This window comes from Thrips palmi, unplaced genomic scaffold, assembly GCF_012932325.1.
Source record: "Thrips palmi isolate BJ-2018 unplaced genomic scaffold, TpBJ-2018v1 HiC_scaffold_1, whole genome shotgun sequence".
Lineage (NCBI taxonomy): Eukaryota > Metazoa > Arthropoda > Insecta > Thysanoptera > Thripidae > Thrips > Thrips palmi.
The window spans coordinates 12,703,093-12,841,691 of record NW_023144620.1 but is presented as its reverse complement, the minus strand read 5'-3'; the positions used below and the strand labels follow the sequence as shown (position 1 = coordinate 12,841,691).

Here is a 138,599-nt window from a genome sequence, read left to right as displayed (position 1 = left end):
GGACTCCCCGCGACACAGGGAGGGGAGAGCTGGGGTGTGTGGTGTGGGGGTGGGTGGGGTGGGGGGTGTGGTGTGTGTGTGTGGGGGGGGAGGGAGAGAGGGGAGAGAGAGAGAGAGAGAAGAGGAGGGGAAAAGGAGAGAGAGAGAGTGGAAAAGGGTGGTAGGACCCAAGAGGCGTATATGGAGCTGATTCAGCGCAACTTTCGGTGCACTGGGACACGACAATATCCATCCACTCCACTGCCGCCCTACATTTTCGATCCAAATCTGAGGAGCTGCCGCTGCTGCTGCTACGGCCGCTGCACTTCCCCGGGGCACCCACTCCACTGGTAATGATGATGACTTTGATTGCATTGGAGCGGACACCGTCATCACAGGCGTCAGGTCGAGACGGGGAGGCGTGGCGCGGTGCGGTGCGGCCGCGAGGTGGGTCCCTCATTCAGTAACTTACCACGTCACCGGCACACGTGCGCGTCGTACGAGTGCGTCCAAATTTCGAGGGGTTACCCACTCCGGGAATCGTGTGTACACTCAGTCCGGGAATCGTTCGTAATTTGCTCAAAATTTTATCGAAAATCTTAAAAGTTTCAATGGAGAGGGATATGTAATAGATACAAAACACTCAAAAGATAAGAAAAATCTTCAAAAACCTCTCCTTTTATGCAAGATTTGTTCAGGAATCGCGGGAATCCGGAATCGTGTGTACGCCCAAGTACCGAGTGGGTAACCCCTCGCCAAATTTCCCATGTTCATTGGCGTCCTTGATTAAAACTAAGTAAGCCGCGAGAGTAAAGTAAAACAACAATGCATAACAAATGGAAAAAACACATAAAGGACACAAATATCAACTTTAAAAACAAAACAAAAATCATCAACTATCGAACTAATTTCTGGAAAGGAATCAAACCGGTTTTGAGCCAAAAAATGTGTGTGTGTACACAATACACGCCATCGAAGGCACACACTGGCGGACACACAGGACGCAGGCCTGACAATTGAAACACTTTGGCTGCGAGGCAAGGTAAGGCTGGAGGGGCCTACGTAGTGTTGAACGCACGGCCACCGCCGCGCTCCACTCTCCTCTTGTTTCGTTCATCGTTTTTTGTCTCTCTCTCTCTCTCTCTCTCTCTCTCTCTCTCTGGGCACTGCTGCTGCTGCCTTAGCAGGACTTTTACCCAGGAACCTCTTGGCGTCTCTTCTCGCTACCCGCAGAGAGGTAAGGGGAAGAGGGGGTGGGGAGGGGGAAGGGTCTGTCATTTCCTCCCCACCTTCAATCTACCGGCTCAAATCAGAAATGACCGGCACTGAATAAACAGAGCCACGCGTAAGGCGGTAGCAGGGCGTCGCGGGGCCGAGCAGGGCTCGCCAGGCAGGCAGGCAGGCGTAAGGCAGGCGGTCTGATGGTCCAGGACGCGTGATTACGATCGGCCGTCGTGCCGGCACGCCGCGGACCGCGGCCCTACAGTGGAGCAGCAGCAGCGCTAATGGTGAATGGGAAGGGCGCGTCGTAATGGTAGCACCGGGAGCACCGGGAACGACTCCCCCGAAATCTACCACAGTTTCTTTTGTGGCTGCGCGCGGCGCGCATGGCGCCACGAGTACGAATAACCGGGAGGGGGCGGGGCGAGGTCCATTCATGAGGACACACACAGGAGGGGGGAGAGAGAGAGAGGAGGAGAGGAGAGGAGAGAGAGAGAGAGAGAGAGAGAGAGAGAGAGAGAGAGAGAGAGAGAGAGAGAAGCAGACTGACAGCACAGTCAAATTTAAATTTCCCGCTCAACGAGGTATGGACACACGCCCCCTTGGAATCTGGAGCGCGTTGAAACGAACTGTGAATCAAGGGGGCGGCGGTGATGTGCTTCCTGTGCTTTCCTCTCCGCGCCTCGGCCTGCCCGGCCCGCCCGGCCCGCCCTCGGCCGCCGTGGCCGCGGACGTGCACTGGGCCAAGACAATGGCCCGCTCGAGAGCGAGAACAAGAACAAACAGCGAGGCCCGAATCAATGATTCCGGCTCCCAAGACTACAAGGGTCTACACGCGCCAGCGCTGGGAGCGCGCACCGGCCCACTGCGCCCCGACACCGTGTTCAAGTTCGGACACCTAGTGAGACACCGATGCCGACAAGGCCGTCGGGGTGGTGTCGTCGGCGTGCTTCGTGCCGGTCTTCTTGGCGACGCGGGACGCACTGTGGCTACATTCCCCAAACGGACTCACAGAGCGGGCAGCCCAAAAAAAACGGGAAAGGGAGCAATCATCTTCTACACGTCATTAGTCGGCGGCCTCGCTGATGTAGATGACACTACACTGTGGACAATTGGGCCACGCCGGGGGCCGCGGCGGGCCGGGAGGTAAGGTCATCACACTCTCCGGACTCCGGGCCGCACACCGGAAGGACGGGCTGCTTGGCGGCGAGGAGGAGCGGAGTGCGGCGCGCGCCGCCGCGGCCCCCGGGGCGAGGAGGTGCACGTCGAACGCCGAGTGCGTCAATGGAGGCTGCAGAAATGAATGGAGACCGCCGTGAATGGGCGCCGGCGATCGCCGTCTAATGAAGATGCAGTGGCGTGGCGCCGGACCGCCCCGCCACGCCCCACCCCGCCCCGCCACGCCCCACCCCGCCCCGCCACGCCCCGCCCCACCCCACCCCGCCACGCCCTACCCCGCCCCGCCACGCCTCACCCGCAGCCAGCCAGCCAAAACAGAGCTGGCTACGGTGTGGCTAATTCCGACTCGTTAACCCGTTCACCCTCCGAGTGACGACTCCCGTCCTCCAGGCCGCCGCCGCCGCCGGAAGTCGGGACGCCGCCGTGCCGCGCTGCCCTTTTTACTTTGAGCGGGACGCTGCCGCCGCCGATGTCACAGTGCGGTGCCACGTCGCCGAGCCACGTCGCCGATGACGCGTGTAATTCAGCCTGTCCATTTTTCGGGGCCCGCGCCACGCCGTCACAGGGAGTCGAACACAGGACCCTCGCCGCCGGAGCCAGGACGAGGACGCCACGCGCGCGGCCCGTGCGGGCGAGGCGAGCCCCGTGCCGGCCGGCAGACCCGGCGCGCAGCCCGCCGCAGCGGGGTGCCTACCTCCGCGGCGCTCGGGCCGGCCGCACAGTGGGTTGGAGGGCGGAGGAGGCGGCCAAAACTCTAGACGCGTTTTGAGCTCCAGAGTCGCTAAGCGGGACTCGAACCGAACGAGTGACCCCATCTATGTATTCCTCGTTCGGAGAGCAATCCATTGGTGGGGTCACACGGTCGGTTTGAGTCCGGTCCCGTTCAGCTCAGCGACTCTGGAGCTCAAAACGCGGCTAGGATTTTGGCCGCCTGCGCCGGTCTTGGGCCCACTGTGGGCTGGCCAAGCTGTGACGCTTGCTGTCTCCGTCGGACTCGCGAAGCACCCCACAGCGTGCGAGAGAGACAGACACAGGACTGCAGGCCGCACTCACTCGGCGCGCTCAAATCGCGAATCATTGGCCGCTTTTATGCCCACAATTAAACGCGTTCGGAATGCCGTGCGGCCCACAGGCTGAGGCACAGGCATGGCCGAGCCATAGCGCTCGCCGCGCCGCCAAGGAATGCCTCCCCTCGCCCTCCCCGCGCGCCTCCTTTGCCGCCCCGCGCGATCTGACACGCTTATCAACGTGGCGCAGTAGCCTCGCGGTTCAGGGCGGCGCTCGGCGCCGCGAGGGCCCGGGTTCGAAACCCAGCGGCGGCGGCGGGCGGCAGGGTTGTCCGCCGGCGTCGTCGTCGTCCCTTGCCGCCTTGCCGCCGCCGCGCTGAGTTATGAAGGCGCTCGACGCATAACGGGCGTGCCGGGCCGGGCTCGGTGCCGGGGCTGTCCGAGGCACCGCGAGTATGGAATGCCGCTGGCACGTCAAAATATTGGTCATTCCAGGTTCGCCTCTGCGTTCGCCTCGCCGCCGGGCTGCGTCTGGGTTCGGCAAGGACGCGCCGAGCAGAGCAGCGCGCGGTCCGCGGAAAAGCTCCGGGTTCAACTCCCGGCGGCGGCGTGGTAACCCCGCCCCGCCCCGCCCGCAACTTAAATGCGTCCGCCGAACCAACCAGGGGCCGGCCGACGCGCCGAGGCCGTTAAAGGTCGAGCAGTGCGGCGCCGTGCCCGACTGGCGACCGCTGGCCCGGGCCGCCCTGGCCGCGCCGTGCACTGCGAGGGAGAAAGGCGTCCCGGCTTCGCCGGCGGCGGCATGGCCAAGGCACGGCGATGGCCGAGGAGAAACCTCCGGGCAGGCCAACCTCGCCAGCCCCGCCAGCCTCGACAGGCTCATAAAGGACTTGCCAATCAGGGGGCGGCCGCGATCAAAGACTACAACCAATTACAATTTTCAAAACGCATCAAGCACGCAAAGAATTCGGCGCCGCTTCCGCCAACACACTCGCACTCTCTCACAAACAAACACGCACCAACACACACACACACACACACGCACACACACACTTACACACACAGAGTGTTTCTTCTGTTTCCTACACGGGGCTGTAAGCGCCGCCGTGCAGCTGACCTGTGTCTGGCCGTCTCGCCGCGAAAACGGTGTCCGCTTGCGGCGTTTCTGTTTGGCGAAGGGCGCGAAAAATAATAAGTCGAGAGGAAGCTTGCCAGAGTAGCATGACCGAATCGACCCTCCCCCTCCCCGCCACCTTTCCGGCCCGCTCTAGCTTCCGGACGCTTCCGGAGCGTCTTGGCGTCCGGAGCAGAAGACGTCATCTCGGCGTGACAGAGTCACTGACACGGAGTCACTGACACGGAGTCACTGACACGCAGTCGGCCGCAGTGTCACCCAGTAGGGGAACTAGTCAAGCGGACAAACCCCGGCGCCCTCGATCCTTGACGCCTGTCTGCCGGCGGCTAACTACTCCAAGTGACGGCAAGGCGCCGCACAGTGGGCCAGAAGACCGGTGGAGGAGGTCAAAACTCTAGACGCGTTTTAACAGCGGGTGGAAACTCCCTTAGCGCGGCTGGGACCATGTCTCGGGCGGCTCGCCACGGCCCGGTCGGCCGCCCGGCGCTCGAGAATGGGCTGCACCGGCCTCTATTATTGCTTAGAAATCAATTAAAAATTTGACTTTTTGAAAAAGTGGCCATGCTAAGCCACAATTTAAGGACCAAGGAATCGTTTTCATTCATTGGATTTGACCAACAGACATGTTTTAACAATGAATTTCTCTCCGAAACTTTTCGGCGGCGACGCGCTATCCTGCGAGCTACGGCCATCCTACGCATAGCAAACTTAATCCGTTTCGTTCTCAGCAATCGTTCATCGCATTGCAAATCCGAGGACAGATTCGGAATCTGCGTGAAATTTCCTGTGGCGTAGGACATATCGTTATATTTGAAACTCTCAAGATGAAGTGTAGTCATAAGAGGGAAAATAACCTAAAATGACCTTGAAAAACCGGCAAATTTAACGTAGTTTTCTCATTATAACTACACTTGATCTCAAGAGTTTTAAATACAACGATACGTCCTACGCCACAGGAAATTTCACGCAGATTCCGAATCTGTCCTCGGATTTGCAATGCGATGAACGATTGCTGAGAACGAAACGGATTAAGTTTGCTATGCGTAGGATGGCCGTAGCTCGCAGGATAGCGCGTCGCCGCCGAAAAGTTTCGGAGAGAAATTCATTGTTAAAACATGTCTGTTGGTCAAATCCAATGAATGAAAACGATTCCTTGGTCCTTAAATTGTGGCTTAGCATGGCCACTTTTTCAAAAAGTCAAATTTTTAATTGATTTCTAAGCAATAATAGGGGCCGGTGCAGCCCATTCTCGGGCGCCGGGCGGCCGACCGGGCCGTGGCGAGCCGCCCGAGACATGGTCCCAGCCGCGCTAAGGGAGTTTCCACCCGCTGGTTTTAAGCTCCAGAGTCGCTCAATGGGACTCGAACCGAACGTGTGACCCCACCAATGGATTCCTCGTTCGGAGAGCAATCCATTGGTGGGGCCACACGCTCGGTTCGAGTCCTGTTTAGTGACTCTGGAGCTCAGAACGCGTTCGGGGTTTCGACCGCCTCCACCGGTCGTCTGGCCCACTGTGTTCGAACGCCGTCCCGCCAGTGTCGCCGTCGCCGGAAACGCGCGCGACGAACGCGCGGAACGCTTGCCAGAAAAATTAGCCAAATGTTGAGAATTGCCAGCCGCCTTGGGCAGAAGTCGCACCCATCAAAGTCCGGGGAAGACGACGCGCGGGAATGAAAAGCGAAAAGGAAAACAATAATAAAAGAAGAAAGTGGAGAGGGAAGGAAAAAGTAAAAACAATAATAAAGGGCGCACGGCAGCAGCAGGAAGCAAAAAGCGGCGGCAGCAATGTGCACGGCACGGGGTACGGCATGGCACGCCACGCTGCATCGGATGGGCGAAACTATAGCAGGACATAGTCGAAACAAATTAGAGGACAACGCGAACAGATCAGAAGCGCACCGAGACAGTAATTTGACGCGTATTAATCAAAACAATTTACAAGAGATGAATCAATAAAGAGGGGACTAAAGGGGGCCTGCAAAAAAAAAGAGTAAATTGAGCATTCGAACTCAGGGCGTGCGCCCTGCATCGCAAAACATTGTCTCGCCGAAACACGTTGCCGAAAGTCGGGGCTCTCTTCCAAGAAAGCCCCCCCCCCCTTCCCTCCCCCTTCCAAGCCTGCTGTCCGAGCTTTTCGACCGGTAGCCGCCCGTCTCGGCACAGCCCCGGCACTGCCAAGCAAAAGGCCCGGCGCACAGAGGGCCAGAAGACCGGTGGAGGCGGCCAAAACTCTAGACACGTTTTGAGCTCCAGAGTCGCTAAATGAGTCTCAAACCGAACGCGTGACCCTACCAATGGATTGCTCTCCGAACGAGGAATCCATTGGTGGGGTCACACGTTCGGTTCGAGTCCTGTATAGCGACTTGCTGGAGCTCAAAATGCGTCAAGAGTTTTGGCCGCCGGCGCCGGTCTTTTTGGGCCACTGTGCAGCGCCCTTCAGCGACACAACAACAACCCAGTACGTAACCACCACCACCGGGAACACCAGCATTAAATTAAAATTGAAAGGAAATTGTCTGAAAACTTTCACAGCGCAGTAGTAATTTGTTGTCGCTTTTTCCGCGGCAGACTTGACGACTCTGCGTAGCAGGACGCGCCAAATGACTTTGATGGCGGAATGGCACTATGACACTCACACGGTGCCACCGGACGGGGATAGACGCGGAACCGCGCGGAGTGGTGTGCTATGGTCCGCTCCAGCGCTCCATCCAGCCTCCTCTTCCAGTGCTGCTTCCTCTCCAGCCAACTGTCGTCTTGATATTCTCTGCCTAGTCTCCAGGTCTTCTCCAGCAATGTCCAGATGTTCTTCGCAAGCTCGTCAGCTCCTCTCGAGATAGCCTAAACTGGGCATTCATTTTCTACACTCTCCAGCGCCTGGGCCCCACCGAGCTCCCCTCGTCGGGGTCCTGGAGAGACCCCTGAGATCCTAGAGGGATCCTAGCAGAGACCCTGGAGAGACCCTGGGGGGACCCATGAGAGACCTCGAGGGATCCTAGCAGAGATCCTGAAGAGACCCTTGAGGGACCCTGGAGAGACCGGAGAGACACTGGAGAGACCCTGGAGTGACCCTGGAGCGACCCTGGAGAGACCCTGGAGAGACCCTGGAGCGACCCTGGAGAGACCCCGGAGAGACCCTGGAGAAACCCTGGAGAGACCTTGGAGAGACCCTGGAGAGACCCTGGAGAGACCCTGGGAGAGGCTGACGATTTCCCATTTCCTGAAACTTATTGTCCAGCAGCCTTGGCCGTCGTATTGATTTTCGGAGCAGGGTGGTGGACTGCACGTTGCAGGGCCTGATGAAGTTATGATTTACCGCGCTCCGCGCGGCTCGTTGGATAAAACACCTCATTTCCGTGACACTCTGCCCATCTGCCACGGGAGATGAATCTCTTTGTCCGGTGGCAGCGTGGCTCGGCTCGACGTGGCTCGGCGAGGAAGGACCTCGAGAAAGGGAAACAAGGGGCAAAAAAAGGGAGGGCCCTAGCGGGAGTCGAACCCGGGGCTATCTGATGGCGTCATCGCGTGGCGACAGGGCGACAGTGGCGCGACAGGTGTTCGTTCACACCTGTGTCGCCCCGATTCCGTTCCGCGTGAGAGCGAGATGGTCTTATCGGCGCCGTAATTACATATGCGTTACGCTGCACGCAAGTGAGTGCTCAGAAAACAATTGCGCTTCGAGGCTTGGCGTCTCGGCGGGAAAGACGGCGGCAGCGTTTAAAAGTGGCGTGCCATCGGACATTGAATCCCGCTTGTTACAGTGTAGTAGCAGGGCGGGGCGGCACTCGGTGACCGCCAATCTGCATAACCAGCAGCAGGCCCACTCCGAACACTGCTTACGTCGCTCCATCCTTGTCGCACCCCGAGGGCACGCCCCGTGAGCGCGAGAGAGACAGAGCGACGCGAGCACTGTTCATAATCAGCCTGCCGGCCTCTGATACTCTGCAGAATTACAGTAATGCTCCACGCGCCACCAGGCGGGGCGGGGCGGGGCGGGGCGGGGCCTGGTGACCGAGCGGCAGAGTGAGACATTACCCATGCAGGCCAGTGCAGCCCGCCCCGCTGCCGCGAAAACACAGGTGCACCGGACCACACACACGGGGCGCGGACACACGGACGCACGGGACACACACTGTGGACACACACTGTGTACACACAGCGCGAGCACGGCGAGCGCCGCGTCAAGCGTCCAGTTCCCCGGAAGGAAAAACGACGAGAAAACCGGGCGGCGGCGGATTTGAGCATTTCGGCGCGCGGGATTCGAACCCTCGCCCAAACGTGTCGATCCCATTCCCAAGGATCGCGGAATCCGCGCTTCGCTAACATGCCTGTAAATCTTGACGCCGCGAGCGGCGCGTCGCGACGCGTCCCTTTGATGTGGGAGCGGCATCACATTTCGTCAAACTCTTTCATGCTTTCCTTCTTTTTTTCCACCTCCTCCTCCTCTTTTCTTTTCATTTTTCCCTTTTCCCAACGAGGTCCTTGCAGCCGGTGAGGACTAATGACATCCACAGGCTTCTGCGAGGCTTCTCACGTCCAGGCCGCAGCGCGGGGCGGGGCGGGGCGGGGCGGGGCGGGCGGGGCGGGGCGGGGCGGGCGGGGCGGGGCGGGGCGGGGCGGGGCGGGCGGGGCGGGGCGGGATAGGGACCAGGCCGGGCCCTGGGCACGCCGAGGCCGGGCCGGCGAGATCCCGAGGTGCCGCCGTCGAAGGGTTGCGAACCACGGACCCTCTCTTCCTGGGGTCATCGCAGGCCATCGTGGGCTCCACTCCCGAACCGCTCCTGTCCGCGTCGGCGAAGGCCGCGTAGTTGGACGCGCATACGTCGCCAAGAGTAGAGGGTGCAGGCGACCAAAACTCTAGACGCGTTTTGAGCTCCTCCAGAGTCGCTGAATGGGACTCGAACTGAACTGAACATGTGACACCACCAATGGATTCCTCGTTCGGAGAGCAATTCATTGGTGGGGTCACACGTTCGGTTCGAGTCCCATTCAGCGACTCTGGAGCTCAAAACGCGTCCGGGATTTTGACCGCCTACACCGGTCTTCTGGCCCACTGTGCCCTGCCTCCCCGACCGCCACTCGCCCACAATTAGGATATCGTTTCCCCGATGCGCCCCTCGGGGACGCCGCCGAGGAAGCCGCCGAGGACGACGCCGACGAGGTCCTCGGCGTGGAGGAGGATCGGATCGGGCGGGCAGGACGTAAATGAGGATAAACTGTAGTAATGAGGCGGGGCTGCGTGCCACGGCGTGCCACTGCGTGCACGGCCTGGGCTGACGGGTTGCACGGGCCATCGCGGGAACATCATTTCAAAGACATTAGTGTCGTCCGGCCCGGTAGGCCCGGCGGTCTCCGCTCCTCCAAACGAGACCACAATGAGAGGGATGACAGCGCGGCGCAACAGTGATACCACTCCAGCGGACTGACTCCGAGTTCCCTCTGTCTCTCTCGCACTCGTGGGCCGCCCCGTGGAGGTGAGAGGGAGACAGAGCGACGAAAACGACTCTCGGAATCAGTCTGCGGCACCGCGGCCATCAAGCCTTGCCTGGTTCCAGAGAGGCGCCCCACGGCCAGCGCGGCCGTACAGTGGGCCAGAAGACCAGTGGAGGAGGAAAACTGTAGACGCGTTTTGAGCTCCAGAGTCGCTAAACAGGCCTCGAACCGAACGTGTGACCCCACCAATGGATTCCTCGTTCGGAGAGCAATCCATTAGTGGAGTCACAAGTTCGGTTCGAGACCTGTTTAGCGACTCTGGAGCTCAAAACGCGTCTAGAGTTTTGTCCGCCTCCACCGGTCTTCTGGCCCACTGTGGCCCTGCCCGGCTCATTTGCGTCACTGCGGTGCACCGCGGTGTCGCCGGACGACCGCGCCCTTCGCGCGACAGGAGGTTCATTTCGAGCGCTGCTCCCGTCGCTCTGTCTCTCTCGCCCCCTGACGGCACGCTCCGTGACAGCGAGAGAGCTAGAACTAGAGCTTTGAGAGCAGCACTCGGAATCAGTCTGCAGGACGCGAGCAACACGTTTTGAGCAAGGCATGCTAACTTAATATTTTTAATTTTTGAAATTTCACTTCGCTAACGGCTGAGGCAAAAAAAAAAGTGGCGCATACAACACTGAGAAAACATTACAAACTATTTCAGGCCTTACAAAGCAAAGCAGTTTGTTAGAACAAATTATTTTGAGCATAGGGCCTACATAAGCTTACAAAGAAAATATTTCGTAATTTACGAACTATTTCTTTGTATAACAAAGTAAATTATATTGTATGTACTACGCTCAAAATACTTCGTAAGGTTTTAAGGGAGAATAACTAAAATTCAAAACTCTATTTAAAATTTAATTTACCCTATGTCCAACTTTTCTATTATCAACCGTTTACGAGATTTCCACAAATTTCACGATGTAAAAAACGGCCGATTCATAAGCAGTCTGCTCCGGTCTGCTCATCATCAAACTAAGCGTGTTTTTGAATAAACTGTGCGGGGAAAAGGCCTCGAGGACGATGGCAGTGCGCGAGGGGTGAATCACCAGTGTACTCATGTGTAAAAATTTGCCCGTACTCGTACTCACAAGTTTAAATAGGACGCAATTCTCTAGTTTTACGACCGATTTAACGTTGAGTGCCGTTAAAAACGCTAAATTAAGCCTTAAAAATATTAAAATTTTGAAATTTATGAGTGAAGCAAGGTGTACTCACCCGTACTCAAGTGCTCATGTGTACACCAGAACGCTGAGTGATTCACCCCTAGGCGGTTGCGCTTGGTGCTCGCTGGCGCTTGGCGCGCTTGGCGCATCAGAGCAGGGACACGCTCCTGAGAAAGAGAGCCGCGACACTTGTCGTGTATAATGACGTGTAATGAAGGGTTGACACCTGCGAGGCGGCCCACGCGGCCGAGCGATGACCCCACGCCTTTTGTTTGTTTGAGAAACAGTGCAGGCGTGCAGCGTTCGTGTCATTCTGGAGGCTCGACAGTCGCTTCGTCGCACAGTGGGCCAGAAGACCGGTGGAGGCGGTTAAAACTCTAGACGCGTTTTGAGCTCCAGAGTCGCTAAATGTGACTCGAACCAAACGTGTGACCCCACCAATGGGTTGCTCTCCGAACGAGGAATCCATTGATGGGGTCACACGTTCGGTTCGAGGCCTGTTTAGCGACTATGGAGTATGGAGCTCAAAACGCGTCGAGAATTTTTGACGCCTCCTCCGGTCTTCTGGCCCACCGTGCGTCCGGCGGGGCCTCCCGCCCCGAATCAGCCTTTCGGCTGTCGGACGATTTTCTGGACACGTGTATATTCTGGTGTATATTCTGGTGCATGGCCAGCCTGCCCCGCGCCCCTCTCAGGCAGGCAGGCAGGCAGGCAGACAGCCGGGCACGAGTTGGCCGCTTCTGGTAATGACCCGTTTAGTAAGTACACCAAGTACACCGAGGCCTGGAGCAGACTGGACGGCGATCAGGGCGGGGAGAGGGGGAAAGGAAGGGAGGGGGGAGGCCAGTCAGTCAGCTTGTCCCGTCCAGATCAGACATGCGCATTTTTAATTGTCCGACTGTGTGCGTGCGTTGGTGTGTGTGCGCGCGCAAGGGCCCCATGCAGCAGGGCAGGAACCTAGACGGTGTGGGACGGCGCTCAGGGGAAGGGAAGGGGAGGGGGGAGGAGAGGAGGGCTACTCTGCGGCCGGCGCTTTTATTGACTCATTTGACTCGTTGCGCCGACGCGCGCGAAATCCGAACCACGCCACCAAGAGCTCCGCATGCACGGCAGACTTGCCAAACGGTACCAATCGGTACCAAACGGTAACCAAGTGGAACCCGGTAATCTCCAAAAACAAATACCGCACCGCGGCGTTCGAAGCACCCTCATTACATGGCTACTCTACATTAAAGCGCGCGCGCACACACATATACACAGACACAGACACACACACACACACACACACACACACACACACACACACAAGCAAGCGCGAGCCCAGAAAGCAGCGGCCGTCGGGCGAATATGATTCCAGACGCGTGCTTGTAACATATTATAGGAAATTATACGCGACGCTCCGGTAATGGTCGGTGCAGGGCGCATCGGAGAGGCCGTCACTATCCTTCTCTCTCTCTCTCTCTCTCTCTCTCTCTCTCTCTCTCTCTCTCTCTCTCTCTCACACACATACTCGCACATACACACACATGCACACACAAACACACGCCAACAACAACAACCCATAAAGTAAAAATTGTTTCTTCGAAAAAAAATACAACGTAGCAACAAAGTTCTAAAGTGTGCCTGCAAACAGCAACTACATAATAACAAAGCCACAATGAACCATTCATACGATTTTTTTCTACGATGTTCATTCAGAGCCTCAACTACAGCAGCACAAACAGCAACACGGACGACTCAAATGAGAAAGACGAACAAACGGACAGCACATGCAAAACACAAATTTCAGCGAAGCAAATACATAAAAACACACAAAATGAAGACGCAGCGTGACACAGAAAACACGCAAATGAGGCGCAAAGGCACACACCTTGTCTTCCCGGACGGACAACATGCCCATGGTGCCATCGCCGTAGATCTGCAAGCAAAACGACAAAAGAGATCGGTCAGTCCATACATCGTGCCGCCGGCGAAAATGGCCGAACCGAACGGCCCGCCAGGCAGGGCAGGCAGGCGCCGCGCCAGCAGGCCGACTCCAAACGAGCAGCGGACCTCTCTCTCTCTCTCTCGGACCCCCTGGGGACGCCATACGCGAGCGAGAAGGACGGAACGACGGGGAGGCGGCCGACTGATGTATGGGCGGCGCGGCAACCGCGGCCGGCAAGGCAGCCCGCGCCCTAATGGGGTAAGTGGGGACTTCCTTGGACAAGTGTCATAAGGGCATGAGTAACGGTGTCGATAAGGCCAGGGGCGGAGGGGAGTCGAACCCGCGACCGACAGGGCGGCCCCGGAATGGCTGATGCGGGGCCAGGGCGAAGATCACGGGGAGCGGCCGGGGACGCCGTCGAGGACGCCGTCGAGGACGCCGTCGAGGACGCCGTCGAGGACGCCGTCGAGGACGCCGTCGAGGACGCCGTCGAGGACGCCGTCGAGGACGCCGTCGAGGACGCCGTCGAGGACGCCGTCGAGGACGCCGTCGAGGACCCCGACGAGGACCCCGTCGACGAGGACCCCGTCGAGGACCCCGCCGAGGACAGCCTGTCGATACAAACCCGTCGAGGAGTCGCGCAGGAGACACACGAGGCCGTTGTTCACGGCGTTCGCGCACCTTCTGGAGGCAAAAGTCGCCGCCACTTAGCGCGGCCATTCCAAGCGACGTCTCCGCTCAGAAAGACGCACTTCCGGGACGGACGCGGAGTGGAGTCGACAGGGGGTGGCGCGCCAGGCGGCGCCGTGGCGGTGGGGCCGTCGTCGCTGATACATCAGTGCCATGACGAGGAGGAGGGCGTCCAGGGCGGTCGCGCTGCCGCTTGTAGTGATTGCCGCGCTTATCGCCACGTCCTGGCCGCCCCGATCCACCCCCTGATCCTGACGGCGGCTCCAGAGTCCCACAAGGACCAGGTCAGGTCAACGTCCTGAGCAGGGTAGCGGCGCAGGCGGCGCACAGTGGGTCAGCCAGACATCAGTAGAGGACGCCAAAACTATAGACGTCGTATTTTGGGCTCCAGAGTCGCTAAACCGACCTAGAACTCAGCGGCCGTTGGGCATAAGGGCGTAAGTCACATGGCAAACCCATTGAAAAAAGGTTCTTCTGTCCGATGACCACTCAACTGAGCGTGTGACCCCACCAATAGACCTCTTTGCCGTTCCCACGGTCCCCCTCCCTGGACCGCCGTTGCCTAGCAACGCGAGCCAAACAAATCGCAGGTATGCTGCACACCGGACGGCGCGCGGCGGGTGGGTTTTTCGGCTATATTTCCTAAACTGTTCAAGATAGACGTGTACAGTAAGCGAGCCGATTGTAGATCTCTGCTCAAACTACAATCGGCTCGCTTACACTACCCATCTAGCTTTAACGGTTTACGAGATATGACCAAAAAACGCATCCGTCGTGCGTCGCCTAGCAGGCAGCATACCTGAGATTTGTTTGGCTCGCGTTGCTAGGCGACGGTGGTCCAGGGAGGGGGACCGTGGGAACGGCAAAGAGGTCTATAGATTCCTCGTTCGGAGAGCAATCCATTGGTGGGGTCGCACGTTCGGTTCCAGTCCCATTTAGCGACTGTGGAGCTCAAAACGCGTCTGCGGGATTTAGACCGCCTCCGCCGGGCTTCTGGCCCACTGTGCGCCGCCGACACTGTCGATCTCTCGAAGTGGATGCTCGAATGTCGATGCGAGGAGAGCCCCGCTTGTAACCACCGTGTTATTGCCGTGAGAGCAAGCGGCGAATGGCACTGCGGCCGATTGTCTCGCCGGAATGCAGCAATTCTATAATTTCTCCATTTTCACACCCCGATCCTGCACGGTCGCTCCATGCTCCATTTCTCCCTCCCCCTCCTCCGCGACGCCACTCTTGCCGATTTCCTCTCTCTCGTCGTCGCGTTGCTTTTCTTCATTTTCGCCATTTTTCATCCGCCTGCTGCTACTTTTGTTTGTATGTGCCTTTTTTTCTCGTTACCGCCCGTTTGTGCACTTTTCTTTCTTTTTTTTTTTTGGAATTCAGCGACCGGCGATGTCGCGGTCTCAGCCGGCGTTATAGCCCCTATCGTTAGAACGGCGAAACGCGCGCACAAACAAACACTCACACACACGCTCACCCATGCACCGGCACACTCACACACACCGACACACACCTTTAATTGCCAAAACGGCGGGAAATTGAGACATGAAACTGTTTCTGCGCCTCAATCAGTGTCAATAAAGTGTTTAGTGGCCGCGGCAAACGCGAGCCCCGCCAGCCCCGCCAGCACCGACGCCGTAAAAGTCGTTGGTACACTTTGTGCACTACTTCTAGGCGGCGTGGCGCGGCGTGGCGGGGCGGGGCGCGGTCCGCTGCCTTTTCCCGGCGCAATGCAGACAACAATGCAGACAGTCATAAACAGACGGACCGGCGGGCGGACGGACAGACGGACAGCATGGGCAGGCAGACGGACAGACCGCGATGCACCGCGCACCTGTTTAGCCCAGACGCCATGCGGCTCTTGATGGTGTCGGGCGTGTTTGTGTGTGCTGCTTCGGGTTGGCCGGCCCGACTAGGGGTCCCTCCACTGGTAATCACAGCGACTAGCGAAGGGCGACCGCCGCGATACGCGATACGCTTGTTCCCAGGAATGTATATAGTCTGAGTGCACCGTTAGAAGGGACACATTGCACTAGCAGACGGCCAGGCACGGTTACTTCGCCAAGTTCAGAGTCGCTAAACAGGACTCGAAGCGAGCGTGTGACCCCACCAATGGATTCCTCGTTCGAAGACCAATCCATTGGTGAGGTCACACGTTCGATTTGAGTCCCATTTAGCGATTCAGGAGCTTTTCGAAGCCGGGTAGCTTTATTTCGACGTGAGGTGTCCAGCACACCTCAGCTCCCTCATTCATCGCTGGTTTCATTCAACGGCTCCGCAAACCTCGTCCAGGCCTCGGCCAGGCCTCGGCCGCGGCGTCGGGAACCTGTTGGCGGTGCTGGACAAACGCAGCGCACACATGCCGTCATGCTCGCGGTGTGGCCAACGAGACGGGGGCCGAGGCCGAGCCGGCCCACTGTTATTTGCCGTTCTCTCTTTCATGCGGACAGGGCGCGCAGGGCGTTACTGCGGTCCGGCCCCACGCGGCGACACACTGGTTATTGAAACAACGGGTGAAGTGAATGCAACGCCCGAAAAAGCGTGATCTTTCCCGAAGAGTGGGCCAGAAGGCCGGTGGAGGTGGCCAAAATCCTGGTCACGCTTTTAGCTCCAGAGTCACTACATGGGACTCGAACCGAACGTATGACCCCCACCAATGGATTGCTTTCCGAACGAGGAATCTATTGGTGGGGTCACACGCTCAGTTCTAGGTCGGTTTAGCGACTCTGGAGCTCAAAACGCGTCTGGAGTTTCGGCAGCCGACGCCGGTCCTTCGGCCCACTGTGAATCAACGGCGGCGTCGTCGAACGACATGCGCCTTTTGGTTAGTCGGGTTGACGACGCCGGGAGTATCGACAGGCGGCGGTCGTTAGGCCGCGGGGTATCGCCGCGCCAATCCACGCCAACGAGGCGGCGAGGCTCGTTTTGAGTGACTGCCGCCACTCGGCTGCCGCCACTCGGCGAGTCTCGCAACAACCGGCAAAGCCAGCCAGGCGGCCAAGGCGGCAACTCTTTTGGTCGCAATGATGGTATTTCTTCGCGCCTGACTTGTGGGGATGGCGAGCGGGGCGGCGGCAGGGGGAGCGGGGAGGCTACTCTGCGAGACACAGGAAGTTAGAAGAATGTCCGAGGAACGCCACCGCCACTCGGACCGCGCCGCGCCGACGGGGCTGCGGCACAGTGGGCCAGAAGACCGGTGGAGGTGGACAAAACTCTAGACACGTTTTGAGCTCCAGAGTCACCAAATGGGGCTCGAACTGAACGTGTGACCCCACCAATGGATTGCTCTCCGAACGACGAATCCATTGGCGGGGTCACAAGTTCTGTTCGAGCCCGATTTAGCGACTCTGGAGCTCGAAACGCGTCTAGAGTTTTGGCCGCCGCCACCGGTCTTCTGGCCCACTGTGCGCGGCAGACGGCAGGGCCACGGCTGGGCAGGCCCTCGGCCAGGCCCTCGGCCAGGCCGGCCCAGACTCGGAGGCTCCGCGACTGCCTCGGCCTGGCGGCTTGGCGGCTTGGCGCGGCGCAGCGCGGCCGGTACAGCCGAGTAAGACATTACATTACGGTAATTATGGGTGGAGCAGTACTGCGGCGCTCTAGCCGCGGCTCTAGCCTCAGACACTGACGTTCGCGAGCGCGGCGCGCCCTGCTCTAAATTCCCACCTGGTAGTCTTTGCGCAGGGCGCGGCGCGCGGCGGCCGCGAGGGCGAAAAAACAAACCCAAATTTGAATTCCGCTCGCGCGGCCCGACCGGGGCCCGGCCGCCTCCCCTCCTGCCGGCCGACGGCAAGCCGAGCAAGCCGAGCGTGTAAATTACCATTTTGTGTGTGCTCGCCTGCGCGCTTGCTCGCCGCGCCGCTCGTTCGGCGCTTGACCGGGATGCACCGAGCGCCCCGGCACGCAGTGGGCCAGGAGACCCGTGGAGGCGGCTGAAACTCTGGACGCGTTTTGAGCTCCAGAGTCACCAAACAGGACTCGAACCAAACGTGTGACCCCACCAATGGACTTCTGGTTCCGAGAGCAATCCATTGGTGGGGTCACACGTTCGGTTCGAGCTCCATTTAGCGACTCTGGAGCTCGAAACGCGTCTAGGGCTTCGACCGCCTCCACGGGTCTTCTGGCCCACTGTGCGGCAGCACTGAGCAGCCGCCATTCGGCACGCCGCAGCTGGCCGCGTGCCACTACCCGTCCTGAGAGCCCCTCGGGGGGCCCTCGCTCAGGGGGCCTCGGCAAAGTGGGGTGCTTTTCGCAGGCCAGTTCGCGGGCCAGATCGCGGGCCTGGCGCAAACACGGTGAAATTAAGCGCCTCGCGGTCGGCTGCCCCCGGCCCGGCCCGGCCCGGCCCGGCGACGGCGGGGTTGCTGCAGGGGTTGGCGGCCCGTACCAGCGTGCTGCTCCCCGCTGTTGTTCTAGCGGCCCACTGCTGTAGACTGATTACGAGAGTCGTTTTCGTCGCTCTGCCTCTCTCGCACCCATGGAAAGCCCTAGTGTAAGTGAGGCAGAGCGACGAAAACGACTCTCGGAATGAGTCTGCTGGGTCCACGGTGGGAGCGGCGGGGCGTGGTGCCGTTGCCATCCGCACTAGCTTCTTATTTGGGGGAGGAAAACCAGAGCAGCCAGAAACAAAACGTCGAAAGATCCACCGCCGTCTGGTCACCCTACCAACAAGGCGGGCCGCGAGGCGAGCCTGCCGTCCCCGGCGTGGGTCTCTGTTCAGGGCGGTGCACAGTGGGCCAGAAGACCAGCGCAGGCGGCCAAAACTCTACACGGTAAAAACGGTCCAAGGAAGCCTATGGTAGAGAAATAGGCGATTTCCAGGGAGTTCCTGAGAAAACCAGTAACGGTTTTTTTAACCGTGTAGACGCTATTTAAGTTCCAAAGGCCTCGAACAGAGCATGTGACTCCACCCACGGATTCCTCATTCGGGGAGCGAGCAGTCTATTGGTCGGTGTGATTGGTGGGGTCACGCGTTCGGTTCGAGTCCCATTTAGCGACTGTGGAGCTCAAAACGCGTCCGGGATGTCGACCGCCTCCGCCGGTCTTCTGGCCCACTGCGCGCTGCGCGTCGCTGCAGTGCAGTGGGCTGGCGGCGCGTCGCTCCACTCAGCCTGCGAGGTAGGCAGCGCGTGGGCACGGCTGTGGTCGCATGCAAATGTTGCCTAGCGCGCAGGCTGACCGGCCGGCCGAGTGGCGGAGGCAGCGGAGCGCAGCGCGGTGCGGCGTCTCCCCGCCCGCCAGCCTGTCTCGCTTCCTGCAGACTGATTCCGAGAGTCGTTTTCGTCGCTCTGTCTCCCTCGGAGTCCCTGATGGGTGCGAGAGCGACAGAGCGACGAAAACGACTCTCGGAAACCGCGTGCTCTGCCACGCAAAAGGCAGCCACACTTTTATTATTTCATTTTCCTCGCCTTTCGCCTTCTGCATTTTGCTGCACACGCCGATTCTCGCTCTTCCTGCCTTATTTTTTTTCAGCTTTTTTTACGCGTCCCGCGCGAAGCCACACCACCACGCCTCCGCCTCGCCTTCGCCGCCTCACACATCACGCTGTCCCTCTCGCAGTGCAGTCCCCCCGAAATCGCTGATGTCCGCCCGGCCGGGGCTTTTAGCTGATGGACCGGCGCGGCTACAGATAGGTCATCTTTCTCCACCCCGCCTCTCCACCGCTCCCCCGCCCCTCGCCACGACGTCTGTGACACTGGCAAAGGACGCGCCATAAACAAGTGCACGACTCGCCGCCCGCCACCGTGGACACTAGTCGCTCCGTCTCCCTCGCACCCGCACTGGAGAACCTATGAGTGCGAGAGAGACGGAGCGGTGCACAGTGGGCTTGGAGGCCGGCGGAGGCGGACAAAACTCTAGACGCGTTTTGAGCTCCAGAGTCGCTAAATGGGACTCGAACCGAGCGTGTGACCCTACCAATGGATGGCTCTCTAAACAAGGAATCCATTGGAGGGGTCACACGTTCAGTTCGAGCCCTGTTTAGCGAGTCTGGAGTTCAAAACGCGTTTAGAGTTTTGTCCGCCTCCGGCCGGCCTTCTAGCCCACTGTGCGGTGGAAAGCGCGGGAAAAGTTGGGAACAGCGCGCCGGCAAGCCCAGGGCAAGCCACTGACCCGCCGCGTGGCGCCCATCAGCTGATCGCAGCAGCCGGCCCTTTTTTGCATGCATCACGAGGGGCAGGGAATCGATGCGGAGAGGCAAGCCAAGCCGGCAAGGCGGTGGGAGGACTTTCCATGTGGGGCGAGGAAGACAGGGCGACGGGGCGACGCGCCGACGGCAGCAGGGAGGCGGCTAAAAAACGGAGGTCGTTGCTTTGCAAGAAACGGCCGGCCGGCCAGGGAGTTTCAAGGCCGCGGAGTGGGCTGCGCTGGGCTGCGCTGGGCTGCTGGCCTGGCCCCTCCGCTGCGGAGCGCCCGCCGGAGTCTGCCCTATATTTGGGGGCGTCCGCCCGTCTTTTTTTCGCGCCGCGGGGCTGTTCCAGTGTAGCCGAGCCGAGTCCAGCCGAGGCAGGCATCGCACAGTGGGCCAGAAGGCCGGTGGAGGCGGTCGAAATCCCGGACGCGTAGCTCCAGAGTCGCTAAATGGGACTCGAACCGCCCGTGTGACCCCACCAATGGGTTGCTCCTCCAAACGAGGAATCCATTGGTGAGGGGTCACACGTTCGGTTCGAGGCCTGTTTAGCGACTCTGGAGTTCAAAACGCGTCTAGAGTTTTGGCCGCCGGCGCCGGGAGACTCGGTACCAGTCAGCCCCGAGCGCAGTCAGGACCCAAACGAGTCACTCAGACGAACCCATATTTCCGGGGCGTCTGATCGCTCACAGTGTAGCTGCCCGTCACTCGGCTGTCTGGCCGGACCGGCTACTGCTGCTGCCTGGCTTCTCGGAACACGGCAGAAGCTTCTGATGCGACGACGCCAGGGGCCCAGCAGCCCCGGCAGCCCCGCCGGCAGCGCGCTGGCTGGGCCCCATGGTGCCCCACGACCAGATGCAATAAACAACGAGCAATGAGGAAAAGTGCACACCGCGGGGAGGGAAGTCATCGCAGAAATCCGGATGAATCAAAACCTAGCTGAGGGCAACAACACGCTTCGCGCACGGTGGGCCAGAAGACATGTGGAGGTGGCTAAAACTCTAGACGCGCTTAGCTCCAGAGCCGCTAAATGGGACTCGAACCGAACGTGTGACCCCACTAATGGATTGCCCTCCAAACGAGGAATCCATCGGCGGGGCAACACGCTCCGTTCGAGTCTTCTTAAGCGACTCCAGAGCTCAAAAAGCATCCAGAGTTTTGGCCGCCTCCACCGATCTTCTGGCGCACTGTGTCCCGCCAGTGCGCGCGCAAAATACAAATGCCATTTTGTAACCCTTTGGCCGTGTTTGCAATCTGCAGTGCGTCTCTGTTCGGCCCGTTTGGGACAAAGGCACGATTAATATAGCCGTTTGGATTCATATGCGGGACGCGCTCGTCTCGGCGCCCCTCCCTCGCCGCGCACCTGGCGGGGCTGGCGGGGCTGGCGGGGCTGGCGGCGCACGGCGCGCTGTTTTTGCGACAAAGCCAGTCTTCAGCGTTTATTTGTTTAATAATGCATGTTTGGCCCCGATGAACAAGTGGCCCGCCAGAAGTAACGAATCGCTTTAAATTCGCCCCAAGGCTCACTGCGGAAAAAAGGACGTAACGTCACATTATTTTATTCCTTGATTGACTCCGGCGGTGGCGCCAGCCCGGCCGAGCTGCAGACGGCGTCCCGCCGCGCAGCACAAGCCGACTGTCGCCGTGCACCCCGCGATCAGCTTTTTGTTATCAAAAAAGAAAAGAAAAGGAAAGTACACCGCTCCGCCGGTGTTCGAACCCGAGTCTCCGCCGCGGTCGGAACAACAACCAGTCACGGGCCTTCGGGCTCTCGGCTGGTAGACGGGGCGACGACACCGGCCGCGCCGCACGGTGGGCCAAGGGCAAGAAGACCGGTGGAGGAAGCCAAACTCCCGGACGCGTTCACGTTCCAGAGTCGCTACTCCAATCGAACGTGTGACCCCACCAATGGATTGCTTTCCGAACGAGGAATCCATTGGTGGGGTCACACGCCCAGTTCGCGTCCTGCTTGGCGACTCTGGAGCTCAAAACGCGCCTTGAGTTTCGGCCGCCTCCACCGGTCTTCTGGCCCACTGTGCGTCGGGGGTTGCGAGCGAGGTCACTGGCTGCGCGTTTCCCGCTCATTTCTCAGCGCAATTGAAAAGAAATCGACTACAGCGCCTTTTACATGCGCCCCGACACTTGATGGAGTGGGACATGATAACGGGCGTGACCTCCCCGACGACGAGGAGTACGAGCCGTACATGGCCTCGCTCCTTCTCTCTCGCACTCCTCCGGGACGCCCCATGAGTGCGAGAGAGACGGAGCGACCCTTCGGCCCGCTGCGCGCCGAAGGGCGGCCAGGGAGATCGAACGAATTAAGAAAGGGGAAAAAAGAGAGAGACAACGGCTGGTGATGTATGGGCGCGGGGGAACACACCTGCGATCGGGCACACTGTAGTGTGGTTCGATCCGCGCCGTTTCGGACGTCAGACGTCAGGGGCGTCGCTCGGGGCGTCGGTGTCGGCCGGGCCGTCGTTAATCACTCGGCACAACAAGCAGTGCCGGACGGCGGCGCCCTCCGCGACGTCACCGTCGACGACCCGATGAGTTTCGGGGGTAACCCGCCGTGTGTCACCGAGTCACCTCCCCGCCGGTCTCTGATTACCGACGCGAGGCGCGCAAAGGCAGAAAAACTTCGGCGGAAAAAAAGTCAAAGGTCGAGTGGCAAGGCGGCGCCTCGCCTCGCTTCGCGCATAGGAGAAGCGGCTAGGTGTTGACAGCGCGGCGCGGCGCGGCCAGGGCGCAGCCAGAGTCACTTTGAATAGCGTCCCATCACCGTCACGACGCGCAGTACGCGTGTCAAAGTTCACGGCGACGCGCGGCAACGCAAAGCAACGCTTGGCGCTCGTGTCTGCGCGACGGCCGCGCCGATTTCGGGGCCCGTCACGGTGGCGTTCGTCACCGCCGAGAGGCGCGGGCACACACTGTAAAGTATGCACTCGGCGGTGACGTCATTAAAGGCAGGCGGTACGACGCGAAAATGAACCGCAAATGAATTCCAGATGCGAATTGGTGGACTTGGCTGTCGTGAAATTTCCGCTCGGCGTGCTGACACACTCTTAAGGTACTACCCTACGCCTTGACGACAGTAAGTTTGGGAGCACTGGTCTCGCAAAGTTGGCTTCAGAGATGAAAAATCGCGATAAAAGATGCGAATTAGCTTATTTCGAGTGGACCCTGTGTCTAATCTCTCAACGTGCTGATACTCTAAGGACACTTCCATTGATTTGGAGAACCTTGTCCCAACCAACCGTTAGGTCGGTCCGACCAAACTCATGGACAGGCGTTCACTCGCCACACACACACACTCAGACACATGTCCACCGGGCGGCGCCAAATCGGGCCGGTAATCTCCAGACAGCCGAAAACGGCAACAATCGAAATTCCATCACATCGAGATATCGAACCAAGCGACCCCTAATGGGCAGGGACACGCACCCTGATGCATTAGCGGGTTACGCCACGACGGCCTGTGGGCCGGACGTCGCTCTGTCTCTCTCGCGTCCCGAAGGGGCGCCCCGCGAGTGCGAGAGAGACAGAGCGACGAAGGCTCCGTCGGGAATCAGTCCGCTGGCCGGCCCATCACGGGTCAATCACAACCGTGTATATTGATCAAATAACACGAGTCAGATCAAACTACCGCGCTCGCTCCCACTTACTGGGGGACTGGGGGGCGAAAAGGGACGGGCGGTCGGACTCGAACGCGGGGCTGATGGCTTGTTTCGATGTGTTTGGAATTGAGTGCTTCGGGACGGCCGGCGGCCGGGCTGGCCGCCTGGCTGTCCCGATGTATCGCCTGTTGATGCTGCCCATGCTGGCCTGCACACAGATCTTGTGGCGCGTGGCGCGGGAAGCCGTCCCGAAACGTTCCGAATGAACCGAAGGGCGATGGCCTCCCACGCGGCAGCCGCCGGCCGAGAGACAGGTAGCCGCGCCGGAGCCAGCCCGAGCAGGGCCGAGCCAAGGACTGCTTCGAGGACTGCTTTATTTTTTTCTCCCTCCGTTTTTTTCAGTCGCACATTTGCCTACTGCAGTTATTGCGCGTTGCCTGCCTGGCATTATCCTGTCACAACGGCGAGAGATCTTTGGGCTCCCTGGAGAGCTGGTTGCCTACACCGCACTACTGGAGGTACCGCTTTCCAGCGCGGCAAGACATTCTCTGGGAAAACGGCCGTGCCTAACGTCGAAGAAACACAAAAAAGACAAAAAAAAACATGGACTAGCAAGTTGGGAATTCATTTCTTCGGTCTTCCGCACTAAGAGAATCTTCGAAGATAGAAGACTTCGACACAAGCTACACTGACGAAGAAGTGATCTGCTGATCCATGGAACCGACTGAAATTGTAGATTCGACGACCGCAGAGGCTCTGACAACACTGTGACGTCACATTCGTGAGTATGAGGATTTTGTCACGTTCGTTTGAATGTTGATCCACGCTTAAACGAATGAGACACTCGCTTTAGATGGCCGTGTCACGTTGAAACGAATGTGACATCGTCAACAAACGAACGTGACAAAATCCACATTCTGTCGGACGAATGTGATGTCACATTTCGTTAAAAAAAAACAGTGAAGGGTTCAACGACGATTATTGTTGAGTGGAGGAATGCCAATTTGGTTGGGTCAACAGCCTAATTGTTGCTTCCTACAAACTTACAAAGGCATTCACCTCAACGAAAGTTTTGGATATTCAACTGCGCCTTTCGGTTGAAATAATAAGTTTGTTGTTAAATAACAATTCAATTTTTTGGCGTGCAAAATTTCAACTTCCCGTTCTGTGGCAAATGTAGCCGAGCGTATTTGCTTTACTACAAACCTAAGTCCTTTTTCCAGTTATAAGATTCTCTCTTTTTGGTTTTGATCTAATTTTTCAGAGGAACGAAACGTAAAGACCTAAATGCTCCCTGCCCCTTTCTTGGTTCACACGACGACATGTTCCGGCGGCCTGCCTAACCAAATCCTAGACAGAAGCTCCAAATTCCGGGCGGGACTGTGGAGATAGATGGATAGATAGATGGCTAGATAGAGCGGCGCCGCGCCACGCCGCACTCCGAGGTGCTTAGAACGGAAAGGGGCGATTACGTTCGGCAAATGAAGAATGGTTCCGGAGCCCCCGCCCCGCCCCGCCTCTCCCCGCCCCACCTCGCCATGAATCGCGAGTCACGACGGCCATCTTGCCGCGAGAGGTCAGCGCCTTGCCGGCCGCGGCTCGGCTCGCCTCCAGTCGCACCGGGCCGGCTCGGCTGAGCTCGGCTGAGCCGGACCGGCTCGTCGAGCTAGCCGCCAGCCCGCCTCGCAGCGGCGACGTCTAGCGTACCATTACGTGGACGCGCAAACCGTTTCGGAAAACCCGCAAAACAGCCTTTGTCAATCTGTAGCAGTGAAAATTCTAAAATCGCCGCTTGAAAAAGTTGGGTGCCCGCACGCACGCCACGCACGCCGGGTCTGCATGACGGACTACTGGCCATCACGAGTCTGACCCCGACCACAGGCCATTCCGCATCGCAAGGCGAAAGGGTTTCGATCACTGTCACCGTTGGGTGGCCGACACTCCGACACTCTGACACGGCCCCACTTTGACTAAAGCTTTCCTTTTTTCGCGCCGCCACGGCGCCTAAATAGGCAACATTCAACTCGAGTGCGTTTCGTTACAGAGAAGCAATAACCGACGAGTAGGTCTAAAGTGCGGGCGATCCTAGCACCAGTTGCAAATGAAAATTAGCAACCTCGAGGATCGACACCGATCGACAGGGGTTGGGTAGCGGCTTCGGCGTAAAACTTTGTTCTCAGAGAAATACAGAATGAAGCATAGGTCAATGCAAAGGATGGCTGCTGACAATGGTGTCACAAGCAGATTGTGCCACAAATTTCCTACTTCCAGGTGGATTGTATTTACAGCAGCAGATAGCATACTTTTCAGGCGTATCGTGTAGTAACTTGCATACTTTCAAGTGGATTGTTTCACAGATTGCCTTTTGAACCCATTTAGGGGTCATGGTCCCCTTGACCCTCCTCCCCGGTGTATGCGCCTTCAACTGTCATCTTTTCTCCAAAAGCATCAATTTTTCAAGGGCCTCATTTTGTTCCACTCTTAGAAGAACTTAGCACACGGTAAAAACGGAACCTGGTTTTCCCAGGAACAGCCTGGAAATCGCCTATGACTCTACCATAGGCTTCCTGGGAAAACCAGGTTCCGTATTTACCGTGCACTGATCCACTCTGGATCCGCTCACTACACTTTTCACGGTTCACCTAAAGGAGTTGTATCAACGCGGTGTTCACCATATAATTTCCCGCTGGATTCTTTTATCGAATCCGACAACAATATTGCGATAGAAGTCAACGCGTACCCCGGAGACGACGCGTAAGCCCCTGGGGCGCGTTGCGCGTCCGATTCAATGTGGCCACCACCGCGTTATGCTGATTGAGAGATTGAATAACTTTTCATTGGGAGCCAGTCTCGGCCGGGACGGATGTCCAGTGACCAATAACGAAACCAAAAAAAATCTTTCATCGACTTATCGGTTTGATGAAGGGGCGCGAGATTGGCCGCGGGGAGTTTTTGGACGAGGTTTTATCAGGTCGGCAGCATTGCAAACGCGTGGCCAGAAGCGGGGCGTAGCCAGGCCTAACCAGGCTTAGCCAGGCGTAGCCAAGGGCGTGAATGAGGAAAAGCCGAAAGCCACACGCAGTATCAGAGGACGGAAACCACTCCGCAAATCGCAGCCACCACCACACTCGCGGTTCGACGCGCAAAGGGAGGTTACGCCAACACGTGGCGAAGCGACCGCCAAGAGTAAAAAGATTTGCACTTCCGCTGTGTATCCCCGGCAGACTCGTTCCGAACAGCGCCTTCGGCACGCTGTCTCTCGCTCCCAAGGGATGGTCCGTTACGGGTGCGAGAGAGACAGAGTGACGAAACGTTGTACGGAATCAGTGTGCAGGATGTGCAGCTTCTTAAACCGTGCGCGAATATCCACCGGCACTGGATGAGGTTGTGCAGCTTCTTAAACTGTGCGCGAATATCCACCGGCACTGGAAGAGGTCGCCGCCCGAGTGGCCGTCGAAGGTCAACGTCGATGAATCGCCGTCGATGGGTCGCCGTCGTGGGGTGTCCATCAAAGGGGCGCCGTCGTGGGGTCGCCGTCGTGGGGTCACCGTCATAGGGTCACCGTCGTGGTGTGCCCGTGACGGGGTCACCGTCGTGGGGTCACCGTCGTGGGGTCACCGCCGCGGGGTCGCCGTCGAGAGGTAGCCGTCGAGGGGTAGCCGTCGTGCGGTCGCCGTCGAGGAGTCGCCGTCGTGGGGTCGCCGCCGCGGGGTGGTCGCCGCTGAGGTCACTGTAGTGGGAAGGCCGTCGGCCGTCGAGAGGTCGTCGTCGAGGGGTGGCCGCCGTGGCCGCGGAAGGAGGTTACCCGGGCCATTATCACTGGGCCCTCTTGACGGGCAAGGTCAGCAGTATTCGCACCGCAGCCTCATCGATATGGGAATTTATGGGCAGGCCAGGGCGGCCGACCGGACAGCCAGCGCGCCAGCCAGCAGGGCCAGCAGGGCCGTCAGGTGGGCGGGGCAGCCAAAAACCGGGCGGCGCGGCCAGGGGCGTTTTCGTCGCGGCGGTGGCAGTCGATCTTGCGAATAACGAATGCAAACAAGAGCAAATTTCGCCAGGGACTCTAAAGTATCGGGGGCTTTAATTTTTGCCACACACTAAATGTTTTTGTACAAATTTTGTACGAGACATTACAGTTGTGCACATGAACTTTTTGCACAAATTTGTACGAGATTTTGCACAGAAATGGGGCAATTTGTGCAGCTTTTCGTAAAAAACTTGTACAAAAAGTTCTTGTGCACAAAAAACTGTGATGTCTCGTACAAATTGTACATAACATTTGGAGCTATGCTACGGGCTGCGCAGCTGAGCTACGGGTAGCTTCCTTGACAGCGATAGTGATGATTTGATTTTTACTAGAATTCCACACGACCTGGATTAGGGTTCAACCACCACGTGGGTTCCCGTCTTGCTTACCTTGCTTTGCGCGCCGTACTCCAGGGCCAGCATGCAGTCGTTGTAGCCGCCCGTCTCCGTCTTGATGGCGGTGGGCAGCGGGTTGCCGAACTGGCCCAGCTGGCTCACAGAGTCCCTGTACCAGGGGTACATCCTGTAGGCTTCCTCCTCGGCCGACACCGTGCCGACGTGGGTGCCCGCGACGCTTCCGGTCAGACCGGAAGAGACGGGGCTGCCGGTGGGGCGACGAAATGGTGCGCGTTGCACTCACTGCCGCGAGCCCGGCCGCAGCATCGGGAAGGGAATCGTGTTCCGACCGCGTCGTCCTCCTGGGCGACCGGCAGGGCGACCGGCAGGACGAGGCGGCCTAGGGAGTGCGATGCCTTTCGGCCTCACTTCATAGCGGCGGCGTGGCGGCCGGCCCGAGCTGCATCGTGGGGACCACCATCCCGGCCAGGAGGATCACGAGCACGGTTTGCAATCCTCTCCCTCGCCAGTCCCGCGCACTGTCACTGGCGGAGCCGCTAGCGTCGACTACCGACCGCCGAGGCGACCACGAGGGCGACGACGACGACCGCCTCCTGAGGCGTGCATCCCGCCGTCATGACGTCACGACACCATGGCGCCAACGCACTGACACTGACACTCGCGAGACACGGCACTGTAGCACTGTAACACTCACTCACACTCACTGTCGGCACTGGCGGCACTTCAGCACATGTTGAGGTTAGGTCGCACAGTATCCTCTGTCACTGCTGGCACTCGCGGCGACGCGGCGGAGGCGCGCCGGCTCCTCCGTGTATCTCGGCGCACGCACGCACGCACGCGCGGGTCGGTCGGTGCGGACGGTGCAGCGGTGCGCTTTCGCGGGTCGGCCGGCCTTTCGGCGCGGTGCTGCGCGGCGCGGGGCGGCAGTACGGCGGTACGGCTTCGGCGTCGGCGCGGCTGGTGCTCGGTGCGCTGCGCTGCCTTCCGCGCGGGTCGCGTCGCCTCGCCTCGCCCGGATCGCCGTTCCGTTCCGTTCCTTGCGGAGTGGCGGCGCGGCGGCGAGGGCGGGGGATGGCGCGGAGAGAGGCGGCCGAGGCGGACGGCCACTCCCCCTCTCGCTCGCTCTCCCGGGGAGGTGCGGGGGCTGGCGCGGCGGGACCCAGCGGCCGACAGCCAACCAGCGCCGAGCACCGGCCTGGCTGAGCCGCCGTGCTGTGCCGCTGTGCCGCTGTGCCGCTGTGCCGCTGTGCCCGGCGCGGCGGGGACGGCCTGGCGAGGCCCTCGCGCAGCGCGCGGCCAGCCCGCCAAGTCTGCAGCACCGCACCACTGCGCAGCAGCGGGGCCCGGGTTCGAATCTCCGTACCCGCCAAAATGACAAAATGGCCCGGCCCTACCCCGCTTGCAAAGCCAGGACACGCGAATTTTAACCTCTGGTGTCGTGCCATGTCGTGGTTAGGGTATGGTAGAGCGCGGGAAACAGTGGTCGTTTTAAGGGCGCAGAACAGGGACAGCCACGCCTACCTTCATGTGTTGCGGGTTGCCATCCAGCTGACTTCCGATTGAGACATTTAGGGGCACGGCGGAAGGAACCACCTCCAGTGCCGTGCCCAGCCCCTACAGCCGTAAATTGAAAAATGGAGTCATGCGCACCTCAAATTCCAACAAAGTTTAGTTACTGATGTCACTTTAGGTTGTTTTAAACTTCGATCAGTACGACTTGCCCTTGTTACTTTGCTTTTGGCGGTGTTTGGTCTGAGGCAGGGCTGCTGCTGCTGATGCGGCTTGGAGAGAGGGAAGTTCCACTTGTCACCGAGCCGGCGGGCGGTCCTTCCTGCCCGAGACACCTGCACCGCGTCCCCCCCCCCTTCCCTTTTTCGGGGCCCCCTATCTCGTCCTCCCCGTTCTCCCCATTATAATTGTGCGAACACTTGGCGCCCATACGGGGCCCATGGCAGCCCATGCCGCAGAGTGTCGTCACATGTCATGAGGCACAAAAAGAAATAAATACTCTTACGTCGCGGCCCCAGCTGCTTTACATTTCTGTATGCCCCTCCGTCGTTTTTTCCCTTCACCGCGCCATGCGCGCACACACATACACTCACTCACACACACATGCACGCACACATACACACCACACGTAGCTTCAACACGAACCCGCGCGTACACACACACACACACACACACACACACACACACGCACACAGAGTTGATCTTGCGTGAACAGCGCCGTGATGCTTCGGTTCCGTATGGAAACAAGTGTCATGTGCGTGCCGGGCGCCCAGGCCAGCCGGGCCCGCCGTGCGGTCGGCCGGTCGGCGTGGATGTCGTCACTGCGGCGCCAGCGGGCTCGTTCTGTCTCTCTCGCACCCGCAGGGCGTTCTGCAGGAGTGTAGGAGAGAGACGCGGCGACGAAAACAGTCCTCGGAATCAATCCGTCTGCCGCAGTCAGGCGTCCCCAGGGCGCTCGCAGGCCTCGTGGCCGTGCAAGCCCCCCCCCCCCCCCCCCAATCCGTTGGGGGTCGTCCGCGCCACCACGCCGGCGTGCTTCCCCACACGCTGCCTCTTCAGAGTTCAACAAAATTCGCAACCGCAACAAAATGTACCGCAATTTCCTTTCTTTATTTTGCAGATTTACGATAAAAACTAAAGATTGAAAGACTGGAGGATTACGTGGACAAGGCACAGGGCCCCGTGGTGGGTAGGCGACCGGTCAGACCGGCTTCCGCGCACACCATGGAGCGCCACGCAGCGCCAAGCAGCCCTCGAGTACGTCGTGCCGCCACTCAAAGGGAGTATCCGTACACGCCACCCATTGTGAGTTGGTGATTGCCCCGTGAGCGTGTGTGTGTGTCTGTGCGTGTGTGAGAGACAGGCGGACCGAGTCCTCTTGAATAGTGAGGATGACAGTAGTCCGACCCCGGCGCCGCTAACTAGTTCCCAGAAACCTCGTCCAGTGTAGCAAGCCTTGGCTTCGCTTCCCATCCATGCTGAAGACTTGCAGCAGTAGCAGTATTGCAGCAGCGTGGAGCAGACGACAGGCTCCACATCCACACAGATGGGCCGTCGAACTTGGCGGTAAAACGCACCAGAAAGCAACACGCTCTGCCCACCTTACCCCTCCTCCTAAACCTAAAAAACGGGGAAGGGCAACGGAAAGAGGATGATTCTTCCTCCTTTTTCTTTTGTCTTCCTCTAGTACCAAAAATGCACCGGCAACCTTAAGAATCAATAAATTCAATTCAGTCATTCTTGTCTTCTTCTTCATCATCATCCTTATCACCATCATCATCCTTATCATCATCATCATCATCCTTATCATCATCATCATCATCCTTATCATCATCATCATCATCCTTATCATCATCATCATCATCATCATCATCCTTATCATCATCATCCTTATCATCATCATCCTTATCATCATCATCCTTATCATCATCATCCTTATCATCATCATCCTTATCATCATCATCCTTATCATCATCATCCTTATCATCATCATCCTTATCATCATCATCCTTATCATCATCATCCTTATCATCATCATCATCATTCTTATCATCATCATCCTTATCATCATCGTCATCATCACCTTTCCAAGCACTTTATTTTTCAACCTCCAAGTCAAGCGGTCCGTTTTCTGCACTCTTATGAAACGCGAGCCAAGGCGCGAGGCAACAACAGAGAGGCATCGCGTTGTTGCACCGCCAGCACTGCCAGGATGGAGGTGGCTAGAGACAAGTTGCTAACTACAAAGGCGTGTCGTCACGTGGGACGAATTAGTTATCGTTCATTTGCTCACGTGTGTGAGTCGTGGAAGCATTGCTGCACGGTGACAATTAAGGATCGTACAAAGTATCGAAAAAATTATATCGCGATGGCACGCCATTTTGGTTGGACGCTGACAAATCTATCATCGTCTTGATCGTTATTATCGTCACCTAATCCTCAAGAATTGAACACAATTCATTCTTTTACTTCCATTATAGGAACTCTCAGAATAATGGTTTTTGTTACCACACGCAATGTAAAAATTTTGTCTAGGAAGCCGCACTCTTACTGCGTTTACGGCACACGCTTGTGTGTGTGCGTGTGTGTGTGTGAGGGGGGGGGGTGTATGTGTGTGTAAGTACGGAAGGAGCCGCCGAGTCCATCCGCGTGGAATTTCCTCTTCGTTCACGACTTTCGTTAATAACTTTTCTAAAGCGCAAGGAAAAAAGAACTTGCGTATGTATTATACGAGCGTGTACGTTTATGAGCAAGGGGCAACCAAGGCAGCCGAGCCAGGGCAGCCAAGGCAGCCGGGGCAGCCGGGGCAGGGAGCTCCACACACCAGGGATGGCCCATCACGGCCCCGGACGCCTAAGACGCCCCGGACGATCGGTCGCCGTGAAAACAGCCATTCCAGTCCGCACTCTGCAATTACGCGTGTAGGGGAAAGGCAAAGCGGATAATTAGCCGCTAATTAGATTATTTGGGCGGTGTCCTTCGAGGAGTCGGTGCGAGTGCGAGGGGAGGGGGGAGGGGGACTCGTTCACTTCCGGCGGCCGGGAAAAAAGTGATTTGTAAATCAAAGTCGTCGGACCCATGAATACACACGGGCAGGCGGACCGAATTTCAATGTGAATGAGGCGGCTGAATTCGGCCGTGTAAATGTGAATGGCGCGCGGTTCATCGAGTGCGAGTGTTTGGGGCACCTTCGAGACAGGTTTGGTTCGCCAACTGGATAACTAACTGGATAACTAAATTTGAGGTGACCGTAAAAAAAATATTGGGAAAAAATTTTAGAAGCTATAAGGTATTACATGTATCGCATTGGTAAACAACGATAGAACTTCCTACAATCATTGTACAAAATATGGACAAATTTCATATCCGGGCGGTAAAAACGCCAAAGTACGAAAAATGAGTGGCAAATCCACCAGAAATCCAGCACATTCTCAGAACCATTGTGCACAAAGCTATAGTGGGTCAGCCCTCGTCCATAACGCTAGACCGCGTTCGCAGAAAACGTCATATCGAGGTCGAATTTCTGTCCAGTTAGGATGCTTGGTGGGGGCTCCAGGACGCAACACGTACCCCGGTAGCCCCCTGGGTGCCCCATCGGGGGCTGTCCTCCCATTTCTCCTTTACGGCCTTGGCTACGCTTGTGCAGTAACCCCCCGTGGGGCCCCACCACGGCCCGGCCGCGGCCCCACCATGGCCCCGCGCGCGCCCCGTTTTTTGGTCGTTAAGTGTCTGTTGCGTGGATATCTGCCCGCTGCCGGGCTTGGCGGCTTGGCGTGCGAGACCGCCCGGCCACGGTGGACGGCCAGCCCGCCACCCCCGGCAAAACACCCAACAGCTTCTAAACGATGAAAATTCATTACGCCTTAATCAACTATTTAAAAAAAAATTAAAATCCATTTATTTTCAAAAACGGAAAATTTAAAGTGCCGTGAACTTTTGTATACATTCGCGGCGTCCTGCTGCAGGAGAATAACAGGTCTCTTGCCTCCCAAGCCGTTCCCCTCCAGCTGCCGGGCGTGACCCCGCGGATGACTTTTAAATTAGCACTTCGCTGCGTACGTCCCCGCCGCACAAACACTTTACCAGCAACACGCTCAAACCAGCCAGTAACGTTTTAGAAAAAAAAAATAAAAAATGTCAAGAAAGTCAATAGATTTACGTTCTGGTCATTATAGTGTTTGTAGAAAATAAGGAAAAATAAAAAAAAAAACAGGAAAAAAGTTTAAAACAGGGAAAAATTTTAAGACAGGGAAAAGTTTAATACAGGGAAAAAGTCGAAGCCAGGGTAAAAAGGTCATAGGGGTTCGTATTTTGTATCCTCATCAGTTTTGTTGCAATCTAGACACAGTATCGTATTGGTCGGCAATCACGGACACTTTTTTTCCTGCATCACTTTTCTGCTGCGATAATGGTATACCGCCCAGGTCGCGGACACACACACACACATACACACACACGCAGAGAGAGAGAGAGAGAGAGAGAGAGAGAGAGAGAGAGAGAGAGAGAGAGAGAGAGAGAGAGAGAGAGAGAGAGAGAGAGAGAGAGAGAGAGAGAGTGGCGCACTGCATGGCGGTCTGAAATGCATCACCTCGGCCGCCCCCGCTGCCGCTGATATGCAGAATGCCGCCCAGGATGCTATCGCCCTAATTGCATCCCATTGTTGCAGTGCGGTAATTGCAACTGCAGGTGCAACAATGATGAATGCATGTCATCTGCAATAATGCAAGGCGGGCCGTCGTCGCCTCCGTTTGCTCAAGTGCCCGCGGGGCCCCGCCACTTGTGTGTGTGTGTGTGTGTGTGTGTGTGTGTGTGTGTGTGTGTGTGTGTGTGTGTGTGTGTACACCCGGCGTTATAGTTGGTAATTTGCAAGTAAAGGGGGGCAGTTCGTCATCCCGTCGCCAGTGCACTGTACTTACCTACACACCTCCTCGCGGCCCCATAGAGTGGAGAGGCATAGGATTGCAGGTGCGTAAATGTGACTCAAGTGCAGAACCCTCGCAAAGCCAATACCCAAGCCAGAGCCGTGCCTCCGGAATAAACGTCGATATCATTAGTTGGCACGCGTGTCACGGTGGCGCCATCTGCCGGCTGGCGATTCCGAACCGTCGCTCTGTCTGTCTCTCTCGCACGCATGGGACGCGCCGTGTCGGTGCGAGAGAGACAGAGCGATGTTCGGAACGAGCCTGCCGGCGCGGAGAATGAGCGAGAATGAGTGAGGACGGGGCGACGGCGACGCGACCGCTTCTTTGCCGCTCTAAAGCGCTTTTGATGGCGCTCGGCGTGGCGCTCGGCGTGGCGCTCGCGGTGCGGGTGCGGCCCGCGAGCCCCGCCCGACATTGTGTCGTCCGGCAGCGGGACGGCCGGCACAACCAACCGGGGCGGATATCGGGCGCGTGGATGAGCGACATCTGCATAACATGGCGAGGCGAGCCTGCCCGGCCCGAGCGAGGCCAGCAGCTTTCATCGCATTTATTTGCACAAATCGGTCGGCCGGCCGCAGCAAAAAGCAGCACAATGCCGTCCTCGCCATCATCGGGCCGGGGAGAAAATTGCCAGCGAAGAGGGGGGGAAGGGGGGGGGCGGCAAAGCGAGTTGATTAGGCAAAATCCAGACAGCGGGCGAATAAAAAAGAAGGAATCACTCGGTATTATTGAAATACTACGGAGCGAAGGGGCGTCCAGAGCAGACTCGTCCGACGAAATTCTTCTCTCCCAGCGAGAGATGAATGACAAAAACCGGACGAGATCCCGATTTAACGTCGGCTTAACGCTACCGCCACTGCCCACTGCCATGACACACGGACAGGCGCGCGCGCGCACACACGCACACACACACACACACACACACACACACACACACAGAGTCACACAATCCGGCAGCGGAATGCGATAGGAAGCAACAAGAATGTTGGCGTCGTTGGCGTCGCGGCGCCCCTTGACGCCGCCACGTCTCTAATCAAGAGCGAGAGAGAGAGGGCGGCCGAGAGAAAGGGAGAGAGGTGCGGTGAAAGGGAGTGGAGGGGGCGGCCGGGCGGCCAGCCAATGGCGGGCGACGGCGGCGCGGTGGGGCGTGGCCGCGCGGCCCGCGGTGGGGCGTCGCACCCCTTCCACGCGGCGCCGAGGGGGGCGGGGCCAGGCAGGCCCGGCCAGGCCGCCGCGCCGCCGCGGCTACTGGTCTTACCCTCCCCTCCCCGCGCGGCGTGGTGCCCCTGGTTCGCTCCGCGGCGCTCCGCGGCGGGGCCGCCCCCTCCCTGCCGTCCCAGCGCCTCTGTTGCTTCTAATACGGACTGGCCCCCCTGCCCCCGGACCCCCTTCCGGCACTGCGAGGCACTGCACAAACTCATCTAGGACCGCGTCCCGACGCCGCGGTCCAGCAATCTTTGTGTTCGGAATAAGCAACGTCCGTCTCGACACGTTTTTTTGGTGGGCGTGCTTTGCTCTGCAGACAGAATCCGCACGTCGTCGCTCTGTCTCTCTCGCACTCATGGGGCGCCCCGTGCGAGTGCGAGAGAGACAGAGCGACGAAGCCGTTCGGCATCAGCCCCCTCCTTGCGGCGAGCTGGTGGATGCCCGAGAGGCGACGATCGCATCCCCGCTGCAGGGTCAGCCGGCGAGGCACAGTGGGCCACACGACCGGTGGAGGCGGTCAAAATCTCGGACGCGTTTTGAGCGCCAGAGTCGCTCTACGGGACTCAAACCGAACATGTGATCCCACCAATGGATTGCTCTCCGTACGAGCAATCCATTAGTGGGGTCACACGCTCGGTTCGAGTCCAGTCTATCGACATGTGGAGCTCAAAACGCGTCTAGGGTTTTAGCCGGCGGCGGAGCAGGTCTTCTGGCCCTCTGTGCGTGGCTGCCGAGTCTGCAGCAGGATGGAGTTCTCGCTTCTAGGCGACGGAGCGCTTCGGCCCTTTGAGGTTTACGACGCGGCCCGCCGCCCGAACGGAGGGAAACGGTGGGAAAGGGCGGGAAAGGGCCACACACCGTAAAGAAGTAGCGCCTCACTTCCGACGGGATCGCTTCATTTCGTCGGCGGGAAGCTCGGCTCACTGCGGCACGGCGGCACAAAATGCCAACCGAGAGCCGCCGACGACGACGACGAAGACGAGGCCGCGAGAAGCGGACGGTGCCACGCACTGCCATCAGCGAGAGCACATTGTCACAAACATCACGTCGATGGTAAACAGACAGTGTGTCCAAACCACAACCACGGCCACGGCGGCCAAGGCCCCGCATCCGCGCGGCGACGACGGTGGTGCCCATCTGCAATGGAGATTCGAAAATGAAGACGCAGACAATCGAATGAGATGCAGGACACTATCTAGACGCACACACACTGCCATTCTTTCTCGCACACACGGACGCTAACAATGCATCTCTCTCACTCACGCACACGCACGCATCCACACACTATACTCTTCATTCATTTCACCATAGTGCGGCTTCCGTTCGATAATCAATTAGAAAACAATCACCTTAATTTATCCGCTACCGAAGCGCGACGCTGCCGAGAAGATGACGTTCGGGGCGCGTTACGCCTCGTCATGGGCCTTCTTGAATGGGAAAGGAGGCACACCGCTCCGCGCCGCGCCACGCCACGCCGTTGAGGAAGAGGCGGGTATGGCCCGGTCGGCCAGGGGCCAGCCAGCCCTGTCGAGCGATTCCACTGCCCGTGCTCCTCTCTCTCTCTCTCTCTCTCTCTCTCTCTCTCTCTCTCTGTCTCTCTCCCTCTCTCTCTCTCTCTCTCTCTCTCTCCTCTCTCTCTCTCTCTCTCTCTCTCTCTCTCTCTCTCTCTCTCTCTCTCTCTCTCTCTCTGTGCCTCTCTTTCGCACCCCTCCGGCAAGTGCAAGAGAGCAAGAGAGACGGAGCGCCTGGCAAGGGCCGGGTAGGCTGTCCCGGCGCACAGGGCTGCGCGGCGGCACGGCCCGCCCGCTGCTGCCACGGCGGCACGGCGCGCTACCCAGCAGACTCATTCCGAGAGTCGTTTTCGTCGCTCTGTCTCTCTCGCGCCCGCAAGGAGCGACCCATGAGTGCGAGAGAGACAGAGCGACGAAAACGACTCTCGGAATCAGCCTGCAGTCCGGGCAAAAACGGGGCGCTCTTTTCGCCGCCGCTTCTGCTTTCCTTTGTCTCACTGCTGCTCCAGTACAGCACGCGCAGTCCAACACTTCAGGCGCGGGGAAATAATTTAGGCAAGAAAAAAAACAACAACAATGTTTGGCATTGTATTGCAGGGTTTTAAAAATCTCGTTGAAAGCTCCTTTCACCCGCAAACGAGGAAAGTAGCAGAGGTTTTCTTCGTTATAAAAGATTTTTCTTTGAATGTTGCAGTGAATAAGAAAAATGTACCGTGGATAAATTTTTCGCACAATGCTGGAATCAAATTCAAACTATTGAAGCTGAAATTTTACTGTGACGTAAAAAAAGAATTTGTTGTGGCAACATAAATGTAGGTTGATTTTGGGATGGCAAAAAAAAAGTTGTTCGGCGGACAATTAATTTGTTGTCAGAACGAAGACTTTGCTCTCACGACAAATAATTCGTGAGGTGTACAAGCATTTGACTTTTTTCATTTTTATGATATTTGGTCTTCCTGGCGATATCGTCCTTTGTCAGAACGAAATGTTTCGCTCTGACAACAAATTGATAGTACGCCTAACAACTTTTTTTTTAGCTATCCCAAAATCAACAATCGATAGGACAACAGATTCTTTTTTAACGTGCATTTTATACAGTATAAAAGACAAATTTACAAGACAAAAAAACAACAACACAAAGTTGCGTTTTGTCGCATCGTTCGAAAAGTCTCGTTCGGAAATGTGTTATGAGGTTGGCCGGCAGAAAGACGGCGGGTCTCGGCGGGGCTACTGGGGCGTAACGTAGGAAGGAGAGGCCTTGGCGGGGCTTTCAATTATCTGGCCAGAACACCAGAAGCTGAGCATCACACCGGAGGAGTGGTAAAAAGCGCCACAAAAACACAAGCAGAGAGAGAGAGAGAGAGAGAGAGAGAGAGAGAGAGAGAGAGAGAGAGAGAGAGAGAGAGAGAGAAAGCGGCGATGAAACGCGATGCAGTGCGCCCCTTGCATTGTGCGCTATGCATGCACGCTGCGACGCTGCTACTTCGATACTTCGATACATCGAAGCGGGGTCGCGTCGGGTCGTGACGGTAATCGAACGCCGCGGGATTGCCTGTCAAACAGAAGCCGCCGTAACACATGCACGTCTGTCTGCTGTCTAGCCCCGTGGGGAAGACTCGTGAACGTACTCTAAAAAAAGGAAAGTGAATTCGAAGGCACTAAAATCTATTTTACTGTTCACTTAATTTTGACTCCGCTTGGTTGCTAGTTTAAGTCATTATAATAACGTACTGCACGGCAAAAGTACCGCCTGGGATTCCCAGGCGCATCATGGGAAAAAGGGCCTATTTTCCAGGCACCGCCTGGGAATCCCAGGCGGTACTTTTGCCGTGTGGACAAAACCGATGACACATTCTTCTTAAATTTAAATTCAGGTTTTTTTTTGTTTGTTTTTAGTGTGCTGTTGCAGGGGCCGAGGGAAAATAGACGGCGTTCCGACGGTGTGGGCGCTTCATCTTATTTTCACTTCCGTTGGTTCTTCAAAAGGGCCACGTGTTTCAATGAATTGGTCAAGGTGTACCTTAATCCGCGTGTGCCCGAGGCGCAGCCCCGCGCCGCCCCGCGCCGCCCCGCGCCGCCCCGCGCCGCCTCGGTCTCGGTGGGGCCTTTGTGGGCCAGGCGTGGGAACGCCGGGCAGCCTCCATTCACCCAATCCCATCTCGTACGCCGTCAAAATCACCAATATTCACGTTGTTATTCGCTGGGTTCGACTGAGACTCGAGACTTAGGATGCCTTCAATACGGTAATTTTATCTACGCCAAAAAAGCGTTCGATGGGTATGTTTCCTCATTTTAAGAAATCTGGCGCTGTTTTTTGAGGGCGTTGAGAAAGCCGTCTTTCAAGAATTGGCATTTTAGTTTTCACGTAGTTCAAGTGTCTCTTGAACGTTGAGTACGGACATTTTTTGGTAGTGTCTCTATTTTTCTACTATATTTTTTTTGCAGATTGTTGGGAAATCATAAGTCCCCTTGCTCAACAGTCTTGTCAACAGTGGCTTAATAGCCCGGGCCAGTCCGGGATATGCAGGTTTTATCCAAGAGACTTTCCCCACCAAAACGTTATTAAGGTCTTTATTTTTGGCGTGGCGAGGCACACTGGTGGCGTGCGGCGGAGTGCAGTAGCGTGGGGCCGGTGGGGCCCATCTCTGCAAAAACGCCATTAACTGCTTGGCCTTTAGGTCGGCCATTTCCATCCCCGGTTCATCTCTCCTTGATCCTCTTGCCTCACGACGCACCGAGCTCCACGTCGCGGAGCGTTGCGCCGAGCGTTGCACGGAGACCGAGCGTTGCGCGGCTCCCGGGAGCCGCCAGCAGACTCATTCCGAGAGTCGTTTTCGTCGCTCTGTCTCTCTCGCACTCATGGGACGTTCGGTATAGGTGCGAGAGAGACAGAGCGGCGAAAACGACTCTCGGAATCAGAGAGCAGGCCACATTATACTTGGAGAGGAAGCTCCGCGCAATTCGAGTGGCAATCCCAGGCGAGCCGCCTCGCTGTTTTCTTGTCCCGTCCGCGCGTCCAAGTCTCCCGCACCAAAAAAAAAAGTTACAAAAAAAATTAGTTTGAAACTTTATTGATTTCTAATTGGAAATGGCGGTGCGAGGTCAGTGCTATGCTGCCTCCGAGCAGCGATGACCTGATCATTGGGGCAGAGCGAGAGAGGAAGGGGGAGGCAGGGAGGGGGAGAGAGAGGGGGGGAGAGAGAGGGAGACAGAGAGGGAGAGAGAGACAGAGAGAGAGACAAACATACAGACAGACAGACAGACAGACAGACAGACAGACAGACAGACAGACAGACAGACAGACAGACAGACAGACAGACGGTGACAGAGAAACACCTCGCGCGCCAGCAACACAACGACGCTATGATTCAATTAGAAACATGATGAAATAATGGTAAGATAAATCGAAAACAAAAGCGTCGTCGTAAAGGCCGGCAGCCGAACGGCCGGACGAACGGCCGGGCTGCAATTAGCTGGATGCACTCGCCGCTTTTTGCGGCGATGCTTTCTGCAGCCTGCAGCCCGCGGCCAATGCAGCACGCAAAACGCGAGCCGAATTCGGGGCCGTTGCACGCACAGTGGGCCAGAAGACCGGTGGTGGCGGCCAAAATTCTAGACGCGTTTTGAGCTCCAGAGTCGCTAAACAGGACTCGAACCGAACGTGCGACCCCACCAATCGACACCTCCTAGGAACAAGCGGCTATCTTCCAGGAGCTTCCAGACACTCGGCTATCTCGCAGTAGCTTCCAGACACTCGGCTATCTTTCAATAGCGTCCAGACACTCGGCTATCTTTCTGAGCGCTTCGGAGACTCGGCTAACTGCTTTCCCCACTTCCCGAGTTTGGGTGCGTATATATTTTAAACCAGTTGAAATGCCCTCACCGGGACCTAACCAAAATGTGTCAAAAGTTTGTCAGAGTAGATTAAAATCATGGCGTGAGCACGTCTTGATGAGTGTAACAAAGAAAAACGCTATCGAAAGGACAACCCTAACCTCTCCGCAGAAGTCAGTTAGCCGAGTCTCCGAAGCGCTCTGGAAGATAGCCGAGTGTCTGGACGCTATTGAAAGATAGCCGAGTGTCTGGAAGCTACTGAGAGATAGCCGAGTGTCTGGAAGCTCCTGGAAGATAGCCGCCTGTTCCTAGGAGGTGTCGCAATGATTCCTCGTTCAGAGAGCAGGACGAGCCATTCCGGAGGAGTCCCTTAATATCACTGATAACGCAAGATTCTTGATTATTGATTTTGGGCGCAGCTATACTTTTTCACTCAAATTTGGGTGAGGTAACCAGCACTACTCAAATTTCGACGATAAAATAGTCCTCAAACTTTACCTTAGCCAAAATATTAGTCCTGGACCTTTCTTCCATTCTCAGTTAATGGCGATTGAGAATGAATCTGTGCAGCAGCGGCCTCAGCCATGCGGTTTGATTATCCGCGACTCGGATGGCGGCGTCGTATGTTACCTTTTTCCCACCCGACCCAAGCACCTTAGGCCCCCAGCTGCCTGCAGGCCGATTCCGAACAGTGCTTTGGCCGCTCTGTCTCTCTCGCACTCACGCGGCGCGCGCGAGAGAGAGAGAGACAGAACAGCGGTGACGGGGAGGCCGGGCCGACCGGTGATGCCCGGCTCCCTTCGGGTCCTTCGGCACACATCACAGCGAGTCACGTAAGGACATTTATTACCCGTCTGCCCGTCAAAGCAGCGCGGCCGAGCCGCTCCACATCGCGTCCAGCGTGGCCTCCAGCGTGGACTCCAGCGTGGACTCCAGCGTGGACTCCAGCGTGGACTCCAGCGTGGACTCCAGCGTGGACTCCAGCGTGGACTCCAGCGTGGACTCCAGCGTGGACTCCAGCGTGGACTCCAGCGTGGACTCCAGCGTGGACTCCAGCGTGGACTCCAGCGTGGACTCAGCGTGGACTCCAGCGTGGACTCCAGCGTGGACTCCAGCGTGGACTCCAGCGTGGACTCCAGCGTGGACTCCAGCGTGGACTCCAGCGTGGACTGCGTGACTCCAGCGTGGACTCCAGCGTGGACTCCAGCGTGGACTCCAGCGTGGACTCCAGCGTGGACTCCAGCGTGGACTCCAGCGTGGACTCCAGCGTGGACTCCAGCGTGGACTCCAGCGTGGACTCCAGCGTGGACTCCAGCGTGGACTCCAGCGTGGACTCCAGCGTGGACTCCAGCGTGGACTCCAGCGTGGACTCCAGCGTGGACTCCAGCGTGGACTCCAGCGTGGACTCCAGCGTGGACTCCAGCGTGGACTCCAGCGTGGACTCCAGCGTGGACTCCAGTGTGGACTCCAGCGTGGACTCCAGCGTGGACTCCAGCGTGGACTCCAGTGTGGACCAGGGCGAGTGGCGGGACAGGCTGAAGCCTTTTCGGCCACTGCAGCCGAGACCCCGGAAACGGCCAAGGAAGGCGCGCGGCGGACTTTGAACAACAACAACAACAACAACAACGACAACAACAACAACAACAACAAGTTGCAGAGGACGCGCGTGCGCCGCGCAGTCCGACGACGAGATTGGCAACGATTGGCGCGCGCCCCGAAAATTACCTCCTCTTTTGGGGTTTCTCGGGTTGAAGCACTTGCAAACCAACGCGCCAGAAGTGCCATCCCCCCTCCACCGCCCCTCTCGCGGTAATAATGCTAATGACCGCAAGTACTCATTATTCAAACACTCCGCACCGCTTTGGGTGGAGTGGAGGGAGGGGGCGGCGGCGGGTAGAGAGAAGGGGGGCGTAGAGAGAAACGAATCATGAATGCAGAAATGGCTGCCAGTTGGACAAAATGGCGGACAAACGCATGACATGCATGCATAAACACTCTGTGTGTGTGTGTGTGTGTGTGTGTGTGTGTGTGTGTGTGTGTGTGTGTGTGTGCGGGCGCGCGCGCATATGTGTGTGTGCGGCAGAGTGCCCCCCAACTCTGCAGTTTGTCTCAAGAATAATAGCAAACTGCATATCTTTTTTTTTCACACGAGATGAGCATCGCACGCGTTGCCACGCAATCCGGGATGAATCAGAATGAATTGGTCAAATGGACGGCTACTCAGTGGCCCAGAGGACATCGGCGGCTAAAATTCTAGACGCGATCTGAGCTGAAGAGTTACCAAATGGGGCGCGAACCGAGCGTGCGACCACATCAATGGATTCCTCGTTCGGAGAGCAATCCATTGGTGGCTCGATTGGTGGGGTCACACGTTCGGTTCGAGACCCATTTAGCGACTCTGGAGCTCAAAACGCGTCCGGGATTTCGGCCGCCTCCGCCAGTCTTCTGGCCCACTGCGCTAATTGCGTACTTGGCCGCCTCGGCGGGCACGGTGGCACGGCATGGGATTCACACCTCGGCCTTGCGGTTCTTTCATTAATCCGCGCTCCGAGCGGAGTGACGGTGTGCTCGCGATCTGTTCCGATAAGGCGATAACGCGCCGACGCACGCCAAATTATTTATTTCGGCAACTCGGCCGGCCCGAATATAAACCGCGTGCCGACAAGGCGCGGCGCATCACGCGCCACCAACGCACGCGAGCCGCGCCGCCGACACACGCACACACGCGCGAGAGCATGTACCCTCCGTTTTATATTTAGGTAATTTACGACATCGTAAACGTCCATTCAGTTATTGTTTTCTGCATCGGTACCTCTGCAGCGAGTAATGAGCCCTCCTCCGGCAGCAGCTTCATTTCGCAGTCTCTCTCTCTCTCTCTCTCTCTCTCTCTCTCTCTCTCTCTCTCTCTCTCTCTCTCTCTCTCTCTCTCTCTCTCTCTCTCTCGTTCTTTCTTTCGACTCGTCGGTCTCTGCTCCACGTAAGGCGGCAGGTGAGTTGGAAATGCACGCGCAACTTGCAGTTCGGGAGTGGCGCTTTTCGGCACCGCATCCGCCTTCGCACAGTGGCCCAGAAGACCGGTGAAGGCGATCAAAATCCCGGACGCGTTTTGAGCTCCAGAGTCGCTAAATGGGACTCGAACCGAACGTGTGACCCCCACCAATGGATTGCTCGTTCGGAGAGCAATCCGTTGACGGGATCACACGTTCGGTTCGAGTTCCATTTAGCGACTCTGCAACTCAAAACGCGTTTAGAATTTTAGCCGCTGGCCCACTGTGTTTGCTCAGCCAGTTCCTCGTCGGCAACACGACGGCCTTGGTGTGTCCCAGCAGAGATTTTCGGGTCCTCGTGGGAGGTTCACGGTTCAACCCCCACTTCCCCCCTCCCCTTTTTTCCAGCCACAGCCCTCAGGGCCCTTGCGCCCTTCCGCCCTGGCGGCGATGGAGGGCGCCTTCCGTCAGCCAATTCGCGCCCTGCCAAGCCGATGGGGCGGGATTCGCACCTGGGCCGATGGGGGCGTGGCGGGGCGGGGTGGGGTGGGGTGGGGTGTGGTGTTCCGAGGGGCGGGGCCTCCATCGACCCGTAGTGTACACTGCGTACCCCCGCTGGGGCCCACACCACCACCACCACTTCTACCCCCGACCGACCAGGAATTTCGCAAAGGGCCCCCCAGTGCGGGCGGACTGCAGGCTGTTTCCTTACAGGGCTCCGGTCGCTCTGTCTCTCTCGCACCCGCGGGGCGCTCGCTGCGGGCGCGAGAGAGACAGAGCGAACCACTGTGCAGGGCGGCAGCGCGAACGGCGCGCCATCCTGGCGGAATTCTTGCCGAGTCACCACGACGTCGGCGCTGCGTCGCTCGGCGTCGCTCGCACAGTGGCGGAGCAGCGCGACACGCCAAGTCTTGGCCGGAGCGCCGCTAATTTATTAATAGACATTCGGCCGATGCTTTCGCCTGCTATGGCCTGGCGTGGCGTGGCGTGGCGTGGCGTGGCGTGGCGTGCCGTGGCGTGGCGTGGCGTGGCGTGCCATACATCAAGCAGCCAGCCGCCGTCCGGCGTTCGGCCCGGTTCGCTGCGGTTGTGAACTGATTATGGAGGCGAGAGGGCAGCAGCGCCCTGCGTCGCTCCGTCTCTCTCGCACCTCCGTGAACCGCCCCGGGGGTGCGACAGAGACAGAGCGACGAGACGGTCCTTCGGACTCGGGCGGCGGGGCAGGGCACTTCTCCGGGCCGAGGAAATTAATGGCAAGCACCCCGCCAGTCCGCGCCACGCACTGCGCGCCGCACTGCCACCACACTGCCTCCGCGGCCACGCTCCGGCCACGCTCCGAAACGGCCAAAGGGGTAGGCCATAAGCCAAGCCGGACCCACCCAAGTACAGCCAGTACACTGATTCCGCGTGAATCGTTTCCGTCGCTCTGTCACTCTCGCTCGCACCGGCACGGGACGCCACATGTGTGCTCAAGAGAGACAGTGCGATGACAACGACTCTCGGAATCAGTCTGCTGGCTGGAGCCACGCTCCGAGAACAGTGTCCTGGCGATGCACGCCAAGGAAGCCCATTTGTCGCATCGACTCTCATCGTAGTAAAAGCAAGCAGCCTACACCTTAAGACATCAACGCGTCCTTTTTTGTCCTTGTTCCGCCGCGTCGCGCCGCGTCGCGCTGCTGCCCGGCCACCGTATGATATATTGGGATGGCCCCCAGATTTATCGGCGCCTTCATTTCATTGAGTCGCTCTGTCTCCCTCGCACTCGTGGAGCGTCGACGCTGTCTCCGACGGGTGCGAGAGAGACAGAGCGGCGAAGCAATGCTCGAGGTCCGCTTGCAGCACGTGGATGCTACCGCGGAGGAGTCGCGGCCCTGGCGCCGAGAGCGCGCCGATGTCGTTCATCGAATTGCAGACAGTTTGGCCATGTGGGTTCGGCCATGAGGGTTTGGCCAAGACGGTTTGGCCATGAGGGTTTGGCTGTCACACGGCAAAAACGGAACCTGCTTTTCCCAGGAAGCCAATGGTGAAGGCATAGGTGCACTCTTAAAACCTTACGAAGTATTTTGAGCATACGTATAACAAACTAAAATACTTTGTTATACGAAGAAATAGTTCGTAAATTACGAAGTATTTTCTTTGTAAGCTTACGTATGCTCAAAATAATTTGTTATACAAACTACTTTTCTTTGTAAGGCCCAATATAGTTTGTAAAGTTTTCTCAGTGTGATTTCCAGGGAGTTCCTGGGAAGACCAGGAACCGTTTTTACCGTGCAGGGTTTGGCCATGAGGGTTTGGCCATCAGGATTTGGCCATCAAGGTTTGTCCATGCTGGTGAGGTCAGAAGGGAGTTGGTCATAAGGGGTTTGGGTTTGAGGGTTTGGCCATGAAGGTTTGACCATGAGTGTTTGCCTGGCCATGAGTGTTTGTCTGGCGATGAGAGTTTGGCCGGGCATGAGGGTTTAGCCCTACTTCCGCCTGCGTTACGAGTTTGACTCCAACTGCATCTGCGTCCAGCAAATCGTCACGACATTTTCACACAGCGACTCTAACTACCACCACCGAACGGTAAATATGCCTGCGGAGAATAATGACCGGTTTCCACGCGAGAGAAAAAAAAGCAAAGGAGTCCGTGCTGTTTGGTTTATTTGCATTGAATCCTCGCGGTGTCTATCGGGTTATTTGTCCGAGCCGCGTTCCAGCGCTGACTGAGAGTTTCTTCAATGAATGAATCACACACAGACATACTCACACACTCACTCACAGAAGGGGTGAGCGAAGGCCAGGCGAGGTCCTTCCTCTCATCCCTGCACCGGGCCAACGCCAACAACGCCAACAACGTCGTGTCCCCGCTATGATTTACCGGATCCCTGGGAGCAGACCGTCCAGCGAGCGCCAGCCAAGCCAAGCCCGGCCAAGCCAAGCCCGGCCAAGCCCGGAGTGGGGGGAATTTGTCACAGCAGGGACAGGGCCGGGGACGTTCAACACGACCGCCTATTAGTTGGTGTCGCCGGCCACGCGGCCAGGGGCCAGAGGCCAGAGGGCGGTAGGGCAGTGCGCGCAGCGCAGGTATGAAAAATTTCTCGGCATACGTTTCGGTGTGCGTTATCCGTCTGCAGAGGGCGCGACAGCTGCGGCTGTGGACGGCAAACTCCAGGATCCAGCAGCTGGGCTCCGGGCTTTAGGCTCCAGGCTCCAGTAGCTCGGGTCTAAGGCCGCAAGCTGCAGGTTCTCGTGGGTTTATTCTCCAGGCCCCGCAGTCTCCGGTCTCCAGCCTCTAGGTTCCAGGCCCCCAGCTCCAGGCTCCAGGCTCCAGGCTCCTGGCTTCTGGCTCTAGGCTCCTGGCTCCTGGCTCCAGGCTCCAGGCTTGGCTCCAGGCTCCAGGCTCCAGGCTCCTGGCTCCAGGCTCCTGGCTCCTGGCTCCTGGCTCCTGGCTCCTGACTCCTGGCTCCTGGCTCTAGGCTCCAGGCTCTATGCTCCAGGCTCCTGGCTCCTGGCTCCAGGCTCCTGGCTTCCAGGCTCCGGACACCACTCCCGGCCGCAGGCTGCAGCTCCAGGCTGCTCTGCAGACGCAAACTGCCCGCGCTCCTCCACTGCGCAGCAAATTGTTTTCACGGCGTCTAGACAACGGCCAGACGCGGCGAGTCGCCGGGTTAGCAGCCGCGCCAAGTTACCGCAGCCAAGACTCGGCGACGGACGAAAAAAAGACGCGGCGGCCGGCCCGGGTATTCGAACCGGGGACAAGACACCCACCCACCAGCAGCATGCGTTGGTGCCGGCCGCTGGAAAGCTGTAGCGACAATTACCTCCGCAATTCGTTTCGTCTCCGCTAGGGGCGCTGCCGGGCGCGGCGCGCTGCAGGCAGCCTGTCTGGCCAAATTGCCGGCCGTTGATACGTTCTGGCTTCTGTCTTGTCATATCAGATATGAGGGATGGCCCTGCCCGCCTGCCCGGCCTCTGGAACGCCACTCCGCTGCGCCGCCGGGAGCGCCGCGGCCGTCCGGTGTCTCCGCCGGCCTGGTGCCGCGAACGGCCCGGCCAGCCGTAGATAAATTGCCAATAATTGTCCGACTTGACCGTCGCGTCTCGCGGCGTCTCGCCGTCTCTCACGGCGACAGTGTGATTTCCGGGAAGCGCACCGCAGACGCCGGTAAAAAGTCCCGAGTAAATAAGCCGTCTATGAATAGATAAGTGCGACGGCCGGCCGGCCGGCCGGTTCGGTTTCGGCCGCGTTTTTTCCCGGCCGTCTGAGCGCCACCGCCACGCGGCCGCCGAGGAGGCCGACGCACAGTGGGCCAGAAGACCGGTGGAGGCGGCCAAAACTCTAGACGCGTTTTGAGCTGCAGAGTCGCTAAACAGGCCTCGAACCGAACGTGCGACCCCACCAATGGATTGCTCTCCGAACGAGGAATCCATTGGTGGGGTCACACGTTCGGTTCGGGGCTTGTTTAGCGACTCTGGAGCTCAAAACGCGTCTGGAGTTTTGTCCACCTCCACCGGCCCTCTGGCCCACTGTGCGACGAGGCCGAGGCCCCCGCCAGGATGACCGATCCGACACGCCAGTGCCAGGGGCGCCGACGACGCCGGCCTCTTAATTCCATCATCGGCAGCCTCGTCAAATCCATAACTTGGTTAAAAAGCGGCCGCAACCGCGCTTCACGTCGCGACGCCGGCGCTCCGCTCGGACAGACCCATTAACTAATTCGATGTCCACTTCCACTTGGTGCTTGGCGGCCCGGCGAGCGCGGGTGGCCGGGTGGGCCGCGGGCCGCCATTCGACGCTCATTGCTCCAATTAGGACTTGATTACCTCTTGCAGCAGACTGATTCCGAGAGTCGTGTTCGTCGCTCTGTCTCTCTCGCGCTCATGGGGCGTCCCGTATAGGTTCGAGAGGCACAGAGGAACGAAAACGACTCTCGGAAGCCTGCTCTTCGAACTCATGTCCGGCCATGAAGCGCGGCCCGCGGCGTGGACGACATGGACACGCGCGGACCGAGCCCCCATGGGAGCCCCCATGGGAACCATCCGATGACCCAAGGAAGCAAGGAGATGCCGGCTTGGGCCGCGCGGGGGCGCTGCGGCCGCCTGGCTGCAGAATGGCACAGCGTGGCACAGAATGGCACAGAATGGGCCACTTGCGGAGTAAGCCCCCATTTCCGAGGTCACCTCCGCTTCCCCCACAGCCCGCCCCGCCCCGCCCCGCCCCGCCCCGCCCCGCCCCGCGCAGACCGTCGGCGGCGGGAAGCGCGTCCCTCCCCCAACTTGTTCGCCAAATTTTTTCTCCCTCGCCACCCCCCTTTTCCAGGGGAGCCCCCTTTCTTTTTTTCCAGCGGGGCGTCCCAGCGTCCCGATGCGTTGCTGGCCATGATGGATCGGTGCTGGAGTTGCCGACAGTCCGCCTGTCTATCCGCCTGCCTGCCCGTCTAGTGTTATATGGGCTACTAATGCCTCCCGCACTCCGCCCCTTGCACTGCACCTCCTGCTCGGTCGCCGCGCCGTGCTTCGCCCTGCTGCGGTGCGGCTCGCGGTCGCGGCGGAGGATCGAATCCCGGCCGGATTCTTCTTTTCCTCGCTTTCCTTTTGTTTCCGCAGGGAATGCCGGCCGGGGACATGTCGCTGTACAATCAATCATAAATCAGAACAATATCAAGGCCTGCTGTCAGGCCTGGGCCCCGGCCTGGGCCGCCAACCCGTTTGTGTGAATTGGTCAGGCTTTTTGGCGTTCGCCGACAGGCTGTTTTTTCGAACGCGGCCCCAGCTGATTCCCTCCAGCAGTCGTTCTCGGAAACGGATTGAGCGGAGGGGGGGGGGGGCAGCTGGAGAGGAGGTCCACTGACTTGGCGATGAGCACCCGGCATTTTCAATCATCTCATCAAACGCATACAACAATGCCATTCCAGTCGGCCAACGCTTTAATTAGCGACGCACAGGACCAGGATGAAAATCAGGATTATCATAACGATCGATGGAAAGGTTTTCATGTCGATCGGCGGACGAAGGGCCGGCAGGACGCAGGACACGGCGCCAGTCGCGCGCGGGTCCTTCCCTCCGCTTGGGCCCGCGGCGCACAGTGGGCCAGAAGATCACTTGAGACGGCTAAAACACTAAACGCGTTTTGAGCTCCAGAGTCGCTAAATAGGAGTCGAACCGAACGCGTGACCCCACCAATGGATTCCTCTCCGAACGAGGAATCCGTTGGTGGGGTCACACGCTCGGTTCGAGTCCTGTTTAGCGACTGTGGAGCTCCAAACGCATCTAGAATTTCAGCCGCCAGCGCCGGTCTTCTGGCCCACTGTGGAGCGTCTCCGCAAACGTCCCCACAGCGTCCTCGCGGGCGTAGCGTCACCGTCAGCCTGCCGTGTCGTCACACGTCCGGCGGCGCTGCTCCTTTGTTTTTCTGCGTTTTTTCGCCTACACCGCGAGGCACCGCGCGGCATTCCGTCGCCGAGAAGGATATCCCGACCAGGAATGTGATAATTTAAGTGATAACATTTGCGGCGGAGCGCGCTAAAGCCGCCCTTTGAGGCGGTGCCGCGGTGCCGCGCGGTGGCAAGTGTCGCAAGGCGCGCTGCCGCCGTGGCCAAGCAGTCCCAGCAGCAGGCCGAGCCGCCGAGGGCAGGCCGTCCTGGCCGAGGAGAGGACCGGACTGCAGATGCTTTATTGCTCCACCTTGAGACTCTCGGCCGGACCGACCGACGCGGCCTCGCCTTGGGCGGCGAACGTCCCGGGTTCGAATACTGGAGCAGGCAGCCCGGTGTCTAATTTTCTTGGCTGAGCCGGCCACCCCGCCGCTCAAGAGTGAGGACCCAAAGTCGAGGCAAAAGTCGCAAAAGTACTGTACTGTTTCCACCATGTCCCCTCCCCCCTCTCTCTGGCGGTGATTCGCCGCCCGACTCGTTGATTGGCCCATCTCCACCGAGGCCCGTCCACCGCGACCTAGACGCCGGGGCGCCGGGGATCGAGCACCTCCCTGCCGCCGCCACTTCGGGCCCCGGAGTCTCTCGTCTCCCTCTTGCTTCCCGCGCGCACAGCGACACTCAGGAATGTCTCACTCCCGCGAACGCCGGGCAGCGTCGCATTTCGCCCACTTTTCCCCGAAATTAGTCGGCGTCTCGGGGAGGAACAGAGGAGAGGGCCGGCGCATTTCAAACTCCACAAGCGCCACGACCAAGAAATGCTTCATCAACATACCCGAATTCAAACAATTCAAACGAAAACGACGTCGAAACAGGAGCTTCCGAATTTCAATTTTGTCGTTTTGCGCGCGGGTTCTGGTCATCAACCTCACGGGCCGGGGTGACGGTGTGGCGCCGGGAGGCGCCGCGCTGCAGCCTGATTCCGAACGGCGCTTTCGCCGCCCTGTCTCTCTCGCACTCATGGGGCGCCCCGTGCAGGTGCGAGCGAGACCGAGCGTCGACGGCACTGTCCGGAAGCAACCTGCTGGTGGCGGTGCGGTACGCAGCGGTACGTCACCTGGGCCTCCACGGCGTCCTCCTCGGCGTCCTCGTCCTCCAAGCCTCGCGGGGCCTAATTGGCTCATTTAGATCGGAGCGTGTAAGGCACGCCTCACGGCACGCCTCTTCGGGGGGCTGCGGCGCTGCGGCGTGTGCGACCCGTTTTTATACAACGCAGGTCGGAAAAAACCGGCGTCGCGCGACACCCTGCCACTGCCAATAGTGAGTGTGTGTGTGTGTGGGGGGGGGGGGAGGAGGGGACCCGCTGGGGTGCGGATTCAGTGCCGCAGTGAGGAACTCCCGGAGCCAAATAATATTCAATTATTCGGTAACAACAAACGTTCTAAGACTGGACATTCATACGGACGCAAGAAAGCAGTTAAAATCCGCGTTTAAAATCATTCAGTATTGTTGTTGCCTGATTAGTTTCCTCATTCCGGCCTCGGCGGCGGCCTGGTGGGCGGCCCCCCGCGTTGGCCGAGGCCGAGGCAGGCGGCAGGGCGCGCAACGGCACGGCCTCGACTCGGACGCACCGCGCCGTGCCGCTGCGAGCCGCACGACACGAAATGTATGTTTTTGTGGCGCGCGCCGAACCACCTCATTCCGTATTCATAACCGCACGTGTAACGCCACCCCCTCCGGACAGCGCGGCGGACAAGACGCGGACGTCCACCACGACCACGACCTCCGCGTCGGCCACGGACGGAGCCACGCCGGTCGACTGGTCGGATTGATTCGTGTGAAGACCGAGGCCGCCACCGAGGCCGCCACCGAGGCCGCAACCGAGGCCGCCACCGAGGCCGCCACCGAGGCCGCCACCGAGGCCGCCACCGAGGCCGCCACCGAGGCCGCCACCGAGGCCGCCACCGAGGCCGCCACCGAGGCCGCCACCGAGGCCGCCACCGAGGCCGCCACCGAGGCCTCCACCGAGGCCGCCACGCCCCCGTCGACGCGGAGCCCGAAGCCCCTAGTGCACACACTGGCAATAACTCCCGGCCCCGGATGGCCACCGAACTAAACCTATATAGTGGACGTGGCGCGCGCCGCCGTCCCCTGCAGCGACCGCGCCGGGGGTGGGTCACGACGGTCACGACGGGGTGCTCCGGACGCACTGCCGCCGGTCCTGGGCCTGGCCGGGGCTGCCGCCGGGGCCGCCACACGGGGGCGTGGTGCAAAAACACGCGCAGGCTGGCCGGCAGCATGGTGCCCCGCCGCGCCCCGCCGCGCCAGAGACGGCTCCAAATTAAAGCAAAGTGCTTACTCCCCTTTTTGCCGCCGCCGCGCTGCGCTCTCTCTGTCACGCGCGAATCAAATAATGCCGTTCCGAAGCCGGAGCGGCACTGCACTGCCATGACGCCCGGGCCGTAAAGGTGCAGGCAGCGCACAGGGCACGCAGCAGAGAGCGGAACCACCCAGGCGAGCCACCGCGACGACGTCGAGGACGGGGAACAAGGTACTCAGGCAGTCCCACACCGATAAGGGTCTGCCTAGGCCCATCATGCCATTCAGTTTTGCCACAAAAGAAGACACAAATTGTATTCACGATGCAAAAGTGTCCAAAGGGTTGCCAACGTTATCCTGGGCTAATAGGCTAACGTTATCGAGCGATCGCTCCAGAAGATTACGCTTTGGCCAGCAGGCAGGCTGAGGTTGGCAACCCTTTCAACTCTGGTTCATCAGCATCATCAGAGGCACCTTTAAGGAAACAATGCAATTGGCGCTCCTTCTGACAGTCCGGCGGCACTGAGCGCTGAGCTGCTCCCCGAACTGCCCCCGCGTCGCGGCAAAGCGCTGCTACACTACAAGGCTCGGGGGGCGAGCCGACGGGGCGCGACGCGGCGGCACGACGGCGGCGACCTCCTCAACCCTCGCGCCGCCCCGCCGACTGCCGGGGAGAGGCCATAAAGCGGCGAAGCGGCGGCCAAGAACGGCGAAGGGAAGGCAAGGGAAGGACCAGCGGGGAATCAATCGCTATCTTTACAGCGTCTTCCCCCACCCCTCCCCCTCGCCACACGCGTCGCGCTGGGAGCGCTGGGCTCCTCCGGCACCATTTTAATATGGTGTCAGCGCCAGGCCGCCGGGCCGCCAGGACACAGGAACCAAGACAAATGAGCCTTCCGCCCCGCGCCCCTCCGCCGCCACCCTCCGCGCCCCCGCGACCCGCGCGCGACTCAAGACCTCGCCACCTCACCTCACGCCCGCGGCCAACGGTCCACGGAAAGCGAAAGGCGGGTGCACGGACGGACGGACGGACGGACAGACAGACAGACAGACAGACAGACAGACAGACAGACAGACAGACAGACAGACAGACAGACAGACGCACACAGAGCCGAAACGGCGCGGCCCGGACGATGTTGACCATTAATCCCCGACCGGCACACGCGCTGCGCTGCGCGGCTCGCCCGGCTCGGCGTCGTGTTCCGTGTTCCTCGAGGAGAGTTTCCAGAGGCTTTCCCGCGTACGGCAGGACGCACTACAAAGCCTTCAAACACATGTCCCCCCCCCCCCTCGACCACCCTCCCCCCGCCCACCAGGGCCCCACCAGGGCGCCGGCGACCGCAAGTCGGTTTGTACTACAACTACTGGTGTTCCCCGAGGAGCGAGCGCGGCCGGCGCGCGTTGCGGGGCGCTTGCACTCCGAGACGAGCACTTGGCGGTCTCTTCCAACCGCAGGCTCGGCTCGGCTCGGCTCGGCTCGCGGCTTCTGCTATAACTCCTGGGCGTGGGAGGCTCGCTCGCTGCCCCGGGCTTGACGAGGCCTAGGCCTAGGCGGCCCAGTCCGGATCTCGCTCTCTCTCTCACGCCTTCAATCACTCCACTATCGGCCGCTATCGCCGCAGCGATGCAGCACCCCATCTGGCCGGCCGACCCACTCGGCCCACCGTCGGCCTGCAGACCGATTCCGAGAGTCGTTTTCGTCGCTCTGTCTCTCCCGCGCCCATAAGAACGCCCCATGAGTGCGAGTGAGACAAAGCGACGAGACTCTCGGCATCAGTCTGCTGCCGCATGTGCGCCGCACGGCCCCCGAGTCCGCTTCCGAACGTCGCTCTGTCTCACTCGCACCCTCGCGGAGGGCGCCGCGCGAGCGAGAGAGACAGAGCGGAGGAGGGGTCGCATTCGAACGGAGCGGACGCCCGGCCTCACCAAGTAGTGCATCGCCATGCATCTTGCCGGCGCCCAGGCCTGTCAGCTCCTTTCCTTGCCCGGCTCGCGGTCAGGCCGAGGAAAACAGCCACGCCGATGACGCCCCTCGCAGCACTGCGAACAGCGCCGAGCCCCCGGCGGCAGGTAGGCAGCCGAAGTTCACACCGCGCACGCGTGCACTGTGATTGCCTACCTGTCAGGCAAGAGCCCCCGGCAGGTAGGCACTCAAGGCATACGCCACGCACGCGCGCACTATGGTTGCCTACCCGCCAGGCGCCATGCTGCACTGCGCACGCAGCACTACACAGCAAAATGCTCTTAGCGGGCAAATGCACGAGGGCGGCAGATATGCTCTTGGGCAGTTGGTTTCAATCTGAACAGTGACTCCACATTCCGCCCTTGCGTTCTGACAGAGACAACGGTTTGACGCGTCGTATGAATCTTTGAATGCACTCCTCTCTCAAGTACTTTTACGATGCTAATCATTATTTGGAAAATATGTCGCGGTAGACAAAAACCGTGTATTCTGAGTCGCGCGATTCGATTTCGGAGACTCGCCCTTTCAACCAACTCTCCGACACTCAAAACCGAAGGCTGATCTCCGGTTTGCGACAGCGGCGTCCGAAACGACTCGCGGCAGACGCAGCCCGGCTGCCGTCGCTCGGGACGGTATTTTGGTCAGAGCTCCCAAACCGTTGAAATTAGATGGGTATAGTAAGTGAGCCGATTGTAGATCTCGGGTTAAACTACAATCGGCTCGCTTACCATACCCCTCTAACTTACACAGTTTAGAAGTGGGAAGTGGGAATCAAGAAACTACCCGTAGCGGCGCTGGCCGCTTGGAGTTGAGGTTATGTTTCGGCCGGCGGCCGTTTCCACTCACCTGCTGACTTCAAATCGATGCAAAATGGTCTTGACATGTAGATCCACGCACGCCCAGACGTCCGCTTCAGCTGAGCAAATGTGCAGAGCAATGTGAAGCTGCGTCGACACAGCAAGCCGAGATCCTCTCACTAAACACGTTTCGAAACGTAAACACGCACGTCGCGCCGCGCCGACTCGAATTTTGACCGCGCGACTTCGGTGGCGCTGCGGCCGGGCGACAGTTGACAGTCGGCGTTCGCGCGCCAAGTTCGAACCGTCTGTTTGAAAACGATAAATCGATACTTTTGGGTGACGCGGAAGTCTGGATTTTCGTTTCCACCAGAGCGTGGACTTTTCAGTGGTTGACTGAAACCAGTTAAACTATCATTCGTATTATCAGATAACGGTGTTTTTGTGTAATTTTTCTTGTGTTGCGTTTTTTGTTTTTGCTAACTGCCTTTGATTGGAACCTGTAAATCCTAACCTTCTCATGTAAGTTCAAGTTGCCATTCGCGCCGGGCTATGCATTGTCGCTTAGTTTCGTGGACGGGCCTTCGCAACGAGCGCCAGAGGAGGCCATGTAAGCGCCGCCCCGCTGCTCCGGACAGCCGAGCGATTCAGGAGGTCGGTTCGTCGCTCTGTCTCTCTCGCACCCTTACGAAGAGCCCCGCGAGTGCGACAGAGACAGAGCGACGAGAACGACTCTTCTGGATCGCTCGGCAGCAGTAGTTATATTACAGGCAACGGCCGCATCGTGTATGTATGGCGACGTGCCGGAGAACAAGTGTGGAGAGGGGGAAGGGGGGGGGAGCAGGCGGCGACCGGAGGAGAATCAATCTCAAATAAAAGGCGTCGCCCGGGCGTGGAGGGGGAAACATAATAAGTGGAGAGTGGACACTGCGGGACGCGACCTCTGCGGGGGAGGGGGAGGGGGGAGGGGCGTCATATGACGGCCTCGGACTCTGGGACGTGACCGGGGGACTCCTCCACTAGAGGCACTAGGAGCGACTAGGGTGCAGCGCAGCGAGCGCAGCAGGGCGGAGGAATGTTGGCGTTGGCGGATCGCCGGCCGAGGGTTTAACAGTGGCGACAACGCGTCTGTCGCCCGATTCGTCGCTCATTCGTGCATTCGGCGGAGAAAGTCAAAACACGAACAACAGCCAATTGTCCAGGTGCGCTGCGTGGAGAGTGCTGGAGTGGAGCGGTGTGCCGGCGGTGCTGGAGAAGACACCTCGCCCTTTATTAATAGCCGGGGCAAGTATGGAGCGATCAGCCCCGGCGAGGCGGGCGGGGCGGGGCCGGGTGGCCAGTTGTGATATTTATTGATGGTTCGACGCGTGTCAGCTCACACAAGGAGGCGTGCTCCATCCGATTTGTTTAGACTTGCGAGCGGGATCACACGGTTGGCACGCCTCTGACGTCATCACCGACTTACAGTGGGCCAGAAGACCGCGGTGGTGGCGGTCAAGATTATAGACGCGTTTTGAGCTCCAGAGTCGCTAAACAAGACTCGAACCGAACGTGTGACCCCACCAATAGATTCCTCGTACGGAGAGCTATCCATTGGTGGGGTCACACGTTCGGTTCGAGTCCCATTTAGCGACTCTGGAGCTCAAAACGCGTCTAGAGTTTCGGCCGCCTCCACTCCACCGGCCTTCTGGCCCACTGTGCGACGCTGCCTGCTGCTCCGACATTTCTCCGGTCGTGTGGAATGCGATGCAAAATAGCAGCGTCGTTAGATCCGCTCCTTCCGAGCAACACCTGGGTGTGATGTGTCGCCTAGAACTGGGAGAGCGGCCTCTTCATTTGTCTCTTCGTCGGATGAATTTGTCTGTTCGGCGATGCACGCGTGTCACGCACGCCGCGACACGGCTGTTGTCCCCGCGGGGGGCACGGCACGCCACGGCACGCCACGGCACGCCACGCCATGGCACGGCAGTATCAGGTGTCGTCGGGCGCGGGATACCGCGCGTCTGTACAGCCACATGCGTGACATCTCCGGTACCGTCCCGCCCAAAAGTTGGTCCAGAGACAACAGGAAATCAATCGGGGTGGGTCAGCTGGCCTTGTCCTATAGTACCCCAGTTGACCAATCCATTTTTCCTATCGATACAAATATCACCGGAAATGCTATTTATGTATGTTTTAATTGACCTGCTCAACAGAGGTTCATCATATGATTTAAACCCTTTCAAATCATTTCTCTGCAGTAAGTATTACAATTCCTTCATTCGTATTAGGAGAATTTTTTCCTGTGAAGCCCAAGGTGCGTTTTCCAGCCATACTGTATTTTATTCACGTTTTTTTCTCTCTGTTACTTTATTAAATTGACTCGCAATACCGTCTCTCAATGCCAAGAGTCTCTTCTTTTTTCGGCGTCGTTGGTCAAGACGAACGGAAGAATCTTGCAGGATTTGTGTAAAGGCAGTTATATCCCCCGCATCGAAGAAAGGCGATGGAAAAAAACCGTCATTGATGAAGGAGTATTTTTTCCCCTTCTAGGAATGGGACTCATCAGAGTTGATTCGTTTTGTTAATCCAGAAAGAACAGAGGCAGGCCGTCGGGGAAAAGTAATGTGACAAATGAAAACAGCTCTCTTAACAAGAGAGTTAATTCGATTTCGGAGCCCTGAGCTGCCTCGCGCGGAGGGGAGGGGGGAGGTAAGGGCCGCGTGGGTGCTGTTGACTTAAAGCGTACCAGACGCACGCAATGCCACCAGCACAGCGCAGCGGGCGCAGCGGGTCCTGTCAGTAAAAATCGCGCGACAAATTTTCGGCCCCCAGGAGCGGTCGGGGATCCCCAGGGACTCGGCGCCACGCCGCGCCACGCCACGCCGCCCCGGCCCAGTCGAGCCGTCCATTCGCGGCCAAGAAAGTGCCACAATTTTTCGCGGCGCTCGCCACACTGTGGGCCTGCCCGCTCGGCCTGCAGGCTGATTCCGTGCAGCCGTTTCGTCGCTCCGTCTCTCTCGCACTCATGGGGCGTCCCGTAGCGGTGCGAGAGAGACAGAGCGACTGGGCTGGGGCTGCCGCGGGGGAAGGGCTGAGCGCGGGAAATGAGGCTTGGCGACACTCGCTCGGGGGGGGGGGGGGGGACGCCCCGCCGATTTGGGTGCAAATTGGCAGTTTGTCTGCAGTAAGGGCGCAAGGCGGCGCAGGGCGCCCGGCGCCAATCGTCTGCAGAGCGCCAGTGTCAGTCTGTGGCCTCGCGAACCCACCGAGTGCCTGGAGGACCAACGACGGCCTCATCCACCAGCGAAGAGGTCGCAGGGCTTCTCATGTTTACCTCCTGTTTAGGTAAGCACAGTGCTACGACTCGAACCGCACAAATGGCAGTACATATCGTTCGAAAAAGGAATGATTCGCCCCCTACTTGAAGACTGTGGAGCGCATATGGCGTGCTAGTGTTGTGTCCTTTGGCCCGCTCCGCAGACCCAGTCTTGTCATTCGGACAGCTTGAAGCGAGACTGCGTGGCGTGCGAATACCGTGCCGTTCTGCGGACACCGGCCGCGCGGATTATCGGCAGTAATAACCGAGTTTGCCGTCCATCACTGCAAGGAAGCGCCGAGAAGTCCCGGCCGGCCCGGCCCGACCCGGCCCGACCCGGCCCCACGCAACCCTACATTTTCACGGTCGATTTAACGGTCTTACCCCGCGCCCCGCCCCGCCCCGCCCCGCCCCGCCGCGGTGCCATCTCGCCGCTTCCTCTTCATAATCGGCTGGGGCCATTCTTATTCGTACAAGTGTTTCATCATGAGGCCTCGCGCTGCTTTTTGTGGCCATTGTGTGTTCAAGTGAAGGTAGATGATTCGGCCGCGGCAGCCCTGGCGGCCGGGCGCACGCTAAACCGCCATCAGGGCCTACAGTGCGGCCGCGCCACCGCCAGCCGCAGCCAGCCGCCCTAGGACTCCCTGGACAGCTTGTCCACGCGCAGCGCCCCCTCGTCCCGCCAGGCAGGGCCCAGCCTCACACCGCGGACCGAATCGCAGCTTCCTGTCTTCGCCCGAAAGCCCCCAGCCCTGTCGCAACCCGTTCTCCGTGTATGGCGGCTACTTGTCATTTCCGCCGAGTTCATCTTGTGTCGTCTTCATTTCGAGGGGACCTATTCAAAGGATCTTATCTGATCTTTTCTGTATAAAGAATCTTATCTGGAACGCAAGTGAATTTCACCCAGTTTGGCTATTTAGGACGGGTAAGAGAATGAGAGGAACAGAATTCTACAAGCACAACTGGTTTCTTTGGTCTTTATCTGAAATGCAAGTAAATTTAGCCAAGTTTGATCATTTGATACAGCTGCAAATCAAAATAATCCGTAATTGAATTCATGCAAACTTGGAAATGAGATCTGTTGAATAGAACCCCTTGATCTATTATTTTATCCCTTTCCTTTCTGCAGGCTCTCCTAGACCAAGGGTCAAGTCCCTCTCCTTTTGAACAGGGATCCTTAACTTAACTTAACGTATAACCAACACTGCTTTCATAACGTAACATAAGACAATGTTCGCTAAAGGTTAAGGGTACGGACTTATGAAAGTACTTGCAAAAGTATATCCACACAAATTCGAGACATAAAAAAATAACCTACCCTTTTGGAAAGGTGTTAGAAGTTAAGGGTAATAACTTTAACTCTTATGATAACGTTATGATGCCCTTATAAGGTAAGTTAAGGATCCCTGCTTTTGAGGAGAATGTGCAATTTCGTGAGAAAAGGAGAAATAGAACTCAGAGTTGTAAGGTGCACAGATTTTAATTCAAAATATCTAAAACCTTGTTACAAAACCGGAGCAGCTGACAAGAGGTAACGAGATTCCACCTTACTTACAGTATAAAAATTGAATACTTTTACATCAAGAAGTACATTCGTGAACAACCAATAAAAAAACAATCATCACGAACCTAACAGCCAGTGTGAAACAACCAACCCCAATAATATCAGTCCAACCCATTTCCATACATGAATAAAAATGTCACAGTCGACACAAAATGATTTAAACATACTCGAAAACCTAAAGAAATTGACTAATACGAAAAGTTACAGTCAATAGTATCGCTACAGAAATGATGCGGAAACAAAAAAAAAAACTTTAACAAGTAAAATAAATATCTGCTCGAGACACTGCGTCTCTTCCGTAAAACTTAAAACGTCAAGTAGAAGAATAGACACATCGCCGATAGCGGGGGGGACAGCACCCTGTCACACTATATACACGCAACACAATACTAACTAACTGTACACATTTCACTAGCCACAACCAGCGGGAGGTCTCGTCCATTTCGCCTCGCGCGGTCCGGACAGAGCAATGTCGGGCGATTCAGCGCCGCCTTGGCCCATCCGGGCACATGCCGCGCCCAAATATTGCCACTTTGGCGACATCTGGTCCTTCCCTTCCGCGCCGAGTGGCGCGCGTCGCGTCGCGTCGCACGGAGAGGCGTTGGCGCCGCTGTCCGGCCGGAGGGACGTCCGCGACGACCCGGAGGACCCGGAGCCAGAGTCCGAGCGGGGGGCTGGACGCCTACCTCGACGACAGCAGCCCGGTACCTGCAACACCGACAACGAACACGGATTAAGACAATGGACTGACGCGCGGGGCCTGACTCTGACCCGGCAGGGCCGGCGGGGCCGCGCCGCGAGCATCAAAATCAGCCATTCGTACCCAGCGGGCCGCCGTGGCGTGGCGTGGCAGCCACCCCTCTGGCAAAGACAGCCTCCACCGAGCCCACTTCCATAAATCTCATCTCGAGCCAGCAGCGTCGGCGGCGGGGCCCCGCCTCGCCCTGCCTCGCCCTGCCTGCAGACTGCCGCCCCGCCCCGCCCCGCCAGGCGCATTAGCGGCGCCGCCACCAAGTAGTCCCACATTGTGGTCCCACGCTGCCGTTTGCAAAACGGACGGGCCGCCCGGGGCACCTGCAGCAGGACCTGGTGCAGGACGCCAGCAGCAGCACCTTATTATCACCGTAATCGCAGCCATTACACCGCGCTGCTCGCTCTCTCGCTCCTGCGCTAACCACTGACCTTCTCATTCGCCCTCTCCCTCCCTCCCCCACCCCCTCGCCCCTCGGCGACACCCTGCGCCCCGCGACCGGCCCCGCGACCAGCCCCCCGAGGCCCGCGGCGCGGCGGCGCGGCGGCCGGCCGTGGGAGAGTGACAACTTCCGCCGCGCACTGCGAGCCGCGCCGCGCGAGTCCCCGGGGCCGCCGCCTATATCCACGGCGGGGCGGGGCCAGCAGCCACAGCAGCGGCCGCATAACTTTTCACTTTCGATCGGCGATAACCATCCGTGGCGGGCTGACGCTGGCTGGCGGGTAGGTCCAGCCGGCTATAAATCTGTGGCAATCGATGGGCCGATCTGCCTAATCGTCGCACCGCGCTACCACCACGCGGCCAGCCGACCAGGCCGACCCAAAGGGCAGAGCGGAGCACAGCGACGGCGAGAGGACCCGGGAGCGGTTCGACACCCCGACGCACAGTGGGCCAGAAGATCGGTGGAGGCGGCCGGAACTCTAGGCGCGTTTTGAGTTCCAGAGTCGCTAAACAAGACTCGAGCCGAACGTGTGACCCAACCAATGGATTCCTCGATCGGAGAGCAATCCATTGGTGGGGGTCACACGGTCGGTTCGAGTCCCATTTAGCGACTCTGGAACTCAAAACGCTAGAGTTTGGTCCGCCTCCACCGGTCTTCTGGCCCACTGTGCGACGGGTCCTTCCTCGGCCCGGCCCCACCTCCCCCAGCACAACAAGCACAGGGCAGGGCGGCGCCCCGCCACCGCTGCAGCAGCAGCGCGTAATCTTGCCGACGCACCGCAGCCGCAAGACTTCTTGCACGCGTCTGGTCGCAAAGACCCCCTTGATGAAAGACAAACTGGGTCGGTCTCCGCGCTAATCCCCCGTCCTTGGGCGGGGCGGGGCGGGGCAGGGCGGGATGGGCCCCGTGCTTGTAGTGTTGAGCCCCGGCCATCACCCTTGACTGCTCCTTGGGGAGCGGCTCGCCAGCCTCGGCCGCCCCGAACCACCTCCGGAGGCTCGGGGGGGGGGGGGGGGGGGGGGGTCATCGGGTCAGCCGACGCCAACCAGCGGCCCCAGCAGCACGAAGCGCGCGCACCAAAAACCGACACCCGATCGGGTACTCGAACCCGGGTCGACGGCACGACGCCGCAACAGGTGCCGTTCCCTTCGCCGCCCAGTGCAGCCCGCCCTTTTTGCCTCAACGTGATACACAGCGACTCACCTTTGAATCCCTCCTCCGGCGCGGAGCTCTTGATGTAGTCGTCCATGATGGAGGCGTCCTCGGAGGGCTCGTCGGCCTGCGAGACAAGAGAAAGACGGCGTTAGTCTGGACCGTCAAGACGGAAATGAGACCCAGCTGGCAAGCGATTCCGATGACTCGTTTCGTCGCTCTGTCTCTCTCACTCGCACCCGCACGGAAGACACTGTGAGTGCGACAGAGACAGAGCGACGAGGCGACTCTTCAGGCCGCGGCCCACCTGCCCGGCGCGTGGTGCGTCGCGGGGCCACGGGGTGGCCTGCCCCCGCGCCGCCCCCGCGCCGCCCCCGCGAGACGACATGACGCGGGGCGTGGCGGCGCGGCGGCGCACGGCACATTAACTCTGCACACATTTCCAGTTTATGGCTGCCCTCCGCGGCGCGCCCTGCCCGCGCCCTGCCCGCCGTGGCGACATGCCAATTTCGAGGCCGCGCGCCGAACCGCCGTCCGAGCAGCACGAGGAACAGGCGGGAACAAGGAACAACCCCCGCGAGGCCGCGCGCCGAACCGCCGTCCGAGCAGCACGAGGAACAGGCGGGAACAAGGAACAACCCCCGCGAGGCCGCGCGCCGAACCGCCGTCCGAGCAGCACGAGGAACAGGCGGGAACAAGGAACAACCCCCGCGAGGCCGCGCGCCGAACCGCCGTCCGAGCAGCACGAGGAACAGGCGGGAACAAGGAACAACCCCCGCGAGGCCGCGCGCCGAACCGCCGTCCGAGCAGCACGAGGAACAGGCGGGAACAAGGAACAACCCCCGCGAGGCCGCGCGCCGAACCGCCGTCCGAGCAGCACGAGGAACAGGCGGGAACAAGGAACAACCCCCGCGAGGCCGCGCGCCGAACCGCCGTCCGAGCAGCACGAGGAACAGGCGGGAACAAGGAACAACCCCCGCGAGGCCGCGCGCCGAACCGCCGTCCGAGCAGCACGAGGAACAGGCGGGAACAAGGAACAACCCCCGCGAGGCCGCGCGCCGAACCGCCGTCCGAGCAGCACGAGGAACAGGCGGGAACAAGGAACAACCCCCGCGAGGCCGCGCGCCGAACCGCCGTCCGAGCAGCACGAGGAACAGGCGGGAACAAGGAACAACCCCCGCGAGGCCGCGCGCCGAACCGCCGTCCGAGCAGCACGAGGAACAGGCGGGAACAAGGAACAACCCCCGCGAGGCCGCGCGCCGAACCGCCGTCCGAGCAGCACGAGGAACAGGCGGGAACAAGGAACAACCCCCGCGAGGCCGCGCGCCGAACCGCCGTCCGAGCAGCACGAGGAACAGGCGGGAACAAGGAACAACCCCCGCGAGGCCGCGCGCCGAACCGCCGTCCGAGCAGCACGAGGAACAGGCGGGAACAAGGAACAACCCCCGCGAGGCCGCGCGCCGAACCGCCGTCCGAGCAGCACGAGGAACAGGCGGGAACAAGGAACAACCCCCGCGAGGCCGCGCGCCGAACCGCCGTCCGAGCAGCACGAGGAACAGGCGGGAACAAGGAACAACCCCCGCGAGGCCGCGCGCCGAACCGCCGTCCGAGCAGCACGAGGAACAGGCGGGAACAAGGAACAACCCCCGCGAGGCCGCGCGCCGAACCGCCGTCCGAGCAGCACGAGGAACAGGCGGGAACAAGGAACAACCCCCGCGAGGCCGCGCGCCGACCGACCAGTCCGAGAGCCAGGAACCGGGAACAGCACCGCGAGGCCGCAGACCTCAGCGTCGAGAGCAGATGAAGCGCAAGGACACCGCACCCGCACGCGTCCCGCCGCAGCAGCCACCCTCTACTTGGGGGGTATGAGGACAACCTCCACAGACCGTGGAAGCAGGGCTCATCCCAAATTGATAACTCAAGACGGTTTTTGAGCTAAATGGGACTCGAATCAAACGTGTCACCCCACCAATGGACTGCTCTCCGGACGGGGAATTCATTGGTGGGGTCACATGTTCGATTTGAGTCCTAAAGCGACTCTGCAGATCAAGCGTTCGGGATTTTGACCGCCTCCACCGGTCTTCTGGCCCACTGTGCGACGGCGGCAGACTCTCAGACCGATCTCGGCATCGGATAGAACGAGAACACACGCGACGCTTCCCATAAACTCGTGCGGTTAGCGAGCGTCCTCGTCGAGCCGGTCGAAAACTGTGCGTCGCGAGGTGCGAGTGGGGCGTCAAGAAGGAGAAGGGGAGGGGAAGGACAGGACCGCCTCCAAAGCCGCCGCCGCCAACTTCGCCCCCGAAAACTTGAAACTATTCGCAAGTATAGCGGAGAGCGCGCGCGTGAAAGGCCGCCCCGCCCCGCCGAGCGGTTGACGCGAGACACTGCACTGGAGAGACACTTCATTAGAGTTATGAAAATGTGGGCCGCCCCGCCGCCGCGTCACGGCCCAGCATTTGTCAACGTCCCGAACGCACGCACATCGAACAACGGGCCCAAGCTGGACCGACCTGTCTGTCTCTCTCTCTCTCTCTCTCTCTCTCTCTCTCTCTCTCTCTCTCTCTCTCTCTCTCTCTCGCACTCACGAAGGCGCCGCGTCGCGCGTCCGCGTGCGAGGGAGACAGAACGGACGAGGGGCCTTGTTCAGAGTATTGGAGTGCAGACTAGAAAGCTTGGGCAAGACGCGTGATTCTGTGTAGTATGACTCCGAACAGAGCCGTGTCGTCGCTCTGTATCTCTCGCACCCCGACGGAACGCCCCACGAGTACGGGAAAGACACCTCACCTCAGCGACGGCAGCGCCAAGGAAGCACTGTTACAGTTCGGCATCAACCTGCTGCTTTCCTTGCCCCGCGGCGCGCCGCCCTGCGCCGCCCGCTTCCAAAATTATTTATCACGCTCTACTCCGAGAAAGAGAGAGAGAGAGAGAGAGAGAGAGAGAGAGAGAGAGAGAGAGAGAGAGAGAGAGAGCGAGAGAGAGCGAGAGAGGGAGAGCGAGCGAGAGCGAGAGAGAGAGAGAGAGAGAGAGAGAGGCCCGCCGCTGCGGTTCCGGAAGACGGCGGCGGCAAGCGTTCCGTTCCGTCGCGAAGAATGCGGCGCGCACAGCCAGCCAGCCAAGCAACCCCCGTCCCTGGGGGACGTCGTCGCCGTGTCCTCCAGCGTCCCTACGATTCGCAAGTAATTACGATTGTGTCCCACACACACACACGCACGCACGCACGCACGCACACACACACACCCACGCGCGCCGAGGAGCCGTGTGGAACGCGCCATTATTTATTTCGGCAGGCAAAACTTAGTTCCGCGCAACAGCAGCCACTATGAGCGGCGCGCGCCCAAGCGCGCGCCTCTCTTTTTGACGTGCCGCGCTAATTTATCGCCTCAAAACACACAATGGGCATCGCCGTCCTCGCCACCCTTCACCCCGCCTCGTTAAAGTCCCGAGCCGAGCCAGCAAGGCGCAGGGCCCGCAGGGCTCAACCCGGTAGTGCGTCGCCGAGCCACCCGGGCGGCCAAATTTGAATTTCCGACATTCGCTCGTCTGCTCTCATTCTTGGTGCCGCCACACACCTTGGGCGTCCAAAGGGCCACACCTTGGGCGTCCAAATGGCGTCCGGGGTCACAAGGACGCGGCACCGCGGCACCCGGCAAAGGGTTGGGGCGGGTTCGGGCGGCCAAGTCCTCCGGGGCAGTCCTTGGGGGCAGGCACCGACCCAGACGCCTCACCTGCCCGCCATGCCGGCCCTGCCGAGGGCCCTGCCCGCCCGGCCGCCCAGACGGCACTGCCTCTGGATATTCATATTTCCCTTTTCCATCAGCGCTTTTGAATTAAGTTTTACGAGTGGTACTCCTGCTGCCCTGCGGCCGGCTCCTCTTCTGCTGCTGCCAGACGCCGCTCTCCGGCCGAAGGTGCTCCAGCCGCTCCAGCGACACGCAGGGCGGGGCGGGGCGGGGCGGGGCGGGCCGGGGCGGGGCGCCGCTCCCGTTCCGCCAGTTCGTTTATTGTTTCTCCCTGCTTATCTCGCCTCGGTTGTTTCCTGATGGAAAACTCGCGCCAAATGGCCTCTCTGGCCGGATCATCGGCCGGCCGCCGTTTCGCGTCCTGGAGGCGTGCGTCGTCCGTCTCGCGGCCAAAACAAAGGAATGGGCTGGCCGCGGCTGGCGCGCTAAATTCAAAACTAGCAATCTGGACCGCGCTAACGACGATAATTTCTTTCCCTCCTCGGAGGCATTGCACGGAGGCTGCGGCTGGACGATAAAGTCCCGGCCAGCAGCCTGATTCCGAGAGTCGTTTTCGTCGCTCTGTCTCTCTCGCACTCACGGGGCGTTCCGTACAGGTGCGGTAGAGACAGAGCGATGAAAGCGACTCTCGGACTCAGGCTGCTGCTGCACGGCACGGCGGCAGCGGCGTCACCGACCGCCAGCTTACTAGTACGTCCGGCCGGCCAGCCGTGGGGCCCAGACCGAGCAGGCAGGCAGCGGCCAGAGCGGCCAGCCAGTGCGGTGGTAATGAGCCCGGTAGCGGGTAATTAGCTGTGCTGGACCAGCGAGCCGCCCCGCCCCGCCCCGCCCCGTGCGGGGGAGGCTGCATGGGGTCATTAGGGCGGCCCGGACCGCGGCGCCAGCCCCGCCAGGATGGCCGCTGGGCCGCTGGACCTCTGGGCCGCGCTGGCACCAAGGCTGGCACCGCTAGCCACTGGCCCCACCGGGACCCGGCGGGGCCGACCGCGGCGGCGGCCAAATTGAAATAGCCCCATCTACATGGCCATCACCGAGGCGGCCAGCACGGCGCGGCCCCGGCCTGGTGCAGCCGGCGAGCGCGGCGCGCTGCTCGAAGGAAAAAATGGAAACAAATGGGTGTTTGAACGGGTACCGCCGTTAAATTCCGGCCGGCGGGGCGAGGTGCACGAGGAGGCCCGGTCTGCTGGCCGCATAGCGCGCCGCAGCGACGGCGTGGTCGTCGCCGGCGTCTTGAAGGGCAGCGAGACGAGGCGGCTGGACCGCGGCCAGACGGACGGACGTCGGCAAACACGCCCTCGCGATACAACAGCCCTTGGCGACGTCCACAGAGCCCCCCGGCCCCGCCCGGCCGGCCCGCTTCCGACAAGCCTGTCGGGTCCGGCCTCGGGTCCGGCGATCCCAACACCACACTGGCAAACAGCAGGGCGATGCGGTGGCGATTCCGGGCTGCGCCTCGGCCCGCCTGGGCACGTCTTTAACCTCCGCGGGCCTAGAGGGCCCCGCTGCTTCCCCTCGCGCAGTGCAATGCAACATTCATTACACCCTGCCCGGCTCCTTCGCGCACCCCCCCCCCTCTCTCTCTCTTTCTCCATGCCCGCGCCGCACAGGAAGGGAGGAGCGAGCGAGAACTTTTGAAGAAGACGAATCGCTTTCCGGCTTTTTATGAGCAGACTCTCCAGCTCATAACATAGTAAAGCAGCCGGCGCCGGGGCCAAGGAAAGAACGCGTCGCACTGTGTGCGAGCGCATGTGTGACTGGGTGTGTGTGTGTCTGTGTGTGAGTGTGTGTCTGTGTGTGAGTGTGACAGTGTGCGTGCGTGACGCGGGGTGCAAGGTGTGACTCGACGCGTCCGTTTCGGTGGGGTCAGCTGGCCGAGGCCGAGGGAGCCAGCGGGGACCGGCAGGGACCAGAGGCCGGACGAGACAGACCGGGAGAGCGTCAGCTGCATGGCCTGCTTGGCCGCCGCGGCGAGCGAGAGGCGAATCACCCTTTCCGGAAGGGCGCGGGAAAAAATACGCCAGCCCTCCGCGCTCCGCGTGTACTGCCCACCCGCCTCGCCCCTAGCCCCTGCCAGCACACTGCCAAACAGGCCTGCCCACAACCGACACGCCGACGCTGGGAAGATGCACCACTTGACAGCGAAAGCCCAACTCGAACCGCTAAACAGGACTCGAACCGAGCGTGCGAACCCACAAATGGATTCCTCGTTCGGAGAGCAATCTGTTGGTGTGGTCACACGTTTAGCTCTAGTCCCATTCAGAGACTCTGGAGCTCAAAACGCGTCTAGAATTTCGGCCGCCTCCACCGCTGTGCGGCCTGACTCGGGCACACTGAATATCCCGCCGAACGGAGGCACTCCGCGATTGTGATCTCGAGGCCCCGTGGCCCCGTGGGGCTGCGGGCCGACAGCGCGGCCGACAGCGGCCAGGGCCCTGGCCTGCGCCCCGCGTGGCCCCGCGTGGAAGGGGCCGCCTGCACCTGCATGTCCCCGGGGGGCGTGGCGGGGCGTGGCGGGGCGTGGCGGGGCGTGGCGGAGCGTGGTCCAGGACCGTCCAGCGTGGCCCACCTCGATAAATCATGGCGCCCCGCCAATATGCCTAAACGCGGGGCAAGCCACCACACTGGCGCCCCGCCCCGGGCAGCAGGGCGCCGCGGGGCGCAAATGCACCTCGCCGACAAACCACCACTGCGGCTGCTCCCGGACCAAATTTTCCCAAAGGCAGAGCAAGCAGCCGAGCCAACACGACGAAGCCGACCGGCCGGCCGACTCCGGGAGGGGCGGTGGCGCTCGGCCAGGACGGGGCGGGGCGGGGCGGGGCGGGCGCCCTGCTCCGAGTAATGCATATCCAGAAAACAATGAGCTCGCCGTCGAGCGGCAACCAGGGCCATAAAACTGCGCGCGGGGCGGCGCAGGTCGCGGCGCACCGCGTCACGCAGCCCGGCGCACTCTCCCCCTCCCCTCCACCTCGGGCACGGCACTCTTCTCGAGGAGCAGCAAGCAGCAAACATGTGACAGGACACGCGGGCCGCCACGCCGCCACGCCCCCAGCGGGCCAAACGGGGCCAAATTGGCGCGCGGAATTTTAAATTTATCGACGCGTAATGAGCGGAGCAAACACACGCACGCACGGCCAGCCGGCCAGCCGGAGCAGCCAGCCACTTAGCTCGCTGCAAGCTGCAACAATGGCTTCATTATCCATCGGGCTGGCTGGCTGCCGGGCTGGCCGCCGGGCGGCGCGTACGGCGGGTACCCCCGCGACGGCTCCCGGTGCGTCGGCGAGGCAGTGCGGCGGTGCACTGCGAGGCCGGGGAGAGCGCAGCGCAGCAGCGCGGCGCCACAGGTGCCTCGGTGCCTTCATCTTCATTACCGCGCGGAAAGTCGATAAACATGAAAAATCTGGCATTCATTACCTTCAGCGTGTCCGACTAGAGAAAGGGCAATTTGGGAAAGGAGCAAAAAAGGGGCGCCGCGCCGCGCGCAGCGAGCAGGCCGGGGTGGTACACTGGGTGGTACCGCCTACACTGGGTGGTACCGCCTACCGCCCTAACGGGGCCTCGCCGCCCGTCACAACGCGCCGCACAGTAGCACCCATAGCAGTGTAGCAGCAGCGCACCGATGGATGGAGAAATTGCCCCGCGCGGCAGCGGCAGCCGGGTTCGAACCTCGGCGGCGCAATGACACTTTTGAGCGGTGCGACAAAAAAAACCTGAGGGCGGTCTTCGCCCGCAACGGCAGCAACAGCAACAGCGTGCTGCGGCAATGGCCAATAAAATGGGTGCGCGAGCGGCTAGGGATAAAGAGAGCAAAAGAATGAACTGGAACGAGTAAAGGCGCGACTTCCAGCGAGTGTCCAGTCGTCCTCCAGCGCGGCCTACCGGGCCTTCTTGTGAATGGACCGCGCGTTGGGCGCTGCGGCTGCGGGTTCGGCTCGACCATGGCCTTCCAGCTCCAGGCCCTGGTGACGCGGAGCCCCGTGGTGGCAGTACGCCCCGAGGTTCCCACCGCACCAGTCACTGAACCTCCCGTCCCGCGGCAGAAACGCCCCGCCGTCCTAGAAGCAGCCCGTCGGGCCGCCTGGCCGTCCCATTCCAGCGCGTTCGATTCGATTCGATCCGATTCCCCGATCACACCTGATCGCCGGCCATGACGCTGCACTTCGGGGCGTCGCGGCGCGTCGCGGGGCGACGACGACGACGCCATGACGCGGCGCGAACGGAACGCGGCGACGGCAGCGCGGCGCGCGGCGGGGCGACGAACTAACCACAAATTGGAAATGCCGGCAGCGGGCCGCGGTGGGCAAGGCGGTGGGTGCCGCGGTGACGCCAATCCGAAAGCCGCCGACACACCCAAACGCCTTTTTGCTTTCGAGCCCTTTTTTAAACGCGCCGGATAGGTGTCGGCGGGTCGGCGTCGGCGGGTCGGCGTCGGCGGGTCGGCGTCGGCTCAGCAGACCCTTCGTCCCAGTCCTCTCAAGGCTCCTGCAGCCCCTCCTCTGCCCCGGGGCCCTGCCGGGGCCTCGCCTCGCGTCCCGGAGTCCGAGCCCCCGTCCGCCCGGGTACCGTAGCAGGGCGTAGCGTTCAGTACCCCTCGGGGGCCCGGGGGCCCACTGCAGGCTGATTCCGAACAGGTCGGTCCGTCTCCCTCGCACCCGCACGGGGGCGCGGCACTGTGAGTGCGAGGGAGAAGGAGCGCCGAAAGCATCATTTGCGATCGGCCGGCCGGCCCGCTGGACGCACTCTTTGCGCGGTCGCTGAGGCGAGGCGGCGGGAAGGTGGCGAAAGAGTGCCGCGCTGCCCATCACGAGCAACAACAACAACAACCAGAAAAACAAGAGCAAAAACAAAAACGGGCCACATCCACGACGCCGCGGCCAAGGCGAGGCGGCGACACTTACCCGCAGCAGCAGGACGGATCTGGGGTACACGTTGAGGGAGCCGAGGGTGTTCTCGGGGCCCTCCAGCGGCCGGTTGTCCAGGGTCAGGTGCTGGTCGTAGGGCGCCACCTGGAAGTGCTTGTAAATCTGCAACAACCGGCAAAAAAAATCGAATCAAAGTTCTCGAAACCACAAGTTTAGCAGTCGACTAGTGCTACAGAAACCCGCTGAATCGCACGCACTTGAAAAACCGCCACAGCCAGCAGCACTGCTGCGCTGCGGTCAAGCCGGCCGGACCCGCGCGCTGCGGCTATCTCAGTTTCTCTCTCTCTCTCTCTCTCTCTCTCTCTCTCTCTCTCTCTCTCTCTCTCTCTCTCTCTCTCTCTCTCTCTCTCTCTCTCTCTCTCTCTCTCTAGCCTTATCGTGTAATGTTGTCCAGTCGCCTATGATGGCATAGATTTCATTAGCGCGCCAGCCTAGCCGCCTATTAATAATTAAGCAGAGTGGTCCGGTCCGGTCGGGTCCGGTCGGGTGCCTTGCCGGACGACGGCCACCCCCGCGTTGGCCACTGTCCAGCCGCGACCACGGCTATCTTGAACCGTTTTCTTATCAATACACAGTCCTAGGATAAATCTTGCCGCGGGCTCCGAGTAGCAGTTGGAGCAGCAGGGCCAGCAGGGCACTGCGCAGGGCACCCACTCGGCCGTCGGGCGGTCGCTGCTTTTTCGCTGCCTCCGCTTCGCGCACCTCCTGCGTGGACACTTTCAGCGGAGCGTCGCAGTCAAACCCGAAGAGGAGGTCCACCTCGTCGACAACCAAGCGCAGAGCGGGCCTCGTCTTAAGCCGCTAAAACAGTCCCACGACCCCGGAGCGGCCGCCCCCGCCGTGTCTCGGACCTCTCAGACCCGGCCGGACAGAAGGAACAACCAAGGTAGCGGGGTGCACGGCACGGCACGGCACGGCACGGCAGGGCACGGCCCGTCGGATTACGTGCGGGACATTTACCCTCGCCAAGGAGGGGAGGGGAGGGGCCTGCGCCTCCGGCAGGGGATGTCACGGGTCAAGGGTGGGTCAGCAGGGCCACCGGCCGCCACCGGCAGAGCCGCTATCAACCCTTCCTAAATACTTTCAACACACACTTTTCTTTGTGTCCGAGCGGCGCGGCGAGGGGCGGGGCGGGGCGGGGCGGGGCGGGCACGCGTGTCCCTCCGCGCGGTGGCCAGGGGTCCGTAAAAGGGTAAAAGGAGCCAATTGGCCTTCCAACCCGTGGCGGCGAGGACCGCAGATAACACGGGGCCCTTCCCGGCCGGCGGTGTTTCGTCGCCCTGTCTCTCTCGCTCCCCTACGGCACGCCCCACGAGTGCGAGAGAGACAGAGAACGCCGCAGCCCGCAGCGATTCGAGGACCTCCCCGTCCTCCAAGACCCCCAAGAGCCCATTTCCAGAAGCGCGCCAGGGCCGGGCTGACCACGCGGCACCGACCCCGTCCAGTCCGGCCCGGTCCGGCTTGCCCATTTGCATGCAATAACTAATAGTGGCCGTTAATCAGTGTAGAGGCCGAGGCGGTCCTCGGGGTGCTGGCGGGGTCCTGGGTCCTCGCCGCGGTCCGGCCGAGATCTGCGCCGCCATGCCGCCACCGCCCGTCTCGGCACCACTTTGCAGTGATTGGGAGCGGCGCGTCAGAGTGTGCTGGTGTGTGTGTGTGTGTGTGTGTGTGTGCGTGTGCGTGCGCGTGTGTGTGTGAGGATTTGGCCAGCGTCGAGATGGCCGTCCGTCCGTTCGCGTTCCGTTCTCACGCCCAGGGTGCGCGGGACCTGGCGGGCCCTGGCGGGCCGCGGCGTGCCGGGGCTGCCGATGGACCACACGAGCCCCGTGCGCGTCTAATAGCAGCGCAGACGCCGTACGAGGCATTGTGGCCGCGGACGCCGCGCCGGTCGGTTCCCCTCCGCGGAGCGGTTCCGGGAGGCGTCGACGTCGCCCTGTCTCTGTCGCACGCACGCGACGTCGAGGTGCGAGCGAGCCAGAGCGACGAAAACGACTCTCGGAATCAGTCTGCGGCTTGGCGGCGTCGCAGGCCGCGCGGTCCGCGCACCACACTGCAGCGCGTACCTGCCAATAACGCTCTCTCTGCACTGCAGCCGCGCGCGGCGCCGTTCCGTGGCCAGCCCTTGCCTCGGACCTTGCCCGTTCGCTCGCCACTCTTTGTGCAACCAACATTCAACGACCGCCGCGTCGGTCTCGGAACCGCGCCGTTCGACGCCGAGCTTCCCCGAAGGAAAATCAAGGATCGGCGAGACCACGCGCCTAGCGGCGCCTGGGCCTTTTGAGTCGGCCTGCCCCCCGAAATGAGACCGTCAGCGTCAACCCTTGCCGTCAACGATCGCGGAGCACGCCATGCCGACCGCGACGCCGACGCCCCTCGGCGCCAAGTCCGAATCGGACCGCGCTTCCGTCGCTCTGTCCCCCTCGCACCCTTACGGGACGCCCCTCGGGCGAGAGAGAGAGAGAGAGAGAGAGAGAGAGAGAGAGAGAGAGAGAGAGAGAGAGAGAGAGAGAGAGGCGCACGGTTCGGACTCGGACCGCTGCAGCTGCGGGGCTCGGCAGCTGGCACGCCACGCGGCTAGATGCCCATTACCCACTTCTGCCGCCACGTTTAACGATAGCCTAACGACGCCGTCATCGTCGTCCAGCAGGCCCGGCCAGGGCTCCGCTCCCCTCCGCGGCGGCGGAGCGCGGCGCCGCGAGGGTGAACCACTGTTAGGGGTGAACCACTGTTAGGGACGCGTGAAACCCAGGCAGACACGATAGCGCCCCGCGCCACAAGAAAAGGATTGAAGTAAGACGGGCAGCTTGACACGCGCACTCGCAGCGGGGCACCCTGGTATCGGACCACAGTGGGCAAGAAGACCGGTGGAGGCGGCCAAAATTCTAGACGCGTTATGAGCTCCAGAGTCGCTGAACGGAACTCGAACCGAACGTGTGGCCCCACCAATGGAATGCTCTTTGAACGAGGAGTCCATTGGTGGGGTCACACGTTCGGTTCGAGTCCTATTTAGCGACTCTGGAGCTCAAAACGCGTCTCGAGTTTGGGCAGCCACCCTGGCCCACTCCGCGGAGAGTCGTTTATCACGGTCCAGTTGGCCTCGCCCGCCTCGCCTCGACCGGTGGCGCCGCGCGCGCCGCGGCAGTGGCCACGCCGCACCCCTTGGCGCTCCGGATGGATAATAGACTCACAATTAAGACAACACCTCCCGAACCGTTATTACCCTTCCCGGTGTCGACGTGAAGCGCGCAGATCCCAGCCCAGCCGCCGGTAGGCTCGGTGGGGCACAGCCCAGGCACAGCCCACACTGGTAATTGGTCATCAACTAGGCAAACACTCCGGGCGTGCGTCCGAGGGGCGCACACAAGACACCGTACTCACCTCCACCTTGAGCTCCAGCAGCGTCTGCTCCGACGACACCGTCAGCTCCTTGTCCCCGCGAGGCTTCCTGGAGCGCGCGCTGCGCCGGATCGAGTAGTCGCTGGAGGGCGACAGCGCGGCCGCCGTCTGCGCCGACGACTGCACCTGCGGGGAGGAAAGGCAGCGTTAAAACCAGAGGCCCAACTTCAAAAGCGTGCAAACAACTTAGGTAAACTTGGGTAAACTTGGGTAAAATAGAGAACATTGAGACAAACGCAGGTAAAATTTCTCACAATTAAAAAGGATCAGCATCAAGACAACGCAGGTAAACTTCCTCAAAATTGAAAAATTAAAACAGTGAGACAACACGCGGGTAAAATTCCTCAAAATCTAAAATTAAAACATTAGGCCAACTCGGGTGACATTTATCAAAATTAAAAATTAACCAAACAGTCTCTTTGCGAGAGCCTCGAGCAAGGCTCCATGGCACGCTGACGCTAGCTGACGCGGGGCACACGGGGCTTTGGCGGCGTGAAGTGGCCCGAGTGGATCGACTTGCCACTGCTCGGCGGCTGCTCGGTGGTTGACGCGGACCTATTAGGCTGCCGCGCTAATAAGCATGCACACGCATACCGACTCGGTTCGGGTCGACGGTTCGGACGAGTCGGTCCGTTCCGTTCGGCTCCGATTCGGCTCTGGCGATCGCTGGCCGCTCGCTCGGATCGGGGCCGATAGCCAGTCCGATAGCCAGTCGATGGGGGCGCATCATTTGGCGCGATAAATCAGTCCAATCAGCCCACGGCTAATCGGCGGGAGCTGCTTCACCGTGCCTTGCCGCCCAGCGATCCAGAAGATCGGTTCGTCGTTCTGTCTCTCTCGCACACTTACGGAGAGCCCCATGAGTGCGAGAGGGACAGAGCGACGAAAACGACTCTTCTGAATCGTTCGGCTGCCTGCCGCGGCTTGCCGCTTGCCTTCGGCTGGGGAGCAGGCAATGACTCAGGACTCAGGCGGCGGGGGCAAGGCCTAGCTTGGACACCTTGAATGCCTGAGGGAAGCTTGAAGGAAGCTTGAGGGAAGTCTGAGGGAAGTCTGAGGTAAGCCTGAAGGAAGCTTGAAGGAAGCCTAAAGGAAGTCTGAGGGAAGTCTGAGGGAAGTCTGAGGGAAGTCTGAGAGAAGTCTGAGGGAAGTCTGAGGGAAGTCTGAGGGAAGCCAGAGGGAAGCCAGAGGGAAGCCAGAGGGAAGCCAGAGGGAAGCCAGAGGGAAGCCTGAGGGAAGCCTGAGGGAAGCCTGAGGGAAGCCTGAGGGAAGCCTGAGGGAAGCCTGAGGGAAGCCTGAGGGAAGCCTGAGGGAAGCCTGAGGGAAGCCTGAGGGAAGCCTGAGGGAAGCCTGAGGGAAGCCTGAGGGAAGCCTGAGGGAAGCCTGAGGGAAGCCTGAGGGAAGCCTGAGGGAAGCCTGAGGGAAGCCTGAGGGAAGTCTGAGGAAAGCCTGAGGGAAGTCTGAGGGAAGTCTGAGAGAAATCTGAGGGAAGTCTGAGGGAAGTCTGAGGGGTCTGAGGGAAGTCTGAGGGAAGTCTGAGGGAAGCCAGAGGGAAGTCTGAGGGAAGTCTGAGGGAAGTCTGAGGGTAGTCTGAGGGTAGTCTGAGGGTAGTCTGAGGGTAGTCGGAGGGTAGTCGGAGGGAAGTCTGAGGGAAGTCTGAAGGAAGCCAGTCGATCAAGCATGCGCTGCGCGGCGGTGGACCACGCTGTTATCCTGTGCAGTGCAATATCGTCGCTAAAGCCGTACGGCGGCGCCACCGAGCGAGCACTCCGCCAGCCCCCTTCTCCATGTCTCTCTCGCACCCCTAAGGCGCACCCCATGAGTGCGAGACAGACAGGGCGACGAAAGCACTGTTCGGAGTGAACCTGCCGCTGACCGCGTCGGCTGTGCATGAGGTTCGCCTCGCCCCGGAGCGCCAAGCTCGCCAAGGCTCTCAAAAGGCGTAACGCGGCATTACGACCGGGCCGGCAGTCCGCGGCAGGTATCGGGACGACATATCGGCCAATGTAAATATTCATTTGGAGCACCGGACTGCCCCCGCCCCGCCCCGCCGCACCCCGCCCGCCACGCCCACCACGCCCCCGTCGCCCGCGGCGCGCCGCTGACACACTGCTGCCCCCTGTATTTACCGCGTGCAACTCCTGACGCCGCTTTGAGCCCGCCCCCCTTCCCTCCGCCCCGGCAGGTTCATTCCGAACCGCGCTTTCGCCGCTCCGTCTCGCTCGCACTCACAGAGGCGGCGGGCCTCTTGAAGGACGCGAGAGAGACAGAGGAGCGGCATTCGCAAACAGCGTGTGCAACCCTCTCTCGGCGTGCGTGGGAACGGCGGCCGCGCAGCCTGGCGCAGCCTGGCGGGCCCATGCAGTGCATCGGCGAAAGAAGTCGCCCCCCCCTCCCCCCGGATCGACGTGCAAGATGCCGCCGCCGCGATGCGCGTCGCGTCGTGCTTGGCAGGCTTGGCAGCGCCAGCAGCGCCCTGGGGCTCGGGGCGCCACCACCCGGCCGGGCCGGGCCGGGCCGGTGCGCCCACCACTCCGCCACACATGCCGCCGCGCCGCCAAGCCACGACCATGGGAACGCGATGCCAAAAACGGCCCCGGCCTTCAGTCATTCAAAACGCCACGCAGAGGATGCACGACAAAGTTTGCAGCACTTCCAAACCTGCTTGCTTGCAGCAAAGTCAAAAGTAAAGCGTGCCAGGTCCGAGGGGGTAAACACTTCAAGAAATCGTGTACAGACTACTCGGTATTACGCTGTATTACGGGTGTATTACACATGTATTACGACCTTAAAATGCCAAAATTTGACACATGTGACCCACAAATGGTATTACGATCACGTGTATTACGCATTAATACACAGTTGTCGTGTACAGGGTATTACGCGAGTGGTTACCCCCTCGGCCAGGTCGAGTCGAGGCGGCGGCTGCAGACTGAGTCCAAGCGTCGCCCTCGTCGCTCTGTCTCTCTCGCACCCATACGGGACGCCCCACGAGTGCGAGAGAGACAGAGCGACGAAAACGACTCCTCGGAATCAGTCTGCCGGACAGGTGAATGCTACCGATGCGCCACAAATCAACACCCACCGATGTGGCGGCACCTGACATCGGACCGACCGGACCGAAGGGACGGACCGGCAGGGGCGCGACAGTGGCCGTGGCCGGGGGGCAGGGGCGGGGCGGGGACGCACGCGCACGCACCCACACAGTCACACAAACAGGCGCGCGCGCGCAGCGGCCGGGCGGCACACTCCTGGGCGATGGCCCGGCCCGATAAACCGTTTCGGCCTTCGGGCACCTCCGGGGCGATCGCCGCGCCACGCACCGGTGTGCGCCCCGCCGCCCCGCCGCCGCACAGTGTGGTGGTGTGCGCCTCTCATCGCGATGCGCCGCCCAGTTCCACACGTCCCGCCGCGTCCCGCCACACCGGGCAGCCCGGAGGCGCGACGCGGACAAAGAATAACCACACTGCCGAAAAATACACAGCAAGCAAGCAGACACAATCGGACCGACAAAGCGTCATACACGCGCCAGCGCGGTTCGGTCCTTTATTCACTTAGGCCCTGGTTGGTCCACGGGGCCCCCGGTCACGGCTGGAGAGGGAGGGGAGGGGGCGCCGCGACGCGTCGGGCCTCTCACTCTCTCCGAAGGGAACCGAAGGGAACAGGAACAATGCCATCACAATTACTGTTATTAGCCGATACGGCTCAGCGGGGCCGAGGGATGCCCAGCGTGCTGGACCAAACAAACACTCACTCACACAGGCTCCTCTCTCTCTCTCTCTCTCTCTCTCTCTCTCTCTCTCTCTCTCTCTCTCTCTCTACAACACAGCGTCGAGTGGCTAAATAGAATTTGCAGCGTGGTGCACAAGGCCGCCGCCGATATTTGCAAAGGTGATTCATGTGGTTCCTCCCAAGGACGCCCCTGCCGCAACGAGCGGGGCGAGTGCAGCGCGGTGCAGCCAGGACCGCCACTTTGCCGAGGGACTCTCTCTCTCTCTCTCTCTCTCTCTCTCTCTCTCTCTCTCTCTCTCTCTCTCTCTCTCTCTCTCTCTCTCTCTCTCTCTCGCACTCATGCGGCGTTCGGTGGGGGTGCGACAGAGACGGAGCGACGGACCGATTCTCCAGAATTGGCCGGGCTGGTGCAGCACTGGTGCAGCAGGTTGGCTGCAACGGGACCCCCTCCGCGGCAAAGCGCAGCCACAAAGCGCACAGCCAGCCGGCCAGCCCCGCGGGGCACATTGGGGCCCATTCGGGCCCTTGGGGGCCCTTGGGCCCCATTGGGGGTAAAGCCGAGCCGAGCCGTGCGCGGCCTAACGCCGAATGATTAAAAGCTAAGTACAGGTCGGGCCGGCGGGGGGCGCTGTGGCTTCACCGTGCTTGGCCGTGGCGCTATGGGCCGCTCAAACGAGGCAGCCGGCCCGGCCCGGCCCGGCCCGGCCCGCATCCACCGCGGTAACCTATCATTGCAATTCCTTTGTTCCCGCAAAAATGACTTCATAAACGGCGTCGGCGGAGCGGCGGGGTGGCGCGGCGGGCGAGGGCAGCATCCTTTAACGACGCAGCGCTAACAACTCAATCCGGAGCCGGAGCGTCGGCGTGGCCAAGCAGTGCCGCGGCCAGGCAGGCGACTTGATCGACGGCTGGTCCGGGCGTCGTCGTCGAGGTCGTCGTCCACACGCCCTGTCTCTCTGCACCCCTCCGGCCCGCCCCACAGTGGGCCAGAAGACCGGTGGAGGCGGCCAAAACTCTAGACGCGTTTTGAGCTCCAGAGTCGCTAAATGGGACTCGAATCGACCGTGTGACCCCACCAATGGATTGCTCTCCGAACGAGGAATCCATTGAAGGGGTCACACGCTCGGTTCGAAACCTTCTTAGCGACTTGGGAGCTCGAAACACGTCTGGAGTTTTGGCCGCCTCCACCGGTCTTCTGGCCCACTGTGCGCCCCACGAGTGCGAGAGAGACGGGGCCGCCAAGCCCTGTTCGGAATCAGACGTACCTGGAACTCTGGGTCGCCGGACGTGTCCATGGCCTGCGTCGAGTCCACCTTGGTCTCGTCCGCCACGCGGCGCACGAAGATCTTGGCGCGCTTGTAGGTGCACAGCGCCGCCTGCTGGGCCTCGCGCCGCGACTCCTGGCACTCCTCGCACACCACTGCAACAAAGAGGAAACACACGCGTTAAAATCCGCACTCACCAACACAACCCTTTCCTCCTCGAAACAGAGCAGCACGAGGCTAAGGTGAGGACAAACGAGCCGCCTTCTTCTAGTGGCGCGGAAACCCGCGCGAGGGACGCACGCGGCCATCAGCCAAGACAAATTCCTCCCAATTTTTACCCCTAAAAAAATTGTGTACTTTTTTTTTATCCGCCGCCACAACAGACTGACAGTCAGAAAGACAGACAGACACCAGCGGCACTTTGGCAGCCGTGATTCGGCCTTGTTAGCCCCGCCAAAGCCGCGGCCGCCGACTTGACCCGCATCCCTCCGTGTAGGCCGTGCCGTCGGCCGGCGGCCGCTCCGTCCCTGTCGCACTCATGAGGCGTCCCGAAGGGGTGCGAGAGAGACAGAGCGACGGAAGCGCTGTTCGGAGGCACCAGACGGCCGGCCGGCCCGCCCCGCGATACATCACCGGCTCAAAAATCAGATATTTCCTTGCGGCCGTGATGGTGGCGGGGCTGGCGGGGCTGGCGGGGCTGGCGGGCGGTGGACGCAGAAGCAGCGCCGCGAGGGAGCGACGTGAAGGATGCGGCCCATTTGTAGCGCCGCCCGGCGCCTCTAACAAGCCCCCGGGGATTAGCTTTTACATTTTGCAAAGCAGACGGACGGCCCGCTTGCGCTTGTCGCGGACCGCGCGAACCGGACAGCGCCGCAGGCGTGGCCAGTGTGCCGCGTGGCCGCGGACACCATCCAGCCCCTCGCCGTCAAAGGTGGGCGCGGGCGCGGCCAGGACACCGCGTAGCCGTGGCCGCGGACACCGTCAGCACCTCGCCGTCAAAGGTGCGCGCGAGCAGGGTGAGGAAACGGCGTGGCCGCGGACAACGTCCAGCACCTCGCCGTCAAAGGTGCGCAGAGTGGCGGCGGCGGAAAAAGAGCACGCCGTCGACGCAATCGGCACACACAATCAATCAGGCTCCTTCCTCCTCCCTGCGGTGACGTCACGTCACCACGATGAATGAAGAGTTTGGCCGCAAAGACGTCGTCGACGTCGTCCTTCGATTAGCTGGCCGTCCCCCTAGGACCACCGCGCCAACGCCTGCCTTGCCGGCAGCCCTTCCCTGCCTGAATGGACCACACGTCGCTCACGGCAGAAAGTGGCAGGGTCACGGCGACGGGGAGGGGAGGGGAGGGGAGCGTGGCCCACTAATACCAAAGCGTTTGTCACCCTCCAGCGCGCCGAGGACGCCGAGGATCGTCCGGGGCTAGATTAGTCCACCGGAGGAGGTCCGACCACTAGTCCAGCCCGGCCTCCACACGCCAGCAATCGGGGTGTAATGCGTACTCACGCACACACACACACAGTCTGACTCGCACACTCAAAGCACGACAATCACGGAGAGCAGAAAGGCGCGCCCAAAGAAGGGTCGGCGACGGACCGCTCGTGTCCGAGACAGCGCGGCGAGCGCGGCGGCGACGGTGCTGGATGTGGCACTTGGCCGTGTCAAGCGAAATATGTCCGCGATCAATCCTGCTTAGCACTGCCGCGGCCTTGCGGGGGTGTTGGTCTGCCCTGCTTTCTGCCTACCGGCCTGCCTACCGGCCTGCCTACCGGCCTGCCTACCGGCCTGCCTACCGGCCTGCCTACCGGCCTGCCTACCGGCCTGCCTACCGGCCTGCCTACCGGCCTGCCTACCGGCCTGCCTACCGGCCTGCCTACCGGCCTGCCTACCGGCCTGCCTACCGGCCTGCCTACCGGCCTGCCTACCGGCCTGCCTACCGGCCTGCCTACCGGCCTGCCTACCGGCCTGCCTACCGCTGCCTACGGGCCTGCCTACCGGCCTGCCTACCGGCCTGCCTACCGGCCTGCCTACCGGCCTGCCTACCGGCCTGCCTACCGGCCTGCCTACCGGCCTGCCTACCGGCCTGCCTACCGGCCTGCCTACCGGCCTGCCTACCGGCCTGCCTACCGGCCTGCCTACCGGCCTGCCTACCGGCCTGCCTACCGGCCTGCCTACCGGCCTGCCTACCGGCCTGCCTACCGGCCTGCCTACCGGCCTGCCTACCGGCCTGCCTACCGGCCAGCCCACAGCGGTGGCACCACCGCCTAGCCCTGTCTGGCCGTGTCGCCGTCATCGTGTACGACGTGCACCAGTCCAGCTCCACCCCGTGTCCGTCTTCTCTCTCACGGCGAGGTCCGGCCTGCACGTCGCCTAAGAGCGCCAGACCCCTGCGTGATCACCGCACGTCTTCGCTTCAGAGCAAAGACGACGACAACCTACTTCCTAACATAACAAAACGAAATATAGACATGCACAGGGGCAAGTTTAACACGTTCACTACGAAACGAGAACGGCGTTCCTTGCCGCGATTTCCCATCCCTTTCACTTCGGAGTGAACGTGCTAAACGGGATGAAATAAACCGGACGTCACATCGATGCACCTCCCCAACCGCGAGACTCAGGCGTGCCGTGCCCGAGGCGTGCCCGAGGCGTGCCCGAGACGTGCCGGACCCCGCGACACGCGACTCGCCTCCCTGCCTCGGTAATTCACAGCTTTCCGTTTTTTATCCCCTTTTTTCAGTCGTTGTTGCTTCCATACTGTACCACCCAGAAGAGGAGGGAGACGAGTACGACGTGTGTGTGTAAATTTAGTGTCCCCTCAGTACAACAGCGGTGCAAATGAAATGAATAAATGAATGCATGCATGCATGAATGAATGAGTGAATGAAGCGGTCCTTCAAGAGTCCTCCGCACCGGCCGCTCCGAATAGTCATGAGCCGCTCGTTCGCACCGAGCCCTCACTTTCGTCATGCCGTCTCTCTCGCACACACTGGGCATCCCGCAGGGGGAGCGAGAGAGACGGAGTGACGAGGCACTGTGCCCGTCACGGAAACGGCGAAAGAAACAAAGCCAGGCTGCATTGCCGGGCTCACAAAATCCGTTAGGTTGCGTAAAGCCTTGCGTCATTGACGTATGAACCCGAGCGAGGACCGAGTGGGACCGAGCGGGGCGACGCGTCGTCTGCTGCGCCGCACCTGTCGCAGGGTCCCGGCGCGTCCCACCCAGTGCACCGCCCGCCCTCCTTTTTTCCCGCTCCGCTCAAACAAGCCGCCTTTTCCCTCCCTCCTGCTCGCTGCGGGGCCGCGAGCCACCGCGAGCCGCGCGACGGCCGGACGTTGGACGTGGCCGCCGAGTCCATCCCATCCCAGCGCCCTCAGCACCAAGCAGTGCGCCGGGCAAGCCAAGGCCGGACCAGGTCGTTTCCGAGAACTCCCCGCGCCGCGCGAGTTCGAGCAGCTAGCGCGGCCCCACTCCACTGCCGTGGCGCTACCGCGCTGCCGGATCGAGACATCACCGTGCGCGGTCCGCGCTGATTACAGCCCCAATTGGACGGGCCGGAGGGCGTCGTCGCTCTGTCTCTCTCGCACTCTACGGGACGCCCCATGAGTGCGAGAGAGACAGAGCGGGGACGGCGACCCACCGGGTCGTTAGGTCGGGCTGCTTAGCGCTGCCCTTCGCCCCGCCGCCCCGGCACTCTGGCGCGGCAGACCGATTCCGAGAGTCGTTTTCGTCGCTCTGTCTCTCTCGCACTCACGGGGCGTCCTGTAAGGTGCGCGAGAGACGGAGCGACGAGAATCACTCTCGGAATCAGGCTGCAGGTGCCAGTTACTCCGCCATCACCGGCAACCCCTTGGCGGGGCGACTCAGCGCCGCGCCCCGCGAGGCCGCTCTGCCGCCCTCGGCGCCTTGGGCCGCCTTGGGCCGGAACGGGGCGACCCGACCAAGTCGGAGCAGGGCGAGCCGAACCGCCGCCACTTCTTGCATTGGTCATTATTGGGCAGGCGCTAATGCCTGGTCGCCACACAATTCATTAGCCGCGCGCGGAGGACGGCGACGGCGGAGTCGCCGACCAGAAAGAGGCACTCCACCACCTTGGCGCGCCGGCGGCGGCGTCGTAGGTTGCCGCTTCCACCGCCACCGCGGCGCGGGGTGGTTTTTTCCAACCCCCCCGCTCCGGCCGGCCCCGTGTGGCAACGCTAGCCACGCTATCAGCTATCAGCACGTGCTGTTGGTACACTGACCGAGTAGCCGCGGCCCTTATTAATCGCAGTCGTTAATCACTGCCGGCCTCGCCTCGCCCCGGCCGGTGCGGTCCAGTGCTGCTACTTCTTCTGCCCCCCGCTGCCGGCCCCGGCCTCTAGCCCCGCCGCCGCGCCACGGCCCCCACGGCCCCCGCGGCCCCCACGGCCCCCGCCGAAACAAAACAAAATCATGACGGCCCGATACTACCGTGCTGCCGAGCACTGCCCAGTCGCCGGTGCGCCGCAGGGACGCCTCCGAAAGCGCGAGGCGGCCGCCGCCGGCGTCCAGCACGACGGCCAGCACGACGGCCAGCACGACGGCCAGCACGACGGCCAGCACGACGGCCAGCACGACGGCCAGCACGACGGCCAGCACGACGGCCAGCACGACGGCCAGCACGACGGCCAGCACGACGGCCAGCACGACGGCCAGCACGACGGCCAGCACGACGGCCAGCACGACGGCCAGCACGACGGCCAGCACGACGGCCAGCACGACGGCCAGCACGACGGCCAGCATGACCGCGCCGCGGACGCGTCCCCCGCGCGGCCCGCCTCGTGCACCTCGTGCCGCACGCACTTCATTTCCTCGGCGCGCATCACCATCCCGCTACAAATTAATTAATTGGCACCATGGGAGAGCTTCCACTCCACTGCGCGGCGGCGGCGCGGCGTGAAAGGGCGGCCGCCGTAAGAAGCGGCTCCGTGATGCCGCGTGCCGCCGCCAGAGCGGCGAGCACCAATCCGGCGGCCCGGGTTCAAATACCGGCGGGGGCCTTGAGCGGGCGGGGCGCGCTCTCGCACTCCCGGGGCCTCGCCGCCCGTGTGCGGGTGCGAGAGAGACAGGGCGTCGAAACGCCGTTCGGTTCGGAATCGGCTTGCCGATGGCATGGAGCGCACAGTGGGCCAGAGGACCGGTGGAGGGACACGGCCACAATTCTAGACGCGTTTTGGATTCCTTCGTTCGGAGAGCAATCCAATGGGGTCACGTTCGGTTCGAGTCCCATTTAGCGACTCTAGTGCTCAAAAGGCATCTGGAGTTTTGGCCACGAGGACAGCGGTCGAGGCGCACGGCGAGGACAGCCAGGACAGCGGTCCTGGACAGCTCTGGCCACCGAGAGGAAGCGTGAACGTTAAAGAGGGAAAGGTACTACGCTTGCTAACGCACACGCGCACACACGCACGCACGCACACGCTCCAGCTGGACACAGCAGATTCGAAGAGCAGGCCGCAAGGGGAGAGGGAGGAGGCGGGGCAAGTATGAGAAATCGCGGTGGCGGCAGCAAAGACGCGGGGCGGGGGTCCACTCCTACTTGGCTACAACCAAACGCATTATGGAATAAACTATAAATCTTGGGGAGCAAGGGGTCAAGCCTAGGCGAGCGAGCGGCCGGGCCGGACCGGACCCGACCGACGGGGGGAGGGGGAGGGGGGAGGGGAAAGGCATGATAAAGGACGCCAAACTCTACGAGCGGGAGAAGGGGAAGGGGGAAAGGGAGAGAAGCAGATCCAGACGGCGGCGTCAACGCCACACGCATCAGAAGCGGTTGCCTAGGCCGCGGGGGTGGCGGCCCGGCGCCCCGGGCTGGACCGCGACTTGCACCCTGGGCCTCGCTGCTCCGCTGGCTCGCCCGGCTTGCCAGTAATTAGGAGGAATGGCCCGGCATATCACACGCCACGACGCCCTGGACCGGCCGCCCGGACCGCCGTTTTGATTAATATTCAATTTCATTATTAATGTACAGGCGGGGCAAAAGCGGGCCATCTCGGCCAGTGGTGTAGTCAGTAACAGTGGCTGGCGGGGCCGTCGTGGTGGCGGCGGCGGCGCACAGTGGGCCAGATGACCGGTGGAGGCGGTCAAAATCCAGACGCGTTTTGAGCTCCAGAGTCGCTTGTATGGGACCCAAACCAAACGCGTGACTCCACCAGGATTGATCTCCGACAGAAGAATCTATTGATTGAGTCACACGTTTGGTTCGAGCCCTGGTTAGCGACTATGGAGCTCGAAACGCGTCTAGAGTTTTGGCCGCCTCCACCGGTCTTCTGACCCACTGCGGTGGGCGGTGGGGCACGGCTGCGAAGCCAGCGACAGCCACCCCCGATATCTGAATCGCAGAGGCCTCTTCCGAATCGAATGAATAATACTCGGGAATCGGGCGGCGTTACCCATATTCACGTGTGGACACCACATGCGAGCAGCTTGGAGCCCTTCCGGAGGCGCTGCCGGGACATAGGGGCGGCGACGAGGACGGCGTCGAGCACGGTGTCGACGACGGTCACAGGAATGCAAACTTAATTACACCAAGTTGACTTGCAATCTCCCAGCCAGCTCCACCGCGCGGGGTTGGGCGGGGCGGGGCGGGGCGGGGCGAGGCGGGCCAGGGCGCGGCACCTCGGATGGGGCACGTCGGGCACGTGCATCGCGCAATCTAAGCCCATTACAAGGCGCGGCTAGGCGCGGCAGCAGGACCGGGTTCAGCGTGCAGGGCGGAGTGGCGGGACGAGTGGACGAGAGGACGCGGAGTGGCGCGGCGTGGCGGGGAAGGGGTAGAGCGGGCACCCCTGGCGCTCCCCCACCCCTTCCCTTGCGGCGGCGTCGCTGCGCAAGACAATCGCCTCGGCGATAATTTACAGTGCTTAATAAAGCAAGCAGGGCGAGGCCGGCGAGGCGTCGCAGCGCGCCGCAGCCGGTGCCCCCGTCTCCGTCCCACACATGGAGATAAAACACAGGGCCAACAATGCACCCCGCCGGGGCCGGCGGCCTTCCCCACGCCGACGGCGGCGACGGCGGCGCCCTCCTCAGCCTCGGCGGCCTCGGCGGCGGCGAGGAGATTCGTCTCATTTGCGCGGCGTCTTGTCTTCGACTTGAGGCGCCGCCTGGAATGTTAGCGCCGCGGCGCCATACGTCTCCTCGGAGGGAGCGGCCGGCGACACACACACACACACACACACACACACACACACACACACACCTACACACACACACACAAACATGCCTCCGCGACACTTGCCATCAAATGCAACACAGTGCATGCATAGCGCCAAACGGTTGCGAATAAATCTCGAGGGAAGTGGAAGCGCAGCTCGGCCAGCCCTTGACCGAGCCATTGACCCGCCCAACCCAACCCGCCCGCGTCGCCCTCACAGGTGTGTTTTAAAAAGCGCGACCGCCCCCGCCGCGCCCGCCGTGCCCGCGGCGGCCGAGCGGACATCTGCTTGACTGCGCTTCTTGCGCCGCGCCCCACCGCCGCCCCCTTCCCTTCCCAGCAGATTAATCCCAGATTGAAATCCCTCGTCGTTGGCCGGGCCAGCGGCAGCCAGCGGCAGCCAAATCTGGCCATTGCAATCTTGTAAGGTGGCCCTGTTTTTGGGGGGTGGCGCGGCTGCGCAGTGGCCGCTCTTTGCATATGCACGCCACGGAGACGCGGGCCTTGGGGTCCGAGGGGCGCCGTCCTGGTCGGCCCCGGATCGCCCGCCACGCGCGCCTCCGTCAAGATCCCCGTGCGCCTGTTGCGTCGGGGCGCACAGAGCTTATCGGGGAACGACTTCTGTTTGCGCGGGGATCAAGCAGAGGCCCGAGGCGGCAGGCGGCCCCAGGCACGCGCCGCACCCTCCCCGTCGACGGCAGCGCCAGCGTCGCCGCTCCGTTCAGGTGCGTGATCTTGGCAAGGCGCGCGGCGGCATGGCGGCGGCATGGTCCAGTGTCCCAGCGTCTTGGCGAGGGCGGGAGTCGCCGGGGGGTCCGGAGTCCTGGTGGGCGCCGCGGTCGGCGGCGCTCCTTCGCTCCCCCGAGTCGAGGTCCCCTGTCCACTCGGCTGCACTCCATTAAGCACAATCAAGACGCTGGCCATAACTCATACAAGTCCGCTGTGCGCGCTGGGCGCGCTGGGCGCCGCCCGAGGAGGCCAAGTCCGCCAGGGGGCTGCGGGGCTGCGCGCTGCCTAATTGTTTACGGATTGCGATTGCAAGACGCACGGCCCGGCCGGCAGCGCTCTATTGCGATTCACGGCGTCCGCGCCGTCCGGGTCGGGCTGGGCGACACCCCGGGCCGCGCAAAGCCAAGGGCGGCGCCCTTGTCCGGACACGGGCCGGGGCCGCCGGGCCGCTGCCCCGCCTTGCGCGCCGCGCTCCGCCTCTTGAGGTCGAACTAAGTTTATCGACGGCGTCTGCGGGGCTCCTTCCCGCCCTGCTGCGCGCTGCTGCGCCCTGCTTCGCCTTCCGGTGGCGTGCCCGGCCCGGCCGGCCTTTTGGAGCCCTGCCATCAACACGGCACACCCGCTGTGCGGCGGCAGAGCAGACGACGCGGGCACACAACACAACACAGCGAGCGGGGCTGGGGCTCGGAACTCGGAACGGGGCGGGGGCGGGGCCCAGGCGCGCCGCGCGCACGCCGCTTAGAAACGCATCAAACATTAAATGCCGCCGGCCGCAGCCTCGCCGCGCCGCGCCGCGCCCCGCGTTCCGCCCCGCACACGTGGCGCGCCATGTTTCATATATCCTTCCCTCAGGGGACGACGCGGCCGGGGTGCCAACGGAGCCTCGCTAAACTTTGATAAGTCTTTGGTCCGCACATGTGCTCCTGCAACACCCCGCCCCGCCCCGCCACGGCTACTTTACAGTCGGGCAGCGCGCTGGACTGGAGGCCGGACTCCAGCGGACTCCAGCGGACAGCCCGCTGCCCGGCCACCTGGAGCACGCCGCCGACGGCCAAAACACGACTAACTCGGCGGTGCCACCGCGCAGCCGGTGTCTCACCCTCGCCGTCAAGCCACTGACGGCCAAATGCAACCACCTATTCAGCGACTAATTGTTGCAGCGCTTGCCGCAGCACGCAGGGCACTGCGAGTTCGGCGGGGGCCTCTCCGAGGGGCCGTGGCGCTCCGCTCCGCGCTCCGCCACCAGACGATCGGCGACGACCCCTGCAATTTGTTTATAACAGAGGCGGGCCGAGCGAGGAGCAGCGAGGCGGCGCGGCGAACCAAGTTAGATGGGCCCCGGGACGGTCGGGACGGCCGGGGCGCGGCGAGGGCTCTTTAGGGCCTCGTTCGCCTCCTCGTCGTCGTCCTTTTATTGTGTCGGGCCAAGCACCGCGCCGCGCGCAGCGTCTCGATACGGGGCAAAAGGATTCGCGACGTCGGCGTGGTGCGCCGCCCTCGCCGCCGCCCCCGAAACCCCCCGAAGCCCCCCGAACCCGGCGCGCCAAACGCTTTTTGGCTTTGACTGTCGGCAGATCCGCTGGCCGAGATTCGGGAGCCAACCCCGGCCACCCCGGCGCCGTTTGTGGCCGAACAACAACGCGACCGCCACCACCACCAAGGCGGCGGCGTGGCGGCGTGGCGGCGTGGCGGCGCGGCGGAGGGGCGAGGCGAGGCACGCGGAGGGCATCAGCTTTCACACGAATCAATTATCAACGGACTGCAAAAAGGTGGCGACGGCGATGGCCATTTGATGAGCCCCGTGACGCGCGCGGTTATCACAACCACGACGAGCAGCGCGGCGGCGAGCGCGGCGAGGCAGCAACGCGGCGGCAGCGCGGCGGCATGCAAATTCAATTCAATTAATGCCATCCCGCCACGGCGCGCTCGGCCGGGCGGCGGCGGACACGGGCGCGCCGGTTTTTGTGCGCGGACCCGCGAGGCGAATTCGCAAAACGGGAGCAGCGGGGAAACACGGCGCGGCCAAGCGCGCCCTCGGGCCGTCAGCTGGGCCGCTCCCACCCCGGCGCCTCGCCTCGGCCCGCCCCGGCCCGCCCCGGCCCGCCCCGGCCGTGCCGCGGGCCGGTAGTCGAACCGATCAACACGTGTTGATGCGGGCGATTGATCGGATCCCGCGGCCGGTCGGTCACGCGGCCCAGTCACGGCGGGTCGCCGATCGTGTCGATTTGTCGAACACGCGGCCCGATCGGCGACGCCGCGCACGCCGCGCCGAGCAGTGAGGGGTGAATCACTAGTGTACTCATATGTACAAACATGCCCGTACTCAGTGTAGTCACAAGTTAAAATTTGGCTAAATTTGCTAGTTTTAAGTAAGATTTGGTGTTGCGTGTTGTCTGAAACTCTAAATAAAGTCTTAAAGCGTTTAAAATTGTGAAATTTATGAGTTTTTTCAGGTGTACACTCTCATTCCAGGAACGTGACATCACGTTGAAACGAACGTGACAAAGTGTCACGTTCGTTTGAGCATTGTGTCACGTTCGTTTGAATGTGAACGAGCTGATTTTCGGCCAATTCACACCCAAACGAATGTGACACAATGCTCAAACGTGATATCACGTTCCTGGAATGAGAGTGTACTCACCCTTACTCATGTACTCATGTGTACACCAGAACGCTGAGTCATTCACCCCTCGAGTGTCGCCCCTTCCGGCGGCGTCGCCACGCTGGAAGGACTCTCCGCGTTCGCGCGGTCAAAAAAGGCGATCGGATTCACTGAACGGCCCCCGGTGAGGATCGGTCGAACCCGGGACCGCCACGACGGCGACCTGCTTACCTGGGCTGAAGGTGACGTCGCCGGTGAGCAGGTCTCTGGAGCCGGAGAGCTGGTGGTCCACCGAGTAGAACGACTGCAGCGCCTCCCACTCGGACGGCCACACGAGCACGAGCCTGAGGCACATAAACACGCCACTCCACGTTAGGGCAGTCACAATAACAATAAGAACAACAACAAGATAAGAAAAACAACAAGATAAGAACAACAACAAGATAACAACAACAACAACAACAAGATAAGAACAACAACAACAACAACAACGACGACGACGACGACGACGACGACGACGAACGAACACGGAAAGTAAAAATATGATTGTTGTTGGCAACAATCTGGTTTTCGGTAACAAACTATGGTTATGGTTTTAGGTAAAAATCTGATTTCCTCTGAAAACTTCTGTCGGCCGTCCGAGGCAGTCCGGGGCATGACACAAGCGGGCCGCCGTCGTCGACGTGCTGACGAGGCCCGAGGCAAGCGGCACGCGTGGCGGCGCTAATTTTCAGGCGGCGCGGCAAGCCGTTGCGCCGTGGCGCCCTGCCGGCGACACAATTGATGGCCAAATGATGACAACAATCATCGCCTGCCTCGTCTCTTCTTATTTCTCGCAGTCGTGGCGTGGCGTGCCGTGGCGCGCCCAGCCATCTGCGGTATGCAAATCATCGGCCAAACAGCAAAGCAACCCCTCCGGCCCGCCACGCGCAAACACACACACCCACCCACACACAGCGGCGTTAATCTGTTATTAAATGTCACCACACAAGTGAGGCCCACAAAGGCAGGCAGCTTCATCGCAGCAGCCCGGCGGTGGCCACTAGGCGGTGGCGGCGGGGGAGAGGGGGGGGGGGGAGGAGGAAGAAAGAAAGAAGGCACGCGAAAAGAGGGCGAGGGGAGGGGACAAGATAAGGGGTGACAACCACCAGAGGGCGCGACGGGCGCGCGCGAAGAACCGCCAAAACAAGCAACACGCAGCGCCGCCACGCCACTGGAATGCTGCGAATTTATCACATCTTCCGCCGGCAAAGCGAAGCAAGTCGCCGAGCAGCAGATAGCCGCAGCGGCAACGCCAGTGTGCTTCCAAGTCGCAACAGACTTGCATTCTCAGCATACCGACCCCTGCCAAGACGCTGCCGGCCAAGCCTTGGGCCAAGCCGAGCCCCCTGATTTCACACACACGCTAGCAGACAACCCCATCGGGGTCGCGACGCCCTCGGGCATGCCCCAGCACAGTGGACCAGAAGATCGGTGGGGCCGGCCAAAATCCCGGGCGCGTTTTGAGCTCCAGAGTCGCTAAATGGGACTCGAACCGAACGTGTGACCCCAACAATGGATTGCTCTTCGAACGAGGAATCCATTGGTGGGGTCACACGTTCGGTTCGAGTCCTGTTTAGCGACTCTGGAGCTCAAAACGCGTCAAGAATTTTGGCCGCCTCCGCCGGTCTTCTGGCCCACTGTGCCTTGGCCACCGCCGCAGCCCGTTCATCCCAAAAGGAGGATGACTCGTCGGGGACGTGCAAGCAGATCGGGAAGGAGCGACACCATTAGGCGGTTCAAAAGAAAGAGGGCCCCGCGACCCCCGGCGGCGGGGCCTGGCCTAGCGCCCCGCGCCCTGGCCACGCCGCCGACACGAAAAGGGATGTTTTAAAAAGCATTCGCCGGACGACGCGAGTGCTGCACAAGGACAAAAAGGGGCCGCACCACTTGGCCGTCCCTCGGCTCGACCGCCAGGGCCAGGCTCTAGGCCAGGCCGAGCGGGGCGGCGCGGGGCGGCAAGGAAAACACAGCGCGCCGAGGAAAAAAGAGCCCGGGTGGTTATTTAAACAGCCAGGCATATTTGCATAAAGGAAGAGCTGCTCAGTGTCACAAAGCAATCAAGGCCCGTCGGGAGGGGAGGGGGGGCGGGGGAGGGCGCTCCGAGGCCGCGGTGCGCGTGCATTGTTCTGCAGCGGCGGAGCGGCGGAGCGCCGGCCAGTGCAAACACCGGGTACTCCAGGTGCGCGACGTCGGCGACGCCGCGACACTCGAAGCACCGCCCAATTCATTCGAATCCACTTCCGGCCAAGGCCGGGCCGAGGCGGGGTGAGGCGCTCGAGGCGAGCGAGGCCGACAAAAAGGACGACGTCGACGACGAGGAAGAGGAGGAGGAGGAGGAGGAGGAGGAGGAGGAGGAGGAGGAGGAAGAGGAGGAAGAGGAGGAAGAGGAGGAGGAGGAGGAGGAGGAGGAAGAAGAGGAGGAAGAGGAGGAAGAGGAGGAAGAGGAGGAGAAGGAGGAGGAGGAGGAGGAGGAGGAGGAGGAGGAGGAGGAGGAAGAGGAGGAAGAGGAGGAAGAGGAGGAAGAGGAGGAAGAGGAGGAAGAGGAGGAAGAGGAGGAAGAGGAGGAAGAGGAGGAAGAGGAGGAAGAGGAGGAAGAGGAGGAAGAGGAGGAAGAGGAGGAAGAGGAGGAAGAGGAGGAAGAGGAGGAAGAGGAGGAAGAGGAGGAAGAGGAGGAAGAGGAGGAAGAGGAGGAAGAGGAGGAAGAGGAGGAAGAGGAGGAAGAGGAGGAAGAGGAGGAAGAGGAGGAAGAGGAGGAGGAGGAGGAGGAGGAGGAGGAGGAGGAGGAGGAGGAGGGGGAGGAGGAGGAGGACGGCACTGGCAGTGCTACTGCAGGCCGGCCGGCTGGCGCGCTGGCTGCGCTGGAACGCCCAAGGAAAGTCAATTTAGAGTATATCGACGATCGTTGCGCGGCCAGTCGTTAAACTCGGTTAAGTGGCAAATTCCTTCCACGCTGCTCCGCTGCCTCGCTGCTACCAGACGACGCCACGCCAGCGCCTCCGCCGGGGCAGCGGGCAGCAGGCGGCGGACGCACAGTGGGCCAGAAGACCGGTGGAGGCGGCCAGAACTATAGACGCGTTTAGAGTTCCAGAGTCGCCAAGCAGGACTCAATTCGAACGTGTGACCCCACCAATGGATTCCTCGTTCAGAGAGCAATCCATTGGTGGGGTCACACGTTCGGTTCGAGTCCCATTTAGCGACTCGAGAGCTCAAAACGCGTCCAGAATTTTGTCCGCGCCTACACCGTTCTTCTGGCCCACTGTGGGACGGGACGGACTGCTCGACGGGCAGCCACAACACCCGTCGCCGCGACGCCACGCTCCACTGCACTTTTCGGACCCAACTGCCCCGGCAGCGCCAAGGCAGCGCCAAGGCAGCGCCCTGCCCCGCGCGATCGCGCGACTTCACTAATAAAAACGTCGCCGGGGAAACGGAGAAAGAAAAAAAGAAAGAGAGAGAAGTGAGGCGAGCCAATCGCACACAGTGTAGGGACGTTAATCAGCGAACAATGTATCGGCTGGTCCGCTAATTAAGGCTAGATGAATGGCACTCTAATCAATTTAACTCATTTTAAAGTTAAATGAGCATCGGCGCCGTGAACTGCTTGGGTCCTCTCCGGCGGCGCTCCACCGCCACGCCGCGGTGCCCCCAAAGCCAAAGCTGGGGAGGTGCTACCCACCGCAAAAGCAAGGTCAGACCAAATTTCAGCGACGAATTTCAAAAGGAACTTTATGAAACGGTCGATGAACAACAAAACAAAAACCGTATCGGCGGGCAAGCACTCACCTCTTGAGACTGTCCTCCAGGCTGGCGGGGTTGTACAGCAGCCGCATGTGCTGGCAGAGCAGGGGCTCGTTCAGGAGGCCGAGGGGCGGTTCGCTGCGACGCCTGTGGCAAACAACACCCGCACTATTAGCCGCAGCAACAACAACAACATCACACACGCACAACACTGCATGACTTTGCAGTCCCGCCCGAAACTACACGCAAACTGCGCTGCAACTAGCGCCGCCGCGGTGGCGGCACGCGGCGCGCGAAGATTGATGACGTGGAGATGGACCACTACACCGCGAGCACGGTGAGCACGGCGAGCACGGCGACGACCTGGCCGTCCGAGAGGAGGAAGAGCATCCTCCAGACAACACGCAGCACCTTCTCGTCGGTACTCTACTTGAAGCCCGACGGAATTAGCGCCGGGGTGTCGTCCCCGCTCCGCCCCGCTCCGCGCCGCACAGTGGGCCGGAGGCGGACAAAACTCTAGACGCGTTTTCAGCTCCAGAGTCGCTAAACAGGCCTCGAACCGAACGTGTGACCCCACCAATGGATTCCTCGTTCGGAGAGCAATCCATTGGTGGGGTCACACGTTCGGTTCGAGTCCTATTTAGCGACTCTGGAGCTCAAAACGCGTCTAGAGTTTTGTCCGCCTCCGCCGGTCTTCTGGCCCACTGTGCCCCGCTCCGCCCCGCCCCGCGGGCGATGAGAAGGCACCGCGCAGTGACTCGGCAGGAGCGCCCTTTCGGCCTTTCGGAAACGCGTCGCCCCGGAACTGTGTTGACAGTCCGGGCCGCGGGCCGCGGGCCGCAGGCCGCCCCACACGGGCTTGGCGCGCGGATAAGATAGGGCCAGCCCCACGGCCTGCATGACGGCGCCTGGGAAGAGGGCGGTCCGTCGGGCGGTCATTAGCGAAGGGGCGCGCGGCGAGCATTCGGCATTTCCATCACAACGGCGCCGGGAAAGCCGGGAAAAACGATGGGAAAAGCGCGGGGCAGCGGCAGAAAAAGTGCCAGTGTACACCGAGGGGGTAAACACTTCAAGAAATCGTGTACAGACTACTCGGTATTACGCTGTATTACGGGTGTATTACACGTGTATTACGGCCCTAAAATGCCCAAATTTGGCACATTTGACCCAAAAATGGTATTACGATCACGTGTATTACGCGTATTACACGGTTTTTGTGTACAGGGTATTACGCGAGTGGTTACCCCCTCGGTGTACACACTGCAGCAGCTTCTCCGTTCTAATCAAATCAGTCTATTCATCAAGCAGGCCGGGCCGGGCCGGGCCGGGCCGGCCCCGAGACGGATCTGCAGCCGTAAAAAGGGCGCGCGGCAAGCGAAGGCAAGCGAAGGCAAGCGGAGGCAAGCGGAGGCCCGAAGGCGCGACGCGGCTGTGACCCAGAAACACTGCCAAGCGTCCCGGCTGTCCCGGCAGGGCCAGCAGGCAGGGCCACTGCGCACTGCAGTCCCTCCCGGACACAGAGGAGGACCGCGCTACTCGCCGCACCCGACCAAGGGGCCATCTGGCAGCCATCAGACAGGCCGGCGAGGCGGCCGAAGTCGAGTCGAAGCAAGCCCGCCAGCGCGCCGGGCTGGGTAGGCCGTCGGTGGCGTCGGCGAGCAGCGGGGTGCGGCGGGGTGCCTACCTCGCAGGCGCTACCGCTCCGCCTCGCCACTTGCCTAGCCCAGCAAGCTGAGCCTCCCCGGACACGCACAGTGGGCCTGAAAACCGGCAGAGCCGGCCAACATTCTAGACACATTTTGGGCTTTAGAGTCGCCAAATGAAACTCGAACCGAACGTGTGACCCCATGAACGGATTGCTCTCCGACAGAGGAAGCCATTGGTGGGGTCACACCGAGGGGGAAAGCACTCGCGTAATAGTCGGGTCACTCTATCCGTAATAGCACGCGTAATAGTGTGCGTAATAGTAGCGTAATAGCTGAAATTCTCAAAATTTGATCTATTTTACGGTTTTTTGGTCTGTTTTCAGCTAAATCGCTATATTTTGAGGCGTAATAGAGCGTCATAGGCGTAATAGTCGGGTCGCAGGTTTTAGGAGTGATTTCCCCCTCGGGTCACACGCTCGGTTAGACTCCAGTTTAGTGACTCTGGAACTCAAAACGCTTCAAGTGTTTTGGCCGCCTCCACCGGTCTTCTGGCCCACTGTGACACGCCGACCCACCGCCGTTTCAAGAAAGCCGAAACAACTGGACTGGCGAGGCTGACGACCAAATCCCGGCCGGCCGGCCTGCCAGATTACCATGTCGCTTGTTCGGCCGCACGCACATGGCGCCCCGCACACACAGAGCCTTCCCGTCCCTCTCGCACCCCTACGGGGAGACTCGCGAGCGCGACAGAGACAGAGCGACGAGGCGAAGGCAGGCAGGGCGACAGCGCGACAGCCACTTTTCTCAAGTTGACGCTTTCTAAGCCGCTCCGATGAGAAAGTCCGGGCGGGGCCGCAAGCGTGCGCGAGCTTAGGGCGGCTAAGGGGGCGACTCTACCTTTGGCGGGCAGACGCGGAACTTCCCCCGTGCGTCTGTCTGTCTGTCTGTCTGTCTGTCTGTCTGTCTGACTGTCTGTCTGTCTGTCTGTCTGTCTGTCTGTCTGTCTGTCTGTCCGTCCGTCTGTCCGTCCGTCCGTCCGTCCGTCCGTCCGTCCGCCTGACAGCCCGTCCGCCCACCGTCCGTCCCCACGGCGCTGTGACCCGCAGCAACGCGCAGCAGCGTCGGTCCGAGCCAACAGTCCAACACACAAGAGACAAATAAAAGTTGAGTTGCTGTTCTGGCTGTTGGCGTCGTCCTTTTCACCGCGTTAGACCCAATCCAGTGTGCGGGGCGCGGGGCGGCGCGGGGCCCCGGACAGCCTGGACACACGGTCCTCCTACGCCTCCCCGCCCGCTCCGCTCCGCCCTGGCCGCTCCTGGCCGCGCCGTCTCCAGGGACGGCCCTTCTTAATTGGACACGTTACAAACGACCGCAGCTGATTAATACGGTACAAGGGCCCGCCGCGGAAGGGCCAGGGGCCGCCAGGGCCGCCGCGCCGCGTCCCTCTTTCCCCGGCATCGCTTTGCAGTGCGGTGTCTCCAGCAATTGCCGTGTCCTGTTGGCATCTTCATTCCGCGACACGCCGGCACACAGTGCGGCAGGGCGCGGCGCCCTCGCCCCGTCTCCCTCGCACCCCGACGGGCCGCGCCGCGAGCGCGAGGGAGAGGGAGGCACGGCGGCGACTTCGGAATCAGCCCGCTGGCTGGACCTGGCGGCCGCACAGTGGGCCAGAAGACCGGTGGAGGCGGCCAAAATCCCGGGCGCGTTTCGAGTTCCAGAGTCGCTAAATGGGACTCGAACCGAACGTGACCCCACCAAAGAATTGCTCTCCGAACGAGGAATCCATTGGTGGGGTCACACGTTCGGTTCGGGGCCTGTTTAGCGACTCTGGAGCTCAAAACGCGTCTAGAGTTTAGTTCGCCCCCACCAGCCTTCTGGCCCACTGTGGGCCGCCCTCCGCCCCGCCGCCCCCGCCGCCCCGGCCACCACACAAAGTGACATTCTTTCTACACGTCCTAAACAAGCCGACCCCCGGCCGTCTAATTCGAGGCCGCGCAAAAGGAATACGCAATGCGAGGCCGAATTAGCGCTGCCGGCGGGGCGACCACGCGGCTTACACCACCTGCATACGTGAAATATGATGCACTGCCGCCACGACACCACGGCCCTGCAGGGACGCCCTGCCGGCCCTAAACGCCCCGTGTCCGCATCAACAGAGTCAGCCAGGCCGGGGTGCGTGTGTGTGCGTGTGCCTTACACGCGCAGGGCACGGCGCAGGGGAAGGGGAGGCCAGTCCTAATGGTTGCAGTCTGATTGATGGACCGGCGAGGAGACGCGATCTGATCGCGCCTCTGGGACCCCCTGGAGGCGCTGAAGGCCGCCGCGGCCGTGGCGGCCCTGGCGGCCCCGCTCCCGAACACGGGACGCGATTAGCCCACCGGGCGACTCAGTTAGACCGACCGTCAGAGCCAAGGGTGGCGGGCAGGGCAGGCAGGCCGTAGGAGGTATACGCCGGCAGCGCGTGCGGGGCGTGCAGAGGTAGGGAACTCCGGGATGCGAGTGATTTGGGGTGAGAACTTGCAAATAAGGTGCTTCGAATTTGGGGTACTTTGAATTGGAGGCACTTTGTACCGGTGGTACTTAGGAACAGGGGTACTAAGAAATGGAGGTTCTTTGGAGTGGGGGTATGTACTTTGAAATGGGGGTGCTTTGAACTGGGGGTACGGGGTTGCTTTGAAATGGGGGTACTTCGAAATGGAGGCACTTTGAACTGGGGGTACTTTGAAATGGGGGTACTTAGAATTGGGTCTACCTTGAAACGAAGTTCTTTGAAATGAGGTACTTCGTTAAAAATGAGACCAACGAAATGAGGAGTTGGTGGGCTCTCGGCATGGAGATGGAGGGAAGAGGGTAGGGTAGTGTTCCGAAGAAATACCCCCGCGCGGCGCAAGGTGGTCTTGGGGCCGAGACGCCTCGCGGAAGGACCTCGGCAGGACCGCGGAAGGAAGGGTTCTGGCGGGAAACGGCGCGGGAAATGGGAAATGGGGCGAGCCATGAGGGACGAGGGAGGCGAGACGCGGCCGCCGAGAGACAGACCAGGAGGCGACCGACCAAATTGTGGAAAATGGAGGGAAAATGTTGATGATGCCTCTAATAGAGTGAGATGTCTGCCCTGTTCAACTCATCTGTCAATGCCAGTAACTGCGAGGAGCACCGGCAGCGCGGCGGCCCCACCCCCATCACGGAGAGGAAGTGGCCGAGGAAAAGACGAGGAAGAAGACGGAACAGGGAGCCGCCACGCCACGCCACGGCCGCGCTCCGGAGAGGAGATTTAGGAACGCCAGCCGCCCCGCCCCGCCCCGCCCACGTCGCCAGGTGCAGCAGGTTCAAGCACAGTGCAGCGGGCGCGCGTGCAGCTCGATGCACCTGTCCGCCAGCACGGCCAGGGCGGCCAGGGCGGCCAGGGCGGCCAGCAAGGCCGAGCTGCCGGCGAAGGGGTGACGCGACTCGTAAACCTGTCGCCACCGCCGCGGCAGCGCCCGACAGAGCCCCGCCGACCCCCAAGACGGACGGCCGCGCCACCGGTCGCCAGAAGTCAAGCACCGCGGACTTTGACGGGGTCCACTCCACACGTCGGCGACGTCGTCGTCCTCCAGGGCCTCCCTGGTCTGCGGCGGGCGTAGCTAATGACAGGGCAAACGGCACTGTACTCCATCGCACGGAGAAAGGGGCGGGGCGGGGCGGGGCGGGGCGGGGCGGGGCGGGGCCGGGGAGGCGCACGGCTCTATTTCTCATGTGCAAGTAGCAGGACCAGACAGTGCGATAAGACGAGTCGGCCCGCCGCCAGCCCGCCGCGCCCGCCTCGCTCCGTCCTTGTCCGACACACGCGCGGCAGGGCCACGGCGGGGCCGACCCGCACGCCACCCTGCTACCATTAGCAAGGGTTGCAGGGGGCTGCGGGAGTACAATGTGGAATGGTGGCGGGATGGTAGCGAATTGGGAGCAGTACGGTGTGGGGATGGCGGCGGGATGGTAGCGAATTGGGAGCAGTACGGTGTGGGGATGGTGGCGGAATGGTAGCGGAGCATTGGCGTGGTAGTAGCGTGCGGCAGTAGCGATGGCAGACGGGGGATTGAGACGTGGCTCGGCGCTCGGCGCGGTGGGAGTGGTCGAAAACGGCCATCACTGTCCCGTCCTGCGCCGCCTGGCATCGGCCTGCTGCGTGCAAATGAGGCCCGAGTTGGCTGCCGCCGTGCTGCCGCCGTGCTGCCATTGGAGCACTGGGCCCGGCCCGACCGGCCTGACCCCGCCATAACTTGCATCGGCGCTTCCCACGTCCTCATTAGGACTTGGACCCGGTCGTAAACGTCCACTTGGTCGGCAGGGCCTGCATGGCGACGTCCCGGGCACGCCCCGCAGCTGCACTGTCCACACAGTCCACTGTCCGCGAATCGGGCCCCCGGTTGTGGCAGTGTAGCGTGCCAGTTGGGTTGCCTGCCCGCCGGGCGCACTCTCACACCAGGGGCCTCCCGCGGTCCAGACTTGAAGCTCCGTCTCGCGGATTTTCTTTACTTCAGACAACAAAGCCGCGCATGGCAGCGGCGGGGAAAGAGTAGAAAAAAGCGCGCCGGACCTAAGCCAGATGCTCCCCGTGCCGGGCCGTGCTCACGGAGGCCCCCTCCGCGGCCGGCCGCGCGCACCCGCACTTCCAAACACACCTGCCACCGCCTCAAATTTTTTTGGTGGGCAAGCTGGCGGCCTGGAGCACGCCCTGGAACGCAGGGAACGCGCCAGACTCACAGTGCCGGTTCTAGGAGCCTGGAGCACGCCGACTCTACAGTGCGCCCACTCCAAGTTCTAGGAGCCTGAAGCACGCCAGACTTCCCAGTTCTAGGACTGTACAGTACGCCAACTCCTAGTTCTAGGAGCCTGAAGCACACCAGACTTCCCAGTTCTAGGACTCTACAGTACGCCCATACCTAGACCCAGTTCTTGGAGCCTGGAGCACGCCAGACTCCCTAGTTCTGGGACTCTACTAGCCCGACTCCAAGTCCCATTTCTAGGAGCCCGGAGCACGCCAGGCTTCCTATAGTTCTCGGACGCTACAGCACGCCAGACTCGAGACTCCCCAGTCCCATTTCTAGGACTCTGGGGCACGCCAGGTCCCTGGTCTCAGTTCGAACCAGGACTCAGCACGGCCGGGGCCCGGCCGTGCGGGTCACGCACGCACGCGGACTCGGCCGAGGACTCGGATCACGTAATCGCGTTCCATTCAACATGCAGAGTGCCGCTAATCCAGCGCCGCGCCGCCCATGCCGCCCTTATCAGGACAGCGGGGCGCAGCGGGGACACTGGGAATGGGAAAGTGCCTCTAATCCCGCCGCCCCGACCCGCCCCGCCTCGCCGCCCGGACCACTAGGCCCAAGGCCGGCCCATGAACCACCAGGGAAGGCCCGCCGCCGCCAAAGCCATGCACAGCTCTGGCAGCAGCACCATGGACACCACCACCACGGTGACGGTGCACAGTGGGCCATAAGACCGGTGGAGGCGGTCAAAATGCCAGACGCGTTTTGAGCCTCAGCCAGAGTCACTAAATGGGACTCGAGCCGAACGTGCGACCCCCGACCCCACCAATGGATTACTCTCCGAACGATGAATGCATTGGAGGGGTCACACGTTCTGCTTGAACCCTGTTCAGCGACTCTGGAGCTCAAAACGCGTCTGGAGTTTGGGCCGCCTCCACCAGTCTTCTGGCCCACTGTGCGGTGGGTGACACTGCTCCAGGAGCGCGACACAATGTCACACTCGTGAGGGGAGGAATGTGCCCTCCCCCCTTTCCTCCCTTCCTTCGCGGCACGGCTCGGAAATGCGTCACATTCGCCATAAAACACAAGGCACAAAAACCTTCATAAGGAGCGCGACGCGACGACGCGACGCAGCGTGCGGTTTGAAGGGGGGAGGGGGGATGGGGGCTACTGGATTCTGGGCTGGCAGAGTGGCAGATACCGCGACGGGCGAGCACCAATTGATTTATGTGGCGAGCGGACGATCTCGTGAGGGAGGGGGACTGGAGGGAGGCTCCTAGGAGGACGACTCGGCCCACCGATACGAAGACCTTCTGCCCAAGGGCCACGCTGCGAAAGCACTCCAAGATCCTCGTGGCCCTTTCCGTTGCATTCATATTCTTACCCGATGAAGTTCCTCCATCGGTCGACAAACTCCTGAGACACGATGTAAAAGTCCTCTGTCCCTTCAACTGGCTGGATCGTGCCATTGATTGCTCTCGTCTTCCTGGAGGCTGGATCGAGGTTGGGCCGATTCTTGTTCAGGTACATGTCATTCAGGCGTTCTTTCTGCTGCTGAGCCACCCTGCGATGAGTGTCTTTCACAACTTGTCCCTCGTGCTCCTTCTCCTAAAATGCCGCCAATGTCAACAGATTGAAAAAAAAATGTCTCCAAGATACAGGTAAATTCACAAAAAAATTCTGAAAATTATAAAAAATTACCTGACAAATGCAGCACACATGAGAACTTCTAGGGAATTCCTTCGCATGGGGAAAATAGCTCAAAAATATAGCCCATATTTGAGGAGGGACAAGACGTCTACTTGATTCATCTATGTTTAATTCTCCTGCACAACAAAAAAAGAAACAATTAAGTCTCTGCCCTCTACTCATCTAACTTTCAAAGACATAGTTCAGACTAATCTTTCAAAGCATCAAAAAGTTTTTATAACTTACCATGGTCACAAATGGCATCATCATTAAATCCTAATGTATGGGAACCCTCATCAGCAAATTCTTCTTCTTTCTTTTCTTCTTTTATTTCTTCTGCAGAAGTAGGATTGTCTTCTTTACAGTCTGATTCAGCTTCACTGGAATATTTGGTAAATGGAAGCACTCGCATAGTTGCTTTGCCTACAGGAGCTGCTTTTCTTTTTTCTGATGAATCTTCAAATCCATTATGATGACTTGAAGAGACGGCATTTTCTTGAAGACTACCATTTTGGGAGGGGAGATCTTGATGAATTCGCTTGTGAGGAGGGGTTCTTGTAGAGTCTCTAGACTGTTGCTTAGTACGTTTTCTAGAGTTTTGTGGTTTAGATTCATCAGTTCCTTCCAAAGCCTCGTCCTCTGATGAATTTTGGTCCTTCACTTCTTTTTGATCATTTTCAGTTTTATCATTTTCTTCTTTACTTTCAGACTCTTCTTTCCAAGCGCCTAGAAAATCAAATCATAAAGATAATTCACAACTTAAATAATGCTTGTTATCTTATTTTGTTATTGAATGAGTTGTAACCAACCATCAGCATTTGAAGAAGGTCTGAGTTTTCGTAAAACAATACTCTTCCAACTTTTCAATGTATTTTTACCAACCCAATAACCCGGATCAGTCCTAAAACAATGAAGACAACATACAGGTTACTGTTTAAGGTAAGATAAAGAAAATAATTAAAACACATTGGTAAAAGTTCTTGACTTACTCATCCATTCGATATTTCAATAAATTGCTAATCTCTTTCCCATCTGAAGTTATTTTATTCTTTAATCGGAGCTCGGTGCATTTATTTACAACACAATCATGGCAAAGGACTTGAGGATACTGAAGCCTGGGGCCTCCCCCAAAATTTTTATACAAAGTGTCAGCCTGTTGAAAAGAGAAAGAGTAAATAAAGGGATGTAGCTTTCAGGAAAACATCAACTACACACACACTCACAGCGCCAACACTGATGGCCTTCATACTTGTGATCCGGGAAGGATCAACACGGCCATGAGGACACAATGCATTGCTGTTGTTGATGGGCCCCACTCTGGAGTCATCACCAAAGCCCTCATGGAGACATTTACTTAGCCAGTCAGTAGAAATAAAGTCAAATTCTTCGCTAGAGTCCACACACAATCTGCCAGAAAGCAGCAGCATCTCACTTCGATTAATTTGAGTTTGAACTTTATATGTTTCCTGCAACAGACAACAAAACAATTTATCATAGCAGAATTTAGTAGATAGAATTTAAAAATGAGTTGTCATGAACAGCAAGACTGAGTCTTACCCTCTTATCATTTTCTTCGGTAGTCCATTCTTCAAACTTGTGATTTTGTTCATTTACTCTATCTATCAGGCGTTTGGCAAGTCCCCATGCATTCATTTCATTTTCAAGTGCACTACTTTTGATGCCATGCCTCTCAACACCGTTTACTTTGGGGGAGGTCTGATTGTTTAGGGGAGTATTAACATCATCTTTACCAGTTGCCAAAGTGTAGACCAACATGTATGCATTTTTTGATGACACAAATCCTTTGGCACACTTCTGAGGACGACCTTTACCTTTAGATGAAGATACTGAAATTAAACAGATTTTTTATTTATTGTTTTGAAGAAAAAAAATCTTTTATGAATCATAATTAACTTTTGAAAGAGGCTACTTTGAAAAGGTGATGCAATTACAGACACTAACCTTCCGAGGCCTCGTCTTCAGACGTAAGCGTTAGTCTTTTTCCTTCCAAATTTTCCACACTTTCATCATTATATTTGTGCCAGTTACCAGTCACACTATCCCTGATGTGAGCTGCAAGAAACACACATATACATAAATCAATTTGAGATGAAAGAAGTATGTGCAGCAATAGTTCATTTGCAATGTCATCAGTTTTGACTACAAAAAAGGAAATGTAAAGACTTTCTCACCAACATAGTGTCCACTGTATGCACTTGACCCCATGTGAACAAGAACTGCACTAACATTGTAGACCTTAGACCCTGGTGCAAGTCCAAGAAATTCAGACATGTCTAGAACTTCTGGGAACTGTATGAATGAATTTAGTTTTTTCTTGTGCCCTTTGCTCCTGTAAATAGAATAAAATAAATGACACATCTATCTTAAAGCTGGATAACAAGTTACAAAAATCTACTTGCCCAATGACATTTAGGCCAAGGCAAAGGGTTTATTGGGTGAAAAAAAAACCTTACCTATCATAGACAAACCGCAAAAGCTGCAGGTGGAGGACAGGTGGGAGAGATTTAAGACGTATGCACCTTGTGGCATCTTGCTTGTCTCCACAGACAGCGCAATGGTATCTGTTAGCTCCCTCAAGCTTTTCTTCATGCAGGAATTCGGCCAAAGAATCACCTAATGTTTTGTGACCCTGAATACTTAAATCTAGTTCATAAAAATTAGAAGGTCTTGTCGACTCTGTATGACATTTTGAACATTTAGTGACATATTGATATTCTCCCCTAAAGTTCTTGCTTATCATGTCATGTACAGATGGTTTAGTTTGGGATGTCAGGCAATCCTCAAGCATTGAAATAAATAGCTTAGAAAACTCCTGAAAATAAGATACAAAAAATAATATGACTTATGGAGTTGTGATAAGTTGATATGATTTGGAAAGAAGAGACAACAATTACTTGAGCATCCTGTTGCTGGTTTGTATCAAGCCCCAATGAATGGACAAAATCAGATGGATCTATGTAGCGGCGAACACTGAACTGTAGATTAGCAAACAGGACTTGCAAGTGGCCAACATGAGTGACTGGGAACTTAGACTCATCTTCTTCAAGTGCTTCTCTTTCAGCAGGATCCTCTAGTGGGTCCCATTCATATATTGCTTTTCTGAAAGGAAGATAAGAACAATAAGAAGTTGTTTCCTTCTGTCTTGATAACTGAACAGCTGAAGGAAAAGTAAGAAGGAAGCTAAAAATAACAAAATTGAATATTGAACATAAAATACCTGAATTCAAGATTGTGGAACCATAACTGAAGAAGACTATTCACATAACAAGTGGCACCTAAATTTTTAAGTCCAATAAAAGAGCCAGAATCTCTTCTGTCAATATTTGGATCATCTACATAGCTTGAATTACTTTCATCACTGGGTTCTGTATTCCATCGCTGTTCTCCTAGCCCTGAGAGGCATCGAGGGCTTCCTCGACAATTGCGTCTGAAAGAAAAACTCCAATTAGTATGAATACAAAAATATCTGCACAAAAATTCTCTTTAACTGTAGTACCACAACAAATAAAAATGTTAAATAGTTACCGGCAGGTCCCAGGACGACATTCAGGCAATTGAATGCGATAAGCTGTTAAAACATGTTCTGGTAACACAGAATCAGGCTCAGTGCTGTCGACCCAAGCCCAAGCTGCTTTATCGAGGACATCCTTGCGCATAGGCCCCATGACTTACGAACAGCTGAAAAACAATCAAATAAGCCATGGGCCTTAGAAAAATAGCGGAGCACAAGTGGAGTAATGGCAAGTGACAATACGGAGGACACACACAAAACATCAGGATTAAGTTCCAAACAAATCAAGGATATCAGAATCGAAGATATGGAAGCAAATCTCTAGTTGTTGCTGTCTCAGGCACAATAACATAACCCTAACACAAACGCAAAGTGAACATGGTAAGATTAAATATGTGACACCTCGTTACTGTACAGGTATATTTTGATCCATTTTAATCACTTATAAAATTTCGATTCCAATGCAACGTTTAAATTGACGGTACTTTGCCGAAAAATTGCAATAACACGTACATCCAGCCGGGACAGAGATGGACGCAAAACATAACAAACGACTTCCACAACGAAAATTCGCCTACGCAGGGGTAAATTAAGACACGTATAAAATAGTTTCATGACCTAGAATTGTAAGAAATGGTGTCCAAGCCACTCAAACAATCGATGTGTGTAATAAATCGCCATTAAATGTACCTTCTGACATCTGAAACACCGAATCCAAAACTAAAATTCGCAGGAAAAGGGGACAGGCGAGGAGAGGGGGGTGGCGCGGCGTTCGTCTTTTGAAAATCGGCTATGAGAATTTCGTCCGGGAGAGGAAGTGGGGAGGGAATTTGAGGGGGAGGGAAGCAAGCGATTTTGGAGAAACAGAACGAAGAGTCGAGAGCAAACGAATCAGTGCAGCTGCTTCTGATTTTACTCATCAATCAAAAACAACTTGGCATCATAATCAACTGATTAAGATCGCGGATCGCGGATCATCACATCCGGTCCATCTCTTCAAACCTATTCAAACCGTGTATCTTGATTGGGCAGGTTCATTCTTGTCCGGCTGGGTGAACCAATCAGGAAGTAGCATGCAGGGAACGTCATATGTCATACATGCCTGCCTTGCCTGCCCGTGGTAAACACTCTAGACCTAGATGGTGAGCAGCACATTGCATTTCTAAGGCATAAACATCGCTTGGAGGATTTGATTGTTCACGGGCGGTACTGTGTATTGCTGGTAAGTTCACAGGTGATTGCCATGTCATCTTTCTGTGCCATTCACGTTCACCCCTCTTGTACTCCTTGTTTTGCAAATTTCATCATGCAGGTTATGTTTGTGTCTATTGGACTATGTCTATTTATCGATTGCTCTTGTAACTCTAAGAAACGCCTTGCAAGACTCATGAAAATATTTATTGGGTTCTTTTAATTCACCATGCTCTTCGTGTATCCTTATTTATCTGTTTGTTAATGTACGCTTGCATGTCATATTGATTGTCTCAATGAATGGCAATCTGTAGTCTTAACTATGTGTCCTCTTCTCTGTTTTAGATTCATTTCTCTTGCGATGACGACTTAAGATCAAGGAACTAAATGGACCAAATGAAAAAGGCTCTTGGTCCAGTGCGAAAAATGGCCAAACGTTTGTCTGGTGATCATCTTGGTGAGTCAGGTGTGGGGCCTGTCATTGCCAACGCCTACTCAAAACTGAAGAATGAGTGCATAAAGGTACTTGGTGACTCGCCCAAACCTTTGGTTGTTGAAAAGGTGGGCGTAAAATACTTGCCAAACCCGCACAAATCACCAAATGACAAGAAAGAGCACAGAGTCATCTTGCTACCAAATGGATTGACTGCCCTCCTTATATCTGATGTAAACCATTTAGTATCTCTTGATCCTGCGGATTGCTCTTTAGAAAAGGTTGCTGATGAAGCTGACTCTGGAGATGAAGAGATGAGTGAAGACGGAGAAGAAGAGGAGGAGTCAGAGAGTGACATGGATGATACTGAAGAAGAAGAAGGAGCAGGAGCGGGAAAAAGATCTGGCGCACCAGAAGAGAAGCTTGCTGCTGTTGCCCTGACTGTTGGTGTCGGTAGCTTTAGTGACCCGCCTAACATTCCCGGTCTTGCTCATTTTTTGGAGCACATGGTTTTCATGGGTAGTGAGAAATTTGCAGGAGAAAATGATTTTGATGACTTTGTGAAGAGGCATGGCGGGTATGACAATGCATCAACTGAATGTGAGGCAACAAATTTCTATTTTGAGTGCCAAGAAAAGAGACTGCTTCGCACTATGGATATGTTTGCACAGTTCTTCATAGCTCCTTTGATGAAGAGAGAAGCCATGACAAGAGAACGAGAAGCAATTGAGTCAGAATTCCAAATGGCAGTAACATCTGATACCTATAGGAAGCAGCAACTCATAGCCCAAATGGCATTTCCTCATCACCCAGCCACGACATTTACTTGGGGCAATTTGAAAACCCTACGTGACAATGTTTCAGATGATGAGTTGTACGATGCTGTGCACAAATTTAGAAACCGGCATTACTCAGCTCACAGAATGACTGTAGCTGTCCAAGCCAGATTGCCTCTTGATTTGCTTGAAGATTGGGTGTATGCTTGCTTCTCTCCTATTCCAACCAATTACTTACCTTCTGATGATTTCACATTATTCCCAAACCCAGCCTTTGATCAGGATCGGTTCTGCAAAATTTACACTGTAAATCCTGTGAAAGACGTTTGCACAATGGACCTGACTTGGTACATGCCTGCATTGCGTCACCACTATAAAGTTAAACCAACTGAGTATTTGAGTTGGTTTCTTGGACATGAAGGTAAAGGAAGCCTTCTTTCCTTGTTAAGACAGAAAGTGTGGGCCTTGGAAATAACCAGCGGAGTAACTGACAGTGACTTTGATCATAATTCACTGTATTGCCTTTTCACTATAACGCTGTCTCTAACTGAAGCAGGCTTAAGGAATATACCTCATGTCATTGAGGCAGTTTTTGGGTATATAAAGATGCTTAAGGAGAAAGGACCTCAGGAGTGGTTGTACCGGGAAATGCAATCTATGGAAGATGCCCGTTTCAGATTTGAGGAGGAAGCTTCGGCAGGAGATTATGTAGAATGGCTGAGTGGAACCATGCAATTGTATCCACCTCAAGATTATATTACTGGAGAAGACTTATTCCTTGACTACAATCCTGAAATAATCACTGAGTGCATGAACTATTTCACATTAGACAATATGAATGTTATGATCTGTACCAAGAAACCACTCGATGGTGTTGAATTTGACCAGACTGAACCATGGTTTGGTTCGCAGTATAATATGAGGAAGATCCCAAGTGAATGGCTTGAGTTGTGGAGGAATGTTGTGTCAGACCCAAGTTTCTCTCTCCCTGAGCCAAATCAATTTATTACAACAGATTTCAGTCTACTACCCATCAGTGAAAGTGCTCTGGAACAGAAAGCACCAGAAAAAATTTTGGATAATGAATATTTGGAGCTCTATTATAGACAAGACACAAAGTTCAGACTACCAACTTCTTACCTGTACATTGAGTTGGTGTCGCCATTAAATACTCAAAGCCCCTACCATACTGTATTGATGGATATGTTCTTGATAACTGTCAAACAGCAGATGGGTGAAAGTTTATATCCAGCTCGTTTGGCTCAGCTATCTTATACAACTATTCCAAATGACCGTGGACTGAGTATCAGGTGCTGGGGTTTTAATCAAAAAATTCCAATGCTCCTTAATGCTATTATAAGTGCCTTTTGCAAGTTCAAGGAGAATTTAAATCCTGTGATGTTCTCTGCTGTCAAAGAGGAAGTCAGGAAAAGTTATTACAACTCTCTTCTCAGACCTGAGAAACTAGGAAAAGATGTTCGAATGTCCTTGCTTCTCCAAACATTTTGGACCCAATGTGATAGGTACAATACCGTGAATGATGTAACAATGGAAGATGTAGCTGCCTTTGCTGATAAGTTTTTAAGCCAGTTATATGTCCAATGTCTAGTCCAGGGTAATATATCAAAGGAGGATGCCCTCCAAGTTTGTTCAAATATTGTGAATGCTTTGAAATGTGAACCACTTCCACCAGAACTCTTCCCTCAAACAAGAGTCATGGAGATTCCCCATGGAGAAATGTGCTGCAGAGTAAAGTCATTCAACAAGACTGATACTAATTGTGTCACAACAAACTACTACCAGTCAGGCAAAGCTACAATTCGGGATGTCTGCATCGCTGAGATGGTGGTGATGTTACTGGAAGAGCCCCTTTTCAACATCTTGCGTACAAAGGAGCAACTAGGCTATGATGTCTCAGCCCTTACTCGAGACACATTTGGTAAGTTTTTAATTTTTCTAAAATCAAGAACATGAGAATACTTTTTGAAAAAATTCTCTGTTATTAATAATTTTTTGATTTTTTTTTTTTTTTTTTTTTCAGGAATCCTTGGATTTTCTATTACAGTAGTATCCCAATTTGATAGATTTTCTGTTGACCATGTTGACTCAAGAATAGAAGCTTTCTTGCAAACTTTTATGAAGGAACTCAAAAAGTTGAAATCTCCTGACTTTGATGAAGTTCTACAGTCTCTCATCAAACTAAAGCAATGTACTGATCTCCATCTTAAAGAAGAAGTTGATAGAAATTGGGAAGAAATGTTGAATCAGGAGTATATATTTGATCGAAAGAGAAGGGAAGTAGAGTTCTTGAAAGATTTGAAGCCTGCTGTTGTAAGTAAATGGTTTAATTCTCATGTAGCATGTGGAAACAAGTCAAACTTCCGAAAACTTTCTGTCCAAGTTGAAGGTTTTAGCAAATCCACCAAGGATGATACTGATTTTGATGAAAATAATATGTCAAATGACCTTGAAGTTCAAATTGAAGAAGAAGCTGAATGTTTAAGTGGGATGAGGCAAGTGCCAGACAAATTTGAATTACAATTCATCAACTCGAGCAGCATGCATTCTAAGGAATACTTCATCACTGACATTAATGCTTACAAAAAAAATCTCTGTGTCTACCCACCTCATAAAGTTGTCGCTTAAAGAGATAAAGAACTGCCACCATTCATCCAACTGTATTTTGCCTTGGTCATAGCAACTTTTTCTGGAAATTACTTTGAAGTGACTGTTTTATTTTGGTGTGATTAATTCATTGGTTTTGAGCACTTTGCAGACTTTGATTCAGTTTTTCACTATCTTTAAATATTGTTTAAAATTTACTGTTGATGTTAGAAGTTTTCCCCATATGATTTGAAGCGTCTTTTTGGATCAATTTAAATCAAGTGTAAGTCAATATTGCAGCACTTTGTGATTTCACTTTGTACTTTCTTGCCTTTTTGGAGGTCTTCTGACATGAAGCCCTCATGTTTTGGAGACAGCATTTTGAAATTGTTAAAAATTGTATCTCTTTGCATTTGTTGTTATATTTTATACTATTCAATCAAACTTTGCCATGTACATTTGTATGGAATTTCTGCAAGTTAAAGCTTGTCTATTGTATTTGAATATTTCTTATTTTATAATAATTTATTGCATTGGAAGATTAAAAGAAACTGTCCATAGTAGGTGTTGATTTCTTGGTTGTTGATCTATTTGGACACTTCAGTGTCCCAATCCAACTGTGACTCATCATCAGTTAGAGCTGATTCCACAGAATCTATGGATTCCATTTTATTGGCCTGTAGATAGAATTTTAAGAAGCAAAATGAGGATCAGCCTATACTAATAAGACACTTAAGACGACGAACTGCAGTACCTGAATCATAGAAGGGTCATGATGTGATCCTAAGACCTGAGTCAGTGTGGAGACATCACAAGACTCTTGCTCCATGTTTGGCCTGGGAATAAAAGACAGTTGGCGTGCTGACATATTCATGTTGAAAGTAATCCAAATGTCTCCACAAACTTACAGTTTAGAATCTATGTTCACTGACTGGTCAGGAACTGGTTTGTGACAACCAGCATTGGACTTGTTGGCACCATCATCATTCTGCACTTGGATGGGATTCTTAATTTTTTTCTCAGTTGCATTTGGGCCTCTCAACTTAAGCCGGGAGTAAATAACTTCTTGAGCATCCCTGTTGTGCGTTACCTGCAAATCACCACTGCATTTAACCTGTCTCAGCAATGTGCGAGGGCCCATTTCAAAAACCCCTGATACGAACCCCGAGCAGTAGATAGCACTCCTTCCGAAAATCTGGATTGAGGCTTTGCCTAATCACAGCAGCTAAGGATGCAGAGACCATAGCATGATTATCCATCTTGAACCAAACTAGGGTCACTCTTTCAATCTCAACAGGACGGCGATGAATTTTGAAAAATTGACATGTGTAGCTCACACGGTGACCAACCGTGACCAACGGTGACCGGAGGTCAAAAAAGAAAGCCGGAAGCCGCCGGCCCGCCGGAAGCAAAAGCAAACATAAAGCATAAAGGTGCCCGACGATTTACCCGTTTTTGGGGGGCAAAAACGAGGCATGCAAAAATTTTAATGATCAGTTCATAGAAATGCTAGTTAATTATAGTGGAATGGGGACAAAAAATTTCAGTGACATGAAAATTGTCCAAAAAGGAGATGGTCTGACTGTATTGGCCGGGCTGCTACGCAGCTCCCACTCCCGGGCGCGATCCCACGACTGCAGACCGCGGGGACTTTTGGCTGCTGGGTTACCCCTCTGGCCCGGTTCGCCCCTCATTATGCAACCTGGCCTCCTCGGACTCCTCCAAGGAAGCCATGTTGACGGCCAGCTTCGTGCGGACGCCCAGTCAACATGACTCACTACGCAGCAGGGCTCCCAGCCTCAAACCATCCGCATCTCCCGGCCTCCAGGTAGCTGGATTACAGGAGTACGCCACGACTCCCAGCCGTCAGGGAATGTGCGAGGTTGAAGTGTGTACCTACGGGTCGTGGTTCGACACCCGCCAGTGCCGTTACCCCCTCTCCGCGCTTTTTGAGGGTTCACGCTGCCAACCTTTGCAATGGGAGGGACGGATTACATCTACTCGTGCAGTCGGCCTCAGAAGTGGCACTGTCACCCGAGCTGTCACCTTTGTTCCTAGATCGGTAGAAATTTAAGACTAAACTTTACACGACTCTCTGTAGTGACCCCTCGATATTGAATTCACACTCAAAAAGTAGAGTGTTGGGTTGGCTGCAGCATCTGCGAATAAACACTTCCCCAAAGTTCTTCTGCTTTCTTATTTATTTATTTATTTTATGTTCCTGAATAAATTTGTGAAATATTTACAATTTTCTGCCCAATGCCTACGAGAGCAGAAATCCCTCGAGTACTCTGTAATGCCTACGAGCAGCGGTGGACCGATGACCTTCCAGTATGTCGGCTTTCTGGTAAGCTTGTCCCAGGGTTAGCACGTCCAAATTATCACTTTTTCTTTTAATAAGGGCTTTTGGAAATTGTTTAATTGTTTTTTACATTAGTCATTATTCTTGCTCAGGAGTTGGTTCAGCAACAAACCAGCTCTACCGAGAAGATGGAATGCGTCAGGAAGAACACCCTTGTGAAGACCACAGTTTCCATGTTCGGATAGACAATGATACTTACCTCTATGCTATATTTGATGGCCATGAGGGTGGTGAGGCTGCTCAATTTGCATTGCAAAGAATGGCTTATGAAATTCTTTTTGGAAAGCTAGAGGGAAAATCGACAGACGAAGAAATTAAAGAGGTTCTGAGGTAAGCTGACTGCCGATATGTGTGACAACTATGTGAAGTAATGCAGCTTTGATTTTATATATATTTTTGCTTTACCAGACAAGCCTTTTTAGCTGTGGAGGAAAGTTACATGGCTTCTATTGATGATCGCCTTGCTGAGAGAGCTAAACTACAAATGGACATTCCAGATGACTTATCAGAATATGAAGCATACAAAAAATACCCTCACCTGGTGAGTTCTACATTTTGAAATAAATAACATAATATGTTCAGTGCATTTCGATAAATGCCGAAGATTAACATGCGTTATTTATGCTCAGGTTGACCGCTTAAAAACATTGAATGGTGAACTTTCTTGTGGCACAACTGCTGTGGTTGCTTTGGTGTGTGGAGGACGTCTATTTGTAGCTAATGTTGGTGAATGCCGTGCCTTATTATGCCGCACTGATAAAGACGGTGTGCTCAGGGTCTTGCAGTTGAGTGTGGATCACAATCTCTCTAATGAAGACGAACTCCTCAGACTGCAACAATTAGGACTTGATCTAGACAGAATCAAGCAAGGTATGAAATACAGTATTTTGTGTAACCCAGATTTAACCATTCTTTTGAATCTACCAATTGTTTTTGAGATATTTGCTGACCTTACATAATTTTCCTTAGAACACCGTCTTGGAAACCAAGAGAACTCTCGTTGTTTAGGAAATTATCTTGTTAAAGGCGGCTACAAAGAAATAGAGGAACTTGCATCTGCAATGTCAGAACCAGTTATTGCAGAGCCAGAAGTTCATGGTGGCATTCCTTTGGACGAAAACTGCAGGTACAGTATTAAGTGCTATACTCTTGTAAAATTGGAGCTAGCTATTGCACAATTAATTTTTTATATCTTAAAAATAAATTTATTTGCTCTTAGGTTTTTGATGTTGATGTCTGACGGAGTCTACAAATCCTTAGAAAGTGCAACTAGAACTGATCAAGTCAACAAGGTACTTGCAGAAATGGCTGTAGTTGAGGTAAGTTTTAGATCCAAAAGGTTTAAAACCAATTATATTTCATATAAAAATTAAAAAAGGTTCTCCCTGCAGTTCCGGAACCAATCTACACTTACAAGCGTCGCTCAGGGAGTTATAGACAGGATTGGAAGAATTCATCATGATGTTTTTATGAGTGATAATATGAGTAGAGAGATTGTGTCCCCTCGTTCAGGTAAGAAACTTGTCATTTTCAAAATTTTCTCAGCCTCTGACAATTAGGGATACAAGTTTTAATAGTATCTTAATTTAGGTTGCACCAAAGGAAAACGAGATGATATGACACTCCTCATCAGAAAATTCAACTTTGACATACCAAATGCAGTTAGTCCAACACCATTCGAAGTACCCAATTATGAAAGAGTAGCAAGCAACGGTGAGGCTAAAATTAACTATCAGACCTCAATTTGGTGTTGACATACACTGTTCAAATTTTAAAGACATGCCCATTTCTGTTTACAGGTAGTGCTTCAGAGACTTTGAATCCTAGTGAGCTCCCCTCTGGCAGCACCTTACAGAATAGTTTCTCTACTGTAGATGAAACTTATAGAGATACTTCACGAACTAACGACACAAATACAACTGAGGATAGCTCATCCGATGCTATGTTTTCTCAAGCTATTTTTTCTACTCCTGCTCCAATTTTACCTTATGTTGACTTTTCAGAGTATTATGCAAATGTGGAACATGCTCGTCAGGAGGGGACTTTACCAGAGGGAATCAATTTTTAGTACTTACACTTACTTGTGTATATTTCTGTGATCTATATTTTGCTTTAGCAATCAAGTCATTGACATTTTTAAAAAATATATTTATTTTAAAATATTAATTTTAATTTTGGAACTTGAACTTTGTGTGTAATGCATGATTTGTTTTACCTGCCTTGTTATTTTAAAGGAGCTACTTTTTAAAATCTTTTAGTTTTACCAAAGCACAAGAGACTAATGACTTGTGAGTATGACATTCTAATAAAATGACGCAATATTTTATTTGGATAGATACTATACTACCTATACTGTTTCTAACTATGACTTTCTGGCGGCACAATGTAGACGACTTCAGTCATTGTGAGTGTTTCAACCTGTGATGTGCATTTGAGGAAGTGGTCAATAATCAAACAAGATGTCAAGTTCTGTTTGTTTTCCTCTTTTTTCGTCCTTTTTTCAATGCTTTGTTCCCGTTACAGCCTCACGAGCCTGAAGAGCTCGGCCGAGTAGGGTTCTGGCTCTGGCAGTATCGGCAGTTCGTAGGCCGGTCGCGGCGGTGCCTCCCACTCCCACATCAGGTCCCCGGGGTCGTGGGGCGCGGGGCGGCCTTGGTACATGTAGCGGGGCGGCGAGATCTGGAAACCGGGTGCCAGAGCGAACGACATGGACATCCCTCTGGAAGAGAGGTAGGGGCTTTGAGTGTCCGCAGCTAGCCTGCTTACCGGGGGGATGATGTCGTCCTCCTCCGGGTCGGGCAGCAGGGGCTGTGGGGGAGGCTCGGGCTCCCAGCTGGCCTCCTCGTTGTACATGGCCTCGGGCGGCTCGATGTCGCTCACCTCGCCCCCGTACTGTGACATCGTGTAGGCACACGCGCGGCGTCAGAAACACGACCATTCCCTCTCACCTTGGAGCTGCCTGCCGCGGCACGGACCTCTTGGTAGCTGGGGAAGGACGGTGGCGAGGGGGGCGTGGGCGGGGCGTAGGGGTTGAAGCCGGGGCTGAAGCCGGGGACGAAACCAGGGCTGTGGACAGGACTGTGGACAGGACTGCGGACAGGAGTGGACGGCGTCGAGAAGGATCCCTGGAATGTGTTGGGAGCCCCGGTGGCGGCGCTGGGCGGATACTCCTCGATGTTCATGGACATCTGCAGGCGGTAGGGCTGCTGCATGTCGGCGGGCTCGATGTCTGGGAGCTCCTCGTCTGGCATCTCTACATTCCACAGGTCCGCCTCCGCTCTGCCGACAGAGAAGTTGAGCGACTTATCAGAATCGAACCCTCACTCAATCAACACGCTACTGCGACCGGCCTGCACGACGGACCTGCGCGCTGCTTTCTCGTCGAAGGGGTCTGGCGGCAGGCCTCTGAGCATGCGCTGCAGACGGAACGCCTCCTTGTCGTTGCGGCCCTGGAGGTACTGCAGGTAGGCCTGCTTGGCCTTCTCCACGCGGTTCTCGTTCTCGATGCGCTCGCGCTCGGCCTGGGCCTGCGCCTCCGCCGCCGCCGCCATGGGGTCGTAGCCCTGCAGGGCGCAAGCGCGCAAGGGCAAGCGGTTGGATGTGGACCGATGTGGACGCGTCGGACGAGCGGCGCGATGCCGCGGTGCGCGGTCTCTCTCTCTCTCTCGCCCGTACAGCGAGTGCGAGAGAGACAGGATCGACAGCCGCACTGCATTGGCCCGCGCTTGCTTACCCCGCCGCCGGGGACGAGGGAGCGCGGCGCCGGCACCACCACGACCATGGTCTCGTCGGCGTGCACCGTGCCGGGCGGGATGATGACGCGCTGCGCCTGCTCCAGCGGGCTGGCGGGCGGCACGTCCAGCACCGTGGTGTCGTTCTCGTCCACCGCGCCCGCCGGGATGATGACCTGTCGGGGCCGCGGCGGCGACCCCGGCGGCGCCTGCGGCCCCACGGCCATGGCGGTCAGCGTCCGCCGGCCGCGCGTCCCGCCCCTGTTCTGCACCGCCACGGAGGTGTTGAGCTGCTCCGGGGCGCCGCGCTGCAGGGCCGCCGCACTGCGCGGCCGAACCGTGGGCCCGGGGCGGCGTGCTGTGAGTCGCCAAACACGAGGGGAATGTACTCACGACCCGACTTCTCCCCACAACGCTTCATTCCCATGTTTTATTTCGCCTGAAAATGTCGACGTTTTCTTGGAACATGTTATCCGACTATTGCGCGAACGTATGCCCGCTGGGAAAGAGGGTGAATCAAATGCTTTGTGAAGTGAAAACCGTCCTGCAGATGATGTACCTGCTGGCGCGGCCCTGGCTCGCGACGGCCCGGCGGCAGGGGCGGCGCGGCGGCCTGGGGGTGGCGGTGGTGCTCCCCTGGCCCTGCTGGTGCTGGGGGCGGCGCTGGGGGCGGGGCCGGCGTCGAAGAACGGGTCCCTCATGAGCGTGCCCGCGGCGTTGCGCACCATGGGCGCGGACACGGGGCGCGCGACGGCCGAGCGCGGGGCAGGCGCTCGTCCCGCCCTGTGCAAGCGGCCCCTTAGTCCCGCAGTGCGGACACTCGCGAGAGAACCTCCCTGAGACTGGCGACTTACGCCGGAGCGCCCCCCGCGGCTGTTCGTCGGGGCGCGGCGCCCGCGGCCGCTGCTCTGCCACCGCCATCCCTCCGCGTCCCCTGCTGCAAGTGTCCAAAGTGCCCCCAGAGAGTACAGAGGTGCCGAGGGCGTTCGCGTCTGGCGGTTCAATCGTGTCTCATCGCTGGCGACGTACTGGTGCGAGTGGGCGGGGGACTCGGGGCTGGCTGGCCGCGGCCTGGGGGCCCTGCTGCACATTGGACCTGCTCTGCGGCCGGCTGACGGGAGGCCGGCCCGGAGGCCGGAACCCGTGATCGTCAGGGATGCGCGCGCGCCACGCCATGCTCCGGCCTCATGTAGTGCCTTCCCTGCCCCCGCGTCCGCGCCGCCCCTCCGCCTGCGGCCTCCCCGTCGTCGCCGTCGTCGCCGTCGTGTCCACGGCCAGGTGTTGTCGTCGGGCTGCCGCCGCTACCGCGCGCCGCCCCTGCGGGCCGAGGCTAGGCGCCGCCGCCGCCAAGGAGTGGGCGCCGCACCTGCCAGGCAGACGCGCGCACGCCGCCGCCGGGCCATTCAGAGGAGCGGTTTATCGTTCTGTCTCTCTCGCACCCTTATGGACAGCCCCTTGAGTGCGACAGAGACAGAACGTCGAAAAATGACTCTGGATTGCTCGGCAGACGCATGGCGCTTCGGAACCGAAGCGGCCCGGGCCTGCGCGCCACTCCCGCACTCACCGCGACGGTGGGCATGGCGTGGCGGGGCGGGGTGCGGCGTGGGGCCGCGGGTGGAGGGCGGCGGGCTGGCCGTCGTGCACGGCAGTGCACAGTCGGCGCGGGCCTCGTGTCTCGCGGCAACGCGGGCCTCGCCTCGGCCTCGCCGGTGCCATTGTCGGGCTGCCTCCGGTTGGCGGTAATAATCGTAATACCGAGATGCAAACGCACGGCATGCGTTGGTGCACGTGGATCAGAATTAAAGTTGCTGTTTCTGCGCCACGATTCCCTCCCAACTCAACGAGTAAGACGATAACCGTGACTCGAACAGAAGTACCCGAGATATCGAGCGACCCTCCCCGCTGGGGAGTCGGGACGAGTCGGGAGGGAAGCCCCGCGCACAGTGGGCCAGAAGACCGGTGGAGGCGGCCAAAACTCTCGACGCGTTTTGAGCTCCAGAGTCGCTAAACAGGGCTCGAACCGAGCGTGTGACCCCATCAATGGATTCCTCGTTCGAAGAGCAATCTATTGGTGGGGTCACACGTTCGGTTCGAGTCCCATTTAGCGACTCTGGAGCCCAAAACGCGTCTAGAGTTTTGGCCGCCTCCACCGGTCTTCTGGCCCACTGTGCCGCGCCCCGCCGGCGTTGGCGCGCGTTGCCGCCGGTCGTTCGGCACGGTCCACCGCGTCCTCCGCGAAGACATGGGCCAGCGCGGCGCAGGGCTCCAGCCCGAACGGCGCTCTGTCTCTCTCGCACTCGAGGGGCGTTGCGTAGGTGTGCGAGAGGGACAGCGCTGTTGGGAATCGAGCTGCCGGGCACGGCGGCCGCTCGGCGTTGTGACACGGGCTGGATAGAGTCCCACTGCTAGACTGGACGCCGCATGCGCGTTGCGACAAGCCTAAACGGACTCCTCCAGTGCTGCACCGCGGGCATAACGGATCAGGCTTCGGCTTCTCTCTCTCAGACTTGCTCGGACTGTTGGGATGAGCCGAGCTGAATTTCTCATGACCGCGCTCGTTTTGAGGCGCACACGCGCGTGGCCGAGTCCAGCGTCATGAAATAAATATCGCCTCGATCCAGCGCGGCTGCCAAATTAATGTGACGATGGAACTGGTTCCGACAACGGCTGGGCATCGCCTGCCCTCCCCACCGAGTATATCACTGTCCATTTTATAGCCGCCGGCCTTCTTCGAATGAATTCGCCTTCTACTTTCTACACTCTTGCTCGAGGATCGCGAGTCTTGCAGACTTCGCCTCATCTGCTAATCGAACCATGCCCAAATCAGACCCAATTTCAACCATCTTCAACCCACCTGCACCACGGCAACCATGCGGTGACCGTCCGCTGCCCCTTTTTGCCTTGGAATAAAAATAATAATAATCCGAGTCTCTGCTCTCTGTCGTGAGGTATTAATGCCGTAACAGCTGCGCGTATGTGTAACACTTCACGCCCGAGTTGCCAGGCTGTGCCAGGCCCGAATGCGCGCGGCTTGTGATGTGCCCTCGCGATACGAGCTGGGCCGGCCTGCTGGCCGACATTTGCAACGTCTCCGTCAACGGGAGACGGGGACACACAAATCGAATGTACACTGAAAACGTAAGTGTGTACTGAGTACACATAAAGAGCACTAAAGCACTTTAAATGTGCTGGGTACACAGTTAGGTTTTCAGTATAGGTAGACGCTGGGGAGGTGGTATGTAATGAAAATCAAATATGGATGGTTTAAATGATTTTATTTTTTCGATGATGACAATGATGCGCGAGGTCTAACAGGGGTTTTTGACTTTTTTTTTGGCATAAAGTCTTGAACTAAATTACCAGCTGAGGCCGTGGCTGCCGTGTCCGTAGCTGGAGCCGTACATAGAGCCGTAGCTGGAACCAAGGTCGTAGCTGGGCATGGAGTAGCTCATCGCTGGAGCGGCGTAGCTGGAGAAGCTGGGGGCGGAGTAGCTGGAAGAGCTCAGGGCGGGGTAGCTGGAGAAGCTGGGGGCGGAGTAGCTGGACACGCTGGGGGCGGAGTAGCTGGAGAAGCTAGGTGCAGAATAGCTGGAGGAGCTCAGGGTGGGGGCAGAGTAGCTGGTGAAGCTCGGGGCAGAGTAGCTGGAGACGCTGGGGGCGGAGTAGCTGGAGAAGCTAGGTGCAGAATAGCTGGAGGAGCTCAGGGTGGGGGCAGAGTAGCTGGAGACGCTGGGGGCAGAGAAGCTGGAGGCACCCAGAGATGGGGCGGCGTAGCTGGAGAAGCTCATCTGGGCGGGGGCTGAATAGCTGGAGAAACTGGGAGCAGAGTAGCTGGAGAAGCTGGGGGCAGAGTAGCTCGCGGAGCTCAAGGCGGGGGCAGAGTAGCTGGAGACGCTGGGGGCGGAGAAGCTGGGAGCGGAGTAGCTGGACACGCTGGGGGCAGAGTAGCTGGAGACACTGGGGACGGAGTAGCTGGAGACCACTGCAAAAAAAATCCATCTTAATTTTAAGAAACTAGTTTGTGAAGCAGTTTACAAAGATTTTTTGCTATTAAAAGTAAGAAACTTTCTCCTCTTAAAACTAATGACCAAGTTTTTAAAATTCATAGATCATGGTTTATTAAAATTCATAAACATTTGACTAAAGTGGGAGAAAAGAACTTCTATATTGACGTCCGATTTCGAGTGTGGATGTCAGAATTCTGAAATGCATCTTACATCGTGTCACATAACAGTATCGGTTGTCAAAAATTAGTCGGAGCACGAAGACCTTAGATTTGTATGACTTCCATCTTCCGACTGTGCCTCAGCGGAGGAGGTGCCTGGACCTAACCTAATGGCCGACAGCAGACGCCAGCGAGTGGCAACATGGTTATGCGTTTTACTCAACTCCAGTGGAATATTTTGTTAAAAAATTTCAGCTAGCGGCTAGAGAAGACATTTACTAAGGCAACAGATGGTATCATTTGGCAAAAGAAGTTTTTTTAGACATACAAATAGGAAATACTTATTCGGGAACGGACACGGCGCTCTAAGCGCCACCTAGCGGCAGGTCTGTGAAACCTGACCTTGAACCCAGCGGCTGACTGTGGGCCATACCGTGTGAGAAGTGGCTTGTCGACAGTTTGCGTGAAGTAATCAAACTAAACCTTCGGTTTACGTTGAATGTTACAGCTATCACTGAAGCGTTCAACTTTAACTTCAATCAGTTAGTTTCAGAAATCTGGTTATGAAAAGTCATCAGTCATGAGGATTTTAAGAAACCAATTTTTACTTTTGGCAGGCAATCTTAATTTTGACAACCCTGTTCCTAAGTTTTAAAAGTGGTTTTGAAATTTACCAACTATTTATTACTTTTCATTTTAGTTTTGGTAAATGTAATAAAGTATAGCACTTTTCACAAACTTTTCTGAGTTTTCATATCATTTCAAAATTTTATTAAATTTAAGACATTTTCATGTCTTAAATTTCAGAATTTTTTTTGCAGTGACGCTGGGGGCGGAGTAGCTGGAGACGCTGGGGGCGGAGTAGCTGGAGACACTGGGGACGGAGTAGCTGGAGACGCTGGGGGCGGAGTAGCTGGAGACGCTGGGGACGGAGTAGCTGGAGACGCTGGGGGCGGAGTAGCTGGAGACGCTGGGGGCGGAGAAGCTGGAGAAGCTAGGAGCGGAGTAGCTGGAGTAGCTCATTGCCGGGGCGTAGCTGGAGTAGCTCATCGCTGGCGCGTAGCTGGCGAAGCTCATCTGGGCCGGGGCGGCGTAGCTGGAGAAGCTCTGGGCGGGAGCAGAGTAGGCCTGGCTGGAGAAGGAGGGGTAGCTGGACAGCGCAGTGGAGGAGAAGTCGCCAGAGCCGGAGTAGCTGGTCAGGCCGCCGTCGTAGCCGAGGCCGTGTCTCTTGGGGCGGGCGGCGGTGGCCAGGGTGGCCAGAGCCAGAACGAAAGCGATCTGCGGGTCAAATCCGAAACAGCGATTAGACTTCGGCATCACTTGAGTGTGCACTGAATACGTACTTAGGTTTTCAGTTTGCGCGTTTCTGTGACTTACCTGAACCTTCATGTTAGTTGTATGAACTGTTCTCCTCGTTCTGTGTTGACCGCTGCTGGCTACTCCTGCCACTGATTTGGAGGAGGCCCGGCCCGTCTTTTATACCGGGGTTTCCTTGATAGCAGGTCGTTCGGGATGATCCAGAAGGCAGCGACGCGTGGGACCGAGGTTCCGAACGCAGCCCGCTGAACCCGCCTGGGGCTCGGTAGGCTCGGTCCCCCCCGGCCAATCGGATTCAAAGCAGATTCGGGACCGAAACAAAAGGAAAAGTGAACACACGTGCTCCCCAAACCCACGGAGGCGATTTCTATCTCCAAGGTCATCGAGACTAATCTGTGGAACTTGTGGGTGTCTTTGAGATGCACAACAGTCCAACGACACCAGAGGGGTCCTTCCTCAGACTTATCTTAGAGACTGGATTTCCGAAAGCCGGCAAACTTTGGCCCGTTGCTTTCGTCGCCTAGGGCCGCGGTGACGTAACCTGACGCCACGACGCCGCGCTGTCTGTTCCAGTGTGCCAGTCCGGACCGCCCCGCGCCCCCCGCCTCTCCGCGTGGAAGGCCAAGGCCACGCTGTGTGGACAAGGGGCCGTCGCGCCTGGCCCCGCCCCCCTCCTTCTGTCGCGGAGCCCCTTAACTTGGGCCGTGGTGCGAAATTTAAATACGGCCTGCTGCTCGATTTTTCACGCGATTATCGAACAGTGTGCACACAGCACCGAGCCAGGCGCCTGGAAAATCGTTTCCGGAGCCGCGGGCCGCGGATGGAGCCCGGAGCCTGGAGCGCGACTCCGGGGAGGGTCAGGGCTTGGCCGCTTGGCGTGGGTGATGGCCTGCGGGCTGCGGCTCCGAACAGGGCTTTCGTGGCTTTGCTGTCTCCCGCGCACTCATGGGGCGCTCCGTGAGGGCGCGAGAGAGACAGAGGCACCGTTCGGAATCGACCTGCTGGACGGCGGTCTCGGGCAATTGCCGCCGACGGTCGGCCAGCGCGGTCACGATTAGTGGGACCGTCCGTGCCGTGTCCGTGCCCTCGCACCTCTCTCTGCAAATACTGCACCACTGTGCACGCGAGTCCAGGCGCCCCGTCCTCGCCCACTGCCACAATGTTTCCGAACAAGTTCGTCCTTTTGCACCTGCGTCGACAAGGTGTCTCCGCCCTGCTGCCCTGGCCGCGCTGGTCTATATTCTTCTCTAGAGCCCTTAGGACTCCATTCTTCTCTTGCCGGGCGATGATGTAGGGGTGCCCCTCGTCTCGGCACGCCCCTCCGTTCCGGCACAATTAAGCAGTGCTAATGGTTGGCAACCTTCGCTGAGGGGTGAAGGTGAGTGACGCGGCCGCGCAGGCGGCGTGGTTATCTAATTCCATTATGTGGCGATCTGCTGCTCACATCCTCCATCGGCGATCGCCGAGTCTGTGCATAGTAAGTGGTACAGTATTCTCCCGCATTAGGTCGGTTCGCAATAAGTCGTTTTCATGTGACGGCCCCCGCTTACGCACGGGGGTTTATGGCCCGGCGAGCTCGACCCTCGGGGATGATTGACAGGGGTCCTCCGTGCCGCCAGGTCGAAAACGCGCGAACCCGGGCGCTGACGGGACCCCGAACCGCAGTGCCGACCTGGCCAGGTAGCGTACACCCGTAAGGCGCCGGTCGGCACTGCGTTTCGGGCCACTCCAGTGTAGGACCCAAGGGCCGGCTAATTGTTTTATGGCCTCCCCGAGCTCGGAGCGCTGCCGGAGCCCGGCCTTCGCACCATGTGCTGTTCGGTTTTCGTGTTCGTTATAGTCCGAGATCCGGTCCCGAGCCGTCGACCTATTGCGGGAGAATACTGTAGACAGTTCTGTCAATGTGGCGGCGTGACGTCGATGACGTCGCGGGCGGACAGCTATGCGCTTCACTTACCAGAGTCTTTTCGTCACTCTGTCTCTCTCGCACGCATTGGACTTCCTGTGTGAGACTATGATAGTCTCACACACTTGCCCCTATAGGAGTGCGAGAGAGGGGGGGTCCTGTCGGGGAAGTCCAATGAGTGCGAGAGAGACAGCGACGTAAACGGCGATCAAAACTCTAGACGCGTTTTGAGCTCCAGAGTCACTAAACAGGACTCGAACCGAGCGTGTGACCCCACCAATGGATTACTCTTCGGAGAGCAATCCATTGGTGGGGTCACACGCTCGGTTCGAGTCCCATTTAGCGACTCTGAAGCTCAAAACGCGCCGGGGATTGCGGCCGCCTCCACCGGTCTTCTGGCCCACTGGCGCTCTGCTTGTCGGCGGGGCGGAGGGAGGACGTCGGCCGCCCTGGCCAGCAACACGCGTGTCTGCGGCGGCCGGCCCGTCGCCGGACTCGCGCGCCAAAAAGGAGCGCCCAGAACGACCCGAAGATGACAGCGATAAATCGGCGCCTACAGACAACGGGTCTGTCGAGCGATCCCGTGAAGAGTCGTTTTGGTCGCTCTGTCTCTCTCGCACCCTGCCGGGGCGCCCCACGAGAGCGACAGAGACAGAACGGCGAAAACGACGACTCTTCGGAATCAATCTGGTTGGAGGAAGTCGCTCGGCCCGGCCCCGTCATCGCCCGGTCCCCGTCGGCCGGCAGGGTGGACATCCCGTGTATACACGGGACCTATAGGTGCGAGAGAGACAGAGCAATGGTTCTACTGTAACTTCCAGTGTGCTCCCATTGTGATAGCGCCGGCAGGGTGGACGTCCGTGTAGGTGCGAGAGAGACAGAGCAATGGTTCTACTGTAACTTCCAGTGTGCTCCCATTGTGATAGCGCCGGCAGGGTGGACGTCCGTGTAGGTGCGAGAGAGACAGAGCAATGGTTCTACTGTAACTTCCAGTGTGCTCCCATTGTGATAGCGCCGGCAGGGTGGACGTCCGTGTAGGTGCGAGAGAGACAGAGCAATGGTTCTACTGTAACTTCCAGTGTGCTCCCATTGTGATAGCGCCGGCAGGGTGGACGTCCGTGTAGGTGCGAGAGAGACAGAGCAATGGTTCTACTGTAACTTCCAGTGTGCTCCCATTGTGATAGCGCCGGCAGGGTGGGCGTCCGTGTAGGTGCGAGAGAGACAGAGCAATGGTTCTACTGTAACTTCCAGTGTGCTCCCATTGTGATAGCGCCGGCAGGGTGGGCGTCCGTGTAGGTGCGAGAGAGACAGAGCAATGGTTCTACTGTAACTTCCAGTGTGCTCCCGTTGTGATGGCGCACGGCCGGCACATGGCCCGTACGGCGTTGACGGCCACGTGCCAAAGGCAGCCAAAGGCCACGGGTCACACTCCACCTGCGGCACGACCTGCGCGGCACACTGCAGGGCCTGGAGGGCACGCATTCTGCAATCCATTACCCAGGACCGCGGTCTCGCTCTGTCTCTCTCGCACCGCTGCGGAACGCCCCGTGAGTGCGAGGGAGACAGAGCGACCTGCCGGGCCGTCACCGCGACAATTAACGGGTTATTCAGAATACGCCGCGGCCACGGGCAAGCCGCGGGCAAGCCGCGGGCAAGCGGTGACGGGACGGCCATTCGTCTTTGCTTCAACTTGTTGCGCAACGCGCTGCGCTGTGTCACCCACCCGGGGAAGGTCCAGATCCCCATCGGGTGCTCATAGTTGCCGGTTTGGTCACTGGCGTCCAAACCGCGGATCCAAACAATCTTACTTTCACAAAACTCTAAGACTAGCTTCACAGGTTGTCTTCATTATTTTTTCTTGAAGTTCAATACATTTTACAGATGCAGGTCCTCGGCTGGACGCACTAAATGGGACTCGAACCGAACGTGTGACCCCACCAATGGATTGCTCTCCGAACGAGGAATCCATTGGTGGGGTCACACGCTCGGTTCGAGTCCTGTTTAGCGAATCTGGAGCTCAAAATGCGTATGGTTTTGGCCGCCGGCGCCGGTTGTCTTCTGGCCCACTGTGTAGTGTGGGCACTCCAGATTTTCGGGGGTCTCGGCTTCCCTTTCCGCGTCGCCATCGGCCGGGTGCAGTCAGTCTCGGTTGCCTCACCCCCTGCGGCCCCTGCGCCGCTCCGCGCTGGACACATGAGTGCCTATGCACGACTGGGTAAAGAGAGAGAAGGGGGAGGCGGCCGAGACGGAGAGAAAGAGAGAGACGTACTCGTCCTTGCAGGGCTAAGCCCGTTGTTGTCTATAAAAGCCAGTGCACGCCGATAGCGCTATCCAGTAATCCAAGCAGCCCCGCCAGGAGAGCCCAGCCCTGCCCATCCACACAGTGCACACACTGCACACAGCCCCGCCCAGGAGCCGACAGAGACAGGATGCAGTTCAGCGCTGTAAGTCTGGCATTGACGCGCGGAACTGGAGCGCAGTTGTACGCTTCATTCAAGCATACAGTGGGCCAGAAGACTGGTGAAGGCGGCCAAAACTCGAGACGCGTTTTGAGTTCCGGAGTCATCGAGTAGGACTCGAATCGAGCGTGTGACCCTACCAATGGATTTCTCGTTCGGAGAGCAATCGATTGGTGGGGTCACACGTCCGGTTCGAGTCCCACTTCGCGACTCCTGGAGCTCAAAACGCGTCCGATTCTGACCGCCTCCACTGGTCTTCTGATCCACTGTGCTACTCCGCTTGAAGACTTGACGCTTGAAGTCAAGCGTAGGGAGGAAATCCTTCCATGCATTTTTAGATAGGCGCGAAAGGATTCAAACGGAACCACACTTGAAGCAGCCCAGTGTGAAGAAAAGCGTTAAAGTACGCGCCGGTTTTACCAGTGTACCGCGTCGCCAAGGGGCGTGTCTAGTTTTTCCAGAGGGAAGTCCATCACGTTGTTCGTGCTCCCGTTGCCTGCAAGATTGTACGCGTCCGCCTCGGCAAGGGTCACCCAGGGTCACCGTGCGAAACGTGCGCGCACGCGGGCCTCTCGTCACAGAGACCTGGTTTTCGCGAGCGTTCTTCGGGGAGACAGGGGCTCACGGAAACGCAGAGCCGTTGGCCCCCGCGTGCTCGCTTGCGTCAGCACGCTTCCAACAGTTCACTCCGTCTCTCTCGCACCCCCATGGAACTCCCCGCGAGGGCGAGAGAGACAGAGCGACGAAAGCGGTGTTCGGAAGCAGAGAGGGGAAAAGTGGCCCGCGCCTGACCGCCGCCGTGTCCCGCTACGAAGTTCAGGTGTCTTTATCTCGTAATCGGTGAGGTTTGCGGGTGTTATGTATATTATGCAACTTGTGTTAAAAATTGTGTTACCATTTAATGTCTTTCTGTGGTTAAAGCTTGGACCTGTCACCGTTTACGAGATACGTTCACCTTTATTTCAGAGCGGGGGCAGCGGTGAGTCAGGGGCGGCTCACTTCTCGCATCTTTGTTCGGAACGAAAGGTGGCCCACTATAATTTTGTTGTTCATGATTGTGGGAATGTTCTAGAACGTGCAAGATTTGTGGAGAATTAGCCACCCGTGTTGCCTTCGTACACGGCAAAAGCGGTCCCTGGTTTTTCAAGGTAGCCCATTGTAAAGACATAGGCGTTTTCCAGGGAACACCAGGACCCGTTTTTGCAGTGTATGGGCGGGGCGTTTTTTCAGCTGAATGTGGAATAATCAAATTTTATACGAATGTGGGAATCGCCGCTCTGTTCGGAAGCAGCCTTGCAGTGCCTGAGTGCGTTGCTCTTCTCCTCGCAGCTGCCCGTGGTGCTGGCCGTGCTGGCGGGCCTGCTGGCGCTGGCGGCGTGCCAGGGCCCCGACGCCGGCCACGCCCTCGGCGACGCCGCCCCAGACCGAAAGGCAGGCAAGCGCGGCGTGCTGGGGCTGGGCTACCCGGGCCTGGGCTACCCGGGGCTGTACCCGGGCTACGCGGACCCCCTGGCCCCGCTGGGCCCCCTGCACGGACTCGGCCTGCCCGCACTCGGACTGCCCGGACACCTGCTGCCGGGACCTCCCCTAGCACCCAAGGTTCGTCGCCATCCGGGTTCCCGACGGGAGCGCCGAGTTCTATTATTCTCACTGAACTAGTGTTAAAAATAGGAGAATCTCCGGAGGTGCGTTCCGAAGCTCCGTCGGTAATTTCCAAAGGCTTCGTTTTTCAAAAAGAACACTTTTTACACTGTACCTGCCGGAAACTCATTCAAAATACAAACATTGAAACCTCTGGAATTTTCCAAAAACCGGAGGCAAGTTTTCCCCAACACGGTCTTTGGTGCTGTTCAGGATGTCTTTTTAGCAGTGTGCCATTTTGTTTCCCTTCAGGTGGCTCCCGCCCTGCCCGCGATCGCTGGCCTGCCCTACGGCCCCGGCCCGCTGCCCTACGGTCCACTCGGCCCCTACGGCCCGGTGGCCAAGCCAGGCCTGCCCGCCCTGCCCGCCCTGCCCTACGGCCCGCTGCCCGGCTACCCCGCGCACGGCCTGGCGCCGCACGGCCTGCCCGGCCACGGCGTGCCCCTCGGGCCCTACGGGGGGCCCTACGGACCCTACGCGGGGCCCTTCGGCTACCCCTACGGCTTCCACTGAGAGCGCGCCAGGCCCCGCTCCTGCACTGTCGCCATGACCCGGCTAACTGTATCACAAAATAAAAGTGGAAATTCATTACCCGATATGGGATGACTTTTATTCGTCTTTTGAACTGGGTTCAACTGGGTTGAATTCAGGCCGGTTCAAACGAAGGTGGGGATGGTCAGAGCCAAACTCGCCACGTCTACTCAGCACTACCAGTGGCGCAGGGTTTGGCACCAGCCATCCCCACTCAGCAAAGCCGGTACACTGTTCACTGCTCGCGCGGCGCGGCCCGGGCCGCCGTGGCGGCAGGCAGCCCCACCGGCACGCGCGTTCGACGGGCCTGCATCGCGAGCACCGCAGGGGCCCGGCCGCCCGGGCGTGAGTCACCGCCAGCGCCGCCGCCAGCCACCTGCCGCCTTGTTGTCCTTGTTGCTCTTGATGTTGTTGTTGTTGCTGTTGGCGCCGCGAGCAGATCTCCCGAGAGTGGTCTGTGGGTCAAGACCCGCATCCTTTTCGTAAGATCTTTGTTCTGTGAGGTAGACTCCGAGAGTCCTTTTCGTCGCTCCGTCTCTCTCGCACCTGTAAGGCACGCCCCAATAGTGCGAGAGAGTGAGAAACGACTCCTGGAGTAGACCATTTCACTCGTCGCCCACGGAAGGGAGAATAGTAATTAATAATCCGGGAACCAGCAGCGAGCCATCTAGCGGTCGTCGCTGCCACGCCACCTGTCGAAAGCTGAACCCTGGTTGGTCACAAGTGTAAGTCTGTTCATAGAATCAGCCACTAGGTGGCGCGCTGCTGGTCCCTGGCGTGTGATTACTTTCGTTCTTCACTGGACGACAAGTGGCAGAGTGCAACAGCGTGCTGTTGTACTGACCCGCGCGTGCGTCAGGGGCTGTCTTAGCAAACGCCTCGGGGTTGTTGGTGTTGCTCTCGTCTTTTTTCCCTGTCTCTCTCGCACGCGTCCGGCTGTGGCGTGCGGTCAGCGACCTTGCTTTGCGTCAGGGCCCGGCCTGGGGACTTATTTCACTCCACGCAGTTGCTTCGTGGCCGTCTCTCTTGCACCCGAACGCGGCGCCGCGTGAGTGCGAGAGAGACAGGGTGAAGCAGCCTTCGGGACGGTCCACAGTGGGCCAGAAGACCGGTGGAGGTGGACAATAAACTCTTGACGCGTTTTGAGCAAGAGAGTCGCTAAATGGTGCTCGAACCGAACGTTTGACCTCACCAATGGAATGCTATCCGAACGAGGAATCCATTGGTGGGGTCACACGTTCGGTTCGAGTCCCATTTAGCGACTTTGGAGGTCAAAACGCGTCTAGAGTTTTGTCCGTCTCCACCGGTCTTCTGGCCCACTGTGCGGTCCTGCTCTGGTCCCGCGGCCCCGCGGCCTGCAGGGGCGGGCGGGCGCGCGTGTCTCGCTTCCCCGGCGTCCAGCAGACTTATTCCGAGGGCCGTTTTCGTCGCTCTGTCTCTCTCGCACCCATACGGGCCGCCCCGTGAGTGCGAGAGGGACAGAGCGACGAAAACGACTCTCGGAATCAGTCTGCTGGCCGTCCAGGCCGACGCCTCGACGACGCCTCCAATAAATCGCGTGTGCCCCGCTACGCTTCGCTTTGGCTCTGGCGCGTGCGCAATGCAGTGCAATGCCGCGACGACGGACCGCGACCCGCGACCCGCGACCGCGACCATGTCACCTCGCTGTCTGCCTGTCTGTCTGTCTGTCTGTCTGTCTGTCTGTCTGTCTGTCCGCCTGTCTCGCTGCCCAACTGTCGCGCGGCGCCACCGACGGCGCGCTCAGTTTCGTCCGCTGCCGACACTACTTATAGAGATGCCCGATGACGAACTCGTCGCGTCGCGCGCTGCGTCCTGGCATGGCGTGGCGGGGCGTGGCGGGGCGGGGCGGGGCATGGCGTGGCAGCAATGAAACGGTCTCCACACTGGACGGCATTCTGCGCGCGTCTCGACGGCCAGGCCGGGCATCTGCCACGGCGCGTCGCGGTGCCGGTGACGTCATCGTCCTTTAGCCAACGGTAATCCGGCCCGATCCGACCACCGGGCCACAGGCTGCACCACCATAGCAGGCCGAAGGGCTCTCGCACTTTTTTCCCACAATCCATAAGTATTATCTTGCCGAGTACTTCGGTTGTAGGGAAAAGAGGACACAGACACGCTGGCAGATCGGCAGTACGGAGATTAACATGCAAACCTGGAAAATAGACCCATTTTTTTGTCAGGATGTGCCTGGGAATCCCAGGCGTTACTTTCACCGAATACAAGATAATAGGCATAGAAAAATTAATGATTTTGCTTTTGTAAGCTGGATTATCCACAAGGGGAAATAACTCCAGCCAAATTTGTACACCAAAATTCGTCAATCGTTTAAAATCCACTAAAATTCATTTAAATTCATCGCAATTCTTCTTACAATTCAGTTGTTTTTGCCCGAAATTAATCGAAATTCGACTGAAATTCATTGCACTGTAAAAAAAGTATTACTGAAATTTCATAATTTTAGTCTGAAGTTTTTAAACAGACTAGTGGTCTGAAAATTCAGAGTAATTATTCAGACCATTCTGTCTGAATTCCAAATTCAGACTACTTGTCTGAAAAACATTTTCAGACTGCTACTCTGAAATATTAAATAAAAGTGCCATATTTTAATCAAAGAGAAAGAAATCAACAAGAGAACGATATGAACCACCAACGTGTGACGGTACCTCCTTTCCACTTTTCACTTGTTCGCTTCGGCCCGGGTTCGAACCGGGACTTTTTGGATACGAGACGAGCTCGGTACCACTGCGCTACGGGCGCTGCCTGGCGGCGGGGGAAGCCGTGCCGCGTGACTCTCTTCAGAGGATACCAGCTCCTTTCGGCAAGTCCAGAATGCAAGTTTGGTTAATCCACTGTACACAGACGAATCTGCGTGAAGCACGGGTGTACATTATTATTTCCGATTAAATTTATACAGCGCCTTACGCCTAGACTTGATTAGTAGACAATCTGTCAAAATTTTCATACCAAAATTATGAAAACAGCTTTCAGGATGACAAGTCTGAAAACTTTATCAGGATTTTCAGACCTTCTGCTAAAAATTCAGACTAACCGGTGTGATCTCAAATTTCAGAGTTCCTAGTCTGAAAATTCAAAGCAACTATCTGAATTACCGATTCAGACTGCAAAGTCTGAAGAAATTGTACTGAAATTTCAGAATTTTTTTTACAGTGTGGATTTGTACGCGCATCGAAATTCACAGTGATTCCCCATCCATTCCTTCTCGCCGGGCTTGTGGAGCTCAGAGCGCGCCTCGGGCCTCACCCTCATTTTCCCGTTCTTTGGAAAAAGGGAGGAGGGGCGGGGGCTCTAAATGCCAAAACAAAAGCAGCGCCGCGAGTGTCGCTTTACGACGCATTCACGTCACGCCGAGGGCAGAAAAAAAAGAATGAGTAATGACAGGCTCGTCATGTAGTAAACAGAGACGCCTAGGAGTCTTTTTCCAAGAAGGCTGCAGCTGCGCCGCGCAGTGGGCCAGAAGACGGGCGCCGGCGGCTAAAACTCTAGACGCGTTTTGAGCTCCAGAGTCGCCAAACAGAGGACTGGAACCGAGCGTGTGACCCCCACCGATGGATTCCTCGTCCGGAGTGCAATCCATTTGGTGGGATCACACGATCGGTTCTAGTCTCATTTAGCGACCCTAGACCTCAACACGCATCTCGAGTTTTGGCCGCCTGCGCCGGTCTTCTGGCCCACTGTGCGCAGGGGCAGGATCGGCAGCGGGATTTAATCTCGCCACTCTCTACTTTGGCTCTTTCTTCGACATAGCGACGAGACGGACTGGTCGAATTCTCTTCAGGACAAAAGCGTCGCACCGTCGCCGCCTCACGGCGGTCAGCGGGGCGAGGAGGGGCAGCATTGCACAAGGTTAGGTTGGCAGAGGGGGGGAGGGGGGGGGCAATCGCGTGAGCCGCGAATCCATACCAGATTAAACACTTGAGCCCGGGCATTCCTCGTCCTCCTCGCCTAGAAGCTCGCCGCGACGGCCATGCATGCGTACACGGCGGTGCCCCACCTCGCCGACGATGGCTCATAATGATAATGATTACAGCCTCGATGACGGCGGCGTGGCACGGCACTGCAAGGCACTGCACGCACTGATACTTCATCGGCGGTGTCCGGGGCGAGACAGTCAGTCACTCGCTAAAGCCGCGCTTTAATTCCTGGGGGCTCGTTTCAATAAGGTCAGGACCCACATCCTGTTCCAGTGGAGTGGAGGCCGAGGCGGCGCGCCGCCGTGGTGCCGGAGACCTCAACGCCGGTGGGGCTCGCAGTGCAGACTGATTCCGAGAGTCGCTCTCGGCGCTCCGTCTCGCTCGCGCTCGTGGGGCGTTCCGTTTGGGCGCGAGAGAGACAGAGCGACGAAAGCGACTCTCGGCAGCAGTCTGCTGGGCCGATGATAACAAAAGGCGGGGCGGCCGTCGATCGGGGCGGCATGTCGCTCACTTTCCCGCCGGCGCACAACACGCCCGCCAAAAGCCCTCCTCATTGTGTTGCCGCTGCACTGCTCGACTTGACGTCCCGCACCGCGTGTCGACCGTCCATGGCGTTGCGTCGATTGTTTCAGCTTCATGACTCTCACGGGCGGGGCACAGTGGGCCAGAAGACCGGAGGAGGCGGTCAAAACCCCGGACGGGTTTTGAGCTGCATAGTCGCTAAATGGGACTCGAACCGAACGCGTGACCCCACCAATGGATTGCTCTCCGAACGAGGAATCCATTGATGGGGCCACACGTTTGGTTCGAGTCCTGTTTAGCGACTCTGGAGCTCAAAACGCGTCTGGAGTTTTGGTCGCCGGCGCCCGGTCTTCCGGCCCACTGTGCGGGGTCCGGAACTCAGGCAGTCCGGGGGAAGACCTCCGTATCTCTTTCTAGCCGGCCTGATCCAGTCGACGGGCTGTGTCTGATAGGCTGAAGAGTGGCTATGTGTCTTCTCTGCGCGTCTCGGACCGGAGCGCCCGGCGGGTAGGCAGGCCCGCCGCGCAGAGGTGCGTCGCGGCGCTGCCTATGCGGCGGTGGTCGGGCGGCTGGCTGGCTGTCGTTTTCGTCGCTGTCTCTGTCGCACTCACGGCGCGTGCCGTGGTTCCGTGCAGGTGCGAGTGAGGCGACACGCTTCGAATCAGTGTGCTGCTCGCGCGCTGCGCAACGAGTCTCGCTGGAGTAAAAATAATGAGGACCGCGTCAAAGGGACTCGACGGCGTGCTGACAGCCGCACCGCGCCGCGCGGCTCGTGCCGCCGCCAGGCCGCCACCGGACTCCAATGAATCGGACCGGCTCTGTCTCTGTCTCTCTCGCACTCATGGGGCGTCCCCATGCCGGTGCGAGAGAGACAGAGCGACGACGGAGCACTCGGCGGCCGGCAGCCGGTTTCGCGGTCCTCGGCGACGTCGTCAGTCGTTTCTCGGCGGCACGCCCCCCCAACGACGGCGACCTGGATCCTGGCGCGCGGGTTTTCGCCCCCAACCGCCAATACCGCCGCGATGCAAATACAAAAGCCGAGCGGGAATTACCCCGCCGTGGACGGCGGCCTCGCCCTGCGCCCCCCGCCCCTCCGCCCCTCCGCCCCGCCGTCACGACGCACGACACGCCAATTTTCTGTGCCTTCGATAGATCGATCTGCGCTGGCATTATTTTGCACGCGTTTGTGTTGTTCTTTCGATAGAATCGACGCGCGTCGCCGCGCCTTGCTGCACCTCGCTGCACTTCGTGGACGGGACCACCGCCTTCGCACAATTACACCCTCCAGTTCGATGGCGATAGAGCGGCGGCGCGTGGAGGAGCCCGGCGACCCGCCGACCTCACCGAGCAGCGCTCTGTCCCTCTCGCACTCACGCGGCGTACCGTCGGGGCGCGAGAGAGACAGAGCGACGAAGCACAGTTCGGAGTCTGTGCCGGCCTGTCAGCTCGCTTCCAGTATCGCGCTCGCGCTGTCCCAATAAATAATGGCGGCTGTAGCCGCCCCCTCCAGCGGCTGGTTCCGAAGCGCTCTGCTCACTCTGTCTCTCTCGCACTCACGGGGCATCCCGCTGGGGCGTGAGGGAGACAGAGCGACGAGGCGCTCTTCGGATCCAAAGTGCAGCCGCGGTGGTCCCCGCCCACGCAGTGCCTTCCTGGCGGCCCACTGTGCGGCCACCACGCTTTTGCAAAAGCGAGACAGAAACAAAAGCTTTAACACGATGTCTTGCATTCAGGCGGCCGACGCCGACAGCCGACACTCTACACCGTGACGCGCCGAAATTCGCCCGGGCGGCCGAACGCGTCCCGTCATAGTCTTACATGAGCGTGGCCCTAAAGTGTAACGCACACTCTGCTCGGCGTCGCTCCGTCTCTCTCGCACCCCCACGGGACGCCCCATGAGCGAGTGCGACGGAGACAATCCGTTTGGTGTTCGAGGAGAGCGCGATAGGACGCGACTTGCTGGGAACCGCCTCGCGCTAATAAAGCGGGGCGGATCGCCACGGGCGGTGCGGCAGACCGATCCCGAGAGTCGTTTTCGTCGCTCTGTCTCTCTCGCACTCATAGGGCGTCCCGTATGGGTGCGAGAGAGACAGAGCGACGAAAACGACTCTCGGGATCAGTCTGCAGTGTCGGCGTTCACTTTGCGGGGAACGGCTTTGCTCTGCCGGCAGGAGGCAGCGAACCAGCACCGAAAAGCGTTACTTCCCTAACCCGATAGCACTGCTCTGCTCGCCCACAGCGCGGGCTGCGCCGGGCGGGGCTGTCATTGCAAAACAATCCCCAGGGTGTAGAGCAGCGAGCAATGCCTCGCAGTATCATAGCGAGGCACCCAAACAAGTTCGCTCCGAGAACAACGCCACCACAAAAAAATTCCGCCTCCTATGTTGTTGCGTGCTGATTGAGGATTTTACTTTTGACTTTACGAGGGCCGTAACGACGCTAGCGGGCCGAATCCGAACTGCGTCGCTGCGTCTCTGTCGCACTCGTACGGACCGCCCCTCGAGTGCGAGAGAGACGGAGCGACGACAGCACACTGTTCGGCATGCTGCGCGCCGCGCCCTCCAAGGAGGCCCTCGTGCCGCACGCAGCGACGCAGCGCGTCCCAATCCTTGATATTTCCAGCTACACTGCAGACTGACTCCGAGAGTAGGTCTCGTCGCTCTGTCTCTCTCGCACCAGCAGGGGGCGCCCCATGAGTGCGAGAGAGACAGAGCGACGAGGACGACTCGCGGAGTCGGTCTGCCGTTACGGCCGCCATCCCCCGTTTTTCGCCATCCAGATAGCCGGGCAAATTAGTGGGCCGCTTCGCCTGTCGAGTGATTCCGCCGCCCGCACCTCTCGCTGTCTCTCTCGCACTCACCAAGTGAGTCGCAGGCGTGCGACAGCGAGAAGTGTGCTGCCGCCCGTCGGACGCCTCGTGGCTCGCAGTGCATGCACGGTCAGAAAAATGTCCGTTATTTTACGAATAAAAATCCGATTAAGTGTTATACGTTACCACGAATCTCATTTACGGACGCCAGGAGGTCCCAGGCAGGTCTCGGCAGGTCCCAGAGATAAGTCCCCGATTGGTCGCTGGAGGTCACACGCCGGTCCCTTTTGCGTCCCTGCTAGGTCCCGGATGGGTCCTCGCGGGGTCCCACCGCGTCCATAGAGGTCCCCACCAGGTCCCTAATGGTCCTTCAGGGTCCCGATTAGGTCCTGCAGGGTCCCAAACGGGTCCCCCAGGGTCCCGATTAGGTCCCAAATGGGTCACCCAGGGTCCCCCCGGGTCCCGAATGGGTCCCCCAGGATCCGGAATGGGTCCCCCAGGGTCTCGAATGGGTCCCCCAGGGTCCCGAATGGGTCCCCTAGAGTCCCTAATAGGTCCCCCTGGGTCCCGAATGGGTCCCCCAGGGTCCCGAGTGGATCCACCAGGGTCCCGAATAGGTCCCCTAGGGTCCCGAAGGCATCCCCCAGGGTCCCAAACGGGTCCCCCAGGGTCCCAAACGGGTCCCCCAGGGTCCAAAATGGGTCCCCTAGGGTCCAAAATGGGTCCCCCAGGGTCCCGAATGGGTCCCGAATGGGTCCCGAATGGGTCCCCCAGGGTCCCGAATGGGTCCCCCAGCGTCCCGAATGGGTCCCCCAGCGTCCCAAATGGGTCCCCAAGGGTCCCTGGTGGGTCCCTCAGGAACCCGAATGGGTCCCCTACGGTCCCAAATGGGTCCCCTAGGGTCCCTATGGGTCCCCTAGGGTCCCTATGGGTCCCCTAGGGTCCCTATGAGTCCCCTAGGGTCCCTATGGGTCCCTATGGGTCCCCAGGGTCCCTATGAGTTTGAGACCCTGGTAGACCCATTTGGGACCTTGGGACAACGAATGGGACCTTGGGGGACCCATTTGAACCTTTGGAGATCCATTTGGGCCCCTGGGGGACCCATTCGGGTCCCTCGGGGACCCATTGGGGACCATCGGGGACCCATTCGGGACCCTCGGGGACCCATTCGGGACCCTCGGGGACCCATTCGGGACCCTCGGGGACCCATTTGGGACCCTCGGGGACCCATCCGGGACCCTTGCAGACCCATCCGGGACCCTTGGGGACCCATCCGGGACCCTTGGGGACCCATCCGGGACCTTGGGGACCCATTTGGGACCGTCGAGGACCCATTTGGGACCCATTCGGGACCCTTGGGGACCCATCTGGGACCCTTGGCGACCCATCCGGGACCCTTCGGGACCCGTCCGGGACCATTGGGGACCCATCCGGGACCCTTGGGGACCCATCCGGGACCCGTGGGGACCCACCTGGGACCTTGGGGACCCATTTGGGACACTCGGGGACCCATTTGGGACCCTGGGGGACCCATCCGGACCCTTGGGGACCCATCCGGACCCTTGGGGACCCATCCGGGACCCTCGGGGACCCATCCGGGACCCTTGGGGACCCATTCGGTACCCTGGGGAACCCATTCGGTACCCTGGGGAACCCGTTGGTGACCCTGGGGAACCCGTTGGTGACGATGGGGAACCCGTTGGTGACCCGTTGAGGACCCATGGGGGACCCATTGGGGACCCGTTAGGGACCCATGGGGGACCCGTTGGGGACCCGTTCGGGACCCGTTGGGGACCCGTTGGGGACCTTGGGGGACCCGTTGGGGACCTTGGGCGACCCGTTGTGGACCCTGGGGGATCCGTGTGGGGACCTATCAGGGACGCAGCGAGACCTCGTTGGGACCTGTTTAGGAATTGAGTAAAGACACGCCATTTAATTTCAAAACTCTTACAATACTTACTTCATCTCCCAACTCGAGAAAGTGTTACGACTAGGTCACCATCTTGTCAAATATAATTTCCAACCGTCGTCGAAACCGGGATGTAAGTCTGTGAAAACGACACTAGCGCCATCTAGCGGATAACTAGTTATCGAGGACTTGGCGGGGACCGATTGGGACCTAAGGGGACCTGGCTGGTACCGATTGGGACCTAAGGGGACCCAGCGGGGATCTTTCAGGGACCCAGCGAGACCTAATGGAGACGTGACGGAATCTAGTGTAACTTTCTGGGCCCGAGTTAGGACTGACTCAGGGACCACTCGCGACCGTGTGGGACCCACAAGGACTCAGTGAGACCCACCGGAGACGCGACGGGACCAAGTGTAACTCGCTGGAACCCAGTCGGGACCGACTCAGGGACCACTCGCGACTTGGTGGGACCCACAGGGACTCAGCGAGACTCAGCGTGACCCACCGGGGACGCGACGGGACCGAGTGGAACTCGCTGGGACCCAGTTGGGACTGACTCTGGGACCACTTGCGACCGGGTGGGACCCACAGGGACTCAGCGAGACCCAGCGCGACCCACCGGGGACGCGACGGGACCGAGTGGAACTCGCTGGGACCCAGTTGGGACTGACTCTGGGACCACTTGCGACTGGGTGGGACCCACAGGGACTCAGCGAGACTCAGCGCGACCCACCGGGGACGCGACGGGACCGAGTGGAACTCGCTGGGACCCAGTTGGGACTGACTCTGGGACCACTTGCGACCGGGTGGGACCCACAGGGACTCAGCGAGACCC

At 58.6% G+C, this 138,599-nt stretch overlaps 8 protein-coding genes across 9 annotated transcripts; 2 read left to right on the top strand and 6 right to left on the bottom strand.

Annotated features, from left to right (window-relative positions):
• Window positions 1-36,540: 36,540 nt before the first annotated feature.
• On the bottom strand, window positions 36,541-57,429 carry LOC117645503. The gene is made up of 3 exons (XM_034385799.1): window positions 57,412-57,429; window positions 55,351-55,556; window positions 36,541-36,674 (listed from the first exon to the last, which is right to left on the bottom strand). Exons 1-3 carry the CDS (start codon window positions 57,427-57,429, stop codon window positions 36,554-36,556), a joined length of 345 nt encoding a protein of 114 aa, XP_034241690.1. The 3' UTR covers window positions 36,541-36,553.
• A 2,631-nt stretch (window positions 57,430-60,060) lies between these two features.
• LOC117640949 (ubiquitin carboxyl-terminal hydrolase 48-like) lies at window positions 60,061-106,237 on the bottom strand. Of its 2 annotated transcripts, none has more exons than XM_034378039.1 (21): window positions 106,146-106,237; window positions 105,470-105,622; window positions 105,162-105,371; window positions 104,839-105,043; window positions 104,398-104,756; window positions 104,116-104,273; window positions 103,886-103,996; window positions 103,481-103,770; window positions 103,147-103,389; window positions 102,913-103,076; window positions 102,733-102,824; window positions 102,170-102,649; window positions 101,936-102,060; window positions 101,619-101,842; window positions 93,889-93,990; window positions 90,295-90,407; window positions 79,564-79,718; window positions 74,549-74,692; window positions 71,147-71,272; window positions 62,560-62,635; window positions 60,061-60,871 (listed from the first exon to the last, which is right to left on the bottom strand). In XM_034378039.1, exons 2-21 carry the CDS (start codon window positions 105,607-105,609, stop codon window positions 60,846-60,848), a joined length of 3,543 nt encoding a protein of 1,180 aa, XP_034233930.1. In that variant the 5' UTR covers window positions 105,610-105,622; window positions 106,146-106,237; the 3' UTR covers window positions 60,061-60,845. The 2 variants fall into 2 exon arrangements, with proteins under 2 accessions (XP_034233930.1, XP_034234009.1); XM_034378118.1 differs by lacking the exon at window positions 106,146-106,237 and adding an exon at window positions 105,969-106,113.
• Window positions 106,238-106,512: 275 nt separating this feature from the next.
• On the top strand, window positions 106,513-111,019 carry LOC117641090 (nardilysin-like). The gene is made up of 3 exons (XM_034378234.1): window positions 106,513-106,677; window positions 106,992-109,794; window positions 109,897-111,019. Exons 2-3 carry the CDS (start codon window positions 107,034-107,036, stop codon window positions 110,499-110,501), a joined length of 3,366 nt encoding a protein of 1,121 aa, XP_034234125.1. The 5' UTR covers window positions 106,513-106,677; window positions 106,992-107,033; the 3' UTR covers window positions 110,502-111,019.
• LOC117641267 lies at window positions 110,862-112,348 on the bottom strand. The gene is made up of 4 exons (XM_034378479.1): window positions 111,623-112,348; window positions 111,368-111,549; window positions 111,214-111,295; window positions 110,862-111,136 (listed from the first exon to the last, which is right to left on the bottom strand). Exons 1-4 carry the CDS (start codon window positions 111,716-111,718, stop codon window positions 111,047-111,049), a joined length of 450 nt encoding a protein of 149 aa, XP_034234370.1. The 5' UTR covers window positions 111,719-112,348; the 3' UTR covers window positions 110,862-111,046.
• A 370-nt stretch (window positions 112,349-112,718) lies between these two features.
• On the top strand, window positions 112,719-115,287 carry LOC117641177 (TGF-beta-activated kinase 1 and MAP3K7-binding protein 1-like). Its single transcript, XM_034378356.1, has 9 exons — window positions 112,719-112,806; window positions 112,914-113,151; window positions 113,230-113,362; window positions 113,451-113,691; window positions 113,791-113,947; window positions 114,041-114,140; window positions 114,213-114,333; window positions 114,412-114,534; window positions 114,621-115,287. The coding sequence occupies exons 1-9, from the start codon at window positions 112,719-112,721 to the stop codon at window positions 114,887-114,889; spliced, it is 1,470 nt and encodes a 489-aa protein (XP_034234247.1). The 3' UTR covers window positions 114,890-115,287.
• A 34-nt stretch (window positions 115,288-115,321) lies between these two features.
• Window positions 115,322-119,395, bottom strand: LOC117645434 (extensin-like). The gene is made up of 5 exons (XM_034385673.1): window positions 119,339-119,395; window positions 116,185-116,354; window positions 115,797-116,100; window positions 115,588-115,713; window positions 115,322-115,500 (listed from the first exon to the last, which is right to left on the bottom strand). The coding sequence occupies exons 1-5, from the start codon at window positions 119,393-119,395 to the stop codon at window positions 115,339-115,341; spliced, it is 819 nt and encodes a 272-aa protein (XP_034241564.1). The 3' UTR covers window positions 115,322-115,338.
• Window positions 119,396-119,812: 417 nt separating this feature from the next.
• LOC117639485 (mucin-5AC-like) lies at window positions 119,813-122,154 on the bottom strand. Its single transcript, XM_034375196.1, has 4 exons — window positions 122,095-122,154; window positions 121,543-121,995; window positions 120,290-120,532; window positions 119,813-120,211 (listed from the first exon to the last, which is right to left on the bottom strand). Exons 1-4 carry the CDS (start codon window positions 122,104-122,106, stop codon window positions 119,909-119,911), a joined length of 1,011 nt encoding a protein of 336 aa, XP_034231087.1. The 5' UTR covers window positions 122,107-122,154; the 3' UTR covers window positions 119,813-119,908.
• Window positions 122,155-136,830: 14,676 nt separating this feature from the next.
• On the bottom strand, window positions 136,831-137,577 carry LOC117645363 (DNA-directed RNA polymerase II subunit RPB1-like). Its single transcript, XM_034385549.1, has one exon. The coding sequence runs from the start codon at window positions 137,575-137,577 to the stop codon at window positions 136,831-136,833; it is 747 nt and encodes a 248-aa protein (XP_034241440.1).
• Window positions 137,578-138,599: the final 1,022 nt, after the last annotated feature.

Excerpts from the sequence above, each read along its gene's own strand:
- LOC117645503 (XM_034385799.1), bottom strand. Across the intron at positions 36,675-55,350 it reads CATCGATTTGAAGTCAGCAG|ATGGGCACCACCGTCGTCGC; the intron begins GTGAGTGGAAAC and ends TCTCCATTGCAG.
- LOC117640949 (XM_034378039.1), bottom strand. The coding sequence starts at position 105,609 with ATGGGGCCTATGCGCAAGGATGTCCTCGATAAAGCAGCTTGGGCTTGG. Across the intron at positions 102,825-102,912 it reads TTGAAATATCGAATGGATGA|GACTGATCCGGGTTATTGGG; the intron begins GTAAGTCAAGAA and ends TCATTGTTTTAG. Across the intron at positions 79,719-90,294 it reads CGACGTCACCTTCAGCCCAG|TGGTGTGCGAGGAGTGCCAG; the intron begins GTAAGCAGGTCG and ends TCTTTGTTGCAG.
- LOC117641090 (XM_034378234.1), top strand. The coding sequence starts at position 107,034 with ATGGACCAAATGAAAAAGGCTCTTGGTCCAGTGCGAAAAATGGCCAAA. Across the intron at positions 109,795-109,896 it reads CCTTACTCGAGACACATTTG|GAATCCTTGGATTTTCTATT; the intron begins GTAAGTTTTTAA and ends TTTTTTTTTCAG.
- LOC117641267 (XM_034378479.1), bottom strand. The coding sequence starts at position 111,718 with ATGGATAATCATGCTATGGTCTCTGCATCCTTAGCTGCTGTGATTAGG. Across the intron at positions 111,550-111,622 it reads AGTGCTATCTACTGCTCGGG|GTAACGCACAACAGGGATGC; the intron begins GTTCGTATCAGG and ends GGTGATTTGCAG. Across the intron at positions 111,296-111,367 it reads GTGAACATAGATTCTAAACT|GCCAAACATGGAGCAAGAGT; the intron begins GTAAGTTTGTGG and ends TTTTATTCCCAG.
- LOC117641177 (XM_034378356.1), top strand. The coding sequence starts at position 112,719 with ATGCCTACGAGAGCAGAAATCCCTCGAGTACTCTGTAATGCCTACGAG. Across the intron at positions 113,363-113,450 it reads ACAAAAAATACCCTCACCTG|GTTGACCGCTTAAAAACATT; the intron begins GTGAGTTCTACA and ends ATTTATGCTCAG. Across the intron at positions 113,948-114,040 it reads CCTTTGGACGAAAACTGCAG|GTTTTTGATGTTGATGTCTG; the intron begins GTACAGTATTAA and ends ATTTGCTCTTAG.
- LOC117645434 (XM_034385673.1), bottom strand. The coding sequence starts at position 119,395 with ATGGTTGAAATTGGGTCTGATTTGGGCATGGTTCGATTAGCAGATGAG. Across the intron at positions 116,355-119,338 it reads TAGCAGATGAGGCGAAGTCT|GCGCAGGCCCAGGCCGAGCG; the intron begins GCAAGACTCGCG and ends GCGGCGGCGGAG. Across the intron at positions 116,101-116,184 it reads GACGAGAAAGCAGCGCGCAG|AGCGGAGGCGGACCTGTGGA; the intron begins GTCCGTCGTGCA and ends CTCTGTCGGCAG.
- LOC117639485 (XM_034375196.1), bottom strand. Across the intron at positions 120,533-121,542 it reads CCAGCTACTCCGCCCCCAGC|GTCTCCAGCTACTCCGTCCC; the intron begins GTCACTGCAAAA and ends TTTTTTGCAGTG. Across the intron at positions 120,212-120,289 it reads TGGGTGCCTCCAGCTTCTCT|GCCCCCAGCGTCTCCAGCTA; the intron begins GCCCCCAGCGTC and ends TCCAGCTACTCC.
- LOC117645363 (XM_034385549.1), bottom strand. The coding sequence starts at position 137,577 with ATGGGTCCTCAACGGGTCACCAACGGGTTCCCCATCGTCACCAACGGG.